Below are 126058 nucleotides of genomic sequence, written 5' to 3'. Positions count from 1 at the left end.
TGTTAAATTGCTCAGCTTTTGTTGATTGTCTGGGTGTACAGTCTAAGTTATGTGTCTGCTTTAGTTATACTGTTGCTTTGTGTAAACATTCAGTCAGTAAAGCCAATTAAAATGTTCAATTTTTTAATATCCAGTATGAAGAATAATATCCATAACTATCTATTTTACCAATATGAAAGATTAAGTAAAGAAAATTAACATTCAAGTCTTGAGCTCATTTAACCTTTAACAAATTATAACATACTCGGTAAGGGCAATGACGGTTGTTAAAATAAAATTAATTTCTTTTTAAAATTCAATTTCCAAATTGTTGTGTTGATAAAAATGTTTATACAATTAATAAGCATAAAACAATGAGGTCTCTTTGTCGATCTTGTTTACTTTGAATTTAGGTTATTTTGAGAATTGTTATTACATTTATTATTTGTAAACTGAATCTATTGGTTTACCTGCATTGAGCCACTTCGATTACAATAGAAACTTAGATCAATACATAAAGATTCACGCTTAAAAGAAATTTTTTTAGCTAAAATTAGGCTTGATGGTATGTTTGGCCTAGATTAAACTTCAAATACAGTCTTAAAAATTTATCAAACAATCAAATTTAAGCATAATATTTATTATTGGTTTTTGCAATATATATCACCATAGTAGAAATATGATAATTTTGCCTATAAATCATGTCAAATGGTACATTTATTATAACAGTACACTATAACATTTAATTAACATTATTTCATTGAGAAATAATGTTTAACTTATCATATTCCATTGGACCAAAGAGGAGTGTACTAGCTCAGATCAAGTGCAATCGTAAGGAATTTTGGAATAAGGAGGGCAAATCAATAGACCTAATGTTGAGTCTATTACCTAATGTGGAGCCCAGAAACAGAGCCCAGTAATAGAAGTAGACTGGTAATCGTATGTTGAAATTTGAGGCTGGCGAGAACAGTGCGACTATAGTTCACTCTAGCGGATCTGTTATATAAACAAGCTGTGGAGTGAAGATGGGATGGGAAGAGCAAGGCGGTGTAGAGGAGGGTGGAGTGGGGGCAAAGAAAGTGAGGAAGTGTGGAGTAGAGGGTACAGTATAGTACAGAGCAATCTAGGGTGGCCTGTCAACACCTTGACAACTGGCTTACACCACCAGCACACTTCTCCCTTATCAATCAGCCGTCTACTTCTCTTATTAGTCTCTGCTAGAACCAACATGGGACATAATTGTCTTATTTAGTAGATCCACTAAAACAGGGATAATACCAATAATATTTAAGCACTTTTTATCTGACGATTTAATTAAATACTAAAATGTGTTTTGTACATGTATAAAATGGTAAAAGTATGTTAATTTTAAATTGTACAACATGATTTTCTAAATTTAAAAAAATTCTTAAATTAATTTAATTCATAAGAGTTTTATTAGATAAAAACATAGTAAAAGGGTTAACGCTTTATTATAAGTCACGTATATTTAATTATTAATTGTGTTTATTTACTAGCTGTTTCCTGCAGCTTTGTTCGTTTTTCGTAAGCTTTGCCCGCATATGAGCACTTCTGGTTCAAGTGAATTATATTTTCAATGCCGATGTAGAGTTTGTTTTGTTGCCACGATCAAGAAAATCTGTCAAAAGTGTATGTTTTTAGCCATTTTACACGTACATATACTTTATTATAACTTATATTTTGCACCGCTGCCTGGTGGCGAGTTACATCAATGGGCATAGCATATAAACCTCCGTGAAAAATACATATACATACAAATTTTCATAATGATCGGTCAAATAGTTTACAACTCTATAGAGGACATACAAGATGAAGTATATAATTAAGTTTGTTTGTGAAAGAAGTTTTGAAGATTCCATTATTTGATTAGCCAAACTTTAAAATAACAATAAATCGACTTCAAATCATGTAAACATTTAAGTATAAAAAGAAATAACTTCCATCGTTTAGGTGAAAGTAATATGTAATAAGCTATAAGTAATAAGCTTTTAGTTCAACCAGAAATTCATTTTAAATACAAATATACATCATAACTTAGCGGATTAGTCAAAACAGTTATAAAATTTCAAAAATGGTATAAACCCATGTAAAATATGTAATTAACAATTTTGGAACACATGGTATTCAAAGAGGAATTTAGGTCTATTTTTATTGTTATTCAACTAAGTACAATTAAGTGATTATTCAAATAAGTGTAATTAATAATCAAACTATTCCGCAAATCCATAAATGACTGCAATCCATGTGATGAAACGAATAATTAAAAATTGTGGGACATGTGGTGTTTGAAGGTTAGGTAAGCTACACATATTCCCTTCGAATAAAGAAAACTGAGCCCTTATACCTCTTTATAGATTATTTATAGTTTATGTCAACTGTTCTCCAATAAATCGAGAAATCATAAAAAAAATATTTAACAATGTAAATTTTATATGAACATTTTAAACCATCTGCCTTACACCCATCAATAAGATGGTCTTTTAGATTATTAATAAAAATATATCCATTTAAAAAATAGCTGGTGCTAGTTTCAATGAATTTAATTTAAATTATGTAATTTTCAAGAGTAAAACAAACCTACATCTGTTAAAGCTATAACCAGATATGCACATTATGTTTTAAGCCATGACTCCCCGAACTTTTCTCTATCACTTCCGTTGGTTCAGTACACTATTTTGTTTGAGCTTGGTTTTATATTTTAAATTTAGATTACAAAATATTGGTTTTACTGACTGTATCACTAGTGTATCACAGTCTCCATGTTCTGTGTGCAATGTTTTTATGTACAAATGTTGAAGTGACGTATCTCCTTCTCTTGCAAGGAAGCAGATAGGATTGAGCGTTTTCCTATGTCTATGCTTGTTTATGTGATTTTTAGTAAAAATTTAAATTTTGTACTTGTGTGGTGTAATTTGTTCCCTCACTTTCCTACATGTCCTGACAATGGCAGAGAGAAACTGTCTCTTCTAGTAGGAGGGGGAGACTTGAGAAGATGTTATGTTTCTGTTTATGGCAATATTTTGTAAAAAACTTTATGTCAAAGTTATTCATGACTGGCTCTGAAAAAATGATATCATCCTTTAGTAATGTTAGGTGATGGGAGGGGGTGATGTACACATCTGAAAGCACTCTGGCTGTACTTGTGGTAATCTAGGTTTTAACCCCATCAGAACAATGTTAAACCTCAAACATTTTAATGTTTTTTAAATCTTAGAATAACAGGAAATTTCTCATTACAAAGATATTATTAATACACATTCCCACCCTTTACAATTTTGTAAATAGGTAAGATATTACCTATTTACAAAATTGTAAAGGGTGGGAATGTGTATTATTATGGGTTATTTAGAAAAATTTTAATTTTACTTAAACACTTCAATATTTTAAAGTATAAACTTTACAAGAAACAAAAGAGCATTTAGAAATTGGATGTATATTTATTATTTCTTTCAAATGAGATACTTCTCATAACTCTGTGGCCAAAAGTAAGGGTGAAAGAAGTATTAACATCCATATCACGAACTTGCTCATGAGGCTAAACATGGCCTTTTGACATATATCATTTTCTCTTATTACTGGATTACTGGACATGTTCAAGTATTCAAGAAACACTTGCACACCTTAGGATTCATTACTAAAGATCCTAGGAGCAGACTATGTAATCAACCAAAGGAAACTGCTGAGCACATTATTGTGGATTGTGAGAGCCTTGAGGTTAGAATAAGAACCCTATTTTGAATTTCACAACCAATTGATGAATTCTATTTTAGCATTGGACAGAAACCATTGAATCATATAAAAGTACAGGAGTAAGCAAGTCCTAACAGAAAAACATGGGGTGTGGATTGAGCTTAGTTTGGGAATTCGAGATCTTTAAAACCCTTTATTATTTTATCTTATCTAAAGAGTGTAAAACCATTCAATGTTTAACATTGTTCTTATGTTATAAAACTCACAGTCTTCATTACCCTCTTTTTGTAGATCAGTGTCACAACTACAGACTGGTAGCTTTGCTATCAATTTCAGCTGGATAACTATTTAGTAAGTGGCATGTTGATAGCTGAATCCACAAAAGAATCTTTTGGAATGAGCCTTCACCCAGGAGGGAATGGTTTTTAATTAACTGCTTCTGTATTGGAGTTGGTAAATTTAATATTAGAAAGTGAAATGAGGGCCAATCTGAAAATCACTCCTGTGAATGTGAAGTGATCAGCCAAACAATAACAGAACTAATTTGATAGGTCAGGTAATTTATCATTGGTTTAATGTATTGAAGTTCGGTTCATGACAGAAAATCAAATGTTTTACTAAACAATGCTAGCATATTAATTATTTGTAGGTGAAACTTCCATTCACTTCCTTCAGTTAAATCACACCAATTTCATTCTGACTGATTATAGACTCAATAGTGACACTCTGGAAAATCCAGGTTTCAGAAACAGCTCTGTGTGAGACCCAAGCATGCAAAACTTATGAAAAATAAGACTTAAAACAAGCCTAATGCAAGAATACAGGACTAAAGGCACACAAGAAGTTCCACACTGTCTGAATAGATCACATCATTTCCACACTAAAAAATATTTGTGTCATTATAAAATTGATATAAACATTTTAAAAAGTTTGTGACGCCAGTACTTCTAACCACTGGATTTTATTATTTAGGAGGAAAGTTTTCTCACCTGCACAACTGATTGGAAAAAATTAATAACATTTTCTGGTAATATAGTTCAATATTATTATCAATACTATTAACTTCAGTATTAAATCAAATTTTTCAGTATTTCATACATTTTTAATTTTAAGTTTCAAATAAAAACTATGCTATTGATTTACAAATGGCAGATTTGCATTAATTACATTGACCCAATCCTTAAACACTTAAAGTAATTTTGATCAATTCACCAATGGATGGATAAGTTTGGAAACTTAGAAGAAATTAATATCAGGCAAGTTGTTAATTAGACTCAAGACATTTAATAATTCGGCTGTGGCCCTTTTTCTATTTGTTATAAATTGTTAATACAACTATCCTAGAAATGAAATTATATTTTAATGTGATTCTGGGATAATTCTGCTTTTTTTAAATATATCTTGAATGTGTTAAATTTAGATATTTTTACTACAACTGAAACTTTGGAGTTCTGAGAGAGGGCTACCATAACATCAGGGAATGTGAATGTGCTAGTTAGTACATGTTTGTTAATTGCAACATAAGAGACATGGATTTAACAGGAGAACAACATTTTAAAAATCAAATCTATTTAACCATTTTCTTCAAGTTTTTACCTCCATTTTCACAACACCCTCTATCTAGAATAAATAATATTAGTATACAAAGTGGTTAATATACCCCTCAATTCCCCTTTAGATATGTAATAACTGGATATGAGATTATCGTTTGACATCCTTAAAACTCAAATCTTTGATATACTGTTCTATGGTCTGGCAATCGCCAATGGCCCGTGAGCCCAGAGGGTTTGGTAGATCTTACAGGGGGGTGGAGATTCTGAATACTTCTTCCCGCCCTGGGCTGGGTAATTTTTAATTTTAATGGTGATTCCCTCCAACTGACTGACAATAACTGAAAAATTAATTATATGTAGTTAGTTACCTATACATTTTCTTAAATCCAAAATTTGTACGCAATAACAATTTTAGCCCACTTATCGCAAAATATTACTATAACTACGCAGAATTCTAGTAATTCTAGTCTACCTCAGTACAACAAGCTGACAGAGCAAAATGTTGAAGTTCCTTTCACACATATACTTTAATTAGCTCACAAGACCTCCAGATCGTCGATGAAAATAATTTCCTCTACACAGACTAGATTCCTGTATTTGTGAAACTTTACTAAAGCTCTACATTGCCAAGACAACTAATAAGCACCAAGTTATAAAAATTATTACATTTACCTTTTTCAACTTCCTTAAGTAGTTGTTCCTCATCTTCAAAAGACAAAGCAGAAGTTCCAATCCGTAAGAGCAGGAGGCTGTGTGTATGTATTGTTAAGATGAAATGTGCAATTAATTTTCTTAAAGTGAATATTATTAATTAGTTCATAACTACACATTAAAATATAAAACACAAAAAAATACAAAATAACATAAATTGGTCATATTGTTTAAAGATGAACTTTTTGGGGGCAGTTATATTTATTGTAGTGTAGTGTACAATTTAAGGTTAATATTGGTTTATTTTAAAAGGATATACAATATCTATTCCAGAAAGTGTCCAATCTAAATCTGGAATAAGTTTATTTACTTATCAACATTTTCTAACAAGCAAATTCATTCAAAATACTCTTCTGAGGACTAGTAGTGTAACCAGGGTTTTCAAAAAGAGAAGTTTGTGCACACATACTATGGAACAACACCAGTAAACATTCATAATTTACTTAAATCAAGAATCAATAATTTTACTGTTGTTAAACTCATGGCTATAGAAAAAGTCAACTACATGTTACTTAATGTACTACATAAATTAAAATTATTTCCACCTCTGGTCAATGGTAGTCTTCTACTATAAATACTGGCTACGGTTTAACCAGTTGGTATAGATATATAGTGTTAATTATTTTGTATATAACCAGTGTTCACTTAATGTCAAAGTATCAAAGGGTATCAGTCCAATGATAATTGTAGGGTTTCCAACTGTTTTCTAATTGAGTGTTCTTTAAATGGTATACAGTTAAGGCTCTGGAACAAGACAGGTGTTGGCCTATCGGTTGTGGGTCGGTGCCTTGGGAGGGGAGTTTTCTGTTGATTGTGTGGTGTCCTTGAATACTGTAGTGCTGTTTTTCGTTGACATCAAAAAGATTTCAGCTACTATGCTGCTTCTCAAGGTTGGCTCCTGTTCCTGTTTGTTATCCAGGACTTTGGATATCAGATCTGCTAGCCCTTGGTAGCTTCATAAGTACATTGAATTTGATTAAAATTCCAAGCAGTCCCTTCCATGAGTGTCAGTGCAAATGAGAAATGTTTTCTTTGAGGGACTTTCCAATTAGGTCATCCATCCTATTTTCTTTTTCTTTCTCCTCCTCCACCTACAGAACCTCATACGGTTTTTTTGAAACAAAATTTACATTTTAGTTTTTCAGTATGACATTTGTATTAGGTTTATTTGTTCTTTTCTTAATAACTGTAAATGGAAAATCTTGAGCTTTTTCTGTACTCAAACATGTGTTTTTCTTTTTAATACTGCTGGTTGGTGATAATAGATTTGCTGGAAGGCTCCCTTTTGACTAATTGTTTTTTTGTTTATCCATGCAGATATACTCAGGTTTATTTTCTTGATTTTCCTTTCTAGTCACTTAATACTTCCTTCTTTTTCAAGAAACATAATTTCAAGATTACACCAATGTGACTTGTTAATTTTTATTTTCTCTTGTATTAGCAAGGTCTTCTGATCAAGTATTAATGACCAATACTTAAGAGGCTAGTCCCTTTTTCACATCATCATTTATTACCGCCACCTTCTCTCCACTTTCTTTATCAACATACATTTTTGCATAACCACTTTTTAATCATTGATTTTTTTATTTCAAATAAGTGCATTATTTGTATAATAGTACAGTCATTTTACAATAAAATATGACAAATAATCAAAAAAATATAAATAGATAGTAATATAATACAGAGTGAGGCAGATCACCCGTCTGTGATGTATAGTGGCTGAACCGAGAAACTTACCTTCTTTGTTTTAACGAAAAGCCCTTATATTTCGATCCTAAATAATTTGGGAAAATATTTTTTAACATCCAAAAATAGCACTTTTAGGGAGTAGGGGTTATTTTTGAAAGATCTTCAAATGTAAAGGTAGTTCTAGCCTTTAAAATACTTCATTTTGAAATACTTCAACAATGTCGAAGTAGTATGGTTTTATAGTTTTTTTTACTATTACCTCGTTCAAACTTTAGCAAATCAAAATTTTTATCCAAGAAGTACTCTTTCTAAACACAGTTACAAAGTTGTCAATTTTCAGCACAGTTCCAATTTTGTTTAAATAGTTCCAGTTTAGGATATTTAAAACATATAAAAACTGATGTAGCAAGTTATGACTTTCATTATATCTATCAATAGCTCTCCTAAAAAGTACATTTTTGTATTCAAAGTTTGGTTTCTTCTTGGTTTATTTGATTTGATTTTTGAAATTTGTCAAAAATTCATATTTTCATGACTTTTGTTGCTTTATAGTGTTTTGAACTCCTTTATTTGCTGCATATTCTTATTGAATAATTTTTAAAGTTTTTTTTACCTTTTTTAAAACTTTTTCTTCATTAGATGTCGTAATTTAAGTAATTATTATTCTTACAATTATCTAGAACATTTGATCTAACAATTATTTAATTCAATTAACCTTATTTACAGCTCATGTTCAAACTGTAATCCGTTGTTTTCCAAATAGAGTTCTACTCTGGAACCGAAGTTTTCTACGGCTTTTAAGACCTCTCCTCTTTTTATTGATGGAAAACAGTCTTAGTTCATCTCAATCTACCTTTACATTTGAAAATCCTTCAAAACTGACCTCAACACCTGAGAAATGCCATTTTTGAGTATTTTCAGGTGGAAAATATTATTTTGCTGAATTCTTTGGTGTCGAGATATGGGGCTTTTTGTTAAAACAAAGAAGGTAGATTTTTATCGGTTCAGCCACTATCCATTGCGAGCAAATTGTCTGCCTCACCCTGTATAGACGGATAATAATACAATATAAACCAATAATTAAAGGAATTTAGTCAAGTTCTTATTCAGTAAAAAAATAATACTTTAAATTTTCACTAGCAAAACGTTATACCTTATAGATAGATTTGACCTATGACCAGTCTCTCAAATTTATTACAAATCCACCACTCTAAAGTATATTAAGAACTCTTTAAAACCTAGCAACTAGACACTGATGTTTTAACCAGCAGACGGTTAATAAATTGTTATCAACTGTTTGACTGCAATGTTATCAATTAATTTAATCATTACACTAATATTTTTGGTAACCTATTTCACTTTCTAGTTCCTATAACACTCCTTGGATAAGCCCTTGCTGAGAACTTCACTGCCTTGGTCCAATGTGCTCGCCACTTTTGAAAACATAAGAATTAAAATTTTTTTTGAGCCTTCATGTCTAGATTCATACTAAAATTGTTTTAATTGGCATCTTCAAGTGATAGAATAATTTTAATGCATCTGATGTAATAAACGGCCAATAAAGGAGTCTGTTTATACTATGCCTTACTGGACCAATAAGATTGAGTAACGTGAAAATAGTTTCAAAATAGTACTTTTTTATGTCCTGGATGTTGAGTGCACACTTATGGTAGAGTCATTTCAGAAACTGTAATTTTTGTTTCTGTGCAATAAAACCATGATTAATGATATTTATATGTAATATTTGGTTAGAGTTTCTGTGTACAGTATTCTGTTATCAGTGATTTCAACCTCTGTTGCTTCTAATCCGTATTTTTATATTGTCATGTAACAACCTGAAAGCCTGTCTGAGTTACTGGGTGAGGTCTCGCAACTTTAGATGTGTAGCAGTCAGTTAAGCAGGCATTATATTAGTTGTTTGTGAAGGGAATTATTATATATACTGAAATAAGAGTGTCTTTGTGATGCTACATAAATAAGAAGAAACATGTGACCCTAACTTCAGAAGAGAAGTATAAGATTATTAAAAAACTGAACAGCAATGAGAGTTGAACAAAACTAGCTTCAGAGTAGCGTTGGAAATTCAAGTGTTTGACATCAAAACTGAAAGGGATAAGATAAATCTGTCACTATTATCCTATGGAATGTGGCCCAGGAAAGCAGAGAACTTTTAGTCAGGCTGAATACGTAGATGTGGAACAACCATATACAAACATAGTACAGCAGATAGCTAAAAATAACTACTAAGTGATGGCATTATTGCAGAGAAGGCTAAATTTTGTAGAAGGGAATTATGAGCAATGATGACTTTCGTGCCAGTAGTGGCTAGATATACAACTAAAATACATGTGTAGAGTTTTACCAGAAAAGTTCTAAATGATGAAAATAAGGAAGAAAAAAGCTGGAGGTAAAAAAATTAGCAAAGAACAGACAACATTTTTTCCTTAATCAAATGTCATTGAAACCCGTACATTACGATTGTCAGTGATAGGCAACAGTAAAATTCCTGAACCGTTAATTTTTTTCTTCCTATAAAATATTTTAGCCATAAAAGGGTGTGAACGAACAGGAAAATATTTTTGGACTGGTTTCACAATGATTTTGTTTTTGGAATATAAAATAATCTTATGTCTGTAAACCTATCACAGAAGGTGATATGACACTTGAACATTTGTTGTGGTTAGCAGAAGAACTTATAAGTGATGAAAAGCAAATTTATGTTCTGTATTTGTACCTGTAATCTGTATTTCCAAATTAAACTGCACTTGGTCTGCCAGTGGACTAGAACACAATCTTGGGATGAAAATGAGATACAAAAGAACTTTACTGTACAGTGTGATATCATGAGATGTGGTATAACAAACTGTCATAAAACATTTGACATTCAAAGATGCAGTTTTAAATGTAGTACAATCTTGGGGTGAGACTTCGAAGGGGAACATTGAAAGTTTTTGGATAAAACTAGCCTTCCAAGAGATTGACAGATGAACATTTGCCATGCTTCTATCGAACAAGGGATTTTTAAAGTTCCTCAAACTGTTCACGAATAGACAGATACCTGTATTATGCAGGAACATGTTAATGATTGGCTAAATAAAGAAGCAGCAGATTCAGGCAACATTTTACTGATGCAGAGATTATGCAACATCTGCTAGAAGAAGCAGAGAGCAGTGATGAAGGAACCAATAACGGAGAAAAAGAACCAACTCAGTGTCAAACACACAGTGGAGTTGCAAGCTTGCAACACCTACTCGGCGTGGGCAGATGAAAAATATTGTTTTCATTACAAGTACACCAGATCCTCATCCTTAATAATCTGTATAAAAGAACAGGTCAGAGAAAGAAGAATGACTGTTTTGAGTGATTTTCAGTTTACAGTATCATTTAACATACATGACTAAGCAACACATATTTATTAGACAGCCTATTTAATTTAATTTATCAACTTATTCAATACATTTTAGCATTTTTCTGAGTTTTTAACATAAGTAGAGGCTGATCCCCTTTAAAGCCTTATACTGCCTGTCCTTATCCGGCCTTATAGACCACTGGTCTGTGTAAGGACCTAATCAAACATAATAAAGAGGAGAGTTGATACAGTACAAGGTAAATGGTACTGATAAAAGGATTTGAACCTGTGCTATCTCTCTGTGAAATCCAAAGTTTGATGTCTTACATTGCTCGGCCATTGGCATTCCCGGAGTCATTGTTGTTTTCTCGGTAATCTGAACATATTGAATAAACAAATACAGTTATTAATACTTTCTGCTTTTATACGTGTTATTCCTATTTTAAAAATTGTCAGTAAAATTATGATTCGTATAAAAATTGAGAACTATATCAGATGATATCAAAGCTAGGTATTTGTGACATTTTTCATATATATATATATATATATATATATATATATATATATATGTGTGTATATATATATGAAATGATTGTGTTTAAACAGCCATATACTCAAGATATTATACCAGTTACTCTGATTGCCAGAATTGTTGTCTGTAACCATTGCTCTTGTTAGAGGTAGTAGAAATATTTTCAGAATGGCAAATTTGCACCGATACTATAGTACACATCATTGCAAGCCTGGCCGTTTGGGCAATTACTGCACCCTACTTCCTCCCTCACCATGCTGTTGCCACATAGTCATATCAGCTGATTCTCAGTATGGACTGACGCGACAACACCTCTCCTTGTTCTGGTTGTTTACATCCATTTTGTTTTTCAGTGTTTGATTATTCTGCACGTTTTTATTTTATTTTTTGTTCTTGTTCTGTGTCATAGTGTTAACACATGTTAATTTAAATTGTGAAGGTAAAGGATTCGGAAATAAGTAAAGAGTGTGATGTTGATAGTGTGAGTATTAAGAAAAGATACCCACAGACTCCACCAAGAGGTAAACAACTTTGGAAAACAATCTGAAAAAGCAAATCAAAATCATTATAGTGAATGTTTACAAATATTTTGACAACTCGTGTAAGAATCCCAAAATGATAAACATCATATCTACTGCTGAAGCTTGTGGTGTGTCACAGAGTACAGTCCAGAATATCAAAAAAGGAATCTGTTGGATGGGGTGGAATTTCACCTAAATTTAGTACACCACGAAAAACAATCAGAAATCAGAAATTCTTTATTGATAATCTTTAAGATTACAAGTAGCGTCAATTAACAAAAAAGTTTACATAGTTATAAAATATAAAAGTTCATGTTTGTCTCTGTCAAGTTGTCAGTCTCCATAAGTAAAATTCCTCCACTGTGTAGATGGTTTCTTTGCAAGAGCCAGTTCTTTATTGCAGTCTTCATGTTAATGTGATTGTTTCCTATTTTCTTAATTTCTTCTGGCAGAGCATTAAAAAGTTTTTTCCCAGCATAGGTTGGTTTTTTCTCAAATACAGCTGTTCTGTGAAGAGGTAGTGGAAAGTCTTGACCATGTCTTGTGTTATGTTCATGAAGATTACTATTTCGAGGAAAGTCTTTTAATAAGCAGTACAATATCGTTTCCAGAATATATAGAGAAGTCACTGTCAGTATATTCAATTCTTTAAAAGTAGCACTGCAGCTTTCTCTAGGTCCTAGCTTCCCCATTAACCGGATTGCTTTCTTCTGAATTTTGAGGACTTTTAGTAGGTTAAATTGAGTTGTGCCCCCCATGCTGCTACCCCATACCTGAGATGACTTTCAAATAGGGCCATAGTACGCTATTTTGGTAGATTCAAGAGTGCTTGTTGCATGGGTCCTTCGCAAAAGCATAGAGTGATGAATTTAGCTTCAGGCATAAGTTGTCAATGTGATTTGTCCATGTCAATGTATTATTTAGTGTTATTCCTAAATAATTCATGTCCTCTGTTTCTTGAATACCAGGGATTTCGGACACATAGTTTTTATTAGTTCCTAGAGTGAGTTGTTTAGTTTCAAGCTGTTTAAGACCAGATCATTGTATTTGCAATATTGTTGGGCCATATTGAATGAGATGTAGGAGTTTATTTCTAGCTGTTCAACATCCTTCTGGGCTGAGAGTAGTACGGTATCGTCTGCGTACATGATGGAATTTGTGTAGTTTTCCAAGAATATTGGCAGGTCATTGGTGAATAAAATATATAACACTGGTCCTAAGACGGAGCCTTGGGGAACCCCTCGAGTCATAGGTAGTTTTTCAGATTTAACAGTACAGGTCTCTCCCATTCTTCTCTGTTTAACCTCTACAACTTGGTATCTTTCGTTCAAATAACTCTCAAGAGAATCAACAATCAAGAATCCTTCTTGATTAGATAGCTTTAACGTTGATTTTTTAATGAGCCAGGAGAGTTTCCAACTGCAAAAAAGTTCATCTACAGAAAAAATAAACTGTAAAGGTTCAACAAAATCTGTTTTCAGAATATGTAAGCACTTAGGATTGAGGTATAAGAAGTGTAACGATGGAGGGAAATTCCTGTTAGAAAGAAGTAACATTACCTGTGCTCGTACCGACTTTTTGAGAAAAATGTGGACAGTTAAAAATGAACTTTTAAAAAAAACCTATATTTTATTTAGATGAAACTTGGATAAATCAGAATTACTCCAGAAGAACAGCTTGGCATGATTCAACTGCCAAGGGAAGGCACAAAGTAATGGTCGGAAAAGGAGGCAAGTTAAATGTGCAGCATGTTCGTTCAGTGAAAACCAGGTTCTATCTGGAATTAAATTAATATTTCATTCAGAAAATACCAAACTAAACCAAGTCTACCACTCAGAACTGAACAGTGCTTTATTTAAGAAATCGGACAAAACTTTTCTGGAATTACTTCAAGAGGGTTTTGTCATTGTAATGAACAAGGCAAGTTATCATTCAGCTCTTACTCAGAAAACTCCAAGTTCAACCTGGAAGAAAGCTGATATACAAGACTGGCTGAAACAACATAAAGCTCTGTTTAGAGACGATGAAGTAAGAGCTGAACTTCTTACTTCAAGAAGGATGCAATTAGAAATGCCCCAGAAGAATATGAAATAGATATATTAGGATGTGAAATGGGACATGAAATCACACATTGATCCCTCTACAATGCCCAATATAAACCTATAGAGCTCATCTGGGCTCAGGTTAAAGGATATATGGCCATTCCCAACAACACATTTAAGATGCTAGACCTGGAGAAGTTTATCAAAGAAGCTATCAATATCAATCAGGTGACAGTGGGGGTAATAGTGTCATGTTGAGTGGTTAAGGGATGAAAACAATAAGCAGTTGGTTCATGACCTGATTGTCGTTTATAATAAACCTCATCTAAGACTCAGATGATAGCCTCTCAGAGAGTGAGAGGAAGAATAGAAGTTTGGAAAACAGACAACTGTGATCAATTTTTTCATTCTATTAATGTAGATAAAAAAATATATACTATATGAAAAATATAAGATTTACTTAAATTTAATGCCCGTATAAAAAGTAACACAGTTTGAAGTTTGTTTTTGATGATGGAAGGATTGTGAAGGAAGCAGGATTTTTCTGGACATTTGCCATTGTTTAGTGATACAAAAAATTAGAAACACTAAATGATGTGTTACTTATTTTTACTGGCTTATGTTGTTGAAGTTATTATTTTAACTGGTAAGTGTTACTAACCTTAGTGAGATGTCAAGGGTTTTAATTGACTTTATTCATGTACTTACAGTACAACATTGACTTGATACATTTATACTGACGTTACTTCGCTCATTTTGAATTACTGATTTTTAATCTATTTAAAATCTCTTTACTAAACACAAGCAGTAACCCGCAGCTTTGTAGACTTTGCACATGTACGAGCACTTCTGGTTCGAGTGAATTATATTTCTGATAGCAATGTTGGATTTGTCTTGTAGTCACAATCAAGTAAATCTGACAAAAAGTGTATATTTATGGCAATTGTAACTACTCCAGTCTGAATATTTTTTGTTCCATAGTTGATTTGCCTTATTTCCCATTCAAGAATATGTGGGTATATCCCTTTACATATACAGCCGCATTTGTAACTCACTGATAGGATATACAAAATTTTAACCCACTTCTAGAAGTGCTGGAAACACTCAATGACCTGGAGTTGATTGCAGCCAAATCGTTAGTCCAATAAAATTTAAAACCTGTTGTAAATAGACAATGATGAGATCTACAAAAAAGGTCAAATAGCTTTTTATTGTATATCCTTTCGTACGCCTGAAAAAGACTCTCAATGGCAAAATGTTAGTCGTGAATTGACGGTTTTAGGAGTTTTAAATGTTTATGCAACTACAGTTTGTGCAATTCGATCCTGTTCCGGAATGAGCTTATATTGCTCAGTAAAGGGTGATTTGTATAACTTCTGATATGTCGATGTAACCCATCTGGTGGTAAATGTTTGTCTGTCTATATGTATTTCGTAGGATATCTCGAGAGCGAAATGAGCTGTGAACTTGAAATTTTGCACGATTCATTGTTACTACGCAGAAATCATTTCGTTCAGATGAGGTATACGTACGTCCATGTGATTTGGCTGAGGGTCAGCAGTACGATATTTTCTAGGATGAATAAAGCTATGAACATGAAATTTTTGCATTTTACGTTAACGAGATATAATTCAATTACGGGCTTTATTCTCCCAAGGGAACTGGCTGAGCGTTAGCAAAGTAGTAGAGGACAGAGTGACTTATGCTTATTTTCACAGAAACTACACCCTCCAAGAAAGAACCAGGTGTGTCTTAACCCCTGGTAAAGCTATCCCTCTCCCCCTCCCGGATTTTCCTGGTATGACCAGATAATATCCTGCGTAAATGAAACCCCCTGATCAAGGTTATAATCTCATAAAGACTACTGACTTAGGTTAATTAATCTACATAGAAATTCGACACATAAATTACTCTTAAAGTTATGAAAAGCTAGCCAGTGCAGCCTGACAAACGCCATGAATGGCAAAATCTTTGTCGTGAAATGGCAATTTTTGGAGTTTTAAAATTATATGCGGCTATAATTTGTGCAATTCTTTCCGGTTCCAGATTGACTTGCGATACTACGCAATCTAGTGACTTATACGGTTTGCGGTATCGCTATACAGGTTGTAACCTTTCTGGTTGATAAATTTCCCCCAGAAAAGAACCTCGTAATCTTTTCTCCCCGATAACATTAACCCTCCCCTCCCGGGAATTTCCTGGTTATGACCAAATAAACTCCTGAGTAAATTAAACCCTCTGATCAATTTAATAATGTGATTAAAATTTCTGACTTAGATTAAGTACTCTTTAGTTAATGAAACAGCTTGTCTCATAACGTCCTGTGGGGCAGATTTACTCTGTAAAACAGAGTCTAATCCACATCCTGGTATATTAGAAATTTAAAACTTGCTACAATTGTTGCTTAGACGATGAAGTTTCCAGAAAATATCTGAAAGCTGGTCAGTTTACATTCTTAATTACTCTAAAAGATTCACAATGGATGTCCAGTGCACACTTTTCTCCCTAGCACTGTACCAGATAAACCCGAAAAAAAAAGCTCTGGAATTCGAAAATTTTTCAATTTTCACATACAGACTTTTACTTGAGGCCCTGTAGTTTCTAAACCGTATGTTCCAGCTGAATAAAGTATACTATAAAGTTCGGAAATAACGTGATCTACAAAAAAGTTCCAGTGACTTTTTGCTCTATCTCTATTGGTTAAGCCGCAAAACGTGTTTAAATGCACATATTTTGTAGTTTTTATGTGAGAATTTTGTATTTACATGCAGTAACAGCCAAACCATTGGTTATAGCTTAAATATTAAATTTTTGATAACTAGACAATGATAAGATCAACAAAAAAGGCCAAGTAGCTTTTTTCGTATATTCTTGTGCAAGTCTGAAAACGGTCTCAATGGCTAAACCTTTGTCGTGAACTTGTAATATTACGTGTTTTTTAAGTTTTATGTGACTACAACTTGTGGAGTTCGTGATTGAGCTTCTACTACAACGTAAACGAATGACTTGTATATGTTTGGCTATATGACCTATCTGGTTGATAAATATCCCCCATAAAATAACCATGTTATCTTTTAACTCCCAATAACATTAATCCCCCCTCCAGGGAATTTCCTGTTATGACCAGATAAACTCCTGAGTAAATTAAACCCCCTGCTGAACTTAAGAATCTGATATAGGTTACTGACTTAGATTAAGTACTCTTCAGGTAATAAAACAGATTGACTCATAACGCCCTGGTGGGCAGATTTACACAGTACACAGAGTCGAATCCACTTCCTGGTATGCTAGAGACTTGAAATATTGCACAATTCTAGATTAGTCCATGTAATCACTAGAAATCACGTGAAAGGCAGCAATTTCTTCATGGAAGTTACTCTAAAAATTCAAAAGGGCTGACCAGTACAGTCTTTCCTCCCAAGCTCCATACTGAGAAAACCGGAAGTTGTAGCTCAAATCTGAGGTCAGAATCGGAAGATAAAATTCAATTTTCGATTAGAAAGGACCAGTCACTTTTTCTCGTATCTCCAAAGGTTAAACCACAAAATGCCCTTAAGGTTAAAACTTTGGTTAAATCCGGAAAATTCAATACAATAGATCTACTTTAAACCCCCAGATCCCAAATCTAATGATCTAACTTAACCTGTCCCCGAATTCTGCTTATCCCTGAATTTAACAAATACTGGATTCTGGTGCTGTAGCCCCTAGAGAGTATATATATATATATATATATATATATATATATATATATAGTATATATATATATGTGTGTGTGTGTGTGTGTAGCATATTCACCCGGCAAGTGAGAGATCTGGGTGTTCGAGTCATGGCGGAGCAAGTAATTTTTGTGATTTAATGTTTATTGAAATTATATATATATATATATATATATATATATATATAAATTAAATTTGTATAAATGACATTAGCCGATTTTAATTTCAATAAACATTGAATCACAACAAGTGTATTTATCCCATACAGCACCGATTTATATGAAAATTTGGATTTAGGTTTTACTTACCCTCTATTTCAAAATTTACCCTATGCTGAGATTGGAGCATATAATCAATTTAAATCATATTTGTATCAGTTAAATGAGCGTCAATTGAACATTTGTAATATAATTTATGATTCATTAACCAGTTTTGGTCCTTAACAGCCACTCCTTATGACAGAAATTATTGAAAAATACTAAAAAACATGTTATTAAGCAGTTATTTAACTGATTAAACAGTATCAGTTTGCATGAAAATTTGGATTTAGGTTATACTCACCCCCTACTTCAAAGTTGACCATGTGATGGGAGTTAATTTTTATTTATTACAGGAGAAAACTACCCTCATTTGAAAAAAATCATCAAATACTAGTTTCGAGCGTGCAATCAATTGAAAATACGCTAAATTAACATTGATAGACAATTTCTGATATATTAAACAGTTTCGAGCTCTAAAAACCACCCTTATGATAGTTAACTTTAAAAAATTATATCAAAATTGTTATTAATTAACTGGGAAACCCAATTTTATCAAAATTTAGATTTAGGTTCAACTTACTCTCTCTATTTTAAAGTTAACTCTGTGCCTGGGGTTGCTTTTGATTTTTTAAGGGTGAAATCTAACCCTATTATAAATATTTTTTAATTCTAGATTTGGATGTGTGATTGATTCAAATAATCTTTAAATGCATTAAAGCATTTTCCTTACATCTTTTATTATTACAAAATCTACATACAAATAATTTTATTTGTATAAATATGAATAATTAATATTCCTCCACATTCTTGTCTTCTTCTTCAACTCTATTTTTTTCCATCTCATCTTTGTCTTCCTCTTGGTCCATAATTGGTACCTTGTTGTAGCAGTTATCTCCATTACATGTTATACATGCTGAATTGCAGAATAAACCTACCTTCCATCAACCACATGTTGAACCGCACCCTTTTTTAAAAAAAAAAATCCCTTGCTAGCCGTAGTTTGCTAACAAACCGTTTCCGGACCCATATTTATATGAACTTTTTCATTATTCTGATGAGAGGAAACCATCTGAGAAGTTTGTCAGGTTGCTTGTGGGATACCCTGTATACAAGTGACAATTGAACTAAGCCTAAAATATAGCCACTATGTGTATTCACATCAATATAATACTTATTTATACAAAAATGTGATTTTGGTTTTTTCCCTATAACTTGCTTAGTTTTTAATCAAGCGCATCAAAAAAGCATTTTATAGGTTTTTTTAGAGTTATAAGCTCATATAATAATTTTTCAGATCTTATTTTTAAAAAGGTTCATGCTAAAAGGGCTAAAAAAGGTACTTTGTGCAAACGAACACAAACTTTAAATGGTCATACCTTACTCAATTTGTACTCTACAAAAAAATAAAACACCATAATACACAACAATTTTAGAGTTCAAAATTGTAGGTTTATCATTAATATCATATAGCTTTTGAGTTATTTTGATGAAAGGGTGATTTTTTGCTAAATGACAAAAATGATTTTCTCACTTCAAGCTCAATTTTTTTCAAAAATAGTACTTTAAACTGGTCAAATACTCAGAACGTATTATAAGAACATTAAGTTTTCTACAAGTGAGGTGGAAGAGAGGGTGAGATTTTCACTCTTTTTTTCTAATGAAAAAATAGGAATCAACATTACTCTCTTCATAGCTCCCTTAGTTTTGATGCTAGGAACTTTTATAAAAAATAAAAATAACAACGTTTTAAAGGACTTGATTGACTTTGAAATGGAGGACAGGTAGAACCTAAATCAAAATTTTTATGAAAATCTGTGTTATGTGGGATAAATATACGGAAAAACAGTAATTGACTGGACTAATAAAGGAAACTGTTTGCCTAACAGAACATTGCTTTTCCCTGAATACAAAGAAGCAGAAAAGACGTACCTTGTAGAATGGATTGCCATTGACCAAAGTGCTTATCAATAACTAAGTGATGACATTGTTTCAATTCAGATCAAACAGTTCTATTTCTCTACACTAAATTTCCCAAAAATGCTTAATGTTCAATTATCCTTACAATATTTATAATAGAGTCTCAATAATTGAGACTGTATTAGTTTTGTAACTTACTGTTCTAAACTAGGATGAATACATTGCATTTCTTCCTTGAAATAAAGAGGAAAGAAACTATTTTTCATTATTTCAAATTGAATAAAAGATTTCTTCAAATACTGTTTCGTTTCATACATTAAACTTAACCTATTAATTTTTAGACGAACATCTTGACTTAAAAAACATCTTGTGTTACAAATCATACATATTTACAGAGTGAAATGTCTCTGGAGGTGTTAGTACGTCTAAATAATCAAAATTCAACTTTTGATATCATCTCAAGCTTTTATAGTGTTAATTCCACAAATAACCTTATAAAAACTCACCTTTACCTTATAAACAAGAATTTTGAAAAAATCTAATTTGTGGTATTTTATTAAAAAATAAAATTAGCAATTTGAATATTTAATAAAAATTGTGATTGCTGTTATGGGAGAAAAGGTGTAAGTTGCCAATATCAGAACCCTTGCTTACTAGAAAAGCCAAAATATTGCACATACATTGACTTTTTGTTTTATTTACAGAGCGAGTGCATGATAATGATAGGAAGGATAAGGAAAATGAATAAAAACAACTTAATTTAAAAAATTCTAATGTCATGCTCTTTAATGCTGCTTTTCATGCAAATAAAACGAACACGATTTAGAGATGAGACATATTTACAGAAAACCATATTGTTGGTAAACTAGCTTAACTAAAATATAACTATAATTACAAAATATTTGGTATTTAACTTAAACATTTGAAGTGGTAATACAAATAGAAACAATAAATTCATAATACGACTAATTTTTATCTATATTATAAAAAATACATTTTACAGATAATACCTTTAATTTTTACTTATATATATATATATATAATTTAAAAAAATTATACATGCATTGTAAAATTATGTAAAATTACAATTGTAAAATCATGCCAAGGGGTATCCTCCACTGAAAAGTCCACACATAATGAAAAAGAGTATGACACAGTTTTCAGTAATACTTCAAATTTTGTAAACAGGTAAAAACCATTATATTTAATTTTAATATTGATAATAAAAATCAAATGTTTCATTAATTTTAAAATTTAACCTGATTGCAATAAAATAAAAAGCCATCAATAATTTGGTGTATTATTATTAATATTAAGTAAAAAGCATATTTATAGAAATTAATAAGAAAACAGCAAAAACATAACTACTGTTCAATGCTCCAGAGTACCAGAAACACTTGGAGGATGTGTTCTCATACTGAAAAACAATCCATCCACAACGTAATGTTTTGGTAATCTTTTAATGCAGAACGTATGTTTTAATAATATTATAATACAGAAGGTTTAAAAAAATAAAAATTATAATAAAAACTGAAATCACACTAAACTCCAACACTTGTCAGGTTTTAAATATGAAATGAGAAACTTTAAAAATTATGTTTTATTTATTATATTACATTAGTACAAGTTGGAAAGCTCAAAATACAGTTTTACACATTTTAGACCAGCAATTAATAACAAAAATAATTTATAACTCAACTTAGAAATAGAACTAAAAGTAGATAACCTACCTGCTTGCATTAAGTGTGGATGTGACTTATTGCAAACAAACAGCGTTACTTTACTATCTTTCAAGAAGTTCTAAAATGTTTTTACTGAGCAATGAAACTTGCTAAACAATACTATTACCATAACAATCAATTTCAAAGTATATTTTACAGCAAAAGAAACTACCAGTTTGCATCAAGTGTGGATGTGACTTTTTTGCAAACAAAATATTTCTTTGTACTCGTACAAAAAATTAAACAAATATTAGTAGATTGAACAATATTGAAATCTAATGAGCTGTCATTACAACACATTTATAAATTTAACAAAACTAAACACATATACAGAAATATCAATGATCTTAAATACTAAGAATTCACATTTTCTATCAATAATTAGAATGATAAACATTCTGTAAATATGAACCTGTGATAAACACAAGTTAGACTAGGTCGATTAACATTTGAGTATCTTTATAATTAATTTTAAAAAACTAATGGCAATAACAGAATAAAATAGGTACTTTAAACAATTTAACTAACTATAAAAAGGTAAGAAGCTTATCCAACTGCACATCGTCAAAAATGATAGAACTTAAACAAATTTACTCATTTTTTTCATTCATTGCAACATGATGTTAGTCCACAATATATTGGTTGTTTTTACAATAATTCACCCTTTGAAGTTGAAAATACGTATTTGGCGAATGTGGGAAAAAATCAGTTGCAATTTACAACATGCAAATAATAGTTAATATCACAGAATACAAACTACCAGTCATCTACTCATTCTAAATTTAAACACTTGATGACAACAAAAATAAATCCTATAACTTGGATATAACTCACTTTGAAAAAAATTGCAGTCTTTCTAATGAGCCTAAATCTCTTTTGTCATTCATTAAAAGTAGTAAAAAATTAAATTCACTCTATAGCAATAAAAGTATATGAAACAGAACTCTTCAAAACACAATTCAACAATTAATATTTGAAATAGATCATCTAAAATAAAATTACCAGTCAAAACTAACAATATGATTGACCCTTTCCAATGACGAATTAGTAATATATTTTACTTGCTGTTTTATTTATCAACATAAAACAGTAACATAGACTTGCTATGTTGTTATTCCAATATTAAGTGTTCAGTTATATCAAATCTAATTTGATACAGACTAAACTCTAATCTGATTTCATAAAAAGTTGTCAAGGATATATTTACGTATTAGTTCAAGACCTTGCCGATTCAGGTGTATCAAGTCCGGTCTTCTTGCTGGGCCCGAGAAAAATCTGCAAATTAGAACACATTAGTATGCAAGGTCATTGTATCAGTTATTTTCATACGATTTCATTTTGCAGATCGAGTCTTTTCTGCTGCAGATAATTGCAGGGTAATCAAGCTGATTCAATCACACATTTTTACTGGATTGACTCTTTATAAATTTAATGTTACTACAAGAATACGTATTCAGCAACTAATAATTATAATACAAGGTAGGAGTACGCCACACCATGTGTCGCATAACAGTCTTTACTGTTCAGTTATTATCATAACTTTTTTATTTCACAATGCAACTTCATAAAACTTAATAGTAATGTTCAAAATGAATTGGTTTCCAACATTTAAATTATCTGTTGTTTTCCACCCTAAAAATGCTTAAAATATATTTTTTTTAATTTACATAAAAATAAAGAAATAATATATATTATATATAAACTTATAATAATAACATATATTTATACGAGGGCAAAATCAAATATAAACGGTAATTTTGCTCTTGACCGTACCAAAACACGTTCAGACGTGATGCGGCTGTGGGCGATTGTAGTTTTGCTTAATAGGAGTGGGTGGGAACTGCTTGCTTCACACTAGCGTTGTGTTCTGCCTTCAGTACAGCCATGACCGAGCGAGAGGTACATCCATCTGTTGCGCAACGCATCGTCATAAAATTTTTAACAAATGAAGGTGTTAAGCCTTCGGAAATTTTTACTCGTTTGCAGGCACAGTTTGGGGACACTACTCTGTCTCAAAATCGAGTGTAATGGTGGGACCCACGTCTCATCACATGTGACGATGCGCCTCAAAAAAATCTTCACCTTCTTCTTGAAATCGTTGCAGAAGTCTCCCAGCAATCTCCGACCTGACCTGTTTTTGATTTCCCGGTCAACAACCTCGGAACCCAGCGGAGCACTAATTTTTCTGAAGCCAAGGTGGTCTGTGATTGCAGACTGAACACTCTCCCGTAGCTGATACCAATTTCCGACGAGATTTCTTGAACAGTGTTAACCGGCGATCACCTTCAATAAGCTGTCGAACCGCACTAATGTTGTCATCTGTAAGACTTGACCTTGGGCGTCGACCGTGACTTTCGTTTTCAACACGTTCTCGGCCATCCCTAAATTCTCTGGCCCACGTATACACTCGATTTTGAGACAGAGTAGTGTCCCCAAACTGTGCCTGCAAACGAGTAAAAAATTTCCGAAGGCTTAACACCTTCATCTGTTAAAAATTTTATGACGATGCGTTGCGTTGCGCAACAGATGGATGTACCTCTCGCTCGGTCATGGCTGTACTGAAGGCAGAAACACAACGCTAGTGTGAAGCAAGCAGTTCCCCCCACTCATATTAAAGCAAAACTACAATCGCCCACAGCCGCATCACGTCTGAATGTGTTTGGTACAGTCAAGAGCAAAATTACCGTTTATATTTGATTTGCCCTCGTATATATATATATAGTATATAAATTTACAAACTAGAGTCCCATGAAGTATGTTTATTTCCAAGCATTAAAAAATATAACTGTCTGAAAAATACCTATTTTGGTAGTGGTATTTGTAGCACATATCTTTTCAAGAGACAATAAATATTTTTTATAATTTCGAAAAGAATAACTCAAATATTCTTTCCAGCTAAGTCTGAAGAATGGTAGATTTAACATGTGTACGTCATCTCTATATGTCAAACTGCATTATGCATTATTAGTTTAGATGTTTAATTTGCACAAAACTGATCGGACAATCACTCTCAATATTAACATGATCGTAACATTTTAACACATTTAGAAAACTCCATAATCTTAAAACCTTACAAGACAAAATTGCTATGACCATATAACTTTCTTTGTAAAAATGTGATCTTGATTTAAAATTCATCTGAAATTATGATGTTTGTAGTCAAATTTACTTAAAATGGTTCAATTATTGTATACTTCTATTTAAATAAACATCATCTTGAAACCTTAACAGTTATCAAAACATAAGCAAGACTAAATAAGTAAAAATAAATGTTGCACAAAGGCGAATGATCACCATCTTTGAAACGTTTTACTGGTTAAGGACTGGCTAACGAACTCATCAAACCTATACAGTATACAAATATTGCCTCTATACAAAGTATAGTCAGCATCTATTAAGAAACTATGGCAGTTACCGTGTTCACAGTTATTCTCATAATGTTGTACGAGGTCCAATCAAAAAGTATCCGACCTCGTCGTGTATCACGGCTTCTGCTGCCAATAATGAGATAAGATTTGTTGCGACAATAGTTCCTACTATGATAAGGAAAGGTACAAAGTCTTATCTTGATCCCCCGACTGGTTCGCTGGAGACGGGTCAGTATGTACTGATAAGTCAAGTGCGCGTATCGGTTTTCTCTAACTGTGAAGATGACGGAAAAAGTGGAACAACGTTATTGCATTAAATTTTGCGTGAAACTCGGAGAAAAACAAAGTGAGACCATTCGGAAAATTCAGCTAGCATTCGAAAATGAGGCAATGAGTGTTACGCAGATTAAAGAGTGGTATAACTGTTTCAAAAGTGGTCGAACCTCAGCAGAAAGTGACGCGCGTTCAGGCCGAAAAAAAAACAAGTCGAAACTCCGGAAATTATCGAGAAAGCAAAAGTTTTGATCTGTGAAAATCGTCGAATGACTGTGGAGGAAGTAAGTACTGAGTTAGGTGTCAGTTTCGGATCAGCTGAAGCAATTTTAACGGATGACTTGGGATTGCGCCGAGTAGCCGCAAAATTTGTGCCAAAATTGCTGACAGACGAGCAGAAGCAACGGCGATTGGATGTTGCCGAGGACATGCTGCAATGTTGTGCGGATGATGCGGACTTTTTGACATCGATAATAACTGGAGACGAAAGTTGGGTCTATGGATATGACCCTGAGACCAAATTTCAGTCATCACAATGGCAGTCTCCCCAGGATCCTCGGCCAAAAAAGCAAGGCAAGTTCGAAGCAATGTCAAAGTGATGCTTACTGTTTTTTTCGACCACCGTGGAGTTGTGCACCATGAATATGCCCCTGAGGGTCAAACTGTGAATGCACAGTACTATTTAAGTGTACAACGTCGTCTCCGAGATGCGATTCGCTGCAAAAGACCTGACTTGTGGGCGTCTCAAAATTGGCGGCTACACCACGACAATGCGCCAGCTCATTCTTCCCAGCTCATTCAAACTTTTTTGGCGAAACACGGCACTCCACAAGTTTCCTCAGCCTCCGTACTCTCCAGATATGGCTCCATGCGATTTTTGGCTCTTCCCCCACCTCAAAAAACCATTGAAAGGCACCAGATTTGAAAGTCGAGAAGCAATTATGAAAAAAAACTACGGCTGATCTCATGGCGATGCCGAAAAGTGATTTTCAAGACTGCTTCCAGAAGTGGAAACGTCGCTGGAATCGTTGTGTTGCTTCTCAAGGGCCGTTTCACACACCGCAGGGGGAGGGGTCATCACAATTGTCACGTTACTTTAAAGTGACAAGATGTCGTGTGACAAGACGTTACAGTTCCACAAGCCGGACCGTCAAGTTCCCAGATACTGGCACATTGTATTTCTGCTCTTGTGTTCTGCCAGTCGGTTTATGTCTTGTGGAAGCAGGTAACATGGGCAGGGTGGTTCGTGGGTTGCGAGATTACGGCGCTGTTTTAACTAAAAGACTGTGCCTTGGTTGGATGACGGCGATAATAGTCTCGAAGTAGTGAGATGAGGATCTCATGCCTGTTGTATTCCAGTTACAAACCGAACCGCAACAACTGGGGTTGCACCCTAATTATCAACCAAAGAAGGGGAAACAGGTGCGAACGAGTTATCATCATCTGATGAAAGATGATTTGGTGAGGCTATATGATGACAGATTCACAAACATACACTTTCGGCTATCTAAACCTGAGTATGAAGAGATCTTAACATATAATACGTAACGATGATTAGTAAAAAAGATTACCAACTACGCGCGAGACAGTATTTCCTCAGCCAGAGAAAAGATTGGCGCCCACCTCCTATAAAGCTGGCCATCGCATCTTGGACGCCAATAAGTATCTTACCATTGGCGGTTTAAGATGGTAAGTATAAACCACTACATGTTAACAACGAAAGAAGAATGTTTCATACTATAGTACTTTTTAGATGTAGAAGAGAATAAGTTTTTAAAATGCTTTTGGCATTATTTACAAAGGATGGCTTTATGCAGATTTTCATGACACCTTACAACTTGTTAAGCATGCCACTTAGTAAACAAAATAGTCAAGAAGCAACAAGCCGTCCCTCCACTCAATTATCTTTCTGGCTCAAAGGGATCATTTTCTTCAGTACTGACAGCCTGAGGTAATTTTTAGAAAGCTTATGACTAAGCATGGGAAACCTTACTCTCGTCGTTATGGTTGCCTCAGGTCATCTAAATAAGCTATCGAGATCAAGAAATAGACTTTGTTAAATCAATGTTTTAAAATGGATTTCAAATGATGTAAAAATTAAAATAGAATGATAATTGTGATGGATGAAACTTGAAAAAGAGTATAGATTGCTGAAAACCGAGTTTTTTAAAAACAGGAAAAATTAAACAGTTTTAAAAAAAATAAGAGAAGTTTAAAAAATTGCAAACTTGATAAATTGAAAAAAAAACAGTTTTTGGATAATAAAATAATGAATTCTACAGAATAAATCAAAATCTACATGGCAAAATTATAAAATTCTGAAGTTTGAGACAAACAACTAACACTAAAACAAAATGAAAAATTAGTTACCATATTGTTGTAGAGGGCCATAAACTGTAATCAGAGCCAAACCTTGTACATGCAAATATTTTTTTTAACTGTATTATTTGGTGTAATATGGCTGTAGATAATTTAGGTAATTTCCCAAACATCCAACCTAAAATTGTTTAGTGAGTTGTTCCTTTTTAAAACACCAACAGATTTTCAAGAAAATTCACTTCTTGTAATCTGTTAACTGAAGATGCAGTAAAAAAAATTGGTTATGAGCTTTTTAAAAATAAAATTTTCAAACTGCGTATGTGATGATTAATATCCAATGGGCTTTGGTTAAAACAATTCGTTTCCCGCCTCATCTCCAGGCTCAGGACGGACAACTCCTAACGCACATTATTAATTCATTCCATTATATTTTCTGGTGGTTTTTTCCCATGTACAATTAAAAAATTGCTAAGGTAATACCCATCTGTTCATAAAAAAGGAAACACAAATGACCCTATCTAAGTTTCAGACATAAAAAAAAAAAAAACTATATCATATTGTTAACCCCGTATTCTCAAAGGGGTTTATGAAAAATAGTAGTTTATTTATAACCAGCTTATGAAATATTTGGAACTTAAATCAGTTACTTTGATAACGAGCAACAATGGTTTTCGGACCAGCACAGCAGAATCCAACGAGCTACAGCAAAAGTGGTTTAAATTTATTGTGATAATCGATTATAGACTCAATTGATCAAGAAATGAAAAAGTTATTGGAATTTTTCTTGATCTTTACCACAAAAGCATGTCGACAGGCGGTGTCACGCATGAATGGTGTTGCTTTAATGTCCTTCAGTGTATTTTGAATTATAAAAGGCAAGGAATTACAAATATGGTTTAGGTCATATTTGAAAGAATAGGGATACAGCAGTGTTACGTTACAAATGCCAAACACATTTTTTTTAAACTATGCTGGAAGCTCAACTTATAATTACATTAGGAAACTCATATTTTTCCAAAAAAATTTAAAATAAGTTTAAACCATGGTCGTTCCTCAAAGGTTCTATTCAAATAGTCCTGGTGCCCATATGCATTTTATTTCTCTGGTGATATTTAAAGGGGCTCCCTGGGACGGTTCCACCCACACAACCCCACAGCCCCTCCCCCTCCCTCACCCTCAGAAACAGGTGGGTAGGGCTCAATATGCATTTATGCTGATGGATGCAAGGTATATTACAGGTTTCAGGTAATAAACAGGAAGACATTGAGGCCTTATTGTTCTTTTTTAAACCTTTTTAACTGTTAAAGGATTTTCTCATGAGGTTCCAAGAATCTCTTGTCTAAACCCCAAATATAAATCAAATTTTGTATCGTTTCAGTACAAAACAATCAAGATTACAATTTGAGCCATAAACATATCATTGTAGAAAATTCAAAATTGATATCAAGTAGACATAATACATTTTTTACAAGTTTCTTGGAATTAATATTTTAGACTCGGAAATTTGGAGTTTTTGGGAGGAAAACATGTTGATTATGTGAGTTAAAAAAATGGTCCTTCCGGTTCCTAAATTTGCTTTACGCCAAATGTCAAAGGGTTGTGTGAGCATTGGAGATGGACACTTGAAAAGCCATCTACTTTTGCTATGGTAAATTCCCCATATGTCTCTACAATATAGGAATATACGGATTCTTTTGGAAGACCTTTTTTTTGTTTCTTTCAATATGTAAGTAACATTTAAAGTATTGTTCGGGTATGTTTTAGAAATGTATTCAAAATCCCTTAAATTACCTAATAATTTACCTTAACTAATAACTGTTCTTGATTTAAAAATTGTATTTAACTTACTCTGTTAGAAGGCTACATAGCCAAAATCTTACTTTTTTCAGTGAAGTGTCAAAGCTGGATTTTTGTATGTTTATAATATAGCAATTATAAATGGGGGGGGTGGGGGGGGGGGGGGGTGGGGGGGGGGGGGGGTGGGGGGGGGGGGGGGTGGGGGGGGGGGGGGGTGGGGGGGGGGGGGGGTGGGGGGGGGGGCTTTGGCATACAATACTGTTGTGGAACTTTAGGGCTATTAATAGTAGTAGTGAGTAACCAGGATATTACACGCAATGCATAACTATTTCAATCTTAATGTCATAAACTATTATTTACCTTTGACAGAGATACGTTTTTATTTTTTTAAAGAAATCTTCCTGGCCTTTGCACTAGCAAACTTCTTGATAACGTTCTTTCTACACTTCAAGACCTATTACATTCTTCATTTTTCCAATAGGACAGCATGGAACAAGGGATGACAGGTCTCTCCCTGAAGACATTGAAATGAACGCAAGTTAGGGTTTTTATTAATTTAAGCTTACTAAAGGCCTTCTTTCCATTCAACAACTGGCAACAGATGATGGGAATATGTTAAGGATTCGAAAAGTGCAAATCCATAAGTTTGTGTATAGGTCCTTTCTGTCTGTCTTCTTAAAATCACTTTTAAAAACTTGTAATGGGGTTGCCTTAGCCTTAGGCTTACTTCATTCACCAATAGTTTTTTTTGAACACTGAAGTGAGTTTCCCTGATAAAGTTTCTTTTTCCCCTTTTTTCCCGCTTATGTCAGAGGGTTTGCCCAAAACGATAGGTGGTTCTCTGGTTAAATTTTCACAACAATTCCTTCAAACCTTCTGGGGTGAGGGAGGTTTTTGTTTTAAGGTCGATATATAGAAACCCCCAATTTCAAGTTGTGGTTGAGTGAAAGCACCTGAATCAACCTTTACTTTTAGGGAAGCCTGCATAAATGTCCAATAGTTGGGTGGGTAAGAAAACGTTTTCTTTCTGTTAAATTCTTCTTCTGGTGGGTTTGTTGCTTTTGGGTAGTCACTTTTACTTTCATAATTCAAAAAAGCTTATTTTTTTGTTTCTTTGGCGTTTTATCTTTAAACAATGGTTCCACGTCATATTTCACTACAAATCGTCTTTGGCTTTTTGAAACTGAGTCATTTTAAAACCGTCTTCTGTTATACGAAAATCATCTATGAGAACTGTAAAGTTGTTTTGCAGCAGATGTTGATGTTTAAAGCAATTATCAAGTGTTTTTACCTTGTAAGGTTTTACTTATCAAAGTTTACCTCAAAACAATAACATCGTGTCCAAACAATAAGGCAAATCCAGAAATTGAAAAGTCTTCCGTGTATGAACTTGGAGGGACTTAGCTTCAGATGAGATTTGTAGGGTCCATTGACAGGTTTCAACTCAAGTTCTTACAAGAGCGTCCAAGGACCGTCTTTTGTGTACTGGTAGTTCGGAACGGCAGATTACAGAACATTATTCGAGCCTCCCATCTATGTTTTTCACAAACCTTTTTTCAAAAGTTAAACCTTTAACATTGGTCACTGACAAACGCACCCAACGTTTTTGGAGATGATATGCGAAAAATAGTGCTGTAAATCCTTTGAACGAAATTCCAAAAAGTATGAGTAGACTTGACGGATTGATCTGGCTCCATCTGCAACAAACCAAGATTGAGGCTGTGGCCAATCCGCACGGGTATTGTAAATACAGCTAAAGGATTATTCTGAGGGATATTCGTGATTGGACCCCTATTTTTTAGCTTCCTGCCGATGTGTTGGTCGCCATTGTCCGTACCCTTGTGCCCGCGGCGGCAGTTACTCATGTCCAATACCACAATAACTCTACATCTTCTGTTAAAACAATTTGAGTCAAATGCTCTCCCCTGTCATGACTCCTCAGTAATCGTGTAGCCTATAAAACTTTCTTCAATAAACAATTTCCACCATCGATCTACCTCTTCTTCGGTGAACAGTAGCGAATGGTGAGGAGAGTGTTTGTTCCTTATGACCTTACCGTCTGGCGTACCAATCCAAACCATAACTGGAGAAGCTGTTACCGTGAACAGCTTTATTTTCTTCTCGATTATATTTGTTTTTTTCACCTCCATTTGCCAGACAGTTTTATCAACTCCATTTTTGAATAATTGACACTTAACATTTGAACTCGATATTCACTCTCTTTCAATTGAATCTTAAATGTTGCCTATCATAACCGGATCAAACTCTCCTAGTAGCCTAACTGGATAAGGCCAAGGAAGTTTCCCGTTATTTTTTTGTAAAAAAAGTGTTTGTTGAGTTTCCACCGAAAAGCCAAGTTGTGGTTCCTGCTAAGTAATATAATAATAGCAATAAACTCTTCTTAGTATGTTTTTGCCATCATCTCGGCTTCTTTGTTGTATTTGGTCTATGTAAGCCTCAGTATCAATTGTTGCATTTTGGTGTAAATTCTACGTTCAGCTTCAAATCCATTGCTGGGTGTAAACTTAGCGCGCGAATGCGAGCGCGCTCAGATAGACGTTTCGTGAGATGAAGCTCGCTCATGAAATTTTTTCCAATTATTGAATCCTTGCTTTTTGCCAAAACTTGAGTTGTGGATTTATTGTCCAAATAAATCGACATGGAAAGCATACACACCTGCATCAGAAGAGCAAGCTTAAACTAACCACCGCCTTTTCACGTCTCTCGCCATTTTTCTGCGTGGCGATATTGAAATATCATTTGAAAAATGACCGCTTTTTCACTGTTCTAGTGGATTGTCATCATTACTTTTTTTAAAATGGACGGAGCACTCCTTGTTATGATTTTCATTCTCTCTCTCTGACAGTTTTAAATTTTTCAGGCCAAGTTGAACGGGTCATTTGAAAAAATTTTTATTTTGGTAGTTTAATCATTTCAACAGTTTCCCCTTCTTTAAAAACTTGTCAATGGTTTCCTCCTTCACGTATTTCAGCTGTCTCCTCTACCTTCAGTTAAAAAATTAGGTCTTGTTTCACATTTCATGGTCGAAAGTCCCTGGGTATTTGAAGTTGAGCGAGTAAAGATGGAAGTTACGTTGTTTGGGTAGTTGCCGCCTCAGCTATTGTGAAAGAATTTTGTCAACTTGGGTACTTTACATTAAAAGGAAGGCACTGTGAGCTATCTTCACTGTCTTTTTGTTAAGTTTCGTCTGTCTGAGCACCTGATAGTTTTTTAGAAACATATTTTTAATAAAAATAATCTGAAATAAAATGAAAACGTCTTCAAAAAAATTATTGCTTGTTTACTTAAAAATGATGGAAATTAAAAAAATAATGTTTTAAAGTCTGTTTGGCGTCTACATGGTTGCGTAGTGTTTATGCACTTACGCTACGACGTGCAAGCTAGAGTGCACATAGTAACCTTGGTCGAAAACCAAACATTTACATAATGTATTACCAATACACTATGACAACCCCCAACAACATTATTTAACCTACCACATGTCTTGCTAGCTTTTGTATTTATGTAGCGTACTAATTACAATACGAAGCTCCAACCTCTCACGTACACATTCGCTTAATTTCACACAGCTCTAAGAGTGCTCTACAATACACTAAACACACGAGGAGCTAAGTTGAGGCAACCTAGAACCTATTTACGGTGTAGACGCAATGACAGTGATGACAGTTGGAGTTGCGAGTGCTGGGTGTTACCAAATGGTCCTAAGTTGTTTTTGCCCGCGCGGGTTGTTGCCCAAAACTTTAACTTACTACATAAATAAAACAGTTATTTTTAGAGTAATATGGCTCCAAACCAAGTTTCTTTTTAACAAAATATTAAGGCACCGGATTGGGGGTTTGTATGTATATAGTTAGAATTTCAGTTGAAATTTTTGTTTTTCACAAATTTAATATTGACTATGAGTAAGGGCAACCTTCCTAGCCGCGGCGCGGCGCGCCCCTTGGCCGCAGCCGCCCGGGGCGACCGCCGTACCCGTTCGCCCCCCCCCCCCTTCGGGACGCGTGTGGGCGCCTGGGTCCAGTAACACAAAACAAAATTGGTGAAGCAATAAATATAAACTTGAATTGTTAATGACAACATGAAGGTATTATATTTCTCACCGCATGAGAATCTGTGTAATATAAATTGGTATTCTTACACAATATAAAAATTGTAAATTCTGCCCTCAAAAACCTCTAACTTTGCCAAACACCATAAATCTTCACCATACACACACTATTACATTATATACAAACTAAATAATAATAATCTTTTTCAGTTTTCAAACGTAAAAAACGATCACGTGCAGTAATATTCATTCTTATCATACTAGACACAAATACAACCTAGATTTAAACCAGCACAAACTCAGATTTTACAAAGAAAAAGCCTCTTATATGGTGCTGAATTTTGAAATCACTTCCATGAAATATAAAGAGCAAAATCTGTGAAAAAAGCTTCCAGTATTTTCTAAAGGAAAATTGGCTGCAGCATTTCTTTAACTCACTGGAAGGGGTTTTTCCTAAATGTTTATAATTGAGATGCTCATTAGACAAAAAAATAGGCTTAAATAATAACTCAAAAACGTAATTTTATAGAAATTAAGCTACGTAATCTGTAATTAAGGTTAAATACATAATTTGTGTAGGTACTTTTAAATTTGTTGAGATGTTTATATGACACCATTCTTGTATGTATGATTAATGAATAATGACATACTTAGACTGAATAATGAAATTTGATTCTGATGCACTACAAAATTCTAATGTACACAAGAACTCACCAATATCAATTTTACATTTTGTTATAAAACTGTTTAAAAAGTCAAAAAAAACGTATTACAAAACAGACTAATTGATAAAAATAACTTTTTAGTTTTTACGTCATCTTTTTAACAGTAGCTTAAAACAGCTTTGTATTAATGAGTAGTTAATAATATATTGACAAAGCACGAAATTATCCCTCTTAAGTAATAAGATATCCAAGTGCAATATGCAAAGAGAAAGAACCAGTTGTTGTCCTATAAACTCAAATGCTGACTCAGAAAACATCCACTTGGCAATGTTACACTGTTCACAAATGGATTCCCCCTTGTTGGGGTTACAAAATAAAAACAATACCCCAGGAATAACAAACTTCAACGTGCAGAAGTTTCTGACTGATTGTTTTAAAGATATACAAAAACATGAAATAATAGACTGGGAATCAAACAATTCAAAAATTATTTTAAGAGTGCAGCTGTCCTGATCATTTAAATGCAGTGACAACGGAAGATGAAAGGTGTTAACTGCTGCCAGTCTCTAATAGACAATAGACACTAGACAATAGACAATAGACAATATACTTTATTGACATGTTCTTTGAGAACAGTACATAGCGTCAGTTATACAGGTATAAGGTAACAATTTTTAGCTGTTTGTAAATTCTTCTTCTGTGTAAAAAGGTCTCTCTTGGAGCCACAGAGTCAGTTGTTTCTTGAAGCGGTGAGGTGGTTGGTTCTTTAAGTGCTCTGGAAGGTGGTTGAAGTAGGCGGCTCCTTTATAGGATGGTTTCCTCTTGTATAGGCTCAGATGGTGTGGGGGCAATGCGAAGTCCGAGGCATGTCTAGTGTTGTGCTGGTGCAGATCTGAGTGTCTTGGCTGTGATGTTTTTTACAGTGTGGAAGATTACTTCTCTTATGTAGAGTGATACGACTGTCAATATTTTAAAATTTTTGAAGTGTTCTCGGCAGCTGTCACGGGTAGTTAAGGCCTGCGAGGCATCTAATTGCCCTCTTCTGGTTGATCAGAACTCTCTCAAGGTTGGTTTTGGATGGTTCCTCCCCAAGTGGCAATGCCATATCTCAGGTGTGATTCGAAGGAGAGCAAAGTTAAGCTACCTTGGCCGTGTCTGTGCCACTTATTTGTTTTATTCTACGTATAACATAGTTTCACTGCAGATAGTTTTTTTGCACAGTTGATCTATTTGTGGCTTCCATGACAGTTTATCATCAATTATGATACCAAGGTGTCTGGTGGTGTTTTTTATTTCTAGGTCTGGGAGCGTCAAGTTAAGGTCTCTGCGTAGATTGCTGAATGTCATCTGAACTGTTTTTTTATTATTTAAGACAAGGTCATTTCTGGTACAGAATAGTTTTGTTTTATTGAAAGTGGCAGTTGTGTTTCTCTGGAGTATTGCTATTGATTTATTTGCTATTGTTAGTGCTGTGTCGTCTGCATACATGACGGTATGACAGATGTCTCCTAGCCAGTTGGGCATGTTCATTTGTAAGTAGGAGGAACAAGACTGGCCCCAGAACCGATCCTTGTGGTACGCCCCTTTTGTTGTGTCAGTGGTTTTTGATTGACATTTCTGTAGTATGTTGTTTTTCAGTGTAATTTACTTCCACAAACATCTTTCTATCAGTCAGGTAGCTACGGAACCAGCTTTGAGCTTTTCCTCTTATACCAAGGTTTCCTAGTTTTTGGAGTAGTTGTTCGTGATTTAGGCAATCAAAAGCCTTACTGAAGTCTAGGAAGAGGCAGGTTGCTGTGCAGCCTTCTTCCAGTTGATCTATAATGTATTCTATGAATTGTATTAAGGCTGTGGATGTTGATCTGCCCTTTAGGAATCCGTGTTGTTGGTAAGTAAGAAGTTTGTTTTCCTCAAGGTAGTTTAGGAGTCTGTGTAAGACAACTTTTTCTAAAATTTTTGAAAAAGTAGAAATGAGTGAAATAGGTCGATAGCTGTTTGTGTCATTATGTGGTCCGGCTTTGTACTTTGGGTAGACTTTAGCTATTTTTAATTGGTTGGGGAAAATTCCTTGTGAAAGAGATTTGTTAGTTATAAGGGTGAGTGGTCTTAACAGTTCGTTTTTACATGCTTTTACAAGTTTAGCTGATATGTGATCTGCTCCAGATGAGGTTTTTGGTTTTAGGGAGTCTATGATTTTTAAGATTTCATTAGTTGTTGCTGGTTTGAAGTGTAAGTTCTGCTTTATAGGTGGAGGTGGTTCATAGTCATCTGGGTCTGGGTTCGGATTAAGATCAGAGTTTTGGAGTGTTCTGTGTGCCACAGTTGAGAAAAATGTGTTGAAACAGTTTGCCACTTCTGCTGGTTGTGTTATAATGGTGTTGTCCATGAGGAGGAGCAATTCTGTGTTGTTGTCAGTTTTAGCCTTACGCTGGTTATTTACCACTTGCCATAACGCTCTGGACCTGTTGTCAGCTTTGTTTATATATTCTGCCATATATTCTTTACGTAGCGATTTTAGTTTAGTGTCGTAACTCTTTTTCCTTGCAGCCGTCTCCATTTTGTCTTCTGCTCTTCCTGTGCATTGTTCCTTTTCCAAAGCTTTTATGTATTCACTTTTTAATTTGGCACATTCCGTGTCCCAGCACTGCCTTAAGCCTTTGTTATGGTCTGGTTGCGCAGGTTTTTAATGGCAGGTTTCATCTAGAAATAGATTGTGTGATAGTGTGGAAGGTGTCAAACAAGTCGTTATGTCCTCTTGAGCATGGAGAATGACCCAGTTTTGGGTTTGCAGTCTGGATTTGAAAAGTTCTATTGTTTTCTTGCTTTGAAAATTCTTTTTCTTTCTTTGAAGCTTTCTTTTATTTTTGATGTGATTATTGTCTTTGATGTGGTTATTGTCAAGTTTGTGCCTAAACGCTGATCACCATCAGATTCAATGCCAAGTTGCCAAGACTATGAGAGACTATATGTCAGCGTATCAGCTTATTTATTTACAAAACATTCCTTGAATTTATAACAAAACAAATTATTAATACAGAAAATCAGTAAAAATTGCTACTATTTTCATATACTCTTGTTATAGGCTGGTTTTAGTTAACAGTGTTTATAGGCTGGTTTTAGTTAACAGTGTTCTGATTATGTATTAAAAATACTCTTAATTCAATCCGGGAAGACAGCTTTCTGAATTGTACTTAGTATTTCTCACCAAATATTTAGATTTTATTATTTTTTTGCTTTTTTCAGGTGTTTTTCTTCATGTTGACGGGAAGGATGGTGATCGACTGGCAGCTGAGGCGGAAAATGGAATCTGCTCTTGAGACAAATGGCGATATCAAACAGAAAAAACAAGACTGAAAACAGTGTTGGATGGATAGCACCTATGATAACTGAACCGGACTCACGTTTCGTGCAGAACTTCAACTATAATTTAGTCTAGATTGAAATTACTTTTATTTTATATATGACCTGCAACTGAATATTGGATTATATATAATGTATATTACCCATTGATCCAATAATGATAGCAAATTTTTTATTAGTAATCATGGATAGCTAGAGCCAATTTTTACGATGTAGAAAAATTGTTATACAAAATAACATTGTTATGGTTGATGAGCAACTACAATCATGAGTCGAGATAGTTGTTGGTGGGTCATGGACTGGCCCTTGTTACACATTGTAACACGATTTCAGAAAAGGCACAGTTGACTATTGAGAAACTTCTGAGTTTTCTGAAAACTTTTGAATGAGAAGTGACCTGTTGTATTATGAAGTACTAAAGAGCAGGAACAGATTGATAACAGATTTCAGCTGATGGTGCATTCATGTATGAACTTGAATTCTTCCGTCTCTAGACAGGGAAACCTATTTTTTGTTCTTTTGATTTCCGAGCTCACCATGGATTCTCCTGTACCCCCCTAAATTCATATCTATTAATCTACTTGTGGAATGATAAACTGTTATTGAACAACTTGATTTGGCATCGATAATTTTCAACAACATAATAAAATTAATTAAATTCATGATATATATTAGCGTCATATTAAATTTTATGTACAATTAATGCAGTTATAAACTTGAAAACAGAGTTAATATTGACACAACAGATGTGAGAGTCTTTTTAAGGTAAATAAAATAAAAAAACAAGTAATCAATTTTTTTGGATAATACTTTGCAAAATAGTCTACTTTATTCACCAATATAAATGTTTATTTGAGAACCTTGTAATATATATTTTTTAGTTATCTGACTCAACAGGTTTATAGAGTTTAGAAGGCAACGGAATGAAGTAGGAATGAATGGTTGGTTGAAAGAAAGTAATTTTCGAAATTGTATGGTTTTTCAATGAAATAATACTTCTATCATTACAAAAACTTAAGTTGTTTAATAACAATAGTTTATAATTTGAAATTACATTTTTAGTGATGAAAATTAAATCGCAAGTTAAAATTTAAAATGTATTTTTTAATCTTGAGATAAGCAAGTTACAGAAACTGCCTTTAGCCTCGTAATAATTTCTGTTATAAATCTAGTGTTAAGAAATCAGCCTGTGTCATTTATACTTTACTGCCTGTATTATTTTCATGTTTAGTGTTTATTGTATTATTACAATGAGTGCCGTATGTGTCATTGTGTAAGACAACACCAACCACTGGTTTGTTATTCAAGGGTTGTTATGAACAATCTTTCTGTAAATAATTCTCATCGTTACTTTTTAAACGTGATATCAATTTTATAAATTTTGAATACGACACTTAACAAGAACTGTATATAAACAAAATCATGTGTACATTGCTTTGTGTTTGTTCTTGTATTTTATTTTGTGTCTGTACAATGTTATAATTATGCACCCCAAGACCTGATGTATTGTTAAGTCTGTTTTGTATATTGTTATTGTTTTAGTTGGGGAGTTGATAGACATTTTTATGTATATTACTTGTTTTCAGATGTTGTTTTTTATTGTTTTACTTTTAGATCAGGCTTTTTACACTATCATAATATTTTTGCTCACTATGACAGTTGTGATCTAATAATGTTTTTTAAGCCAGGAAAAAAGCACTTAAATAAAAACAAAAAATACTGTCTTATTTATTTTCTTCCTTTCATCAAGTATTTATTCTAGCTTCTCTTCACAACTTCCGTGTTGTAAACCGACACATACATGATGAGAGAGAGGTGTTCTTGATACAATTCGACTTCTGTCCCGTGCAGTTAATTCCCCCTCAATGTTTCTAGCTACTTGACTAAAATTATTCTTTTGGTTTTCATACTTTTTTATTATTTCTTGTCAGAAGAACTTAATGTACAATATATCTTAGGAACTTTTATCCGATCCTTTGTTGGATATCTACCAACATCACGTAATTTCAAACTGAATATTATCCTCTCTCAGAGCTGTTATTGCTGTGACTACTTTAATATCTATACTAGTATTAATGAATTTCTACATACCTGATGAAGATTCCGATAGATCACATGAGCGTTCGCAACTTTACACCAGCTGTTCATGTTTTATTTACAATTCCACCTATACAGGTTGTCTTAAAACTCTCTACTAACATTTTCAGGTATTATTCCTGGACTAAAGACAAATCAAAACATCATAATATTCAAACTTTTGAAAACTCAATAACTACCTGAACGCCAACCATTTTATAATTTTCACTTATTCATTTTTTAATGAAAACGGCTTGTTATAAGTTTATTCTGATATATTGCTTTATAACCAAAAGGCCTAATTACAGTACAAACAATAGATTTTCACAAACTTAATTTTCAAAATGATAAGTTCTTAAAATCTTTAAGCGTACATTTCTTAAAAAGTCATATATAATAAAAAGCCACAGTTTATTGTATTTTAGTTAGACAATTGTACTTACTAATATAATTTAAAAACCTACACCATGTTTATTTAGAAAATCCAATTGAGAAATTATGTTTGTGAGCCACAACAATCAGCTGTTTTAATTTTAGCTGCTCTAATTAGCTAATTATAACTTACATTTTTTAACTGTGGTCATAATACCCCACCTCTAGGTTTATGACACTCTGTCTATATCGATGTTTGGCTTTAAATGTTCGTTTAAATCTGCAAATATGGCAAAATTAAATAAATTATGAAAAGATTGTGCAATATATTAGAAACCCTCTTGCTATCGTGAAACATGTAAAAGCAAACAAAGTATAACACGTCTAAAAAAATACCATACCAATAAAAGGTACGTAAATATTTAAAAAAGTGAATATAGTGTAAATAAAAAGCACATAAAGTTGCAAGTACATAATAATGCATAACTGATGTGTGAAGGAAAAAGGATTTTTCCGGACATTTGCCATTGGTTCAGTGAAACAAAAAATCAGTAACACTACGTTTCGAGATCTGCAATCTGATCTCTTCTTCAGGTAAATAACTAACCTAATACATAATTACAAACTAGGTTAAAATAAACAAATACCGTTGTGACACACCTAAGTCAGGAACCACAATCACCATGTTGTGTGTTCAACTTCACTAACTCTAAAACATGCACTTAATAAAAGTAGGTGGTTGGTAGATGAATGCAGACATATTGTGAACTGTATTCTGTAGTTCAGTTTTAATGCTTTTAATCAAACAAAAATTATTTTCAAAATGGGGGTGCTCATCCCCATGCCCACTTATTTTTCAACAAGAAGTAGCTCCTCCACATTATGCTCTTCCTGTGCGACAATGGCTAGATGCACACTACCCGGATCACTGGATCGGTAGAAGAGGGTCAATTATTAGTGAATAGAGACCCTTTAAAATGAGGTACAGCTCGACCGACCTTAACATTTGAAACTCTTCCAAAAATGACCCCTACACCCCATAAGTGTCACCATTTTGGGGTACTTTTGGGTGTTAAAAATTATTTTCTCAAATTCTTTGTGTTCAAATATGGGGATTTTCATTAAAACAAGGAAGGTAGATATTTCTCGGTTCAGCTGCTATACATCGCAAACGTATGGTGTGCCTCACCCTGTATTTTGAAGTCTTGGTGTCTCCTTTGATGTTGAAACAATTTAAAAAGTTTATTTTGAGCTTCGTTGCCTACTTTTTTAGATCTCTTCAGATTCCAGGCATCAAGTCTGTGACAACATCAGATTCCAGACGCCGAACTAAGGGGAAGATGGACAGAGCTAAACTCAACAATGATAATAGAAATACATTGTGAAAGTGACAATTACGTTAAAGAAATAACTAAACCTTTATTTAATTGACAACTTTGTAGAATAAGATTAATCAAACTGATACATTTCTTCCCAAACTGTTAACTAGGCATTAGAGGAATCCAATTGTTTGTGTGTTGACAAAGGATTGTCTTGTAAGAAAAACACAGAGAAATTTAAGATGAATAAAAATTGTACTAAAATTAAAAAGTATCATGGCCCTTTATTTAGGCATAAAGGCCAACAGTATATTACTTGTATCTCAAAGACAATAATATTGTTTTCAAATTTTTAAAAGTTTATTACTTTAAATTATTTATTAAGAATTAAAACTGCATTTTCTATTAGTAATGTTAATACTTTTAATTGTGTGTAAAAAAAAGTATGTAATTTTTTTTCTTAACAACACAAAAATAAAAAAAATATTAAAATAATGAATCTACTATAATAATTTAAAATGGTAATAAATAATACAAACACTGTATTAAAAATAATATATATTGTCTTATAAGCAAACCATACTTGACAATTATTCTCAAATTGTACATTAAAATAAATCACATGTACAAAGTACAACTATGCATATAAAAAGCAAGAAGAAAAACATGAAAATTTACGCATAACACACCTCTTCAGGCGGGTTGTATTATATTCATTATTTCTATGCGTTAATTTGTTATTGTGACCATAAGGCCACTAAAATTAGGATTGGTTATGTATCAGGCCATTTATATTAGGCCTTAACAATTTGTTAAAATAATATAAACATTTTGAAGGCAAGCTCGACGAGAGGAGAGAAAATCTAGCTGTCTTCACCAGTGGTGGAGTAGCTTCAACGCTTTCTGCAGGTTTGCTGATGGCCTCTGGCACATCATCATAGTTAAGTGCACTCCCAGCCCACTATGCAGTACTTCTGGGCCTTGGAGATTTGATCCGGTTGTAGTTTTCAACCCCTGTTCCATCTGTGAAATGAAAATCTGTAACTTTAGACATTGTGTTGCATTTTATTGTATCTCTATATTAACAAAAACTATGTTTACTAAAACGATGTTAAATACGTTTAATTAAAAGTTTGCAAGAATTTATTTACTGATATAAGCCATCTAAAACAAATATTTACCCTCATAAATATTTTGGAAAATCCTCTTTTGAAATAGTCTGTCCTTTTTATCCTGATCTAATTTTTTTAAGAATATTTCTCCACAAACCTTTTGTACTTAATGCTATCATATATTTGTGTTTATTTGTTCCGAACATTTTTAAAAACATCAGTTTAATACTCTAGGAGAACACCTCTACTATAAATCCCTATCAATCAAACAACAAGAGACAATAAATCTTGCATTGTATCCAAAGCTGATTGTGAAATATGCTTCCCAATAGTATTAAGAATATCAATAAGTGCAACTGCATTGGGATTAAAGTCAAGGACCTCTTCATTCTTGATGGTATGGGATGGTTTTGTAGCTCTTGACATTATATTTGTGAATGAAGGTACGTTTGTCGAGTGAAAGGTATAAGCCATTTATCTAATAACTGAGAGTAACTTCAAAGCTTGAAATAACTTTCAGGTTGAATCTTTGTTAGAATAGATTTTGTTGAGGATCAATCTTAACTATTTCATTTTCATTTTTTGACAGTTCTTTAAAGATTAAGTAAAAGAATAAGAATAGTACAAGGATAGTTTACACATCTAAGGCTATTAAGGGGTTAAACAAATATTCACAACTAATAAAGTTTATTATTAAACATTAAAAATATGCCTGACTATACAACTACCCACCATTGTTAAAAATCAGTGGCATACAGATGTAGTTTATAAATACAACCCGAAAACGTTTTTTTCCACTTTAACGTTTCTTTAAAACAAATTTTTCATCAAAAAAGGTGACTAGTCTAAATTTAAATATTATAGTAAATTAAATGCTTTACAAATGACAAAATCTGCATCTTTCTACAAATATTTGTTCAAAAGTTAAAAAATATTAAATTCTTTTCAGATAAAATGAAATTGAAACAGTGATAGAGACAGTAACTATGCTTAATTGTGATGCAATTCATTAGATACATCCAGAGACACATTTACGTTTCGTTATTCTTGTTGACTTCAGTTATCAGTTGAATGTGATTGAGTAAGGATGTTAAGTGCAGTAACTCTCCTTATCTGATCATGGATTGTGGAGAGCAATACAGATGATTTTATCATGCTTGTACAGGATTCTATTTCTAGTTCAATCAAGATTTGTTCAAAAGTTTTTCACTATAATTGTCCTGGGATTTGAGAATACATTTTTAGAAAAGTGAATGATGGTCATAAAAAAGAATAATTTGTCTAAGATGCAAGGAATAGAAAATATCAAATTCAAAGTATGAAATGAGTAGTGAAAACAAAACTTTGCAGAAGTCAAGAGAAGAGATAAGAAGATATTTAAAAGTGTTGATGATAGAATAGCTTCTCTAAATAATATAAAACATGATTTGGAAAACATCAAGATCACATGTACTGAAATAAAAGACAGCCAGGAGTTTTTGAGTAAGGAATATGATGGAATTGAACAGAAACCTCAAATGTTTGCCAGAAATGGAAAAGAATATTAACAAGCCGCAACAAAAGTCAAACAAATTGAAGACCTGAATTGAAAGATTAAATAGTTTAGAAAAGTATGGACGTAACAAAAATTTCAAGCTGAATTAAGTCTGTGAAAGGCAAGGAGGGATGCCGAGCAGATTGCTGTCAGACAAACTTAAAACTGCAATAGTACAGCCAATATATAAGGAAGACGATTAAAAAAGAATTTAAGAACTACAGTCTTATATCAATATTATCTGTATTAGATAAAATAATTAAAAGATATTATGTTGGGGATAATTTAAAAAAATATTTGGCAAGAAACAAAATTATAAAATTAAGTTAATACGCTTATAAGAGGTGAAGGCACCAATGATATATTAAGTAATTTTTCAGATTTTGCTAATAATAAATTAAATGAAAAAAACACATACTTATGACTTGTTGATTTTTCTAAAGTGTTTGAACTTCCTAAAGCATTGTAAAGTATTTGAGAAAAATGGAATTAATGGATATTTAAAAGATTGGTTCGTTTATTTAGAAAATAGGGAAATTACAGTTTGTGAAAATCAATACATTGTTGGGGGGGGGGTGGGGGGGGGGGGGGGTGGGGGGGGGGGGGGGTGGGGGGGGGGGGGGGTGGGGGGGGGGGGGGGTGGGGGGGGGGGGGGGTGGGGGGGGATGGTAACGATTTTTCACCCCCAAACGTTGAAAGTGAAGCCGTCCCAAAACACAAAACGCACACCACTAATACATACCAAGATCTTTGTGTAGGTCCTTACTGATAATCGACGTCAATTTCATGGTCCCTACAAATATAAAAAATATACCTAATAATATTGATAAACTTTTTAGGCACTACCGACCCCATGATAACACTCCCGTCCAAGCGATGTTTTTTTGTTATCGCGATTGCGGCGGGGTGCGCGCGCGTCGGCTGCGGTTTGCGCATGCGCGCTTGAAATAGATCTACGCTCAGATCTGACTCACGACTCGGGCCAATAATCAACAGAAACATCACCATCACCTGTCTCGCTCCGTGATACACGTATGTCAGTGTACGCGAAAAACAAATAGTGTCCCTTTTATTAAAACCGAGATTATTGAATCTTGCTTTCAATCATTGACTCGGCAGGAACTCTTTTCCCTAGAGCTCACAGTTTTGCGTAGTCGCGTATAAACATTCTCTCTTTTAAAATTTATTTGATACAATTCACCATAATTAATTTAAACGAGTTTTTTTCCTGTTTTACCTGTTAGCACTAACAGTACTTGAGGATTAACCTATATAATGTTCCATAAAACTAATCTTTGGATTTTGAAGGGCTCAGGGGAAGAAGGGGCAAGTCAGTTTTTTGTAGATTTTACAGGAAACTGATTTTTTAAGTTTTAAGATCGAAATCTCTATATAAAATTTGAGTTTTCTTAATTTTTTTTAGATTCTTTATACAGTTTTATCTTAAATCTACAAAATTTTATAGGTTAGATTGTCTTACCTTCCTTGATTTTTTTAAAAATAACATAAATTTGTTTATAAACTCCATATTTTACACGTTATAAAGGGGGTAAAGTCATAGAAAATAAATGGATGTCCAGGGAAAAAAAGAGTTAAGTCCATCTACTACACAAAGTGATTTTTTGTTAACACCTGTTTTTAAATTGTTAAAAAACTATTACAAACTAAATATTCATGACATTCTGCAACTTTCTCAGCTTCTCTACTTGTATGGCAAGTTTTCTAAGTAGGCTACTCTCTAGCTTCTCTTTCGCAGAAACCTGGACAAGTGCTTCACATCTTCATACTTTGCCTTGGGTATCGGTATCAAATCTATAAATGTAACAAAAACTGTAATGTAGAGATGTAAATTAATTAACAATTCAATTTATATAAATGAATACAATTAATTACATTATTTTTATTTTATACAATTTTAATTTAACACTAACCATTTACATTGAAAAAATCAAATGAGTGGGTTCAGAATGTTTTTCTAAATTATCCCTCCCTCTCCATATCCTACTCTTTATAATTTCTTATTACAAGAACATAGAAAAATACAGTTCATAAAAAAATAAAAATAATACTGTGTTAAATAGATTATTGTCGTTTTGTTGATTAAAGCACGATAACATTAGAGGCCTTCACTCAAACACTTATTCTAATACTAAGCTTCTTAAATTAATAACGTTATAAGACCTACCTTCATATAGATAATCTGGAAGAATGAATTCGTTGTCCTGCCAAGTTCCTTCGTTTTTTTCACTTGTCGGTTACAAACCACTGCAGAATCAAAATGGCCCACTGTAGGAGCTTCGATGAAATGAAAGATGAAACGAGGATGAGTTCCAGTTTATCTTAAGTTCTCTTATTGGCCTGGATTTGAAGGGGCACTTGTTAACATACATGCTATTGAGAAGTCCAGACCAGTTCCGAAACATTGATTGCCTTTACTTCTACAAACGTCAAAGGGTCGAGGCTTAACCCTGGCTTTGCCTGAACACATCTGCCCATTGGCTTGGTAGCTCGACTCTAGTCTTTTGCTTAATAACTCCCATATTCTTATCTGTCTCCATGTAGGAGAGACCTCTTATGGGGAAACAAACAATGATTTCATCAAATCTGTGTTGCTCATGTACCAGTTGGTGAAGGAATCTAAAAACATTCCAGTTCTTGTTTTGCCCTCCACATGAATCGCAAAAAATGCGCAGGGTCGCGTCTAACATTGGGATCTAGAAAGTTATATACAAAATCGTGAATCATGGAGCAAACCTCGTCACTGCCTTTGCTACCAACAGTCTGTGGATACGTATAAAAAACGCTGGTTCCAGTGGATTAAAATGTGAATGTTAAAGGTATAAACTGACAGCTGGCGTCTATATACACATCATTTGTCGACAAGTTGGGGACTGGCAGATTTTTTCTGGAAATCAAAGCAAATTGCCTCAAGGTCTTCATTTTTTCTGCTAATGAGCTTTGCAATCCTTTTTCGTTCATAGAACCCTTTCAGCTTTTTTCTTATGAACTGTGTTTCTCAATACGCAAGCGTTTTAGTTCAGTATCCTTTTGCTCTATTTGATCGGTGTCTGTATTTACATTTAAATGTAATTTTTCTGCTTCTAAGATTTTTGATTTTTGCAATGTACTCATCGCATGTGCCACAAGTGTCCATGCGGGGATAGCCAAATGATATATTAAATTCTGTGGAGAAAATTGTACGGTATGTTTCATAGGACACTTTTATATTTTCATGCTTAATACAGAACATATCAAACATTTTTTTTATGTTTAATTCCTTCTGGTAAATATATTTTGTTGGACTGTGACAGGTTGTAGTGGCCTTTTCTGCCCTTGAAAGACCCTATATGTTCTACTATAGCTGTTTTGGCTTCTTCTGAAAGTTTATTAGGCCTTACATTGTGCTTACCTCGACCGTCCTCGGGGTGCCTTATAACCTTCTTTTTTAAGACCTATTTGGAGAAATTTGTAGTTTTTTCTTTCCAATTCCGTGAATTGAACGAAATGCTTGCTGGCAAACCTGTACTTCCTTTACTGTTTCATCACACAAAAATCTGACTCTGTAAGAATAGGTTGCATCACGAAAATTAGCTTCATCTTCAGCTAAACGAGGGCGCCTGTTTTGTATTTGTTGCACAGAAATAAGCCCACAAAGATAAGTATTTTGTTCGTCAACAGAATTCATTAAATTAAAATTCAACAAAATACTTTTTCCGGCAATGTTGTGGGACATTTTTCAAAGCATTTGAGATGTTTACATTGGCAATCAGGCCCTGGAGTATGGCTCTGAAGGTTTCAACTTCTTATTCCGCATCACTTAAACGTCCAAATTGTTTTCTCTTCTTCGTATTTTTCACTTCATTTCACTGCACTATGCTCTTCCATACTCACTTTCACTCTCCATTATTCACCACAAAAGATTTTAAAACTGCAAAAGAATACTATTACAACAGCAGAACATTAAAACATAACCTCAAAATCAACTACACTGACGGATCAATACTGGAGAACAATCAATATTACAGATTACGAAAAGCCTGCAGACGATTTCCTGTTTACTTCGCCAGCTGACTTGCCCCCTTCTTAGCCTGAAGCGCTCAGACTTACTCTCCTTTATAACCTGTATGGCTATTTTTTTAAATACGATTTTAAACTAACTAGCCTCTTTCTTCTCCTGTATAATTTTAACACACGAGGTAGCTACTTATCTGACCTATCCGCTGGTTATAGCAAACTAAAAAAAAAAAAAAATTGACTTGCCCCCCTTCTTCCCCTGAGCCCTTCATTTATTTTGATTTGTACGAAGTATTGTGGAACATCTTTCAGATTATATTTTGGGGGGACCGTTCCTTTTGTGTCAATAACATAAAATTGTACTATTCCTATGCATTTATCACACAAAGTAATATAGTTAGATTGTTTTGATGGCTCGTTTTGTCTTCTTTACACTTAACTTAATACATAAGTAATGCCGATACAATGTTTTGTGTTTGGTTAAACGTTTTTGTTGTTTTAAAACTAATAATATACAAGTTTACAAAAACCATCATTACAAAAAGTTTCATAAATAAGACTTTGCCCAAAATGTGTCCTTTATACTACATGAATCCCTTTATTCCTTTCATATAATCATACTCATTTTACTGTCTTTTTATACTTTACTATTATAGCCTATCGGTTGATAATATATAAAATTTAAAATCACAGACAGTTTGTAACAGTGAAAGATTCGTTGCGATATGATAGATTTTCCATCTTGATAAAGTATTAGTTTCTCATTAAAATTACAACGCTTACTTAAATTAAAATAAAGTTTTAAGTAAAGGAAGAGACAAAATAGAAAAAAAGATAAAGAATTTATTACTAGTATACTTTTAAATATACATAAACTATCCTCGTAAAGCAATTAATATTCATCTGAACCCCAAGAATATCATCCTGAAATAATAAAATTCTGTACGGATATGCGGATACCACATTTATCAATTATGTTGCCCAGGTTGTGCATATCTGTCTACCTTTCCAGTCTGTTAACTAACAATAATCCAACGGATTGTCGAGAACCCGATAGAATGAAACGAAAGACCTAACAACCAATACAAGGAGCAACGTAATCACATGTATGATAAAATCACATGATTGTAGCCTACTCAGCTTGGGTACAAATTGGTTTATTCTGCGATTTTTTCTTTGCCATAGTGATTGCCAATATGACTATGACATCTGCCCAAAGCTAACAAACAACTGCCTACTTGGACAAACAACAATAAAAGTCAAAGTCAAACCTTTTATTTCCGTTTATAATATAACAATTATGTGGAAAAGGTCATACCGGATAAATCTATAATTTTTACATTCGTTCACAATACCACATTCAGACATACAATCTTTACATTTATCCATACCACTCACTCGCCAATTCTCTCCACCGCCAACGCCAGTGTCTGTCTTCTAGATTGGAGGTCTCCCTTCTGTGTCGCCCAGTACGGTAGTTGTCTCTACCTCTCCTTTCATATTCATGTAAGCTACGTCTCGGCCCCTAGTCAGGGCACATTTTGACTTACAGAATAAAACTGCCCGCAAAGATATAGAGACATGGCAGAGTCAACAGCTGCAATTGTATGAAAGCTGGTCCGCACGACTCTCTGAAGTGCATGTTGGCGATTGTTCTGATCGCTTTCTTTTTAACCCTGAAAACTCTCAAAATTTGATTGTTTAAACAAGCTCCCCACAAAATCACTCCGTAGAAAATATTTGGGTATATCAGGCCATAATAATCCGTCATCAGCACCTGACGGGCAGTATTTTCTAAAAATGTGAAAGCTTATGTTATATTAAACATGTACAATAAACGATTAATTTACTATGAATGTAAGCAGGCTATTATAGAGTAATAAAATAAAATTGACTAAAACTATAGCATTTTAATGGCAATAAGGCAAAGATTGGTATCATTTTCATTCATTCAATGGTTTGTCTAATATGATCCCTTTATAAAACGCGAAGGCGATTTTATGGAGCTAATCTTATTATGGACTCGGTTTCAACAAATTAGGGATGGAAGGGATATTTTTATTTTGAAGCAGTGAATGCCGTTTATATATTTCTTTAAATTCCCTTTCTAAGCCCACTAAAAGGGGATTTTTTAAAACAAGTTTCCTAGATGTTTACACTGAAATAATAATGCTATGTATTTGTTTACATTTTTATTTATAGAAATGTTAAAAAAAATCTTGTATATTTCGATAAAAACGAATCATCAGAGTCGTAATTATAATACACTTCACTATTCTATGTTGGAAGTGTTTTATTGTCAATGGATGATTTTATTGGATAGAAATACTTTTGCAGAGTCTATAACACTACGTTTCGAGGATTGAAATCTTCACTCGTCTTCAGGTGTCAACCCTAATACACAAAACACGAATAAACTAATAAGAGCGGTAATGGATTGCCTCTAAAAAGTCACGTGATACCTGGCTGGTACACCACCGGTATGAAATCCGGACTGGAGAAAATGAACCCAAGCGACGAACACCTCACACCCGAACTAGCGAAGGTGGAACGCTGTGTTTTTATGTATTAGGGGTTATTACCCTGAAGAAGAGGTTAAATTCCGATCTTCGTAACGTAGTGTAACTTTTGTAACATAATATTTTGTGAAAACCTTTCACACTAAACTATGTTCAAAATAAAACGTATGTTTATGAAGAATTGTAATAATGGATATGGTGAAATTATTACGTATACGGTGTAATTCGTTGTAACCTGCATCCATATCATGTATGAAAATGAGGAATTAAAATTTTAATATGTTTCAGTATAGTGATTTTCAGATGATTAAAAGACGACTAGTAAGCAACCTTCAAACCTTGTTGATGCAACTTCACTGCGGTAATGTTAAAATGTTGTGTTTAGATTTTGAAGGCGCCCTCTATACAGTTTTACCTATTAGTTAAGTTAAGAGCCTGCTTTAATAAAACCACTTTGAATATTTCCCCATAAGAACAATGTTAGACCACATGCACCCTTAAAGCCTTACTTTTTGTTGTGACTTTATGGTCTACGTTTTATTTTGAAGATCTTATCAATACGCATCTAAACATTTTTATTTTTTTATTAGTTTAGTTTTTTTTTTTAATACTGAGGTACAAAAAAGTTTGAGATAATAACCAATAAAAATATTTTTTTTAAACTGAAAAACCTTTCAAGTTCAATAATTATACTTTTATAATAAAACATTTCCGATAGATCTATGACTATAAAGAAGGCCGTAAAAGTGCATGAGGATTAACATCGTTCTAAATCAAGATGGCCGGTAGTTCAGAATAAAGTGAGAATGATTATAATGATTGGTAGTGTTATGTGTGGCGACATATGACTAGATTTTCTCAAGTAATAGAAGTGGGGAATAAAAACTCATCTTTATAATAGGTCGTTGCATTTATTTATTCGTTAAGGTTATTGATAAAACACGTTTCGCGAAATGTAAAATGTAAAATTTACACGGCAATTAACAATCAGACAATTATTGAACTTCTTTTAATTGTATAAATATAATTGACGAGATTACGGTGTTTTTAATAAGTGTCAGATGAACCCATTATTTGATTGGGATCATGTTATTGTCATATAACACTCGCTATGTATACACACTTCATTGTACTTACTGTAGTTCGATATTTAAAATGACAACCATACTATAATTATACTGCAAAACCCGCAACACTATTAATTCATAAAGTGTACCTGAATCAATAAAATGCGTTGACTGTATTAATTATCTTCGAATCTTATGGAAAATAGGAAGGTTTCTACAACTGAAAAATCTAAAATGGAAACTTTGGCTTCGTTTTGTGAGCTCTTTCATATTCTAAAGACAAAACCTAATTTTCTCGATATTCGTTTACCAAAACGTAGAGTTTCAATTTATGCCATTGTTCTTCGAAACAATGGCCCTCGTCAACCAACCGTTGACAATGCCTATGAGATGTCATTTTCATTCACGCCGGCGCGGCGGGCTCGGTGCCTTGGTGTTGCCAGAGCCTTCATGATTATACTTCAACTAGTTTCAATCTCACGTCTTCGTCTCCTTGCTCTAATGGAGTATCAGACAAAGTTGTTTAACTTTAAAGATGGGATTTCCCTTAGAAATCTTTGTCTTAAGATCCACATGATTAAAATAACCTCTCCCACATAAGTTATCTAATTTAGAGAGCGTAAGTTATAATCAGCTCTGAAGAAAATAATTTCCATGTAACTTTTCATTGGAAAACATGATAATAATATGACAAGAAAGTTAAAATTTACGTACAATGTAATATTAGTATGCCACAACACGGCATGCCTAATTAATCCATGTTTAAAACTTCTGTATTTAATTTAATTTATTTAATATACGAGTATACGGTAATACACCATTTCACATCTGCATCATAAATAGTCTAACCAAGAAGAAGACTAAGATGTATTCGACTAAGATACGTCCATTTATATAGTATGAGCAAATAGTGACAACGGCTGGGGCTCATGTAGTTTTACGCCAACACACACACACACACACACACACACACACACACACACACACACACACACACACACACACACACACACACACACACATGTGCAGGAGATTACGGCCGGCCGCATTTCCGCCCTGTTAGTCAACTAGTGCACCTCTTCAATCAAACCCAGATGTTTTTTATTCGTAATTTTATCGTATAATGATTAGTTTATATAAATTGCAAACAACATTACGAGAAAAATGAAACCGAACAACGTATAGGCTAATACACTGAGATTGTTACAGAGTATTGCTTAGTCTTGAGTCTAAAATGTTAGTGTATAACCCGGGACAAACATCAGGTGCTGAGTTAACCCCTACATCTACGCTCGTGAATGTGCGGGTGCGTGCGTGTGAAGCAACTTACCTGGGCCTTAAGCCACAAGCCTTAATTGGCAACACCATAGTACGCATTGAATCTAACTTTGCTTTGCTCCTCCCGTTCCCTACTAAGATATACAATGCATAGGATTACACTAAAACAAGGTCGTTATCACATTTAATAGAATAAGGTTGCGATTGTTGTTCACCATTATCAACAATCTACAAGATGTTCTTTGCTGATTGGCCGAAAGTAATGACACGATAATAAAATATATAATAAAAGAAGATAATGCTCTGGAGATTCTAAACCCTTCAACACCCGCTTCCCCATTGAATACAACCGCACTCGATGATTATAATTGATGATGTTCATGTACCCGCACATCGTGACGAGTCTGAGTGTCGGGAGTAGTGATCGGTGTGTTCATCTATAAAGTCATATGGAAGATGTGAATCGGGAGACTCGTGTCCAACAAAGAACTAAGCGTCCATGGACTCGAGAAGGTCATGTTCTAGGGCAATGTGTTCGATTTTCTGGCCAAGATCTTACTAAGATCGTTCCCGGTTGCCCTCTTGATGCAATCAGAATGCCCGACGTGCGACTCAGTATAAAGCCCTCGGACCAGACAGCTGTCTACAGCTCCAGGTATCTCCTATCCCTTGTGATATGGTTTTCCTAGACCCTCCCCCCCCCGGGCGTTGTTTGTTAACACCAGTTCAAGATGCCGATGGTGACACTCAAATATCTTATAACAACTACGAAGTGATTTTTCTTGGATAAGCGAAGGGCGCGAGGGAGACTGTGTTCAGCGATTTTGCTATATTATGAGAACTATGTTGCGTCAGCCGAGCATATTCTGTCGATAACACATCGAATAAACTTTACGGTTGGAATAATAACCACTCGCCATCTAAACTCTAAAACAAATTAAAGTAAAATATTTGGCATCTGATTACGTAAGTTATGTATTATGATAATGTTGCAATGTTTATCCAAAAAATAAAATTCATTCTTAAACCCGAAATTATCAATAAAAAATAGAAAATAGTTTTTCTTGAATACGGTAATTTAATTGATTGTTATCTTTCTATATAGTGTGCTTGCATGCCCAAAATAACAACACTAACAACAAAATTTGAATGATTCTTTTCAGTTCTATCCTAATCCTAGCACGTTTATAAATAATCCAAGATGTACTCGTATAATATTGTTTATTTAAAGATTGTTATCGACGATGGATGATGTGAATAGGCAACAGGATTTCGGACATTCGCCTTCAGGATATTTGTTACAAAACTAGAACACTAAGTTTTGAGGATTACAAACTATCATCTCATTTAGGTGTCAAAAGAATTAAGCACAAACAATAAAAAACTAATCAAGTTATTAAGATAAACTCGCCAAAGTCTAACTTACAACAAAACAAGTTGTACGTAAAACAGTTGTACAAGTGTTCCCTAGACAAACCACAAGATTGCACAAAATGGGCGCATTGTACACACACATTATTAGAGATTTTAGTTGAATGCAATTGTTGATTAACTTAAACATTTTTTTAAAGTGATTTTACACTTTATAAGTAATAATTTTCTGTATTACTTTTTATATTTTCAAAATTAATTGGTGATTTTTCATATGATCACGTACTGTATTATAAATTAGAAAAAAGCATGTTATTAACATTTCTTGTTGATTATCATTAATGTACAAAGTATCTTGTTTTATAAAAAAAACTAAAATGTGTTATATGTAAATGCATGGGTAAGGTAAGGAGTGTTGGATTTTTCGTAAGTGTATAGTGACATTCCCCTGAAATCCGTGGATATGAAAGAAGGTAGTTACTACTCGTATTAGGATACCTCTATCTCTCGGACTTATGCTTTACTCCTAGGCAATGGAATGAGTGTGCAGCATTTGTTATATTTCTCTTCATTGAATTTCGTCCTTGTGTCTTGTCACATCCTTCAATTCTTTTGATTAGTAAAATATTTTAATTACTAAAGAGGTCCATTTTAATTTTTCATTTAGGATTTTCGACTCATCAGTATCTTATCAGTTTCATCAGAATGAGGGGGGGGCATAAACGATTTGCACCCCGTGTGCTTTGACGATGGCTTTGCTGAAAATGTCACAATTTCAAGCGTTTGCTTGTCAGAAGCGCAATCGAAGTAGGTGTCGCCACTTTAACGTTGCGTTAGGAAGACATGTTCAATGCTCTATAGTTCAACCTTCAACAGTACCTAACAATTTGTACCCCTCTCTAATTTCTCTTCTTTTTAGCAGATTTGTGTTGTTAGACCAATGTTGGAAATGTTGTATAGCTTTATCACTCAGTTTCTGTTTCGAATGGGTTCAGACATGGATTACTTGGATTTAGAATGTTCTTATACACGTGACGGTTGAGAACAGCTATTTCACTGTGAGAGAAGTGGAGGGCATAATCCACTCCGGAGCCTTAACGGGAAATAATAACATGGATGGAAGTTACTTCCTTTGAAATTCAATGTTGTTATTGTGTTACTTTCGTCCGATATAAGAGTGCTCACAACAAGGAGAAGATGGCATTTGGATGTTCAGTACCTAGCCGGTTGCAAGTATTACAAAGCGCCGCCGCGCTGTTACATAAATGACATTTTGGCTATTGCTTAATCCGATGCTGGACTATGGAAAGAATAATTGTTCACCAGTTATATAGATTCCGTAAACTGCCTTCCAAAAAGGGCAGTCTTTGTGCTATTGACATTCATGTTAAAGTGACCTCATCCTCATTTTTAAGTATAAAGCGACGCACGTACGCTGAAGATATAGCTATTAAGGCTAAACGTATTTCCGAAGTACGAGTATTTGTTGGATATAAATCAATGTCTTTTCGTAGTGGATATAAATCACTTGAAGCGGAATCTGGTCGGTGATTCAGTCATTGAGAGGCGAGTTCTCGATCAGATTGAGTCTCATGTTTCAGATATTTAAGTCGCCATACACGTAACCATCTGTCGGCCGACCGATCGTTTCAGTTTAGTCTGTAAAGGATTGCTCTTGACAGACTTTCTGATTAGTCGTCAGATTATATCGATCAACGAAACAAGTGAATGTCTTTTAAAATTTAGTCTGAGTTCAGTGATTGATGAAAGTAGTGGTTTGTAAAATTACTGTTCATTTACCAAACGACTTGATTTAAACTATGAAATCTTATGGGTTAAGCTGTAATTGCGAGGTGTGTATGAGAAAAACAGTTGTTGGCGCAACTTAAACATTTGTTTTGTGTTGTTGGACTCAAAACAAAGAAAAGGTGATACAATGCCGTAGCCACGTTCAAAATTCCAGCGAACAAATTTTAACCAGTCTGCAGACGGCCGAATTCTCTTCACACGTATGTTTTCTTCGTCAGCTTCAGACCATGGGCGCGGCGGGGCGTGGGTCAGACAAGGACCGATGGGGCAGTTCTCCGTTCAACAATTCGACTGAGCTATTTCCCCACTCACGTGACGATCAGTCTGACGTTTCGAACTGTTCAGACCAAAACGTACAACCAATCGTTACAAGTATCGGGGGCCTTAGGGGAATCAGTACTTTGAATCATAAAGCCATTTCAATTTCTCTCAATGGTACGAGAACTGTCAGAGCCGCAGGAGCTGTGCGGGACCAGGTATTCCGTTCATGACAAATCTCAGGGAATTTGGTGAATTAGGAATAAGTATTTTTCTAATAACTCATTTACTCATTTCGTGTATAACAACCATTCCAACGTTTGTTTTCCTGTATATTGCTGGAAGAGTGTAAATGCCGCTACAATAAATACTTTCAGATAACTCAGACCTACCTCACCGATACCGTATACCAATTATTTTGAAATGAGTAATACTTGTTGTTTAAAGATAGGTGTTAATGTAGTGGTCGTATTCTCCAACGATTCCTTGTATACAAATTTCGAACTCACATATGGGTAACCAAATTAAAGAATAAAGTTCCGGGTTGCACAGATTTTTAGATACTGTAGGGACGCGATCATCCGGAATGTGGTTGTCCGCAATTCCGGGTTATTCAAAGTCCATTATAAGAATAGTCAATAGTCAATAGTCAATTTTTTATTGCGGAGACAAAATACATTTGTATAGCAAACGTCAAATATGTTAAAATTTGGACATACATACCACATCGAGCTCTCATTCAGACATAGATTTGATCACTCATTCCACGTTCATCCATCACCAATAATTCCCACTTCGTTCGAGAGTCAGTCTTGTTATTGTGTGGTCTCCCAGTCATATTCCAGAAACTCTTTTACATTGTAAAATGCATTTGACGTTGCTTGATTTAGTTGTGATTATTACAGATCTAATTTAAAACAAAAAGTTTCTAAAATGAAAAATCCAAACTGTTTTGTTGGCCACAGAATGTTTCCGTTCACGCTTTGGAACATTATATGTTTTAACAAGTAAATGTGCATTATTTTGTAAACTTTTCTACAGAACAAAGTTAAACTTAGTGTTGTATATACTATTATCCTGTTATCTTACTTTCCGTTTAGAATTGGTTACATTAAAGCAATAAATATAAAGAACACCGACCCTCACTGTAGGTGCGTCCGTGCGTGCGTCTTATTCTAAATTTCGATTAGCCCAATTAGACTTGGTCCCATCAATTTCCGATAATATTTATATAACTAATATAGAGTATAATTTGTTATTCTTTTTCTATTATCTCGATCTTCTTAAACCCTTAGTAACAGTTGGATGGTGTAGACACATTAAACATTAGTACCCAATATCAATGTGTATACTACGGTATCAGAATCTATTGCAGTTGGCTTAAGTTGAGCAGACAGTAGTTTCCTTTTAGCTATATTTTTAAATCAGTATAATTTAAACTCAAATGAGTGTTTGATAAAGGCGAGCATATGCGGCCGTTCTATGAGTTCTTGATAGGCGATAAATGAATGTCGTGTTGTCACATAAAAATTAATGTGCTTTGCCGTTCCCAAAAATCTGGAAAGCAAAATATTCCTCAACTTGGCCACCGCAATAAAACAATACCGATTTTTGTGATGCGTGTTCAGTATTGCTAAATTATTTATACAGCATCCGATAACGCTTGCCAAACCGTGCGAGTTTTGTCCACCTATTGTTTGTCTAGACAATAGTCCGCCAACCAACAGTTGACGTTGTAACTAGCCATGAGATCTCATTTACAGTCTCGCCGCACTACCGCTGCTGCTGTCAGAGCCTTCATAACTATACTTCTGCATTCCCACCACCACTTGCCACTGCCTCATCGATTGCATGCAAAGCAGGAATCTTCTCCCCAGCGCTGAGCGCCATGCTTTGTCAATAAATTATTGAATGTTTCAGAAGATCGAAACTGGAAGAAATTATCCACAACAGAATAACTGAAGACTGATGAAACTTTTTAAATGTGATGATCAAACACTAATAACTTGTGGAATGTTATATTGTACCCTTAGTATTAATTTAACAATTTGTTCTACATCTGCGGAACTCATTATTTGGTTTCCATCGTATTTATAGGAAACGTGCTATAAGTAATAACATTTTCGTTGCCTCATAATGACTGAAATAAAATATTCGTAGGTAGAGGTGTGACACTGAATAGTTCCAAGTGAAGGTGAAGGACGCCTTGCAGAACGCAAAGAAAATGTTTATATTTTTCGACATGACTGGCTCGTTTTACTTTCTTTTTAGGAATTAGTCGATGGGTCCTTCACAAATATAGGTATATCTATGAAGTTCTAGCATTCTCCGAGGAAAAGCTAATATGGGTACGAAAATAAGTCCATCTATAATAATCGTACAGTTTTTCACAAATGTCCTATTATTTTTATTTTTTTAATCCAAATGGTATTAATAGTATATGTTTTAATAAAAAATAATCATTTCACGTGTTAACCCTTTTGATACCCTCCCATTCAACCTCCACCAAAACTAGCGCGGCTGACGATAGATTTCTGTCTTAGGAGATTCCTTTGTTCCTTCATCAATTTCAAGACAATACAGCTTGTAAACTTATACAAAAAAATGGCTCTCGCCTCCAAGACTATTAGCAATTACTGCTACTACAGTAAGATAACAATGAAACATTATTGGAAAGATGATAATACTGTACCTGAAAAAGACCTTGGTTTCTTGAAGTGAACCACGTTATTAAATTTAAACTACTTTTCCCTTTTCAACTTCATATTTATTACTCTGACATTTTTCTACTATAGTACATTGCTGAACAATGTGTTGAATGCCTTATATATTTCAATGCCTTGAAATATAATGTGTTGATTTTAGTTACTCACAAAGATGACAATATTAACGACAGTGCCAATTCTTGCGTAAGCAACCCGTCACGCTTAACAATTATAGGCAAATTTAGTCAAATTCTGATCGGTGAGTTTGAAGATCGATCAAGTTTGATCAAAGTTTTATATTTTAGTTTTAGTCTCTCCACAGAGTCTACATTCATCAGTCTCAACCCAACTTCATCAAATGTTTTCGAAGAGGACCATGGCCTGTTAGTATCCTTGATATATAAACGTGATAAACTATTAGATAACATAATCGAACTTGATAAGCCTTGATCAGCCATTTATCATTTCTGATCAAGTTGAAAATCGTTTTAATCATATTAATCACACCATTTCATACAAATTTATCTTGAGTTAATCATAGTTTTTGAAGTTGTGATACGAAAATATAATTTTGGCCAAGCTGGATTAACAGACATTTTGCAAAGAATGACGTGTAGTAAAATTTTATTATTTTAGGCTAAGTTCTTCTTCAAATATTATTGTTAACATTGATAAAAGTGCGAAGAGCACGGATTTTTAACTAACTAGTCTATTATAGCTAGAGAATTGTTGCACATCAGTTTAGGCCTAGCCTCAAAGACAGTTTTTAACAGAATTTGGTATACCTCTTTTGTCCTAATAAAAATCTTTGTTTATAAGAGTATATTTAGATCACTGATCACTGATTCGGCCACTGTACGAGAATAACACAAATTTAAAGCACTTGTTAGTGTTTAAACTAATTTGTTAATGTTAAATATTTTGTTATGAACAAAAAATCGAACTAGTAAATAAAATCATCAATGAAATATTTTCACATGAATAAGGAGTCCAGTTAAATCTGTGTGACAGACCTGGTCTATCCAAACGTTAAGCGGTGAACGCTACCCACATACAGCGGTCGGATCGGTCCAGTAACGGTTATGTTCGCAACCTTTGATAGATGAGCCTATAAAGGTTAGTTCCACCGAGTCATTATAGCCCTGAACACACTTATTGGTCCGGAACAAAACTGTACTGAGCAGAAAAGTTAATTGAATGTAAAGTGGCAAGCTCACGGCCCATCGCCCGCTCCCCTCACCCTCCATTGTTTTGTCGAGGGGGATAATTACCCAACAAGATTAAGGGGTGCAGGCAGCCAAAACATTGACTCCTGCCCTTGTAAACAGTAGTCTTCCGGTGAAGAATGGCCTGAAACTTCCTCCTAAGTCTATTATCAACATGTATTATAATAATATCTCTACTTTGAGCTGCTATATATATTACTATGTGACCTAAATTGGATTCTTCTTTTCTTCTTTTGTTTGTTCGTTTGTTCTGGAAGAGAATTAATGACCTTGTTTATTCGTTGAATTTGTTTGTTTCTTCTTTGTTCACTGGGACAAGATGCTGAGGGAAACAGACATCCCTAACAGGAATCCTCTACTACACAGGATTCGCGCGGCTTCCGGGAAGACAGAACATTCAGGATGGGTTTGGGGCGGAGGATTGGTACATACAGCCTTCTGCCGAGATTCCATACATAATACACTACCATGGAATTTAATGGTGATCATATGATAAATTTCACATGGAATAATTTACTTTTGTCACGGAGGATTATCTTAACGATTCTACCTTGTAAGAATGGTAGGCTTTGTTACAAGACATTTATCTTTTTCATAAATTACGCTACGATTTTGTCGCCATTTTTGGGCCTTTGAGTGCCAAGTGGGAATGTGGGAAGTTGGAAACTCGTTTTCCAAAGCAGTACTAATATAATTATCTCGTACAAGAAGGGTTTAAAACCTTGTTAGGCAGAATTTCGCAATATTATGGATATTGCAATGTTTATGCAGGTAACAATTTAAAAACCCCAATTTTCTGAATAAGGACACTGGTATTAATGATTACTGCATTAAATTCCACGTAACGCGAATATTAGCAAGACAAGGTATTAAATTAGTATTAGGTAGCATTTAGGCAAAACAAAATAAACATTTAAGAATCTAGTTAAGAAGGTTTCGGCACGTCAAAACAAATCGTAAAACCCCAAAGAGAACGTTTTGTTTACGCTTCCAAAGAGCGAATTGCGGTCTCGATTGATCTAGCTTCTCCCTTACATCAGCTGGGAGCCTACCTTCCTGCTTGTTCAGCTGTTTGTAAACAGTCCTGGACCGGGAATAGAAGTTTGGGGTAGCAGCTGTGTTGTTGAGTGAGAAATGATAGCAGTTTGTTACAAAATAGTGAAGTGCCACACACTTTGCCCCACGCCTAATGTTTGCCGTTGTCTGTAACACAACACGTTTGCGGTGGTAGAAATTAGAGTAAATAGCTCTTTGACGTCTTTGGACGCAGAGGAATGTTGGGTAAATACAGTATATGTTGTCAAATAAACATAGCTTAATACACTTGCGTCTGATACATATATAAAATAAGTCAAAACAGCAACAGCCAAAGAAATAAAAACCGAATGTTTGACTGAAAAGACGAATTTCTTCGCCACCTTTATCCCGTTGGTTGATTCTGATTTAGTATTTGGGTATCTAACGATTGGTTATACAGTCATTAGTTTGCAAAGCTAAGGAGCTATTACCGATGTAAACTTTATCATTTGGTATTAATTACTCTTTTGATAACCTCCCGATTCGGTTTCTAACAAAACTAGCCCGGCTGATCCTGTTTATTTTTAGGGGAAACTTTATTAATCACGAAACATTAGATGGACTGATTATACAATGCAAGTTGGCCAAGTCCGCGTTGACGCAGAGTGGCGGCGGCGCCAAGCGCGAGACAACCGGAAGAACAATGGCCGCCTATCACACCGGAAATTCCGTAATGGCTATTTATAGTCAGGTCGGACAGGAATCAATTTGGACCCCGCCTAAAGAGTGATATCGGACTAATTGGATTGGCTAGTGAACTGGTCACAACCACCAATCGACCAGAACAATTTTATTGAGTTGCGTGACCTAGAGGTCACTGACATTGTTCTTTTCTAAGTCAAGAGTAGACACCACTTGGAGAACGTCGTCTACAAAATACGCAATTTGTTGTCAGATGAAAATCAAAAGTTATAAAGAAACTTCTAAATGTTGAAATAAATATTGTTTTGTTGTTTTAAAATTATATCAATACACAAAGCACCAAATTTCAGCGTTATTTGTGTAACATAACATTCAATACAACAAGCCGTACCTGTTAATTAACTCTTGATAGTTCATTTTTATGGAATAGTTATGAATACATTTGGAAAAAGTGTTGAATACCACTGAATTTTCTAACTACAATCTTACAATAACATAAAAATAATAGGGCTATACAGTGATTCACTTTATTGTAAAAGTTTTGTCTTGGTAAGAATTTCCTAATGAGGAAATCGTACAAAACATAATTATGAAGGAAACAGGATTTTTCCGGACATTTGCCATCGTTCAGTGAAACAAAAAAAATCAGTACCACTACGTTTCGAGATCTGCAATCTGATCTCTTCTTCAGGTAAATAACTAACCTAACACATAATTACAAACTATGTTAAAATAAACAAATCACGCCAGAGCGTTGTGACACGCCTAAGTCAGGAATCACAACCACCATGTTGTGTGTCAATTCTAAAACATGCACTTAATAAAAAAACTAAACACAACACTAATTATTAAAACAGAACTACAGAATTAGGTCTCAATATGTCTGCATTCGTTGACCAACCAGTTACGACTCACGTTTCTCGAACTCAGCTACGAAAACAATCCTGTTTCCTTCACAATACTTCCATCCGTAAAAAACTTCAAATAAAGGACATAATTATATTATCATGGAATCGATTAATTACAATAAAGTGATTATTTTTAGACGATAATACACATTTTGTATGCCATTCGTTACAAATTTAGAACTTTCTTCATGTTATAATCACCTTGTTCCTTTCTACTTGTCCATACAGCATCCCGTCTCTATTGAGCCCCCAGAATTTGACCATCCTTCTTTCTTTGTTATTCTCACACTCCATAACCTTAAAATTGTTTCTCCCATGTTTCGCTTATAACTCTTTGTGCCCCAACGTCTGACAGCAGACGAATGAAAGCTTTTTCCAACAGTGCTCGGTATTGTAACCGTTAATAGAAACAATTGAGTTTGATTTGTTATTTATTAGCGTGTTGCAAATAAAACAAATTTATTTATTTCTGTTATTTGCACTTACAATTTGTTCAACTATATTGATACAAATTTCACAGCTGCTAACGGTGACCAATAAAGGGGTATTTTATTAGAAATCCCAAATCTTGCTTCCAATGTATCACTTACAGATTTACTATGTTCCTTAGATTTCTGAGAACCATACACTACATATAAGTAGTTTCTGAGAAGTATTTACTACATATAAGTATCTGCCATAGTTTATACAACACCAAATATTCAAAAACCCCAAAGGAGTGAAATATCATTTAAGATTTTAAGCCGCAGAATTTCTCTTTTTACAAATCACTGTCTTGTCTCGTGAATTTTGCTTGAGACGCCTCACACCGTGGACAATGGCTTATTTTATTAATAAAAATATAAACACAAATCCTTAGACCAACTCAGGATGTAATATCGATATAGTGTGTAAAAGTAATACTATTCTGAAGACAAAAATGTCTTCAACTCTGTAGAAGAAGCCTCCAAATCTAAAGTACATTTTGACACCTAATGCCGAAAATGAAGCAAAACTGTTTATTCTCAGTAACACAAATTTCAGCAAACTTCGAGGAACGTTCCATACCAGTGATCGCCAAACTTGCTGCTCAAAACCCATGTATACCCAGATTATGGAGCAGATAAACTGTTACACTAACATACGGTTGTACTAGCAGAAGGTCGGTATGGGCTTATACAGGTTAACCGTACAGTGAGGTGCGCCAAAAAGTAAAAATTAGTACAAATTTCGTTGAAATAACACAGAGCTATTTTAAATAAACATTTCTATTTTATATTAAATGTATTTAAAGCATAACAATTTCCATTAAAAAGCACAGTTTAATATGAAGTGTGGCACTCTTTTTTAAAATATTTTTTTTTTAATTTCAGGCTCATACTATGTAGCGATTAATGGAGTGTAACACATTTAGGTTCAAATGTTCCTCAGTCAACCGGTTCCTGTACTTGTTTGTAATGCATCAGATATGTTGAGCTGAACATTGCCTTCACTCGTAAACCATTAAATATTTTTGCTTAGGAATAAATGGCAAAATTGCAAATTAGTATTGCTTAGAGTGAGTTATTGCAATGTTAGGGCACTTCGAAAATCTATCAGATCCATATCCACTGGAGCAATATCTTCTTAAAAATATTGTATAACACAATATTAGAGAATTCTTCACCATCAACTCCTACTAAAGGATGTGTGACGGACTGAGCTACAATCAAATGTTTTTAAGTATTGAAAGTGATGATTCATTGATTTTGAAAGTCCGAAACAACTGGAAATTGTTCTTATTGCTGTTGTAAGGAGGGTGTGAAGGGTCCTCCTCCTTGTCATGGTTTTCCTCGAAATAGGCAAAGTGTTTGTTTTGAAAACAGTTTTCTCCGCAGCTCCAGCGTCTTTTGGGGATGAGACCACATCTGAAATGATCCTTACAATTTATCCTTATCTTCGCGTAGAAGCTGCAAGTTAATGACATGACAGTTATTTCTACAAGAAAAGCAAAGTATCGTATTGTTCTTTGAAAAGTTCCACCAAAGCAGGAAGTAACTCTTTGAAGTGCTGCAAAACTGTTTCTGCCAACAAACTTACAAATGAAGGAATATAAGTAGATCACCATACTGGAATTTTCTTCACTTTGACTCCTGATGAAACCTGTCTGGGGTGCTTGAGCTTTCACTTTATTTACTACTTTCACGAGATTTTTTATTACTTTACTCATACTTATCACATTAAAAAACTCTTTGTGTAGGCTACTATGCAATTTTTGTAAGAGAACAATTTTAAAAAGCTTTTATCTTTACGACAAAGGCAATGAATCTCTTCTCGCCATATAACATTTTAAGAGCTCTATCGGCTCCAAGCTCACAAATATTTCTTTTGTACAGAAATATTTTCAGATTCGATGAGCCTTTTGACAGCAGTTGAATAATATATGCCTATCCCGTAGTAAGTATTTGAAGTGGTGCAAATTTCACCAGCCCTCATTTTAGTTGGATATCATCAAAAATAATAATTAAAAAATGACCAACTGAACTGTATCTACTATATTAGTTGATTCGTCAAGTTGCAGGAAAAAACTGCAGCGACTTAAGTTTAAAGTTGTGAAGCTACATCAGAACTCAATAATTCAACTCTTCTCATAACTGGATTCTGAAAAACACGAAAATATGCTTTCCCAAACCAACCCAAGCACTGTGTCTTAAATTTCCCCGCGAGCTACTAAAACTATCTATCTCTATGAGCTACCAATAACGATGATCGACGATTTGGGTATGTCTGTAATGTACAATATACAATAAACGTAAGGTTTAGAAACTTTGGGTTTCGTAAAGATTCTCATGAATTGAATAAAATGACCATAGTTGATTCTTTTTAAAATAATTAATACAAATAAAATTTCATAACATGTGTTGTTATTAAAACTGTGTCAACTCATAAATCAATTCTTCGTTAATCGTTCAAAAAGATGTTCAGAAATCATGTTTCCACATTTCCAAAATAAATTTAAAAATGCCGTACAATGAATAAGGAAGTCGAAAACAATATTGTCCTTACGTTAAACTACATAACATTATGATATTATTACTCTGCTATATAGTTTCCGTTTAAAGTTATTGAAGTATTGAATGTTGTAAATGTTATAAACGTATTTTATGCTTTTAATGCAATTTTTTGTACCATAACATTTCAAGATTATGGAGTTTCTAAACGTTTAAAAGTGTTACGATTATATGAACATATCGGCATTGAGAGCTGTTGTCCTATCACTGTTGTGCAAATGAAACATTTAAAATAATACAGCATCGTCAGTTTTACATTAAGAGATAATTGCCATATGTAAACCCTACTTTCTCCCGACTGTGCCGAAACTGATATTTATAGTAATTTTGTAGATTACAATAGCAGCACGTTCCAGGCACGTACAGTACGTTATTTTAGCTGTAATGTTTTTGTTTCAAAATGATTACATAAAAATAATTGTATACAATTATTGTAATAAATGTTTACTATACTTTCTGTGGAAATATCAGTTTCGGTTTACAGCACCTTGAAAACTGCATATGTGTGGACATTTACTTGAAATTGCTGAAAATCAGAGAATACCCCCAGACTTAGATAATGCTTGCCATGTAGAAGATTTATCGGAATGTTAAAATATTATACGACACTTATTTATAATATTTAAACATTCAAATAAATCTTGTTCCATTTTAAAGTTGTTTTCATACTTATATGGTGTGAATAGTTGCGAAATGCGATACTTGAACAGGCATGCTGAAACTAATTGTTATTTTTAATTTCTTGTTAATTCGCTTGGATTAAAAACTGATTACAACTTTTTTAGATATTAAATGATTATTACAACAAATAATAGTTTTATTTTTGAGTTTAACTCGGTATAACGATTGACAGTCATGTATTTCAAACATTTAATTCAAAACCAAAGTAAAATGTGAGTTTATAAATGCAAGTTGTAGATTTTTGGCTTAGGCTTTTTATTCTGTTCGCTCTTCAAGTATGAGAGTTCGTCTTTTTCTCCCATATCCATATTGATGATGAAGTCCTTATTATAGCAAAAACACGCTCCGTAGATCGAACACCGTGGCTTGAGATGTAGAAAAACTTTATTTAGATCGCCACATTTTGATTTGCAAAGCACCATATCACAGTCTGAAACATTAATGTGTATAAAACATTTGTTTTAGTTCAATAGTGTGTGTTCATTTTAAATATAATGTAAATTTAATCATAATATATACTAGTGACTGAAAAATACCAATAAGGTATGGTAAGGTTTGTTCCTTGTGATTGAACTTTGGATTTAAAAAATCTACTTTAAATGTAGATAAAAATTGTTAACTTCTGTGTTGTTAGTATTATATTTTATCATCTAATCTTCCACACATTTTTGGAACTGAAGGACATAAATTTTACTACCTACTTTAGCGTCCATCAGCATATGTCTGACTAATATTTGCTTGTAAGAGTATATCAAAACGGTTGATGAATGCAATATTTTTTATTCATATTGGGCAACAGTATGGTCTCAAGAATAATGAATTTTACAATGAATTTTAATTAAGTGATTACTAAAGAAGAATTTGAAGTAATAAAATGAAGTAAGCCTTAGTTGAGTTTTTAAAACATTAAAAATAATGTAAAAAGGAGAAGGAGAAGGAAATCGCGTTCTCTCTTTGAAAATATAAATTTTGAAAGCTTTGTGATGCATTGTTTCCTAAGAAGTATTCCTAGCATTCTTGAAATAAAATTTGATTTTGTGTGTTTAGATAAAGAATCGAATAGCCCGATACTAGATTTAATAGAAAAAGTAAAAATAAATGTAATATGAGGAGCAAACATTCAAAAGGTGATTTCTCACTCTGATGCAATTTTACAGGAAACCAAAAAACCTATAGAAACTCAGAAACACATGATTTAACCTTGATTTTTTTTATTTATTAGTATAGATGGTCCGTAGATAATCAATAGACATGTGGCAGATGTTAGCCTCAAAACAAACTAGTTAAATGCATTTTAATTTTGGATAAACCCCCTTTTGACCGAAACTCAAGGAGAAAAACAACGTTTTGATTGAATATCAATGGGATAAAACACTTTTTGAATGGTATTGAATTGAAACTCATACAAATGATACAAAATCAATGGTTTTATTTGAAATTGATACATGAACAGGTTTAGGTCGATTGAAAAGTAAAAATAGTAGCCTACATTGTTGTCTACAGTTTGTTCTGGAACCTGCATCATCAGATCCTTAGCCCAATATCATTGTCCAGACAGTCACACACACTTCTTCCTTTTCGTCATTGCCGTCTGGTAAATCGAACAGGATTGTCTTGTACCATCTAAAAGCGTTTTCAGGTTCATTTTTGCCAATCTTCCCCCATACATAAGTTTCAGCAGTTTCACCACATCTTTTTTCTTTTCAGCTGAAATATGATGACTGAGTGGTAAAAGGTTCCAAGACCGTTTTATTGATATTAGAAAGTTTGACACGTTTTTTCAGAAGTTTAACCCCAAGTTGTTCACTTTCATCCTCAAACCTATAGTTTTTGAAGCCATTGACCTTGACACTTCCTTGGGATTTCTCAAAAGCAATCCGCTTCAATTCTGAAATGTATGGGAGATTTTTGAAGAGCACACGCTAAGTGATTTTTGTGTTTTAAAAGTTCCCAATCAACACCCAAAACTTTCACATCCCCAATAATCTTGTATATTTCATAACATTGCTCCTTGGATATTAATGTAACATTTTTTTCTCAGGACTTTTTCAACCCTACCGAAAACACGGTCTGCTGGTAGAAAACTGTGTCCTCTCACTGGGAAGTAAAACTTAATCTCATTAACACTTGAATTGGACGTATACAAAAAATGCAAAAGCATGTGAAGGTCGATGTTATTTTTTATTCTGGGAGATGCAGCCATCACAAAATAATCTCAAAGTTTTTATACCTTCTAAGTTCATTGTTTTGAGGTGGCTATAGAGAGCTGATGAAATTTCAGTACTACCTTTCCCTGCCTGTTCTTCAGACCAAGTGTAAAAAGTTGAATTTTTTACTATCTAAGCTTGTTACACATAAGCTATAAAAGTTCAACTGCCTTAGATAATATGCATCTTGGATGTTTGTTTTTTATGGAAGTTGTTGGATTTGTTGCAAATCAAAACATAAATTCATAACTGATTCATCAGTGTTTTCTTTCATGAACGAATAAAATGAGTTCGCCCTTAGCTTATGGATTCTTTTTTTCAGTCATACGGTTTACACGTTCGGCAGATCCCATTGGCAAACTTTTTATTTTCTGATCAAGTAGTGCACAAGTGCTACACACATCACTTGATGGAGATTTAAAGCCAATGTTGAATTCATTGACGAATAATCTCCTAAACATAGCAAAACTGACTTTGTACTGGTCATTGTTTAACTACTTGGTCACTATACATTTGGTGCAACTTCTTTATACTTAATCTACAAATTTAAGTACAGACGTTTAGACTTTTTTTCTTCCATAGTGACTTTCACATACCCTCAAGTTAGAAATAAAATCTCTTTACTTTATTTTTTCTTTTCGATACTCCTGTTACTTTTCCTATCACCACCTCGCTTATCCTCAATAGGCTCTCCAGAATAAACTTTTGCGACTAAATTGGCTAGCCTTTTTCTCCCCTACTTTGGTGAAGCAAGAAAATTTTTCTTGCAAACAGGAATTCTTTTTTCATTGTTTTGAATATAGTAATTAGCTGAAAAGGCATGCTGTGAGCCTGCTGAAAGAGACTTGTTTTTGGTTCGGCATGTTAAGCCTACGTCGTTTAACGTTCTTTGTAACGACTAATGAAGAAAGTATAGAATCTTGGCGAAGTTTTTCTGGTACTTTATAAAGTTTGTCCCGTAGTTTCTTTACATCATTTGGTCTAATATCAGAGCATAATAAAGTCTTAGTGGATTGTTTGCATGGGATGTAAACATTACTACCTGATGGTGCAGAGTACCGCTTACGTTTGGCTTCTTTCCTTTTCCCACCACTTGCCTGTCTCTTGCGTGTCCCACTATTTCTAATGCTCACTAACACACCCATCCACAACTTCTTCCATTATTTTCAAAATTATAATAAAACAACATTAACTTAATCCAAAAACTTATGAAAACAGTCTAACATGACTTTAAACATTCACTATAACCTCAAATATCTGCTGGAAATAATAACAGATGACAACTGGTCATGTGACACAAGTGAGCAGCTGTGATTGGTCCACTGGAGAAACCACTAATTGAATGAACATAGGCTTTGGAGGAAACACTTTTTTGATTGAGATGTCAGTTTTCTACATTTAATTTTAATAGGAGAAAGCATTTTTTGACTGAAAACTAATTATTGAATCTCGTGAGATTCAACTTAGAGAATAGCAATCAGCTAAAAACTCACTTTTCAATTTTTTGTGAGAAATCACCTTTTGAATGTTTGCTCCTCATATAAGTTGTTATGGTCTGAGAATTTAAATACCTCGTATATATTGTATCCTTGTAGTATTCGTACTCGAATAATCTTTCTATTTGAAATTTTGCATTAACAGCCAAAACAAACTACAATATTAGACAAGAGACAATATTTATATATCTGACATAATTCGTTTTGCTGTAACATTATATTCTTAAGATTTCCTTCTATTAAATAAAAGTTTTATAGAAGTCATTTTAACACATAGGCACGCGCGCGCGCGTGCCCTCTCGCATGAGATGAAAAACTCGTTGTTTCCGTAATACCAAAATACCTTCAGTAACTTAACTGAGTTTTGAATATTTTTTAATACAGTTGAATTAGTTATTGTCAAAGGATAGCACTTTACAGTGTTATAGTACAGTAATATTATACTGTGAGAGAGTGTTGGTTATACGGTAGCTTTGTCTACTATGTGGTCACTGTGTCATAGGAGGCATTCATTGATACAAATGTAAAATTAAAAATTGATGCTAACTTTCGTTGTGTTCTTCAGCAGCCTTCTCGGGCTCGGGTTGGTGCTGGAGTGGCGGCAGGGCAGCAAGCGATCTCTTCGACTTGGGCGTCTCTTTGCAGTCTTCATCTGCCTTGCACATACCTAATAGTTCACGAAATTAATCGATGCCTTATCAATCGCTAAGCGTACTGTCTAACAGTGATATTATATAAACACCCAAAGAATAATAACTAATAGTACACTACACTGGTCAGATTTCCATGAGTGATTTTTTTATCCAACCCATATCACAGACATTTCTCAAATTTCACCTTATACAAAGTTGAAGAATATCTAAGAAAGTAAATGGTTTTAATTTAGAAACATGACTTAACAGATATAATAATATTTTGTTATTATATTTATTTTATTGGATTATAAAAAAGTTAATTATTAATAATAAACAGCGTAAAAAATATATCGATCCTTCGAAAAGTCTTTAAATACTTTTATTAATATCTTCCTTTGTAATGTACTTCATTGGGTTAGGCCTACTACTTTAAGTACTTAAAATGTAAGCGATGGTTTGGATGTGTAACTTGTACCTATATCCAAAATGTATTATTAAAAGGAGAATTTCGCTTTGAAAAACGCAGTTAATAATTAAAATTTATTCATGATTGGTTTCTGTAACCAGAGGGCATTTGAGTAATATCTTCCTTTGTAATGTATTCATTGGGTTAGGCCTACTAACAACAATCTATAATTTATTGATGTTAGAATAATAATTTCAAGCTCAGTTACAGAGGTTTGTCTGTTTCTGATTTTACTTTACTGCCTTGGGAAAACTACTTGGGAATAAAATTGCACGCATATTTATATCGTGCTGTGGTGAACGAGTGATACTGAGCAATTTTAATAATATTACTTTGGAATTACGAGTATTTAAAAAACTGATAACGATAATTTATGAACATAGCAGGAATAAAACTTGATAATTCACAATGTAAAACCTTACGTAAATAAAAAAATCAGAAAGCAGTTTTTAATTGTAATTTTATGCAGAGATAAATGCATTTTCACAACTAAGCAGCAGTACATGAATCCGATAGCAAGGAGAATTTCTCTTGGAAAAACGCAGTTAAGAATTCAAATTGATTAGGAATGACACGCATTTTCATATCGTGCTATGGTTAACGAGTGGTATTGCGCAGTTAAAATAATTTTACTTGGAGTTACGAGTATTTCAAATACTGATAACGATAATGTATTAACTAAGTATGAGAAAAACTTGCTAATTCACAATGTAAAACCTTACATAAATAAAAAAAGGTCACAAAACTAAGTGTTTAATTGTAATTTTACGCAGAGATAAATAATTTTTCACTACTAAGCAGCAGTTTAAAATCACTAACCTAGATCTAAATAGTCGTTTCCGTCCTCAGCCGATATTGAAGTAGCCAGACCCAACACATAGAGGAGCAAGATGGAAGACGAGTGAACAGCTCTCATGTTCTCTTCAGTTGTGAAACTTCCTGATAAACCAACTGATAAGGGCTAGTTTGTCTGCTAATGCTATCATTATTACTATGATATTTGTATAGTTCCTCGTCGGAATTGGCCCAGATGAATCAGACAAAACCAATTAAAGCTATAATATTCTTCAAAACAACGAATTTCGTCTAGCTTATTACTAAACTGACGGTGAGGAGATATTCAACAAAATTAATAACGGCAGGTAAACAAAAATTAAAACTCTCCCCCTCTCTTTGTCAATAAAATATGAATGGCCGATCATTAACAGTGTATACATCTCATGCAGTGTTGTGTGACAAATATTTTAAACTATTGTACAATATAAGTCTAGCTTTAATATATGTAGTCGTGTTAACCACATTATATTATAGCTAGACAGTTATTGTATAGTAGTCCAATGTCTGAATGGTAAACTGAAATCAATAATTGCACAAGTGAACAATCATGGGTAAAAGTAAAAGGATAAGAAAGAAATCAAAGCAAGAATTTAAAAACACAGTAAAGCCATAACCAAATTAAACATTTTACCCTATTTCATAACTTCTCTGCAGGACAAACTTATGTAATGGTTGCAACATCGTTACGTTGAACCGACTTCTTGTATTGGTCGAAAATTTCTTTTCTGTGAACCATGATGGGAGACGAGATACCCTTGTCATTATTAGGTTATTCATTTTCTTATTATAAAGTCAATAATTGGTTTATTGTTATGAGATTTTTAAACTCCTGAAAAAATATATAGTAGGAGCAACCAACACTTAAACTGTTCTATTGAAATTTACATGAAAATTATTTATTACCCCACATATTTTTTTATAGTCAGACTGTATTTTGGTAAACTAAACATTGTGATTTTTACATTATATATATATATATATATATATAAATGTATATTATATACATATATATGTATATTATATATATATATATATGTGTGTGTGTGTGTGTGTGTGTGTGTGTGTGTGTGTGTGTGTGTGTGTGTGTGTGTGTGTGTGTGTGTGTGTGTGTATGTTTAAAATACCTACGTACGTTGAGGGTCTCGTATGTTCACCTACATTTATTGTAAACCCCACAATTGGTACGCTTTAATACCAGACACACAATTAGTTCATTTATGTTTAATTTCTTTTTTAACCAGCAGTTACCCGCGGTTTTGCACGTAATTCCGCAGGTTTTGCACCTGTAAGAGCTCTTCCGGTTCGAGTGAACCATATCTCTGACACCAATGTTGAGTTTACATTCTTCCCACGATCAAGTAAATATGTTAAAAAGTGTATATTTATAGTCATTGTAATTTACTCCGTCCTTAGTAATTTTTCGTGCTTTTGTTTTAACTGATTTTGTTTCTTTCAGAATAAATAAAATATACAGTATATACTTGCACAGCTCAAAGAGCCTACTTTTGCCAAAAGGCAACTAATTTAGGTTTCATAACAGTTTTGAAATGCAAAATAAAAGTTAGACTACATTGACTCTTATATCTGCACTGCTAGCAGTTTACCCGCTCCTTTGCACGCAAATTTAGTAGGTGTTGCACGTGTATGACCACTGCTGGTTCGAACGAATTCTATTTCTTACGCAAAAGTTGAGTTTGCCTTGAATCAAGAAAATACATAAAACGTGTATATTTACGGCCATTTTCATTTACTTTGTTCTTAGTATGGTTTGTTCCAAAATTGATTTGAATTGGTTTCCTGATTAAGAAAATGTGTACCACGGAGCAGAGAAACCTGCTGTTGTCAAAAGTGAAATAAAATGGATTTTATATAAGTCTTTAAATTTATAGTAAAAGTTAGACAATAACATGGGCTCTTAGATCTAATACCTAATATTTGATAGAAATGTACAGTTAAAAATACATTAACAATAACATTACGAGTTTGTTTCTTTTAAACTGAAAAATATGAATAATAAATTAAAAATGTAAAAATTAAAATAGAGGGACTATTCGATTGACTCCAATTGGTGAGTTTATAGGTGGGTTACGAAATTGTCCTCAAGTTGGGGGAAATCACACACTCGAAACAAAATTAGAACACGTATTACGGTACTTTACATTATAGAATACATATTAGTCAATGTGTCAAAGTAGAATTCAAAGAAACAATAACAGCTTTAATAATTGGTGTATAGTTATAAACTGACTATTTTTATTATAAGAAATTATATTCTTAATTTATTACTGTATCTGTTAGCTATTTTTAACATTTTTGTTAATGTACATGTAAGAAGGAGAACGATATAGCGTAAGAGTTTCAAAATCTGATTTCAAAGTAGGCTATCCTTAGAAAAACTGTTACAATTTTTATTTGAATATATCCTTATCGGAAACATAGTTGCGATTGTGATAAAAATATTGTAATATTTAAAATCATATCTATGATAAATACGCATTTAAACACTTGTCTGTTTTTTATATTTTTTTATTTGTTATTTAGAAAACCCTCAAATATTTTTACTTCATTTAAAGTTTAAATAGCCTACTTGGACGTATACGCTTTACAAAAAAAGTACAAAAAGTATTTAGAAACATATGAATAATATTTTTAACGAGTCGTCTCCTAAGAAAAGGTCGTTGAAATGTTTGCTGTTTAACATTAGTTTTATGTGGTAAAACTCGGTCGTTTCAAACGACAGACGATCTGGTGCACAGAAATCCAATGAGTTTCAGTAATCATAACTCAGTACAGAGTTGCAGTGAAAGTGTAACAGACAGCGCAGCGTGTCAATCTTAATCTTGTCAGTATTGAATAACTGCTCCTGTGTCACACGTAATCTTACCAGCTGCATCCAGTTTTATTTAGTACTGAAGTTTTTGTACAAGATGTAGAGGTATATGTAGTACTGCATACAATGGGTTTATCATTATTAAGGCTGAGGTATTACATCTGTTTTGGAAAATAACGAGTACCGGTACCCTATTAGTCTATTCACGAATTCAGGTGTTGGAGTCAGGTGAATTAGATGTGGCCTAATATTATTGTTAGAAGGGCTTGTTCTATGATGCCCATTTTCTTCTTTTTGTGTCGTTTTTACCTATAGTTTACACTCGCTTTCCTAGCAGTGTGTAAATCTAGGTAAGTTAATGTACAGCCCGTGTTAGATAGAGCTATGCACAATTAAGTCTTCGAACTATCGTGTAATTTATTTTATTTAAACAAAAGTGTGTCGTCTGTCCATGTTTGTTGAATACAATTACAATTAGAGGTAAAATACACCTGAATATATTCTCTCTTCTTCTCCTAACAAAATCCTCCATTACTATTTCTTAGACAAGGCCATTACTTTGTTATGGAGACGCCAGAGAGGCACCCATAGTCTCATATTCTCCGTACATAACCCTCTTCCGCCGAGAGTTATGTAGAGAAAGATCAGTTATTGAAGAATGAAGTAATAGGATACATCATGCAATCTTTTAATAGAGATACTCGTATCATTCTAATTCAAATATGAACAAATATGTATGAATTGAATACGGTGTGTGTCGCAGATTTAGAATCATAAAATAGAGTATGCACTATAGATTTAAATAGCAATAAAATCAATGATAGAAGGATAGATACGAAAAGCTTGTTTATAATCTTGAAAGACCTCTTGTAGAAGGCTAATTGTTTATTTACGTTTCATAAGGGCGTAGTGAGTTATCACAATTCCAGGTAAACCCGTAAGTTAAAACACAGTTGAGGCGAACCTGTTTCCAGCATTTATCAGGATGTAGACGGTAACACCAGACAAGTTATCAGTCACTGCCACCCAGATAAACGGCTGACAGAGCCTACGCAAGTTGCTGGTAGTTGATCAAGTGCTTGCTCATCCAGCTGCCAGCTGCTGGAGGCCGCCCCCCTCCCGCCCCACCCCATCGTAGAAGGGTCCGTTTTTTACTCGCCGTGACGGCAAATCAAGCCGTCATGAATCACGGGTGATTCAGGCTCCAGGGAATGCTGATGCGGATTAGCTACCAAAACCCTCTGCCGACACATATCATCTCGTCTAAATAAATCTGCTCGACAAAAAATTTGAATCACTATTAAATTTGTCATGCGCATTCTTTCCCGCGGTAGTTTAATACTTTACCACAAGATGTCGTTTTAGGAATAATAAATGATGCCATACATAATCTCAGGCCCCATAAGAAGCAGACACTAAAATAAAATGGCTCGAACTTATTAAAACAGTTATTAAATGAAATCCAATAATTAAATAATCATAAACAATTATTCATATAAATCAAACTAACAGTTCTGGCCATGAGGAACCAAGGAATTAGTAGATATTACTACAAGAATTCCACGCGCATGTTGTTTAATAAATAGAACAAAGTACTCATTAATATTTCAGCTACATAATCAAGAGAGGAGATCCTATAAGTAATCTTTTTTAAACTCCTCGTATCTACTGTTAGGTAAACCACTGTTTAAAATTGTACATACAATATAAACATCATTCTTCAATTCTGACGAATAAAATATATTTATCACATGTATACTATAGTAAATACTATAGGTAAATACTATAGGTATATTACCATATGTACATATAGTATATTCGTTTAAAATTCATAGTTATTTTATATGTGACAAACCTTTAAATTAGAGTTTAATGTTAAATAAAGGATGAGTATAAAAGGTATATTCTGATTTTGTTTAGGTATCCCGTTTTCCTTAGATTCCGATAAAAATCAACATTTAAGTATATCTTCTCGAAATAACTTCCTGAGTTGAATTACTATCACAGAATATGCAACATGATAAGTAGTTTTTAATTTTTATATTCATTAAAAAAACAGCTGAAAGGCCTACAAAATTATACACTTATTAATTAACCCTGACATGTAAGGAGCTGCATTTAATGATACATTGAAGAATACGTTTTATAGTTATTTCATTTATGACACGTTTGAAAATCTAAATAGGTTTAAATTAGTTTGTAGCTGTAAAATTATAATTTTATATAAATAGTCGATAATCACAGAGTAATTCGGGTTTAAAGTGGTAACACTGATTAGTCAACTATCAGCTGATAATGATTGAAAGCGAGAATTACTCAATACGAGGCAGTTTGAGCGCGAACGATATGTCATCGTCACCTGCACGCTTAGATCTGTCATCCCAAGACGAATTGCGGCACATTACTCGGTTTTTATGGGCCAAAAATAAGCAGCCGTCGGAAATTCATCGACAGTTAACTCAGGTGTACGGGGAAAATGTGACTAAGTGGCGAAAAGTCTGTGATCTGTGTTCTGAGTTCGACAGAGGCGAGGCTCATAACTTGGGCGATGGCAACCTTTCCTCCAGGCTTGGTCGCGAATTTCAACCTCTTAAACTTCCGTCTGTGGAAGAAAATCCTCCTAAAGTTTGGGCAAGTACCTAAATCTAAAACTAAAGTGTCACGGTTAGACGTTGTGTACAATTCATTAAGATCTGGCTATACTAACAACCATTTTGATTGTGTTTCCATTTTTAAGAGAATTTAACCCTCATTCACTTTTAAGGCCTTATTTTTATGACATATGCCTCGTTTTAAAGGAAATTTTAATTCGCAAGAAAACACTTAAATTTTTTGAAGTTTTTATTGATTATTCAGAATAAAACACTAACACTATTGCACTTCATCGTTTAAATATTCACAATTAAACTTTCGAAGAAAAATTAAAAAGTATTGTGAAGCCCATTTATTTAAAGGCAACTAACTACCAAAGCTCTATGTGCCAAAATTAAGGGTGTAAAAATGCTTTAAGTTCAATACGTTCTTATGAAGTAAAAGGTGATTTAACTTCAGTTGGCTCAATGTTTCATCACCGTTTGTTGTGTTTATGGTTTGGTGTTGGATACAACAACTGTGTATTACATTGATATACCTGAGCTTCCTTTTTCATTTCGAAGAATAATATTTTTAAGTCAGACTTCTGTAATGAAAAACAACTTATATTTCACTTATTCCATAAATGACTACGTGAATCTTAAGTGACATTTACCACGATTTTAATGTTGTATTGACTTTAATTGACAATAACATTTACTTTTTCCAACAGAGTATGACTCGATGAATGCAAGAGTTAGTAATCCTTAAAAGCCATTCTGATTTTTGTTCCTAAAATTATCTTTTAATGACTTTAAATTTAATTCAGCCTTACGAATGAATATTACTTTATAAGCTTATGAAATCAATGAACAAGTGATGAAACTAGGCACGGTTGGAAAAATGTCGCGGTCATTGATAATTAGATATAGTTCTATCTATGCCTTATTATCCCTTTTCTTAAAGTGAACAGTAAAACTACTCTTCTGTATTCGTAACGTGTTTGATAATAAATATCAATTTAAAGGTTGGAATGGTTTTATTATAAACTAAAATGTTCTTTATTTTCTCATTCATCCAAAGTGGGAGAGAAAACAATTAAAATAGTAGTATCAGTTGTGACTTATCACATGAATGGATACTCAAATCAATATGGCGGTTTGGTTGTTTTTAACCGCTTGCTAAAACATCTAACTATACATCAATATTCTACCAATAACTATGTGTCATAAGTGACTCTTCATCACCTTTTACAGGTACATTTCGTGAGGATTCTGTTGCCAGTCTTAAATAAAAGCATAAGTAATACCCATACACCAAAGTAACACATATCCTATATTACATATCATTTTATATATTTTGATTAGACAAAAATATTATTTGAAAAAAACGATATCTAGTCCTTCCTGAAAAGGTTGGACTAAAATGTCCAAATAAGTCTTTACTTGACATTTGTCAAAAAATAAAAAAATAAATGAGTAGTTAGTATAATAAGGCCTAAGAATGTCAATAACGCCATCTTCCTCCTTGTGCCATTTTGGCGGTTTTTTAAAAATGCGATTGCACGTTTTATAGCAATAAGAGTATTTTGAAAAAAAAACAATATTTTTGGCGCATCCGTTTTCAACTCAACAAAGAGCACAGATGTATTTCTGTGTTGACTGCGGCAGGGCATAGTGTGAAGGGTGCGCCTGGACATAGTACCCTCTCGCTCGTCACGCCAATTTGACGTCAATTTTAGACTTAGCTTGTCAAAAATAGTTTATATCCCACATGTTTCTTTGGATATGTAAATAATTATGCAGTTTTAAAGTTGTTTGCAAGCTATCTGAAGGATTTATTTCATATCATCCCAATGATTACATTTTTTTATGTTTTATGCTTTCCGTTATTGAAAACAAATATGCAGTTAAACATAATCGTGCCACAATTTAACACGTTTTATTACTTATACTATATTTACAGATAAGAATTAACATATTAAATACCCTCATAACAAATAAATTAATCATACTTTATTTAAACAATTGAAACGGAATGCAAAATAACGAGATATCATGGTTTTGGGCAATTAAAAATTAAAAATTTAACCTATTTAGCTTACAAAAATAATAAATATATATTTAAATGTATATAATTCTATAAATAGAATAAACAGTTTGTTTAAAGTTCACTAAAAAATTAATCTTTTCATCTTAGTATGTGGACGGAACAATGAATTTATGTTATTATAAAGTTTATTACTGAAGAATGCTCCAATTTTCAAAACGCAGTGTTTTATTTTTGTAACATTAATGATCGAAAACATCCGGAACCCGGTTATCCTTTTTTGTAACTTTGGTGTTAAATACTTTGGTTTCTCTATTGGAACAATAATGTAGCCTATTTCATTCTTAAATGTATGAATTAACTAGGAAATATTGAAACTGAGGGGTGCTTAACCGTATCCATCCAATGATTAAGCATCCCCAGGAGTGACGTCAGAGGGCAGGGTGTGCTTATTCCATGGGGTGCTTAGGCAGCGTCGCCGTGCGAATTATTCTCGAGACAAGCACACTCAATAAAGAGCCGCAGTGAAGGCGTTAACTACATGTATTATCGCTAGACAAGTATTGTGCGGTAGGTCAAGTTAACCCCATGTATGAAATTACACACAATTTTCAGTTTCAAAACTGGTATTTTATTGTTTAAAATGAATCATGATAGAGTTCTCTTAAAAGACTTTTTTATCAGAGTCTCTCTTGCTCTTAAAAGCGTGTAAACATATTTTTAGAGGACCATGTCATTTGTAACAAGTAATTTTTTATCTTTCGTTACACGAAATTATTTTTGTGTTCGATTTTAGATACGCTTCATGTATAAAACTGTATGAGCATTTTAATTTGCCACTTAAAAAAAATAGTAAAACCTTTCTATATGGTTCATATTGATATGACTGTGGCTTTAGGTGAAAAAATTCAGAGATCCCAAAATTATTGTATGAGATATGCATTTGATCTCAGGAGAGATGAGCATATACCACCATTACATTAATTCAAAGATCTTGAAGTTCAATGATCTCAGATCAATACAAATCTTAACATTGGTCCATTTAATTTTAAATTCTGGCTTTCCAAATTATTTCTTAAACGATTTCCAATTAGTCTCTCAAAGTGGTGTGGATAGAACTCGCTCTGGTTCGTCTGTGCTCCGAATGCCGTTGCACAAAACTGCTGTATATGACAAGTCTTTTGTAGTAACGGCATGCCATCTGTGGAATTCCCTTCCTCGTAACATAACATCCTTAGAGAGTCGTCCTCGGTTCGTGGCGTCGCGTCGCTGAGGGAGCACTATGGTTGGGGTGGGGTCGGCTGGTCGGCATAGGTCTCTTTCGCTGCGGTTGCACTGGCATGAGTAGAGTGTGTGTTTCTAATATTCGTTATACACAAGTAAATGTTATTATATTGTGTGAGTATGTGTTTATAAATATGTGTTCATACCTTTTTAATCATTTTACATTTTTGTTAGTTTATATTCCTCAATAAAGTTATACTTTTTGTTATTCATATTGAACATGTTTACAGCAAAATATTTAGTTTTATTATTATTTAAAAAATAAGAATATTTGTTCTAGCTTCTATGTGAGATTAAATGTAAGGAAGGGCCATAGGGCCCTAATTTTGCCTCAAATAAAGAAATATTTCATCTCATTTCATATTTAATTTTTTTCTTTTTAATCTAGTTTAATTATTTCTCTAATTTATATATTTATTAATATCACTTAATCGAAATTTAATGTATTAGAGCATGTCAGTACCTGGGCTTTGTCACTTTTAGGGTTCATGTCTTTCAGTGCAGAAACGGTTTATTCGCTATTTTGAATTACCACAAAGTCTCAGAGGTTCTGAAACTTGTAATCTACTAAAAATTGTATAATTAAATATTAAAAGAGCACCTTAGCTTATATTTTCAAAATTACCCGCAAATATTTTTCAAAATGTTTCTTTTCAAAAGATTATATCACATTACCTGTAATACCAGACAGGTGGCTTTTAAATAGGTCACACACACTCTATGAAAGTTTTAATAATGTAATACTCCGAAGTATATAAATATAATTTAAGACGATTCATTGTCGTAACCACATCAAAAAATATAAAGCTTGTTTTACCTCTTTATGAGAAACAACACACAGGAAAGAACACGACGAGAACTAAAATGCATATACTTAGAACTATCAAATTTAAAAACAAATGTGTAATGTTCTAAAAAACGTGTAAAAAACAATAAAAAGTTGTGAAATACCTTAATTTTGTGTCCAGACATTCCCTTCAACATTTTCCGTCTATTTCTCACGATAGCACCAAACAGACCCCGTCCTATTTTTCAATACAAAGGTCATATCTATCATTTGAACGATATAAAAATGCTAAACCGTGTCCAAATCTTTTCAACGTCTTTATACATGCATTATAACTGTCAATTCATATTAATTCCTTGAAAGATATTATTAAAAACTGTTGGAAAGATGAGCTATTACACAGAAAATAAATCACTTTAGTCGTGAAGAGTTAAATTTCCCCAGTGGTCACCTCGACTTTGCCGCGACCGCCAGACAGACAGGGCGTGGCCATCTTTAAGTATGTAGGCCACACACAGGATGATAAGAATTCTAATGGTTTTCTTAGAAGCCTCTTAACGGCCCGAATAGTTTAGTTATATTTGAGTGCCCAAAGAATATTTGGGAAGAGAAGTGGAATTTCGAATTCTAATTAATGTGGCAGTTTTTTTTAAATTAGAGGTATTTTTTATTAAAATTCTGCTTCCAAATTTGACTTGGAATTTTATCTAACAATATGTTTACGAACGTAGCGATGTCCAATGCAAGTGTATATTTCGTCCAAAGCCGATAACGTATATAATTGTCCAAATAACGTGAATTAGTCATAAAGATGCCCCGGTCAAAGCAGTGACAGATACAACAATATGTCATTGCATTGTTTAACTCTTTATTCCGTTCCTGTAGGGAAGTGGAGGCTGGGGAAGGGGAAGATGCGCGCGCACGACGGGAAATTGGACCCAGCTGTGGATTACATTCATTATAATTCCAGGCAGACAGACAGACAGACTGTGAGTGTCCGTGGGTCCGCGCCGAGCCGGTACAGTGCCTTTGAGTCGCCGAGCGGTCCGCCCACTGCGGATATTTTTGGATAACCATTTCAAGGTAACACTGCAGTCCTTATATGAGGTAGATAATCTCGTTTATGTCCCAGATAAACGATAAAAGTGTGGTAATAATTGGAGATGATGCGCGTCTCCATATGCAAGCGAGCGTGGCCTCACATATGGCCTGTATTGGCAACTTGTTACTTTAATTTCGTAAGTTTTTAAAATTCCGCACTGTGTTTGCAGTTGTAGGGTATCTCCAAAACAAATAGTGCAACAATATACTGGTCCACACTTGGGACAGCTTTTACATACTCGACTGAAGTAAGTTTAAGAAGTCTTCTTTAAAATTTGAAAATATTAATTTGTATAAGTCTGTTAGCTTGAAAATTAGCAATAAATTAAGAATGAAGCGCGCTCTGGTTTTATGTTCTTTCAGTGCTTTTATGATAAATTATTACTGCTGGGAGAAATGGAAGATGGGATGTAAATCAAGACGTAAATAATTAAGAGGAGATCGTGAGGGAAGTTCGGTTTCAATATTATATAAATTGATCATGCTTCTAACTGAGCTTTTTAGCCAAGGATACCTCTCCAATTATACGGTTGTATTATTCATACAGTGGTTGTATAGTTATATGTATAATACTATAGACAGTGATCGGGAAAACACAATGGACATTAATGTTATTCACTGTTTCATAGACTTCAATATGAAAGTACTATTTTTCTATGTTAAACCGGTTACGGATCAAGGAAAAGTAGTTTTGTTTATTAGAATAGAGAGTATAATGTCGAATTGTACATAACAAAACGACTCGTAGATGAGATAAATATAGCTAAACGACATCTGGTTATACTAATCTTGAGTAGGCAATTCATGCTCTGTGTTTCCGCACGCAGCTGGTTCGAGTGATCAAAGTCCAAATTTTGAAATTAACTTAACTGCCTGACTTTTTACAGAATCGACTTTCAAACGCTGCGTTATACTTCGTGGTTATCATTAACAACACTTCATTGATGGTAGTTAACTACATCTCGCTGTTATCGTTAACTACCCTTCATTGATTCTAGTTAACTACATCTCGTGGTTATCATTAACAACACTTCATTGATTGTAGTTAACTACATCTCGTTGTTATCGTTAACTACGCTTCATTGATGTAGTGAATTATTTTCTCGTTAGTTAACTATATCCGTTGTTATCCTCACATATTGTTGATACTGTTATCATCATGTCGTTATTATCGTGAGATTTTCATTGACGTGAAAATCTCGTTTTTATAGTTAACTATATCCCGCTGTTATCTTTACATGTCATTGATACCGTTATCATCATCTCGTTGGTATCGTCAACTTTTCTTCAATGACGTGAAAATCCCGTTGTTATAGTTAACTATATCTCGTCGTTATCCTTTACATAGTCGTCATCTCGTTGTTATCGTTAGCTACACCTCGTAGTTATTGTTAATTACGTCTCAAGGTTGGAAATATCGCGAGAGATTATTGTCAATGCTCAACTACTGTGTGCAAACTCGCGTTTTACTAAGTTATCTATAAGTAGATGGAGTAAATAGTTAAGAAATGTTCTTATCTTTCAGTGTTTGTTTTATTTTATTCCAACGGACATAGACAATATAATTAACACACCATCAATCAGATCACATGCAATAACGACTAGAATATATTAGATAAATACTTCGTATTATAATAGACTAGATGGATATTGATTGAATCCGAATGGCCATTGTGTATCAGTACCTTTGTTCGTTGAAGCTCGTTCTGTTCGGTGACGCACAGATAGGTACCATTCTAAATCATTTCTTTAGAGTTGCAATTAATTCGTTATGACTTGATTTTTATGAACCAACTTTAAAATGACAGAAATAGAAAATATTCTGTACCGGTACGTGGTTTATTTGAAACAAAACTCAGGAAAAATCAAAAGAGAAATGTTCATATAATAACAATGTTTAAGTCAACAGCGACGTCCATATTAGCACAAATTACTATCATTGAATCAAAGATCAAAGCAATTTGGACCTGTAGACGAATATTATCATTGAAGAAGTCCAGAGCAAAACAGCATTGCCAGACATCTGGATTCTCTCCATAGTACTGTTAGCCTTGTATGAAGTAGCCAAGTGCCTTCTAATAAAAAACTCTGGACAACTCAGCAAACCAATTCATTCAGACGTACTTCTCTATAATGACATCTCACTCATTCCTACTCAATGTAGAGTATTGAATTCATGCATCTTGCCACAGTGTATAAATCATAGATTATTCATCGTTAATTTTTAAAATGCCTTCCTTGACACAACATACTTGCCCGAACATCTGGGCTTTCCCTGTGGTCTGACCAACCGTAGTGATCAAGCAAGGCCGGTTTGTGTTAATTGTGTTGTATATTTTAAAGTATGCTGTATTATATGAAAATAAAATATCCTGTTCACCATATTAAAATACTCTCAATAACTCAATTGTCTCTTACCTATTTAATTTTAAAAATTAGGTCAGTTAACTAAATAGGAAAAGACTGTGATTTGTTAGAAGTGTTGTTTTTAATTGACTACCATTATAGTCAATGCATTTTTTATTTACTAAAATCTAGCGTGTTGGTAAATATAGGTATAGACATAAAAGTGTTTGCTTTGTGTAATTTACTGAACCCCCCTTTTATTAAGAAATAAATCCCTCGGAAATTTCAACAAAAATCACAACTGTGCGTAGCAGCTAATTTATTTGCGTAATCAGGTAATAAATTAGCGGGTAATTGTTTCAAAAGTGGGATTGTTAGTTTAAATAGTGCAGAGTTAGTTTACGTCCATAAAATATAACTAAAAAACTGTCACGGCTGTTTCTAATGGGGATTATAGATAATGTTTTATGGAGCTAACAAAATGAAACTCGATGAATTACGTCTTTTTCTGCTGTGAGTTCTAAGTCGCATCTTTTTGCGGAAATTATTTTGGGAAGTCAACTTTGTGGTGGGTGGGGGGGGGGGGGCAGTTGTACGGATCTCGCTGCGACGCTTGTTGCAGCTCCAGTTCTCTTTAAATACGTAACACTTACTGATTTGCTACAACTTAGTGGAATATTATCTTATAAACTGTTGAGGGTCTAATTCTGAGAAAATGCTTTTCTAACAAGCCATAGTAAAATAACATTCTTATTGTCTGTTTCTCATTGCCAGTGGGTCACCTCCTTTGTTCGTTTATTGTCAACTACACTTTGTATTCCTCAGCGTTGTTTATGGTAATTTATTTGTGAGCACGTTTTGCCACAGAAAATCGCGTGATAGCCGTTTCCGGTTTGTGACCGCAATGAGAATGTATTGGTACAAGCGGATGTAGGGAGAATGCCGACGCCGCGACGTGTGGGTGATCATTTTAGTGTTACAATGCGCGTGTGTGTGCCTAATGCATTAACATAACTAAATACAAGTTTTGCTGTTATTAATTAAGATTTTACAGATGAACTCTCTACCACCCTTTTCAGGTATTATTCCTGGATATACAAAAACAACCATAACATCATATTCAAACTTTCAGAACCTCAATAATTAATTACCACAATTTTGCTTTTTCACTTGACAATTTTAAATTTAGAAAATTGGTTGTTGTAATAAGTTAAAACGTAGTAGTATATAACTTTGTGACCTAATTACAGAATATTAGTTTTTATCTGTTTGAGTAAAATTGGTTGTTTTCGGTGAGCAAATGTATTTTACGAACGAGGTGAAGCCGAGGTCGCAAATATCATCATGAGCAGTGCCTACTTTCGCTCCGAGTGGTGCACAAAGAGTTTGTTATCATAAGGAAAAAATAAAACGTACACGTTTTATTTAATATTTATTACATCATACCTCAACATAGTAATACTATCAAGTTTACATATAAAGAAAACAGCTGTGTTTTGTGCGTTTACTACAACCGAATAACAACGTTTGAGGTTAGAGCACTGAAAAAATTGTACGCCAGCTGATTTTTCAGATCTCAGCTATCAGGTAAGGACACAATCACTGTATGGAATAACAGCTGTTATTTGTGCACGATGGTAAACAAATTGTACACCTTTATTTTTAAAATGGCGGCTTATTTAAATTGTTCAACGTAAATAACTTTAAACGGGATATGATAAAAAAGGTTACAGCTACATATGTGTTTTATTTAGACAGTTTAATTAAAAATCCAACGATATCATTTATCAAATCGGTTTGATAAATTAGGGAGATAACCTTTTTTAACCGAGTAATAAACAAAATCAACTGCCTGTACATGACAGCACTGTTAGTAAGCTATAACTTATGAGCTAAAGAGCTATCGAGCTATAAAGGATTACAAACCGTATCCATGGTAGCTTCTGTTAAATATGTTATTTTTTAAGTTTACGCATATTGACGTGACAACGTCTTAAATTAGGTTGCGGCTCGGAGTCACTCATGAAAAAGTGTAACGCCCGAGTAATAAACAAAATCAACTGCCTGTACATGACAGCACTGTTAGTGAGCTATAACTTATGAGCTAAAGAGCTATCGAGCTATAAAGGATTACAAACCGTATCCATTGTAGCTTCTGTTAAATATGTTATTTTTTAAGTTTACGCATATTGACGTGACAACGTCTTAAATTAGGTTGCGGCTCGGAGTCACTCATGAAAAAGTGTAACGCCCGGTAACGTTACGATGCCCGTCCAGTGGGTCCGCCGCACGGGATCCGCACGGGATAAAGCAGATAACTGTGGGTCCGCCGCACGGGATAAAGCAGATAACTATGTTTATTCGTGAAAATGTGGAGTGCTTAGATTCGTAATGACGTGTTACAACAACTACAACAATAAAGGTAAATAATTGTACACTGATATTTCATTATCGTAAACTATGATTGATTGATTAATTGTTAGATTGACACAAAAGTTGAGAAACTGAGTTTATAGGTTATGTCATACTATTGACAAATGTTGATAATGTTAAGTAAATTATTAGTTTAAATCACTCTGCAATCAATCGTAATTCAGTCGATTGAGAAGAAACAGCGCGTATTGCTAGTCAAACATTTAAAATAACAAATTATAACCTCTAACCTGTCATAACAGTGCGACCAAACAAACGAACTAAACCGACCAATCACCACGCGCGGAGTTAGAATTTAACTGTGTTTAGCAAGAATTTCAAATTCCAATTTTAGTAAATGTTTTATTCAACTTTACCATTTACAATAACAAATTTTAATTAATTTTCAAATTATGTACAATGTTTTAGTAAACAAAATATATTTCTATAGTTAAAATTTGTGCAATTCTTATTTTCATTCAATTCCTTGTTCCTATTGTGCAATATATTCATATCAATAAATATTTCTACCGAGAAAAAGACGTTGTCACGTAAAATCTTCGCCTGTAAAACCGACTTTACAGGCAACCATATTTTTTTTTTATATTAATATGTTTTAATTGAAAGAAATCTAAATCCCTACAATTGGTAAGGAATCACAGTCCTGCAGGGTATTTCATTTATCAGCTGACTTCCTTGGTTCGGGAATAATAACAGAAAAGGATAGTAGACAGTCGTGGACACTGTATATACCTACCACGAAGAAACTTTTTTCATTTCATATTACCACAGTTTCTAAAGTCAAATTATTCGCCTTATTAATGAACTAAATACTTCATTATATTGGACTAAAGCAAAAGAAAACATTGAAAACTTGAGTATGCTAGCAATATTTAATAATGTTCACTCTAAATTTTGGACCAGTGGTAGACGACTGGCAACCTTGAGACTGGCACGGGTGTTGAAATGAATTCCCCAAGCGCGCTCGCTGTACTCACACGGACCTTGCGTTGAGAGACGGCAGTGGACTACATTTAGATTTATTTATATTTTTTTTCATTTATTATAACGTGTATTGACCTGTGATTCGACAAGACGAAATCTCAATATTATCCGGGAGACTGTTTTATTCTCAAAGAATTACATTATTCTCTTCAGTGATTTCACGGTTGAACTGTGATAGCATGCATTTTATGAAAAAGAGAATGCTTATTTTAAAACTACCAAACACATTAATATTATTGATTTTCGTCTAGAGAAGACTGCGTTCGGTTCTCTTTTCGTCATGGTTATAACCCATTTTTATCTGTCATTGTAATTTTTACTGTAATTTTCTTTACTGTAATTAGATTTCGATGCGCTTTTGAACTATTAATTATAATTATTTCCTAGCATTTAGAAATAAATGTAGTGATTTAATCTTTCTATTCAAAGTGAAATTATATTTTTCTGAGGTTCAAAATTTTAATTGCTCGTCGCACATTACTAGGTAATTCTCTTTCTAGTTTGTTAATGGACTTTGAATTGAAGATTAGAGTTAACCTTCGTATTTGGTATTGACATTGAACACGCTGATAGCGGTAGTCTACAGTACGTATCGCCAGAAAAGGCAGTTGAGAGGAGGAGCCTATTTTGGCGCGTGACCTTGGAGCAGCCAACGAGGACTGAGCGAGGTTGCCAAACTTGTGAGGTATTCTTTCGTGGCTCCTACTGTAGTCAAAGTCGAAACGTTTCGCTTTGGTCTCGGATGGCAGGTTCACGCCGACCCAATCCAAATCCAACCCTGATAAATGAGTCGATATATTATTGATATATTTAATGGAAATGGACACAATGCTATCAGCAAAATGAAGACCGTAATGGGTCTGAGTCAGATGAATGATTAGAATTGGATTGTTCATTCTGATTATTCTGTTCAGAATGATTGTTTATACCATATTAATAGATTCAAATTACGTGACTGTTATATTTTGTGTTTAGCTAGAATTAGTGAAAAGAATAGGCTACCACAGCCTCCCATATTTTGCTTAATAATGCACTATATAAATTAGTTCCCTCCATTAATCACATAATAAACCTACGTAGGCTATTTTTATATATTTGAATGTTGAATAAGAAGCAAATATTTCCCATGACCGAAGCAAATAATTCCTCCTGCTAGGCCGAGCGTTCCTCTCGACACAAGTAGAGTGGCAAAATTAAAACTCTGCTTCTGGAATTTGGTGTTACTTAGACGTGGAATTATTATATAAATAATAAATTATTAATAATGTCAGTATAATTTCACCGCTGATTGTGCCAGCGACAAGCCTCTAAGTCGAGATCATCGAAGCAAAGAATATTCTTATGAAACGTAAGCAAAGTTTAGAATTGATACTCCTTTCTCGTCTGTTCAATTGCTCGGTGTAGTAATGTGGGAAAGTTGGAATCGGTTGAACTGGGTCTTTGATTGTGTTCGGCGATGGCTGCCCAGATACTCTCTTTCTACGTAACAGAATCAAAATCAAAATATTTTTTATTGCAGCGACAATATATGTACATTGTATGGCAAACGTCAATACGGGTTTTATAAAATTCTAGGCATTCATACAAACAATACACATCCATACATACACATTATAGAATCACGCCTCTTTCATTCATCGCTAATGCAACCTACTTAGTACAGCAGAGTCGGTCTTCTAATTGGGCGGTCTCCCAATCGAATGCCTAACCACATTTGGAAAATCTAATACCGTGCACATCGGTGGATTGGGCGCCCCCCTCTCTGGTTTTCACCATCAGCAGGTTGCTGGTCTGAAATACCCTTACTCGTGACGACAACTAACTTACTATATTTAGTAGGTTTGTAGTAAGTGAGAGTTGTAAAGAGCATAGAGTGTTTGAGGTCGGGCTAAGTTGAAAGACCGCATCAACAACCTAGGTGCTTCCTTGTAATCCCGGGGGATTATCTTCCATTGTTTCCATCAACTGTCTTTCAGCTTTCTTCCAGAATGTGAGCTGGGAAGATGACATTTCGATGTACATGACGTGCCGATTACCGTACGTGTCGGCACGTAATACCAAGCTGCCACCTTACTCAGTGGTCGTATTAATCATTGTGATGCTGTGACTGCGGCTTTACCTGATGCTTACTGATGTTATTCGACACTGATGACGGATGCCGTAACCCGACATGGTCTGCAGCAGAGACGATAGCCTATGTGCAAATTGTCACTCATGTACGATGAGTGGTGTGTCTGTGTTGATTGGTTTGTAAATTATGAAGATTCATAAGTATCATGATAACTAATATTGTGGCTGAATATGTCTCGAAAGTACAACATTAACCCTAATACAATTGTCTTTTCGTCGTTCCCGATCATTTCGCACTAAGTCTGGCGTGCAAGAGCACAGAGTCTTAGTCCTCGGTTGTGATAAACATCTCTAAGATTCTCCTAAGATGTTAAGCAGCTATGTGAATATTTCTAATTGTAACAAGATCACCAGCCCCTAAGCTGAGAAAGTTTTGCGTCAGGCGGTCCTCCATAGCTCAAGCTTTAAGATTGGGTGACTTTGAAATTTGTTCAATGAGTTCTTCTCAATCAGCGCTCTTCCTATAATTCTTTCACTCTCTTGTTATTACTTTCCATATTTGTGTTGCTGGCAATGTAATCAAAATTAGAGTCGATATTTTGTGATATATCCGTTGACATTTGTTCATGTCTTAAATAATACTTACTCTACTCGGTTTATTTGTATCATAACTGCATTTATGTGATAATAAGAATCAATTAAAATGCAAAGTCTTGGGTATTTGAAAACATTATCTTTTATTAGGTGTTATACAAAAATAAGGTTAAACGGCAATGTTCTGCAAATGATAAATAAGTATTGAAAGCTTCAATAATAATTACGCGGTAGCTAAATTTGATTACGTACCGTGCCAGAAGTAATCCCGTGATAAGGATTAGACAACTTTCCAACTAATATTAAAATTAAAATAAAACGACGGAATTATATTTCTCGGCTAATCATTATGTGTACTTTCCAGAAAACTGTAAAGTATTGTATTTAGGTTATGAACTATTTGGAAAATAAATATCAAAATTAATGGTAATAACATTTCCGTGAATTTTCTAACTAACGTTAATATGGGATTAAAAGCAGATATTGTAATGTTCTGAAACTTTATGAAATGTTACACATACTATTACTTGACTCATTTCTGATTAACGATGAGAGTAGAAGACAACGAAAATAATTTAAATAAAAGAGTATATGAGTAAAAGGTATTTTTAGATCATCACTGAGGTTGAATGCAAATTTCAAGTCTACAGTTTATTTTATTTGGCTAGGTACATGTTTTACTATATCTCATGTTAAAATGTCATAATTATGTTTTACTCAGTTTTACAAATTAATTTCTCGTTTCCATCATCGTTACCCATAAAATCAATATAAAATATTTGATAACGCTCAGCCAAATCTCTTATATAGAAATGAAGCTTCATGAAAAATGTCAATTCTATAGCTTAGTTCGTTCTCGAGAATCGTGCGGAAAGACTGATGGAAATGAATTTTTCCAGCTCGTCGAGTGAAAGTCTTCGCTAACGCTCAGCCAAGAACATTACATATGCTACAACTCGTAAAAAAAGTAGCGTCGAGATAAAATTATTTGGACAGATTGTTAAAGTAAAAAAATAAAATTTGCCTTCTGCCGAGTTAGAGGAGCTCGCTTGTGTTGATCAACGAAGAGTTGTGTTCAGATGAAACAGTAGGCGGGTGCAAGTCTCGTAATTTGTGACAAACGGCAACATGCTAATTGGACTTTGGACTGCTACATGGACTGCCATGCTATATGGAAGATCAGCACTGGCTTGGGCCATTAATAATGCAGCTCGAAATTTTAAAATTAAACGTTTATCCAAAGTCGTACATTCATTAAGTAAGTCAAAACGATTGATGTTCTTTTTTTTTAACTAACCCACATCAACTACTTTGATTTTCTCCATTGAACATAATGGAGAAAGTATCATGATTGCTCAGAAAAATGTACTGTTGTAAATACGAGAATATCCAATTTGTACAACTGACTTGGATAAATGTGTTTTGTGAAAAAGTCTGATTTTTCTGATTTGAAGTGTGTATGACTACGGTCACTCCTAGGGACTCCAAATTTAAATTATCATGAAGAAGAAGTCCCTAGTACATAGTAAATAGTAATTTATTATATTTTAATATTTGTCTTTTAAATTGTCATGTTGTTTTTTAATGTTTTATTTCAAGAATTATAATTTTAATCCAAATTTAAAATGATCTAAAATATGGTTTTGATTAAATTTTAATTTAGCTCATGAAATGACGAAAATAGGACAGATCATGCATTCATGAAAATTATCCAAAAAGGTTGTTAAAGATTACATTTCATTTTAGAATACAAATTTAATTACAAAAAGCAAAATATAAACCTGGTAGTATACATTTTGTTAACAAATGTATTAATCTCCATTTTTTTAATTTTACATACAGCAAACAATTGAATTTTGAAAAATATTCAGAAAAGGGTAAGTTTTCTCAAAAGTGCCCTTATTATTTAGATACATATACACCTCTTTTTCTAATCAGGTACCAATTAAAATACTATAAACTAAACTCCTAAGAAAATATTGGTCCAAAAGTTATTAAAGACTAAATATGCATTTTTATTTGGAGAATCCAATACATAGATACATACTCATTTTAGAATCAAAAACTTAATATTTTACTGTGACTTATAAAAGCCATAATTTATAAAATAGCCATACTTATAAAATTTAACAACATTTTAAAAGCTTGGTTCAGAATAAATTAAGATTAACTAACAACAATTAATTAGAATTAAAATATAACACGAAAAATATGTTTTTCTTATTAACAAAATTGTTTTATACTTCTCAATTCTTTTGTATCTCTGAAAGCGTAATTACTACATTAAGCAATTTTCTTGAACATTATTCAGGAAACAAACAAATTTACAATAGCTACAATCATAGTCAGAAGAATTTAGAAAAGTTTTGTTTTAAAATTTATTTTAAGTGGGAAAATTTTTATTTGTATAATAATAGGAAGTTTTTTTTAAGTTTAGAAAATCTGAACCTAACCTCAATATTTACCTAACCAATTTATTTATTCAATATTTAATAAAAATAGTACTTGATTTCCATTTTTAATAAATATTTTGTTCTGGTATTAAGTAGCGAGAAACTATGCCCAACAAATATGGAATTGGAATCTGAACATGATGTAATACAAGAGCTGAATATTCTTGAAATATGTGATGTGTGGGTTTTGAGTACTATACAAACAATATTAATTTATCATATAAAAAAGTTTCAATATAATTATTAATATCAGCAAGACATAAGCCGGAAAGTTATAGTTGCCAGCAAAACCAGTATACACCAAGTTCTAATGTGAGGCAGAGTTGTTGGCAAAGCCTCTGCATTCCCCACCCATTATCAACTATAATTTTCAAACAGTTCTCCAATACCACGTAAAGCTGCTGAGGTAGGGCTGCCAGTAGTCAGTGTATTCCCTATCACACTGTGAAATAAGCCAGCTAGAGTTGCTTTCAAAAATCATAGTCTTAGCTATGCCACTGGACAACAGGAAGTTAGTTAGTGATGGTGATTTCTAAGTATCTGACAAGTTCTATTCTATAAAACTAACATTATATACTTCATATACAATGTATTTTATATACGAGTATATTATCTAGGGGTTTGTGTTGCAGATGGGTCATGTGATCATCACGGCTCTCAGTCTGGCCTGGGTCTTGCTGACAATACTCGCTACACTCGCTGTATTTTCTGCTGTTCTTACACCAAAGTGGCTTCTGGGAGCCTACCCTCTTGAAGTCGGTAAATGTCATAAATTTTGTCTACCGTTTATTTCAGTTAAGATATTAAGTAAATATTTTGTAAATAATTCAAAGCTTTAAGACAATGATCTTCATCTTCATTATCAGAAAATACATTAAATAAATATTTATTAAAAAACCCCCAAACCTTTATTTCAAAAATATTAATTATTCCTTTAACTACTTATGAAATGAAATGAAAAATGCCTTTATTAAAGTGGTGGAGTTAGGCCTATTAAGCCCTCTCTACCACTCAACCTCATATTGTATACATAAAATTTACAATAGTTTATACAATTGTGGTAAATTATTAACTTATTATTTAAATAGAAAAAAAATGCTTAACCTGTACAAAATTAAATTATCTTAAAGTAAAAATCTATATATTTAAATGAATACTTAAAATACAAAATAAAAACTTATCATAGAACATTCAACATAGTACCAACATGTTTGTATTAAAAAGAGCCATTATCATTCTTGTTTTTTTTATAAAATGACTTGTTTTAAAGTTATTAGGCTTTAAAAATTTTAAATGGCTGCCATTTTATTTCTTTGAATGACATTTTCAGACTTTTATATAAGACTACACTCATTAGATCATTAACAGTTTCAACTTGATACCTCAAACCATTTGGGAGGTACAAATTATTATCTAAAAGCACATACAGCCAGGTAGGCAATAGATTAAACAAGATAGAACTATACATTATATAATAAAATGTATTGCCTGTATTAAACATTGGTAAAAATTGGGTCGATAATTATGGGACACTCTGTATATATTAAATAGCACTATTTTTATGCATTTTACATACTTAACTATTTGTTATTGAACACAGTTATCATTAACCAATTTGAGTTAAAATACAGATTAACTGGTCCATCCAATTGAATAAAAAATGTATGTAATCTGAAACAGATATAATTTAACAAATTTTCAAACCTAACCATCTTTTTAAGGATACTGTAAAAGTATAATTTGTTATAAGTATTTGTAAGTCAACAATATCATAGGTAGGAGATTTCAGTATGTATCTGATAACAAAAAGAGTACATTTATTAGGCTCAAAATTAATTAATATTTAAAAAATATTTCATATAAAGTTTTAAGATTAATTCATAAAATATAATTTTGTCGTTAAATATGCATATCCGCTTATTCTATTATGTACTCATTAAGTGACATATCATAGCAGTTACTTGCAGTTGCTTTCTACAGAGGGATTAAGTTTTTTAAGTGTTTTTTACTGTTTTGATAATGTTAACCAAATGTATATTCATTATTTAAGTTGTCACATATTATGAAAAGCTCAGCAAAAACATGTAAGACATAACCTATCTGAAGTAAAGAGAAGTAATTTGTTAATTTGAATTTTATTATTTTTAAGATCTTATAGATGCTGAATATAAAATGCCAAATAAAAGCAACTTGTTAATTACTGGTATTGTAAATCTGTGGCCTTGCTGTTTACTAACCATGCCTACAATCCATATTTACATTGGACCATCTGGAGTTGAAAGCTTATCACTGTGTTTGGTTAGTGTCAGCTATTATCTGCTGACATGTCACAGACACCATGGAGAATAACTTACTAATAACCCATACAAGATTTTTGATTTATTCTTTTCTATGTACAGTATACTTTCCAAACAGAAATCATTTTAATATTTCACTACAATGATATATTTCCTAAAACCTATTAAGAACTAAATGTATTTTATTTCTCAATTATTTCCCAAACAAACAAACTATATAGAAAATATTAGCCATCCCTCAGATTTCTGACAAATTCCTTAGAACATTCACAATATTTATTAACAAAACAATTTAATTTATTTGTAAAGAAAAACAAAATTATTAATTTAACTAATATTAAATAAAAATCCAACTATCTAGAAATATACAGATCAAATAATGAATAGAGGGTCTGAAATTTTTATATTAAACTCTAATTTTTTTCAATGTTTTGGAACATATCGACTCCTCAATAAATAAATTCACCTGTGATGTAGTTCTGAATTTAGTTATACTGTAAGAAATCACCCGTGTTTCTATGATTTCCTTCAATTCATAACTGCCCAGAACCTAAAAAAATTGTTTACACATATTCACACAGTAACACACAGTAGTTTTGAAAATTACTCAAAACAGGTTTTAGCGGTTTTGAAAATTTCACTATCCCAGGCTTAGGTGCTGCTATCTTCTTTGAAGATGACCACAATAAGAAACTTTTCCTAAGAGAATTTTATAGTGTGAAATCTAGACAAAAAAAACTGTGCATTAATTGGTCAAACTGTACAGAAGATTATTGGAAAAAGACATGTATGAAACTCAAAAAGTTATGAAAGAAGCAATTGATACAAACATTATGAAATAAAATAACAAATTTTGTGTATCATGAATGTTAACTTGTAGCTTAGACATTGACCTAATATTTTTTTCCAATTTTGATTAATTTGACATTGTGTTGCAGAGAATGGTACCATAGTTCCTACTGTGGGTATTTTCAACCGTTGTACCCGCATCAAGGGGCAGAACAACTGTGCAGTGTTTGCCATGGATGGTCTGGCCACAGACAGCTCAGTCTTCCCTTCGTTTTGGAAGGTATTCTTCAATACATATATGTATGCAAATTTGTAGAGGGCCAAGTGGATAAATAGTTAATTATATCCACCTAACACTTTTATTGTTTACGATATTGCTTCTTGTCAAACTTATTGTAAGTCAACAACCATTTCTTAAAGATATTTTTATCCTGAGCAAATAGATGACGAGATAGTAGTTAAAATACTGGAAATAGTTTTGTAATGACTAAATTATATTTTTTTAAGGTTTTAATGAGGCAAGAAAACCCATAAAAGGAATATAAGTTTTTGGCTCCACAATCTCATAGTACAGAAGCATACCTGATGTGTGATGAAGTATACCTAATTGTGTACCTGTTGAAACAATGAGACTACCACTTCACCTATTTATAGGTGTCTCTGATGTTGAAACGATGTAAATGCTTCGTTTTGAGCTTCTTCATTGTCGACTTTCTTTGGATCTCTTCAGACGAACTTGACTCCAGATTCCAGGAGTCAAGTGTGAGACAATGTCAGATACCAGATGCTGCAACAAAAGGAAGGTGAACTGGAGCTAAACTCAAAATTCAATCCGATAGTGTCTTGCATTTTTCAGAATATATTCATTTACACCCAGTATTGAAAGACTTAATGGACACCATTTGTGGGATCACCTAAATTATTTTTTAATGGATATTTTGGTTACACCAAAATTGTAAAAATTACAGTCTGTTTTATGTCAAAACCTGTATTTACTTCCTCTTTCTTCCATCCACCAAATGAAATAACAAGCTCTAAGTTACATCTTTGCTGTCTTTGAAAATAAAATTCTTGAATGATGTAGTTCAGTTTATTCATCTTCCTGAGCATCAGCTTTAAATTGAAATCAATCATTCAGTACAGTATACTATTGTTGTTTCAGGTTTCATTAGTGTTGTTTGCACTGGGATTGGTTGTGATGGTGCTGACGACTATGGCTGCTCTCGTCAGCTGTTGTGTCCAGAGCATCAACCGCAAGAGCATCTTCACACTCACAGGCACTGTGCAGGCAACAGCTGGTGTGTTTTCTTTCACAGATCTCAATCTTATTTCAATGGTTGACTTATTCTTTCTCATTACCAATATCAACTTGAGTCGCTGAGATATCCTATGTATGCATTTTAAGGTGAATATGTATGAAGAATTATGAATTAGTCTGTTTATTAGTAATAATAGTCATTAACAGCGCAATAACCTATGGAATCAGACGTAATGTTGTTGATCCAAACCATAATTAAATGCACATTTTAATTTTGTACCCGCTACCAACATTAATACAGTGCTGAAATGCAGTTTCCATTGGCAAATTCTGTGCTTCATCTTCCAAGGTTGATATACGAGGTACGACAATAAAGTAATGAGACTGATGTGAACAACATTTTTGCTTATCGTTATGGTCCTTCATAGTAGTTCCCCCCTGATTGCACACACTTTTTCCAGCGTTTCTGCCATTAATGGTCACATTTCTGGAACTGATCTTCTGTAATATCCTCCAAGACCCTCGTCAAAGCTTTTTGGACATCTTGTGTTGTTTGAAAATGGTGTCCCATGACCGCCGTTTTGACTCTAGGAAATATAAAAAAAGTCGCATGGAGCGATATCTGGTGACATCCGTCCGTGAGTTTGATGGTAGTTCACTGCAGTCTTCATCTTTAAAATTCATTCTGAATTTACTAAACATTTTATGCCGATGAAAAACTTGAGCTTTTGACATAACCTCTTCTCCAAAAGCCTTCAAAAGCTTACCGCAAGTTGTCGTTGCGTTTTCACCCAATTTAACGCAAAATAAATGGCAAACCGTTTCACAATATTATGCGGTTCCATTTCCGTGATGAGAGACACACACTTGTTAACTTACTACAGCAAAACTCACAACTGAGAAGTTGCATTGATGTACCGCTTGGACTAGAAGCAGCTTATAGATCAAGGTTAAAAATATGTGCCTATGCAAGCCTGCAAGGTTGCCATATCTTGCAAAGAAAATCAGTCTCATTACTTTATTGTCGCTCCTCGTAACCACATTCACCAAACATACCCTTCATGTCATAAAAGGTTTAATGTAACAAGTTTCCATCCTTTATACATTGCAGGTCTTTTCTACATCCTGGGTCTGGTGTTGTACGCTGCGGGGTGGGGCAGCGCTAGGGTGATCAAACTCTGCGGACGAGATGCTGGACCCTTCACCATAGGCGATTGTTCTTTTGGTAATAACTTAGCTGTACCGTACCATTATAGTCCAGGTGCCGAGAGCATATCTACATTGTATAAGCACCCAACCTGGTTTTTCTTAAAACAGATCTATCCGAGAAATTTCCTTTTAGAGAGAAATTTATCGCTAGCTATGCTGGTTTTGGTGGTAGACCAAAATGGTAGGGTATGAAAAAGTTTATGAAACCATTTTTCTCAGCTTGACTTAGTTGCAACCGACTGTAGATAAGTAATTTAGTGTTAAACTGTGTCAGCTAACCATATACAGATCCTGAAGTGGTGACTCAGTCTCTTATCATGTTGACTGACTGTTACTTACATGTGAAACAGTCAGTTTTAAGCTAAGAAAACAATATGAGAAAAAATATTGTTTGATATTTAATAATTTTTTTAACATTCCATTTTTTAACCTCAAACAAAACTGATGCTGCTGGTAATCAATTTTCTTCTAGAAGAAATTCCTCTATTGAATTAAAGAAAATCCAGATAGTGTCCTGATGTAATTAAAATTGGCTCTCAGCTCCTGGACTACTTAGTCTGGTAATAATTCATATAAACGTTTCAGATTTTGCACCTGTTTGGTTATCTAATAAATGAAGTGTCTTGAATGTTCAATGTCTGAACAAAAACACATTAATTGGATTGGATGCACTTAAACAATCTTGAGCAACTTTTGCCCATATTTATTTTTTATGTTATTCATAACTGTAATTAACGACAACATCAGTATTCAAAGTAAACGGGGTTTGTTACACAATTGTGAATATTCCATAATAATCTTGACAGTTTTGTTTATTTTCTAGTGAGTTTGGGGAACTGATTGGAGCTTTGTGCAGGTTGGGCAATGTACATTGGAGTGATCGGAATCTGCTTGACATTCCTGACTGCATGTCTATCCGTCTGTGCTGAAAAGACGACGTCCAGTGACAAGGTCAGCCGCAAGGTGGAGCGAGGAGAAACTCTGGTGTGTCTTCTCTGAGTTAAGGTGAGTTTGGGACACTGCTAGGGAGCTTTTTGCAGCTTGAACAATGTACATTGGAGTTATCAGAATCTGCTTGAGGTTCTTGACTGCATGTCTATCCGTTTGTGCTGAGAAGATGACGTCCAGTGATATGGTGTCTTCTCTAAGTTAAGGTGAGTTTAGATCAACAGTTTATTGCATAAGGTGCATTAGCATTACAGAATTTCAAAGCATGATCATATTTTTTATCTGTAAACTCCAAAATTTATTCCAAAACTCATAACTTATCGAAAATACAGGGCTATGTTGCTCCTTCCACTGATGCTGCTGCTCTGCCCTGGCATGAGGTTATTGTCACCAACGATGTAAAAATATGTTTATCAAATTTAACTCTTTTGTAATAAATTTATTCTATAAGCATACCCCAATCGACACAAAACGAATCTCTAAAGCCTCTGCCCCTTGGATAACTGATTTTGTAAGAGATTTATAGAAACAAAGGGGTTCAGCTTTCCGAAAGGTTAAGAGTTTAAAATCTACACATGATTGAGCTACCTGCAAATGCCTCAGGAGTCATACGCAACAGCAGATCAGAAATGCCAAAGTTAGGTTTTATCATAAGTAATAGTCCATGATGTCACTGTGGAACAGAGTTAAGAATCTAGGTAATGGAAAATTAAATGTCAACACATCCCTGTTCTTTTTGATTGTAATATAATTAATGATTATTTTAATTTCAATAAACATTGAATCACAAAAAGTACTTGCTCCGCCGGGAGTCGAACCCGGATCTCTCACTTACCAGGTGAATGTGCTACCATTACACCACAGAGCGCTTACTTTTTTCCGATTCAATTATTTTGTATTTGGCCGTATCTGTCACATATGCGTTTAAATAACCAAACTAACATATGATCGGAAGACCAAATACCTGTCAAACGACTTTTATTTACATTAAATTGTATAAATGGCAATAGCCTTATTTAATTTCAATAAACATTGAATCACAAAAAGTACTTGCTCCGCCGGGAGTCGAACCCAGATCTCTCACTTGCCGGGTGAATGTGCTACCATTACACCACAGAGCGCTTACTTTTTCCGATTCAATTATTTTGTATTTGGCCGTATCTGTCACATATGCGTTTATTTTAATGATTATTTATATCAATTTGTTTATATTAATAATATATAATGATTATTTTATAAATCTTTTAGTAGATCAATCTGCAGCTCAATCATTTTAGTGGATTATGCAGCAGACTGAGGGTTGCTTCTCGGGAAATGTCGGGTTCTCGTTCATACCTTTGTATGAGGTTGACATACTGAATGCTTTTTCGAGGATGACCAGCAATGCGGTCAGAGCTAATAATATACCTGTCCACTTTCTGAAATATACGTTGCCAATCGCACTGTATAATATAGAAGGAATTTTCAGTTCTTCAAAAAATTCTTCTGTTTTTCCCGATGTTTGGAAATAGTTTGCCTGTTGAAGAAACCTTCTAACCCTCAAACTACTTCTGAACTATACCCAATAAGTATATTACCATGTCTCTCAAATAAGTAGTTTACCAACAGTTTTCTGCTTACCTCAGTAACTATAATATTTTGAAGAAATTCCAATCAGGATTCAGGTATATCACACGTACAGCTTTATCGAAAATCACTGATGATATCCAATTGGCAATGGATAAGAAGCTAGTGACCAGTTTAATACTTTTTGACGTTTTCAATGCCTTTGACTACATACCACCCGCTTTCTCCTCATCAAATTAAAGAAGTATGGGTTTTGGTTGTGTGAACTGGATGGAATCTTACCTCACTAGACGTCGGTAATGTGTGAAGGAAGGGGATAAAATGTGTGACTGGAAAACTGTTATGATGAGAGTTCCACAGGGCTTTGTCCTTAGATCCCTTCTATTCCCACTTTACATAAACGAGACTACTTCAGTCATAAATAAAACATTCAAATATTCATCTTTACGCCAATTATTTACAAACATACATTCAACGTTTAATTGATGAACTTGACACTTTTGCCTCACTACTCAACTTGGATATAGAAGCGATTCACTTTTAGACTAAACAACATGAACTGAAAGTGAATGATAATAAAACAAAGCTACAAAAATAGGTAACTCGGGACTTCAAATATTTATTAATCAAGCTCTTTAACAAACTCTCTGAAACATGAAGAGTGTTAGATTTGCAAACTTTTAAAACAAAAATTTCCACATGGCTTACCTCTCTAGCATTTTACTCAGTGAATAAATTTCTGAACTTAGAGGTAGATTATAATGATTATTAATTGTACATAGTATTTTATACTTAATTGTAATGTGTTGTAATTTATATTTATTGTTTTATGTCTGTCATTCTGTAAGGAAAATGACAATAAAATTTATTCTTATTCTGTATAATCATATTAACCTTGATATTGCACCAAAACTTTAACTTATAACTAAAACTTTTAACTGTTGTGAACTAAACTATCTTGGACTGACTATGGATGCAAGTCTAAAATGACTTACCATGTTACAATATGTAAAAAAGTATTTGCTGGCTTCCATAGTTTAAAGAAGTTTGCTTTTTATTTGCTATTCAATATTAAGATGATGCTGGTTAAAACATATTTGTGGAAGTAAACCACTGTTACGTTGTGATCAATCATTTGACTGTTGAGCAGTTGGACAGACAGCAGCATGCTTAGAATCACTGTATTATATTTATATTTAATCTTAGACATGGTGAACAAGTTTCACCATTTTTTCAGCACTCTTGAAACTTCAAAAACTATACAGTTTTATATTCTTTCTGTAGGATCCGGTCAGAAGGACCAAAAATTATGTTCGAAGGACCAATAAAATGTCTAATATTAAACTCACACTTCGATAACTGAGCAGATGGAGCCCATACGTTGATTTTCTAAGAATAACTATTAGTCGAATGGGGAAAAATAAAAATACGTAATAAGATCAAAGAACATAGTATTAGAAAAAAGGCACACAATTTAAATCAAGAATATAGTGTGTTAAAATGGTTTTCGTTTCTATTAAAAAATGTCCAAAATAATGTCCGAATTAGTTGAGGCTTTTAAATCTTGGTTGAGGAGAAAATTGTCTCTAATTACGAAGGACCATAAGAATGATGAAGCACTGTTACCTTGCACCGTCCATTGTCTGATACCTTGACACAAATGAAGTTGGGTTGATTGCAGTTCGACCTGGGTTGCTTCCAGGGAACGTTGCACTGTTGGAGTTCTTGTTGATGGATGAAGATTCCATATTCACTTGACACTGTCCTCGGTTCACTCAGGAACGCTGATGTTCCACAGGGACAAAGTTACTTTTGGCTCGTTAACAAGATAAAGTCCAGCAAGGGGGTGACGGCAATTATTACACTATGAAGTGGCAACACTTCTAATTGCCATAGAACGGCACAAAGGTTCACAAGAACAAGAAAATGGGAGCACGGCCCAAACTACGTTAATGCTGGTGTTAACGTACGACCGAGCAGTATGGAGTCTGTAGAAGAACTGCCTGAGATGCCTCGGAGGGCTTTTCTTGTCCGCGTCCTGGACGCCTGATTGGTCGACAGAAGTCACCTCATACCACTATAAATTGGAATGCAGGTGTGTGTGTGTACAAAGATACATGAAAATAGATTGCTTATAATTAAAATGGTATCAAACAATGGTGGGCAAAGAGCAAGTCTAAATAAAATACAATTTTGGTTATTAGTAAAAAACTATATTAATGTGTAAATTTGATTAATTATTATAAATAAATATGAAAACCTAACACTTTCCATTCTAAATTCAATTGTGAAAATAAAAACCTCCTATTTATCTGTCCGATCACTTCAATTTTATCTCTGATATTAGTAAACAACCTAAAAGAAGGGGAGCCACTTTACTATCAATTCCAATTATTCATAGATCAACATTTTATAATAGGTCGTTTACTGTTCAGGCTTGCCGCCTTTGGACCACTCTCTATGATGATATTAGAAGTATTGAGGAGCATGCATGCTTCAGGGCGAGGATCAGGGACTTGCTACTGAAAGGCATGTGGGAGAAAGGGTGCTGGTGCTTGGCGTGTGTGAGGTCAAACAGAATGTTAGAGTGCTTGAATAGGTTTTTGTTCTATTATTTTGTCTTTTACATTGTTAGCTTTTTTTATTCAAAACTATATTATTAAGTTCAGGACTTATTTTATATAAATTTAGCCATTTTGTTTACACGTTATTATAAAGTATATTTATGTTAAAATTTTACAGTGTATGTATTCAATTATTGTTAATTTCCTGTATGTATATAAGATTGAGTGGTAGAGATGGTTTGGCAACTGTCTTTAATGAAGGCATTTTTCGTTTTCATTACTTAGCAAGTTGCTGGTGTTCAAAATACTTGTTACAAGTTTTAGATCCATATTTTATGTATTGCTAGAATCATAACGCCTTTATGTTTAATCATATAACTATGGGAGATGTCTTATTAGTTTTTCAATATTTGTAGTGGTTATGCAGAAATAAATCTCAAAACATTTTAGTACTCCATCATTTAAATATTTGAAAAGTATACATTTCACATGAAAACTAAAAATTGTTTGAATTTGTATTAGTTACATATTTAAATGAGACACCTCCTATAATTCAATAACCAATAATAAGAGCATAAAAGTGTTTAAAGTTTAACATAATTCTTATTGGATAAACTTCAATGTCATTTTACTATAGACAACTCAAAAAATGCCTAATATAGTAGAAAGCAGCTTTCTTAAAAAACAGCTTTCTTAGAACATTTTGTTGGTTAGAAATATTTTACCTAAACTAATATAACAATCCAGGATAATTTTCAATAAATTAAATTCGTTCTTCAATCATGATTTTTATTTACAAACTTACAATATATAGTCTTACATTTTAGACAATATAATGTCAGTCATGCAATAACATGTTCAACAAAATTTCATTATAAAATAGTCACAGGAATGTAAAATACCCAATCTACCATCAGTGAGGATTTTGCTGTTATTCATTTCTATTCAACTATATTGTATCAATATTATATGTATTATGTGTTTTATAAATTATTCCTAATAAATTGTTTTTAAAATATGAGAATTAATTTAACTTTTGGCACCATACCATATTATGTTTTATTCGCTAAAAAATATATAGTATAGCCTAAATATTAAACGTGATTAGATTTTTATAGTATAAACACAGTATATATCTTATCAAAAAGTCGTTTACACATACTTTATTACAAACAATCTAAACCAAAAGTATTAACAATAATTTTGCAATATATCTTTAATCACAGCAACTGTCCATTGATGGTAAGTAAAAATATGCTTCACTTTGTATTCACTTAAAGTACTTTTTAAAATGTGTTTTTGAATTTTTGCTTCTGCTTTGTTAATAAGCTGATTCAATCAATTATGTGCATTCTAGTAATGAATTGTGTGATTAATGTCCCGTTATATGTTACAACGTAAGCAAAATACGTACAATATGGATTATACAATAAAAAATGTACTCAATAAATTCTATTGAAAATTTCAATCACGTACAACTATGTGAATTGCATTCTTCGGGAATTTTATTGTTCAGCACTCTGAAAGTGTTAAAATGTTTCTCAATAACTTCAAATGTAATAAGGATAATTGAAACATTTTTACTGTATTGTTGAAAACACTACTACAATGCTGTTATATGATAGTTTTTCCCTCAAATGCTTTCTAATTGACAGCCTAGCACTTTATACATCTCCGTGTTATTTATTTTTGTGACCACAACTTTGTGTTATAACTTAGGAACACAGTTGATCCTTCTGAAGCTGTTATACATCAGTATCTGTTACAATTATTATCTGAAGGCAGCAGTAAATGTAAACAATTATACTGTACTCTAATCTAAGTATGGAGTCCATTTTCATATAGTGTGCATACATTGCTTTATTTTTCATCCAATCTAGTCAAGGGACTAGATGAATGTATTTTTTCAGTAAATACTGTTATGTTTAATAAATACATAAAATTTAATATTGCATATAGTGAATTTTAAACCGCCATTAATAAAACCTGTTTGTAATTTACAAGTTTTTGAGTATTATATTCAGGATAAAGGATTTTTTACAATGTAACATATTTAAAAATTATTAATATAAAAGAATGAGTTTTAAAACAATTTGCAGATTTGGTAGACTATAACTCTAACACTTGTAACATTAGTCTTCATTATGTTTCAGCCACGCCAGGAACTTATTGTTGGCCGGCAGATCATGTGTGTTGGCCAGCTTGAGGCCGAGACGGGCTGCCAGGGGTACCAACTGTCTCGTGATATCCCGCAGTCCCCATTCAGCATTCTGTGTACGCAATGAACGGTCAAAGTTTACGTTGCTCTCCGGTGTAATGTTGCCGTCCACAGCAAAGGGCCCATACATGAACAAGTATCCATTTGGCTTTAGAAGATATGAAGCTCCCTCAAATAATCCTGAAACCAACAACATACATATGTAATATTTTATATGATTTTTGTAGTTTTTTTTTAAGAAATTTTTAACATCTCAAATTGAACATTCCAGAGCGTGTGTAGATTCATTTTAATTTCTAACGTGGCTGTTTCATAAGATCTATTTTTATTTACTGGTAATTTAACACAAATAATCCACAAGAAAGAAATAAACAAATAAATAAGAAGTAAAATTTTCAACATTCAATTTCAGACAATTTTAATAAAACAATTTGTGAACTATCCTTCTATTAGTTAAGCACTTAATGTAGGAAAAATTATATATAAATAATTTTACCATTGAACACATTGTGACATTTGTTAACTCATTCTGCATAATAATACCAAGTATGAGAAACATTATAACAATAAACGGCAGTTTTATTCTCAGTTTTCTAAAAACATGAAACAATGCCACAAGTAGGTCTATCAAGTTAATTTTCAAGTAATAAGTATGTCAACAAGTAATTTAAAAAAGTAAGAGGTACATTGTGTGGCTTATGGAAGTTTATAGTAATTAATTAAATATGTATTTACAAAGTTGCTATATTTACAAAGTTATAGTCTCAAAAAATGTCTATTTAAAAACATACTTTGCCATGCTCATTCCAAGGCAAGCTCTACTACACCTTGAGCAGATATACATGATACATATATACCACTAGCAGTCTTATTGAAATCTATAAAATTCTTTTTTTAGATATTTTATAATATTTCCCTAATATAGGTTTACATGTTTAATTTGACTTCCAGGTAAAATGGTAGAGCCTAAAGGTCTGGTCCGATCCCAACCAACAGATGCAATCAATGGTTAGATAGGTATTGAAAAACAAAACAAAATTTAAGGTCCAAATAGTGAACAAGTAAAATTAAAGCAAATCAAATTACTGAATATCTAATGTGCTGAATTTTCCTTTAATTTTAATACTATACAATGTAAATGCGTTACAAACTAAAAAGAACTTAGCAGCAAAATTTTGCCACATGGTACTTCTTGCACAGATTGCTGAAGGCCATATATTGCCGCATGGTCCTCAAAGGGTGAATATAATAACAAGATTTTATTTTACTGTTTCCAACTTTTTACAAAAATTATATATTAGTGGTATTATTGAACAAAGTCTTATTTGAAATAACACGATAATTATCTTATGATGTACACTATTATATAGACACATATAACATTATTAGGCAATAAGGTTTTCAAATTTATTATTATGAATCAATTGTATTTAGTTTCAACAACATTTCTTTCAGTGCTAATTTTGCTCTGCTCTCTCTTTTGGGATTACGATGTGTATGAAGTACTGTTCTGGAGATTGTAAGAAGTTTGTAACCAAAAGTAAATTAAGTTCGAGTGGTTTACTTCATAAATTTGACAACATTGATGCGAAATATTATTTACATCATATTCACTGAGGGATACACAATTTATATAATACTAACTAAATTGATATATCCTATTCATGAGCTTTTTCCTTGTGTTATACTCTTTCAAATGATCATATAACGATAGCAATGTTCGAAATCCAATTACCTATTTAGGAGGCTATATAATTTATTGGTCAATGGTCATATTAGTAAAATAACAACTTTATGTCCTTACTTGCTTCAATGTTTGGTGTACTTAATTAAACTTCTGTCCTATCCTTTTTTATTAAATATTTTTTAACAGAGTAGAGAATATGCAACCTAAATGTACTTAAATATGTTATATTTAAAATGTATATGTCTCTATTTCATCAACGAAATTACCAAGTTCAATCAATAGGTCACTTATACGCTTAGTAAAAGTTTGATATAATTATTGAAATAAATACCTTATAATACAAACTTTTAAGAAAGAAAATATTTGTATCTACTTTTAGTACAAACTTTATTTTACAAGACTATTGATCATTGATCATTTTAAATGCATTCTCAGGACATAAAATAAGTCATCATCAAGAGTTGATTGATTGACTGATCAGGTATTCAGTCTCCTTATTTGTATCAATGCTATGTACACTAGATTCAATACTGCTATATTACTTATCTTTTCCGAGCTAGAAGCAAACAGAAAACTAATTAACATGATTTCAGGAAAAAAAAAACATTTTTAGTGACTCCCGACTCCCCCCCCCCCCTTAACTTAGTATTATAACCTAAATTACAAAATCACCTGAAATTCAACGTACTACACAACTTACAAGTGCCTATCGTAAAGTATTTGAAATAAGACATACAGTAAAGATATGTTTACACTGGTATTAGGGATCATTGATAACATTTACATAAAACATTTACATTTACATTGATAACATATGTTGAATTAAAATTTGCTAACAAAACAAATCTTTGATTTTAAAATTAAAATACTAGCACACCAATTTACCTCCAATTCAATTGTCAAGCTTAACTGTCTAATAAATAACCAATATAAATATCCCCATAAATGTCCCAGAAATATCCATACATCAATGATATTTTTAAATTGTATGACATGAAGTGTTTGAAAGTGAAAAGGGCAGAAAAGTTTCCCCAAAAATTGATTTTTAATTGGAGTTAACATAATTGTGTAATAAATTGCATTAAAGTGTCCTCTAGCAATGTTTACAATAAAAACATTTTTAACAAAATAAATCTGAATAGTACATATTCTTACTTTTTTCTTTTCTGCTTGTTTGTGGTATAATATAAAATTATGATTGGCAATAATAATCCATAGTTTCCACAGAATTAATCTTTAGCTTAACTTGTGTATGTATACATTTTAAATATCACTGTTGATTTGTTTTAATTTCATGGAAAACTTTATTGTTTTTTTTTTAACAATGCAACAATAATATTGGAGCATTATTTAATATTTTTTGTACTTACCAATTCTTTTTGTGAAAAGCTCACAAGTGCTTGGAATATAAACATGACTGCTTAGTGTTTTTGTTCTGAGTATAAATTTATTCCAAAGGGTCCAAATCAATACGCTTGAATATATATTTTTTTACTGAGTAGCTTTGTTAGCTAGCTTTATTAGAAGTATGGTAGCTAAATGCCTTTACATTTTTTAAACTATGTTAAAATAAATTTGATACTTATTTAGAATTTAAGTGATGATATAGTTATACGATTTGTGTTCATATTTGTGTATAATTTATGATTAGCAAAGCTATTATTGTAAATAAAAATGTTTCATGCACAATTATTTTTGTTTTCATTTAGTGGAGCCGCCTAATTATGAAACCTTTGGTTTCGAAAGGCCTTATCCCAAAATAACAATAATATTGAAAAAGAGCTTTTATTAGTGACTACTGGTTTTAAATTATTTCTAACTGTTCCAATAGTCTGCAATAACATAAAAAGGGCTTATTGTCCAATCTAGATGTAATTTATATAAAAATAAAAGTAAAAGTATTGATGGTGTTCATAATTAATTTTTAAATATATACATTTATAAAAATGGAATACAATATAAATTGTATTCCTTTAAATACTAAGCTACAAAGAATTGAGTGATAAAACCAACTCCTCAAGGCCACAGAGAGCTTCTTGGCCTACCCCTGGAAAGGATTAGAGAAAGCACTCTCATTAATGTGACTTTTCGTTTAGAGATGTCACCACACACAATCACATCTTGGGTAATCAATAGTAAATATCCGTATCGACTTTCTGTATTTATATCAAACAACAATTGCAGTGTGGAAGCATTGAAGTGAAAAAAAGAATCATTTCCTCTGATGTGAGCATTTGATGTATCAGCTTATCCAGTGATTATACTGCCTGCTAAACGAATATCAGATTTTATGAAACCTATCTTGGTCAAAAACCAGCAAAATGAATGAAAAAACTGAATTTAAGGATGATATAGGAGACTGTAAGCAGCTTACCTGTGGCGGAAGGTTTTATCAAATGGGAAGATTGAAATGAACAATATCTCTAAAAACATTCTTGGCAGAGGTTCCTTCCGCCTTATATCAGGATCACTCTCACCGTACACTTGGAAATCTACTTCTCAAATATAAATGCTGTTCACCACAGAAGAACCAGCCTATTGCTATATACTGGTCTGCTCTCTTTTGGAGATAGCTTTCGAGTGTGAATGACAAATGACAATCTAGAGTAACCCTCAGGTACTGTGGGTGCTCCTTGTGTGTAAGGAGAGCACAGTCAGAGTAGAGGTTACATTTAAAGTTACTTATTTTGTTTTAAGACAGAAGAAACTTCTATCTAAAAGAAGTTGGGTTTTAGCTTCTGAAGTAGTTTCTGATGGTAGCACAGCCAGATGTAAAGGGTGAATTCCACCTTACGTTCTCCATGTTGTGACATAATAGCAATGTCATTGACATACTATGAACTTTCTGCGGATTGCATTACAGGAATGTCACCAACATAAATACTAAACAGAATTTTCTCTGAATTTAGCTGTAATGAAACCGTTAAGTCAGAAGTTTTATTATTTTTAAACACATTTTTTGTCATTAACAATGTCATACTTACATAAAATGTATACAACATTGTAGATCTATTCTAATAATAAAATATAACTATGTTAAAAATATTCAGATTTACTTAATTCTTAAAACATTAAAATACCTTATATACATTAAAAACCACCTATATATGAAAATTAAGATTTTATAATTAATTTAAGATAATTACTTTTTTATGGTTTTGTTTCATATCATAAACAGTTTTTTTTCCTGATCAGATTCAGATTCAGATTCTTTATTGGCTATTAAGTAACACAAATTACAATAAGCTTCGTCAAGTTAATACAGCCAAGTCATAATATTACAACAATAAATTGTATATTAAAAATTACAACAACATTCAAATTATTAGATCATTAAAATCACAGTTAAAATATTCTTCAGTGGTATAAAAGCATTTTCTTCTTAACTAACTACATATCACACTTCAAATTCGATTCGATTCCCTCTACTTTCCTTCTGACTGAACACGCAACACACAATACAAAACAAACGAAGTTACATAACCACAAATGAATGTCCACCATAATTCCTTTATAGATTTTGGACTGCCATAGTTTTAGTAAGATGTGTGCTCTACCAATTACATAACTAATAGTATGTGTGAAGAAGTTGGAGCTCTCTACAGTTATGTGAGTACTTCTCAAATTACCAATGTTATCAAAATAAATTTAAAACAAGCTTTCAATCAATAAAATTAATAACAGTTAGGTAGCAGACAACCACAAAACCTGTTTCAAATGCTCAGTGGATAATGATAATAGAATTGTATAGTAGAGATTTGGCACAATAAAACAATTATTACTAATTACAGTACAACTTATAGAGTTACCTTTTGTGCAGACCCATGGTGAAATATGCACCATGTTAATGCTGAGGACATAGTCCAGAGAGTTTGAGGAAAGGGAGCCATTCAACCAAGTGTCCGCAGGTTGAGTTACGTCCAAGACAGCTGCATCTTTTAAGTTGGGCAGTTGCAAGTGTGCTCTGAATATAAAGTGTGATAAATCAATTAATGAGAGAAAAATGTTTTATAAAAAGAAAAAAGAAACATGGTTACGTATTTTTATCTGTATTTTGCATTTAAATTATTTTACCTATCGATTTTATACAACTTTAAAATACTTACTGTGAACATTTACTATGACTTGAACTGTGTAGTGATTCTCTAGATTCATATATTAAATTTTAGCAACTAGTGGAACCTATGCCATTTTCTGATTATCTCTTTAATGGGTATAAAATTTCTACAATATGTATACCTTAAAAATTTGATAGAAGTGTAATGGAATTTTTAATTATCGTTCGAACTAGCAACATTTTACAAAATCATTGTTATGCAAATAAATTTTTAGTTTTTGATCAATTCTTTTCTAGGTTTATAAAAAATAACAATTTTACACCTATTGTGCTTTTAATTTTTTTTTAACAAAAATGAACTGCATCTTTATGCAATTTCTTGTTAATTCTATCCTAAATATTGTAAACAGTGTAATGTTTAGAAACAATACAAGTGCTGCTTTAAATCTTAATAATAAGTAAATTATATAAAGCTTATAAAAGATGTAATATCTTTTTGAGACTAATAAATTTAGAATCTGTTATATATCGTGGATCTTTAAATTTTTTTACATGGATCTACTTTGAATATTATAAAACTTACAAACAACAAAAGGTCACATTCACAATCATCACAATTCTTTTTTTCTAAAAATGGTTTCTTTTATAATCATTATATACTATAACATACCCTGATTACAACAATCTAATTCTATGGTGTTTGGGTTTGATGTTTTATGTATCCTATAAAGGCATTGGTAAACCTCTACAAGAAAACCAAAATGAGTCTGATATTTGGCGAGTTTTTTTTACTGTCGCTTATATGGTTAACAATATGACAAGATAACATGGGAAGGGTTAATTTATTGTGAATGTTGAGTTTAGCTACAGTTCATCTTCCTCTTAGTGCAACGTCTGGAATCTGACGCTTTCACAGACTTGATTCCAGGAAACTGGAATCATGTTCGTGTGAAGAGAAAAAAAGTCGGAGTTGAAGAAGCTCAAAACAAAGTCTTCACATCGTTTTGACATCAGACACCTACACTCAAAAATATAGACTAATCTAGGTGAATAGGTATTCTCATTGTCTCAACTGAGTGCATATCTGATGATACAATGAGAATACATATTCACCTCGATTACACTATATTTTTTTATTTTGTAGTATAGGTGTCTCTGATGTCAAAACAACGTGAAGAGTTTGTTTTGAGCTTCTTTGTCGCTTTCGAGCTTTTTTTTCTTTTCAGATAAACATGAATCCAGATTCCAGGAGTCAAGTCTTTGACAGCATTAGATGGTGCACTAAGAGGACGGTGACCTGGGAGTTAAAATCAACATTCAAAGAAAAGGTGTATTATAGACTGACTATAAATGACTACACGAATTGTGTCTTGATAGGGTTATATTCAATGAGACTGACCTCCACACAGTAAGGCTAGTACCACAGTCAATATGTTAAAAGTGAATTATCCCTCAGATTAGAATTAAAAATTCACTAAAAAATTGAATATAGAAATAAAAAACAAATCCAATTAATAAGAGTCGGGCTTAATCGTTCACATGCATTTGGTAAATATGAAAATTATGGAGAAGTTGATTTCAAAGTTGCATATTATAAATTAACAGCCTTACATATATGAATAAACAATAACAAAGAAAAAAGTATTTGCAAATCAACTATTTTCATGGTAACTAGAGATTTTTATCTAATCTAATGCATGGTACCTGAATGCATTAATGCTCTCAATGAGCTTGGGTTCAAACTCAGTGGGCTGATAGATGACGTGAGGGAATTCGGGGGCAAAGTGCGCAGCATGTTGTCCTGTGCCGGCTCCCACCTCCACCAGACTGAGTGTACTTCCCTCTCCTTGTCTACCTTTGACATACTTCTTCAGGCATTCAAGAATGTGAGGTTTGTTGCGTTCTGCAGCCGGATAAATTACAGCACCAGGAGGCCTGAAATATTTTTCTCATTTAAAACAAACTGGAACTTGGTTCAGTTTCTTTATTTATTACAGAGACAGTTGATATTCATATCATATTGTTTTAGTCAGTCTTCAACAATTGGTTACCAAGATGTTCAATATCTGACCTTGAGACTTCTTATAGTCACATTAGTGAACATATTAAGTTGGTGCATTCAGTTTTAGTTGTTATTTTATAGTTATAGCTCTTAAGACACCTTCATGAAGATCAGGAACAAGAAAACTTGTTTTATCATGAAACAAGGATTGTAGGCATTTAAATTAAATGGAAAAAACAGCTGAAGATAAGGATATGAAGTTTTTAAAGAACATAATATATAAAATATCATTGAAGTGAATGCAATATTTTATACATAATATACTGGTACATTGTTTTTTGGAAAGGGAATAATACTAAACTGTTTATTTATAATTTAAATGGACATTCCATTTTATACAAAACAATTGTGACAAACTAAACAACAAACGGTGTATTCTGATGCATTACAAAAACATTGATTATTCTCTATTTGAGGTACATATTGGATACGAATAACTCTATGGGGAGACTAATCAGCTAGAAATCTTCATCGTATCCTGGTGCTGCAGAAGCAGGCTCTGTGAATAATGGCAGGTCTGGAACCCAAGAATCCTGTTGAGAGACTTTTAAGTCTTTTGAGATTCTGACAGTGGTATCCAACTACACTATAGAAATGATCACTCATGCTTCAAAAGGAAGGTTACCAAACTTCACAGCCACAACATACAACATGCAAACAATCTCTCTCTGCCAGCAGATAAAAGAACTTAATACACCACGAAACCACTCTTCATTGGGGAAACACAATGCCAGAGAATCTCAAGATGTGTGACTAAAAATCTCAAAAAAAGACTGACCAGTCTGTTGATAAGTTTATAGGCTCGATTGTTTTTCTAGTTCTGCTAACATTGTTTTTAAGCTGATCATAAGACTTCATTTTAATGTTTTCATTGTTTTACCTTACAATTTTCACTTCTTTACATTTGTATGGTTTTAAAATTGTTAACCTAACTTTATATTACATTAATTTTATTATATACATTGACGCTGTAACCACTCTTGTCGAATGTGCAAATAAATATATTATAGATTGATGGAATTAAGGGGATATTCAGCCCTCAGTAAAACTTTTAAGTTGGAGTGCCATTTTTATTCAACAAAATGTAACAATTTAACTGAACATGTAAAAATCTAAGCAAATCTCGGGTTAACTTTCTCTAAAGTTTGTTCCTTTGCCATGGATAATAACAGCAAATGCTAATCAGACTGGGAACTGCGAGCTTTGCAACACAAACTCCAGCTCCTTTGATTATTTGATTTGTATTTTAGGGTGTGGGTCTCCTTTATGCTTAATTTTCATTTTAAATCGTTCTACAGTTGCCTAATATATTTACTTACTATTTAGGTAGCTTATAGTTAGATTGCTTAACTGTCGTATCAATTTAAACTTTTCATTGAAACGTCACAAACCACATGTTTGACATCTTGACAACAATGTAGGTAATATTTTTCATCTGCCTTCCAATGTTTTAAACTTGATGTCAACACAAACTAAAAAACTGCATATTTGTGAGGTCTTCAAATCCAAATTTCTTTATTGCATGAACATTAAGTACAGTAATATAGTCATGCACATAATATAATAATAATAAATTATAGTTAGGTGGTAGCTGTGTTAAGGAACTCCTCTAGACTGTACAATGGTTTCTTGACGAGGAAGTTTTGAAGTGATTTCTTCAGTGCTTTATCTGTTAATGTTTGAAGCTCTTCTGACAGTTGATTAAGGAATGGTCTTCTCGCACAGAATGGTTTTTTTTTTCCGAAGAGGTCAGTTACAACAAACAGTATGCCAGAACTTGATTCTCAACATTAGCTCACTGTTGTTACCCTTAGATAAAACTATAACAACTAATTGGCCCCAATCAAGACAAAACATAAAACCTATCCAAAAATGGTTTGACTTTAACACCCCCTTCAATCTTGGGCTCATTTTTTTCTTTCACCACTCCATACATGGATGTATATTGGTGGCATGGTTTAGGTTTGGTTTTATTGAACTTCTTTGTCCTTGTATAGAGATTTGTCTTTTTATATGTTTAGGATAAGATCCTTACTCCCAGTTTTATTTGAGTTGAAGGTCTCCCTCCTAATTTGATTTTGGCAAACATTTTACTTCAAAAAACACACATACAAGCATGCATGGACAAAATTATATCGGTTATAATTTTCTCAGTTATCAATATGTTTTAATTTTAATCATCATATAATTGTTTATCAATTTAGAAATGTATGGACAAAACCAAATAATTCTTATCATACTCTAAATTAAGAATATAGATATCCTCATTTATCAATAACATTTTGATTACAAATCAAATACAGGTTTAAACTTACTTCAAAACTGACATGACAGTTTCACGAAGGCTTCACACTCCTTAGTCTAGTTATGTAAAGGCCCCAAAATAACCTGAAAGATTCTAATATTAATAAATGCTACATGCAAGCTGTTTTTTCACAAGACAAATTTATTTTAAATAATCTCATTGTTATAAAAATATTTTATAATAGAAATAGTTTTAATGGAAAGTACTGATTGTTAAATTCTAATTGCAAATTACATTTAGCTCCCTCTTCTTAATTTAGAGAAGTAGTCCTTTGAGGTGCTATTATATGATTCAGTTGTTGATAAGCTTCAAAGAATTGTGTAGTATACACCGTCAAACATATGAATCAATTTTGATAAAAATTTTACATTTGATCGTTAGTTCATATTTTAAATTAATTCTATTAATTATCATTATTACCTACTGTTGTATACACATTCAACACACAGTCCTCTATATTAACATCCTCATTCTTATGTCACACCTATTTTCAGAGCTATATCGGTCTTACAGGTTATGTACGGAAAAAACAAATCTATGGATAGTCATACTTCAAAAACGTAACAAATGGCTCATATTTTTATCTTACAATTCATCAGTATTAAATTAAAGTTTAGTTTAAATTAACTTACATATTTGTTACTTATAATATTATTTTAATAATAATTAATCTATGAATTTAAAATTCTCAATTCATTAAGCTATATTGTAATGTAAATTTACTACTTTCATTATTACCTACTGTTGTGCTAATTATTATTCAACCTTCTTTCTTTATGAAAGATGGTCGATATTTATAGTAATCTTTATATTACAATTAATAACAAATTAATTAGTTTAAACTAATGTTAATGATTCTGTATTTTAAATATCGTTTAAATTTAAATTATATAATTAATTAAAATTTATATTATTAGTTAGTTGGGATTACCATTAATTTTTAGTTTGATTTTAATTAGAATTAATGTTTTAACTTTTAAAGATTAAGAAATTAAATTTATGTATAAATTCAATTAATATTAATTTAAATATGTAATATTTAATACAAATCAAATCTACAAGAATCAAAAATCAAGAATCTTTTTCAAAGTACATTACAATAATTTGTTAACACAAAAATACATCACAAAAGTAAATAAAAGTACAATGAATAGGTGTCTCTGAGCTAATAGCTGAGTTGAGGTTGCCATCACTAATTAATTAAAGGCAGATGGGCCTGGCAGCTCCTCTTCCAGAGTAAAATATATACAATTAGAATAATGAATAAACCATACCAATATTTAAAACAAAGCACACAGAATTAAGTTGTATTTCATAATAAGAAGCAATACATTACATTACCACAATAAATAAAAAAATTAATTAAGTGACTACATAAATTCACACACACTACATATATATATTATATGTTAGTTTGCTTATTTAAACGCATATGTGATATGTGACAGATACGGCCAAATACAAAATAATTGAATCGGAAAAAGTAAGCACTCTGTGGTGTAATGGTAGCACATTCACCCGGCAAGTGAGAGATCCGGGTTCGACTCCCGGCGGAGCAAGTACTTTTTGTGATTCAATGTTTATTGAAATTAAATCTATATATATATATAAATTTATATAAAGTTTCCTAGGACACTGGGACAATCTTCACGACTCCTAACATCCTGACGATTCTTTTTACAATCATCTGCAACTAATCGGCCACAGAGTATATAACTGCAATGTGGGGCGGTTTGTTCAAGTAACGCTTCTGGGAGCAGTGCTGCATTTGGAAGGTAGAGGATAACCGCTAAACTACGTAGCAGTAATGGTCAGGTGGCATTGACGGGGGGAGGGGGGGGTTCAGTTAACTACTCTAAATAAAACTTGATTCAATTCTACATCATCGTTTTAAATTTATCCAAAGCAAAAACATGTTTGGAAATAAATTCAAAATTAAAATCATGTGTTTCGTTATTGACTTATGGTGGCAAGAACTACGACGTACATGTCTTATTTATATCACAAGCAGTCACGTTTATCCTTGACAATAAATAAGGTAAGTAAATGGTATAATTATATTTATTATATTTTAAATTATATATTTTTTATTGTAAATTATATTAATATCATATCTTAATTAATTATATTATATTCATATCTAAGATTGAAAACTAGCCAAACCATATTGTTCTTTAAAATATCTATTATGTTATTTTGTCTGACATTATGCTATCAGTCTTTTGGATGGTCATGAATATTGATGATTCCATTTAATTCGATAAACATCATCTGATTGTACTGGTGACCGCTTATTATACTGCAACCTTATTGTAAATAACATGATACCAAATATAGTTAGGTTTACAGTTTATAACAATTTAATACACATTTAGGGTATATACAAATTAATGTGTTTTTCATCACAAAACCACGTTTCTTGTACTATTTTTAGTTTTTGCGCTAAAACTAACTTATTTACCAAGACTCGTACAAAACTATACACTTTCTGAAACAAGACTAAATTTTTGACCTTTAGGCTGTCTTTGAATTTGAAATTTATATACTGAACTATATTTTCCAGGCACACCCCTCCCCCTTTTTTACATGCAAATAGGTAGTAAAAACCTTTCCCCACTCGTAAAAATAAAAATATTTACCCTAGTTACTTATTATCATTGAATAAAACTGTTGGTATTTATTTACAATACCGTGACCATGAAAAATGGACTTTTTTCATGGGTTGGGCATTTATAGCCAAGTATTATTATCACAGGTGCATATAAACTGGGGGGAAAGTATATCATTGTATTATATTGATGCCTTTCGGCCATTATTGCATTAAGGATGGAAAATAACCGACAAAATTTTGTCGAACAACACTTGGAGGGTTAAGGATCAGGGGCATCACGTGATCTGGGATTCGACTTTTGCAAGCTCGAGTTAATTTTTTTTCTAAAAGAGCAAGCAGTGCGCAGCACTGCGCAGCGGACAGGCATCGTTGACAGGATTAACGTCATCATTTCAGTAAAATTGCCAGAGGTACTGTCAAAAACAGAGTTTTCAGAGGATTTCAAAAAATCGTAACTCCTTTGATTTTCGTTGCCGACGAATTTTTTCTTCACTATTGTTTTCAGGAAAAATTGTAGTTTTCAGGAAAAAAAAATTAACATACCTTTCCATGGTCACGATTTTGTAAATTGATACCAAACTGTTCATTGTAAACAAAATATCAAATACAGGTAGGTTTGCAATAAAACAAAATTGTTTACAGTAAAATAGTTTGTAAAATTGGAAAAACTCCAAGGGCAGTCGGAGGGTTAAAAAGGTCCAAATCACCTGACACTACATTATAAAATTATCTCCACTGGAGTTAATGTTATAGGGATCCCTTCTCCTACTAGAAGTTGGGAGGACCTCCAACACTAGGCAGTATCAAAAAACCTAACCTCGCTAACCTAAAGGAATTACAAGGCCCCACAAACTAATTTAAATTGAACCGATTAGGTTATCTTCAATTTGTATTTCGTATAAAACAAATAAAATTAGCTGATCTAACCTTTTAAAATAAACAATCCTTTATCAAACGCTAGCGCAAGTTATCATAAGCAACATTGACAACTAACACCTGCTACATAGTAGAAACTTTTTTCTGGTTTGTCGTTATGACCGGCTACTTAAATAAGTACATGCAGTCGCGTAGTTCACTTTTTGTTCGTGGTTGCCTTTCCAAATTTAAAGTTGTACATTTACATTATAAGAACATATTGGTTAGTTATATTTAAAAAAATTAAAATATTATTTAGACATGCATAGTATAAGGTTAGAACACTGGACTGACTGGACCAAGACCACAAACCGGACTGATAGCTTTCCCTAGTAGAGATGGGCGTTATTTATACATAACATGGATAAATAACAAGTGTTGCCAGCGCGGCAACCATTTATCCCATGCCAACGTGTTATCCAGAACATGAGATCCTTTATAAAAACAGTGATGACAACGACAATGAATTCATTCTCTGTTCGTTGCACGCAACGTAAGCTGTGCTGTAACAGTCAATTAGCGCAGACTGGAAACTCTTCCCCTGTTATTATGGAGTCAAACGTGTTATGACAAAGCAACAGAGTTGTAGGATGGACAATTATCTATCATTGGCCGGAATCTATACTTAACGGCTTGACACTCGACATCAGCAGCTTGATCTGTTATTACAACACCAACACGCCGTAATTTCCCGTAACGATAAATATAGTAAAGTAAATAATCAAAATACTGGAGACGCGACATAGACGGCTTGGGGGAGGGGATGTGCCTTGTTGCGGACATGAAAACCTGAACTCTGATTATTCACTGTTGTTAATTCTATTATATGATCCCATATTCCAACACTGTCCGCAGTACAGATTGTTTTTAATTTGTCAAGAGCAACATCATGATGTAATCTCTGTCCTTTATTAAACGTATATTTGGTTTAAATTTTTATTTAAAATAACTAATATTATCTTAATGTTTTCTTAAATAATTCTTGACGACAAATAATTGTAGAGTGATTAAGGTAATCGTGAAATAACACGTTTAATAATTTTGTGTTTTACTGTTTTCTATTATTTATAAATATCTTACATTGTAATTAATTTTAGATTAAAAAAAAAGAGTGTAACAAGAAGTCAAAAACCAAGTTACTTGTTGACATACTATACTGTGGTTTGACGCTGACATAAAAACTTGCTAAGTGCGATTTAATGTGGGCAAGTATTAAATTATAAGTCAACTATAACTAATGCTTAAGACACCGACATTGAAAGAAATGCGCCATCCTACTGTAAATTTACCAAAAAAAGATAGAAAACTTTCAAAGCGTAACTATACTTCCAAGACCCCTACGACAGCTTTTAATTTCTAAGGGGGTGGGTGGGAGGGGGGGAACAAGCCGGGTATTATAACTCTTCCATACCTCGTTAGGCGGTGGGAGACATTGTTTATTTTTGAGCTTTTAGACGGGAAGGGTGTAGCTATCAATTTAATTTTAATCGAACCAGTAGAAAAAGAGGCGCAAAACTGCAAAATCAAGGAATAATCACGTAAGTGCATGAATTTTGAAATTAGATGAATAACATCAGATCTTTTGCTCTATGTTGTGACCGGGGTCATTGTCAGTTCAAGTAAGGTGACGCAACAAGAATTAAAATAGGTAACCCCCAAATTGCTTCACCCGCCTCAGGCGATCTCTCCACTGTAAATTTCCCCTAACGTACCTGCTCCACTGCACGTCAACGCTGATCTCATACTACAGCTTGTAAACCACGGGTTGAATGAAAACAAACCATTTAGTGCCGCAATAGACATCCCACCACCTGTAACCACGGCCTGAGGACGGCCACTACTTTGGCAGTTTACACATTGGTCACAGGTTCATTTTCCTTTAGTTTCGCCAATGACATTTATCCGCAGCAATTGGTCTGGAGACTCTGAGGTATTTTGGACGGAAATTCTACACTGATGTTAATATAAACTGGCAAAGCCTCCGCACCCGATGCCTCTAACCAAATCCTTTACGTACTTCCCCCCCTAACGCGCCCCGTCCAAGAGTATACCGAATCCGCCAGAGTCTACAGCAACCTCGTCTGCATCTATCCTATTCTCTCGATCATATCCGTAAAAAAGAACGTTTCAATGTCTAAAAACGCACATAGCCCCCGAGGACATACACGTCCCCCAGTCATACCAGGCCAAGCACCGTCCAAAACCCCCATGAATTCCATCGTTAACGTAAATGATATGAGAACCTCGTCACGCATGTACCCTACCATAATACATTCAAACAAAAACAGCAAAAAAGATACGAAAATGTGTAGTGAAAATGTAAAAATACTAAGTTAAGAAGTCCTGAGTAACTTCTGGGGACGACGTATAGGTGCTTAATCTAGCAAAAATCACATGAGAACTCCGTAGGCACTCACGAATTAAAATTTTTGTTTCCCCCAAATACGAATTGTTAACAAAATCACATCCTATTCTATAATTATACGTATCTTAATCTGGTACACTCATAGTATTTTGCCTCCGACATTATGTTATATTGGAATTACGGAATCCCCTAGCCCTCACCCGCGTTTTTGTTTGTTCTTTATCACCCTCTTTACTATCTCCTTAGTTACCAATCGCTCTACAGATCCTTCACCAAAGTTTTAATAAAAATCCCGCTTCATTAGTTTTTAAATATGTTTTTTGTTAACCAGTTTGATCCCTGAGAAACCCCGTAGTTCATGGCAACAAGCATTGGCAGCCACTCAGCGAACCTTACTGCTCATGAGGTTGCAGGGTGGGTAAATATTTATGGATTATAAATATGACGTAACGGATTTAAATCTTGATCATTTTACTACTATCCTAAAGATAGTCACGATAATATCCCCTTCTCTTTCACCCTCATTCAACATATTCCCTATTCAATTATCCCTCCGCATTCAAAATCCTTCACTCCAGCAACAACAGTGGCAATGCCCCACGCAAACATAATACAAGAGGTATTTCAAAGACGAGATGAACTACTACCTTTATTAAAATGGATATCCAGATATTAGTAGAGCTGCAGGACGGCGGTAAAAACAACTATCGGCTTAATAAATAAAATAAAATATTCCCTGTATTTTGTCAGAGGAAGATGGGGATTATGCAAAGATCTAAGCACAAACTTACGTCCTTTTAGAAGATGTCCACTTCACAGATTTAGAGGGGTAACGTCTACGTGACATTATCCCAAGTGATACCCCTAACAAGAGACCTGATTCCGTGTTTAAAAAAATGCAAAAGGAGCCATTCAAACCAGTTTATTCAAAATAATATTAATGAACTGCTGCATGGTTCTCGAGAAACGCATGTAAAATGTTTGAACCCAGCAAAACAATAGCACATTGGCTACTCTTTAGATCCCGAGATTCAAACTTGCTGTCTTCAAAAGACGAAACTGGCAAAGCAATTGATCAAAAAAACAATCAGAACTTTTAGCTGCAATCTGGACAGAGACACATGGCAAACCTTGCACAGCAGATGATGAAAAATTGGTAACACTCAAAAACAAAGATGGCAACGTAGATTCCGCAAAATTTTCCGTCTGGGAGGGACGTTGACAACATAAATTGCCAAGGGAGAAAACCTACCAGGTAACCGCATTTAAAATTTTATATCATAAATTTAGAATTTTTCAATAAATTAAATAGGGTTTTATACTTTGTAACTACACGTATTTACTTTTTTGAGTTTAACTTAACGCGTTTGTAAGCTTTAAGCTTTAAGCTAAAAACACGTATTTAACGGTTTTATTTTACTGTCAATTTTCCGTGTAAATACCATTTGGGTCAATTAAAACACGTTATTTTTTAAGATAACTGTATTTAAAGAACTTTTAGTCTTGTATTTAAATTACTTATTATAAAAAAACCTAAGAGGTGTGTTCATTAATATAATAATATTTACAGAAAACGTTTTTAATTGGTTTAGTATTATTTTTGTCTATAGCTTTTTATAAAGTAATCCCTAGTGTAAATTATATTAATACACTAAAATATTTCATTTTTCAGTTTGAATATTTTACATGTTTTATCTATAGTTGTAAATGTACAATGCGCTGTGAAATGTTTAACATTCAAACAATAAAAACCCCGATTCTGTATTTTTGTACTTAATTGAACCAAAAGAATACTTTTAATTATCTCAAAAAATAAATTATAGTAACTAGAACTAAGCAGCTAAATGACGAATTTTGTACACTTAATAATAGTAACAAAGTCCGTTAACTGAATGGTGGTCCATGGTTTTAGGTAACGGTAATTCAAGTAACGTTTCTATAGGTAACAGCCACTGGAAAACGTTATTGAACCAAAGCTGCGCAATGGATAGACGAGGGCGCAACGGTCAGGCCGATAACTGTTTTGCTAAATAACACGGTTGGGTGAGTGATGTTTGCCGCAACCTGATATTATTCGGTTGGCAGAATAACGTCGCAACGCGTTGCAGCAAACAACGACATTTTCCATCTCTATTCCCCTAGATAATTTGCCATAGCTACGTTTTTTGCTTGACCCACCGTACCGGCGTACCTGGTCAAGCAAGGTGTACAGGCAGGAGAAATAAAATGGCTTGTTATACGCCACTTGTACAGCACCCCGCAAACAAAAAATATTTGATAGAACATGGCCATCTATCTAATATTAATCTGGGATGTTACGGGTTAAAATTACGCGGAAGGGAATTTCCAATCACAACTAATTATTAAGACTACAGATCTCTAACTACTGTACATGAATAATGTGAAACCGAATGGTTTTTCACTGTATTAACGTCTAATATCTAGAGATCCATACGGTAGTTATAAACAGAATCGATGTTCGATTTGACCAACGTACATTAAACCAATGACAATTACATTTACCGAGGATTTAACCTCATTATAGACACACAAAGATAAGAAAAGAAAATTTTTATTTTAACACGATACTTTTTTTACTAGCTTCATATATACACGATATATATATATATATATACACGATATATATATATATATATATTGTGTGATATACGAGTATTTAAATAGTTAGGGCTAGTCGCAAAGTTGCGAGAAAGTTAAAAATAAAAACCTATCTGTATTTCTAAGTATCTTATCGAAGGAAATATTACTTTTCTATTATATGTCAATAAAAATGTTAGATTCATACCTATTTGACAAATTTTTGAGTACTCAAAAGAAATATTACCAACATGATTTCAAAACACTTTACCAAAATATATATTTTAAATTAAAATATTTTTTTTTTTTCCTTTTTTGTTAAGGAATATAGATTTAGTTATTTATTTAAAAGCAACAATTCAGTAAATTGAAAATAATTTAAATAGTCCTTCCAGCTCAGTCTGAAGAGGTGTGTTGATTATGTGACAACTAAAATATTATAATTTATTTCTCATGGATTTACATGTCTTTAGTATCTTAAAACCACCTGAGTTGCAAGTTTAGGACAGTGTATTATATGTATTCTATATCGCCTTTTTAATTAATTTCTTTGTTTGTCTATAAATATCTGATTTGTGATTTTCTATTATTTGAAAGGCCGCCATATTGGAATGAAGTTGTGTACCGAGTATGAATTTGTATCAGCATTTCCATCCAGTTCCTTGTAATTGGAAAATTATAGGATTTACGTATAATGGATGTCTTGAAAACTGTTTAATACTAAAAAAATTGTTAATTACGCAATCTTTAAGGAAACCTAAACATTCTAGAATACTTTGTTCTTGTGTAGGCCTATAATAACAAAGTTGCGGATTTTTAAAAATTTGAACGGCTTCCATATTGTAATTACGTCGCGTGCAACGATCTTTATATCAAATGTTTCACCAAGTTTGTAGCCTACTTTTTAGGAGATG

The 126058-nt window shown here is 33.2% G+C and overlaps 4 protein-coding genes and 1 non-coding gene across 7 annotated transcripts; 1 reads left to right on the top strand and 4 right to left on the bottom strand.

Annotated features, from left to right (window-relative positions):
- Nucleotides 1-34869: 34869 nt before the first annotated feature.
- LOC124358434 lies at nucleotides 34870-36752 on the bottom strand. Its single transcript, XM_046810730.1, has 2 exons — nucleotides 35844-36752; nucleotides 34870-35100 (listed from the first exon to the last, which is right to left on the bottom strand). Exons 1-2 carry the CDS (start codon nucleotides 36750-36752, stop codon nucleotides 34870-34872), a joined length of 1140 nt encoding a protein of 379 aa, XP_046666686.1.
- Nucleotides 36753-66727: 29975 nt separating this feature from the next.
- On the bottom strand, nucleotides 66728-72324 carry LOC124358763. The gene is made up of 3 exons (XM_046811060.1): nucleotides 72176-72324; nucleotides 70803-70922; nucleotides 66728-66982 (listed from the first exon to the last, which is right to left on the bottom strand). The coding sequence occupies exons 1-3, from the start codon at nucleotides 72270-72272 to the stop codon at nucleotides 66771-66773; spliced, it is 429 nt and encodes a 142-aa protein (XP_046667016.1). The 5' UTR covers nucleotides 72273-72324; the 3' UTR covers nucleotides 66728-66770.
- Nucleotides 72325-82664: 10340 nt separating this feature from the next.
- LOC124357727 (LHFPL tetraspan subfamily member 2 protein-like) lies at nucleotides 82665-109920 on the top strand. 2 transcript variants are annotated; one of them, XM_046809735.1, is made up of 7 exons: nucleotides 82665-82797; nucleotides 94328-94454; nucleotides 96931-97061; nucleotides 97944-98079; nucleotides 99151-99264; nucleotides 100105-100253; nucleotides 106480-109920. In XM_046809735.1, the coding sequence occupies exons 2-6, from the start codon at nucleotides 94328-94330 to the stop codon at nucleotides 100245-100247; spliced, it is 651 nt and encodes a 216-aa protein (XP_046665691.1). In that variant the 5' UTR covers nucleotides 82665-82797; the 3' UTR covers nucleotides 100248-100253; nucleotides 106480-109920. The 2 variants fall into 2 exon arrangements, with proteins under 2 accessions (XP_046665691.1, XP_046665692.1); XM_046809736.1 differs by lacking the exon at nucleotides 82665-82797 and adding an exon at nucleotides 82914-83063.
- On the bottom strand, nucleotides 100994-101064 carry Trnat-ggu. The gene has a single exon. It is a non-coding gene; the product is annotated as a tRNA-Thr (tRNA).
- On the bottom strand, nucleotides 105099-120303 carry LOC124357726 (methyltransferase-like 26). 2 transcript variants are annotated; one of them, XM_046809733.1, is made up of 5 exons: nucleotides 120194-120303; nucleotides 116666-116738; nucleotides 113993-114223; nucleotides 112041-112195; nucleotides 105099-106724 (listed from the first exon to the last, which is right to left on the bottom strand). In XM_046809733.1, exons 2-5 carry the CDS (start codon nucleotides 116677-116679, stop codon nucleotides 106459-106461), a joined length of 666 nt encoding a protein of 221 aa, XP_046665689.1. In that variant the 5' UTR covers nucleotides 116680-116738; nucleotides 120194-120303; the 3' UTR covers nucleotides 105099-106458. The 2 variants fall into 2 exon arrangements, with proteins under 2 accessions (XP_046665689.1, XP_046665690.1); XM_046809734.1 differs by lacking the exon at nucleotides 120194-120303 and adding an exon at nucleotides 117076-117094.
- Nucleotides 120304-126058: the final 5755 nt, after the last annotated feature.

Source organism: Homalodisca vitripennis, chromosome 3, assembly GCF_021130785.1.
Source record: "Homalodisca vitripennis isolate AUS2020 chromosome 3, UT_GWSS_2.1, whole genome shotgun sequence".
In the NCBI taxonomy this organism is placed as follows: domain Eukaryota; kingdom Metazoa; phylum Arthropoda; class Insecta; order Hemiptera; family Cicadellidae; genus Homalodisca; species Homalodisca vitripennis.
This window is presented reverse-complemented; position numbering and strand designations above follow the sequence as displayed.

Bases quoted from the DNA above. Each gene is read 5' to 3' on its own strand.
- LOC124357727 (XM_046809735.1), top strand. From the start codon at position 94,328: ATGGGTCATGTGATCATCACGGCTCTCAGTCTGGCCTGGGTCTTGCTG. The intron at 94,455-96,930 runs GTAAATGTCATA...ATTGTGTTGCAG, and splicing joins AGCCTACCCTCTTGAAGTCG to AGAATGGTACCATAGTTCCT. The intron at 99,265-100,104 runs GTAATAACTTAG...AGCTTTGTGCAG, and splicing joins CATAGGCGATTGTTCTTTTG to GTTGGGCAATGTACATTGGA.
- LOC124358434 (XM_046810730.1), bottom strand. From the start codon at position 36,752: ATGGAGACGGCTGCAAGGAAAAAGAGTTACGACACTAAACTAAAATCG. The intron at 35,101-35,843 runs GTAAATTACACT...AAAACATCACAG, and splicing joins ATAGAAAGATGTTTGTGGAA to CCAAGACACTCAGATCTGCA.
- LOC124357726 (XM_046809733.1), bottom strand. The intron at 112,196-113,992 runs GTACCATGCATT...CTTTATATTCAG, and splicing joins GAGAGCATTAATGCATTCAG to AGCACACTTGCAACTGCCCA. The intron at 106,725-112,040 runs GTAACTCTATAA...TGTTGGTTTCAG, and splicing joins ACCATGGGTCTGCACAAAAG to GATTATTTGAGGGAGCTTCA.
- LOC124358763 (XM_046811060.1), bottom strand. From the start codon at position 72,272: ATGAGAGCTGTTCACTCGTCTTCCATCTTGCTCCTCTATGTGTTGGGT. The intron at 70,923-72,175 runs GTTAGTGATTTT...GTGAACTATTAG, and splicing joins AAACGACTATTTAGATCTAG to GTATGTGCAAGGCAGATGAA. The intron at 66,983-70,802 runs GTTAGCATCAAT...TTAATGTTTCAG, and splicing joins TGCTGAAGAACACAACGAAA to ACTGTGATATGGTGCTTTGC.